The following is a 144179-nucleotide window of genomic DNA, read 5'->3' on the forward strand; positions in this document are numbered from 1 at the left end:
ATGCCGAAAGCCCAAAACCACAGTTCTGTACCCATCACAAATTTCAACGTTTTCATTTTGAATCTGCTATTCTGAAGACTATGCAATAGATTTGTCCATGTCATACAGTATATGCAACAAATCTGGTATTTTGACCGAAACACTGAGTGAATTTCATATTACGGTATTGAATACGATAAACAGTACAGACTTCTTTCTGGTTATCTTAAGGAGCAATGAAACGAAGTAGAGCATCTACTAAGTTGAGGAGAGGAGCAACACTAGCAACAAGGCTTTCAGAGAGCCCGGAGCCAAAGAGGAACTCACGGTTGCGGAAAACAGAGAATGAGAGCACAGAGAAGCCGAAGGCGACTGAGCAAGAGAGTGAGTAGGGTGCCACGGGGCATACTTCCTCTCAACCTCCCGCGCAGACCTCATGCTCGCGAGAAAAATGCTCTTATCGGTACGGACAACAGCCTCCCTAACTGCTGCTGGAAGCCAGCAACCAAATAGCAGCCTGTGCAAACACCGGAAGCGGCAGATCATTCCGGAAAAGCTTTGCAGGGACAGTTTCTGATTTCTGCCTTCATGGAGCTCAGTCCTCCACATGTATTTTCTGTGCTTAATACTCACTTTATTTAAATAATATATAAACCCACAGCCAATGCTGAAAGGATAAGACTCTTACAGAGGTGTAAGAGTCTTAAAAACTCTTGACAACAGTGAGCATTACTGGCTGTGAGAGCAGTGGATTACAGTGAATAAAACAGGGATTGCTGCACTGGGACAGACAGGGAGGCTGCTGTAATGCTCCTTTGCATCCTGCAATAAATTCGAGCTCCTGCTAAATGGTCATACATGCTCTTTAAAGTTAAGCGGTGCATGTATTTTTCTTGCCAAATAATCCCCGAACGCATCTCAACAACAAGAAAAGTTTTTGTAGGCTCTCAGCCAGGCCCAGTGTAGGACGCACTTTCAACCTGCGAGTTAAATTCTTCAGACCGGCCCCGAGGTGCTCTGCCAATACGATGAAACTCCGCACTAACGTATCTGTCCAACCACCGTACACCAACACAATGAGCTATTCCGCGTGGCACATTAAACGATGATGTATAAAAAGAAATCAAACGAACACGCAACACTTAAAAAAACCAACTCTAAACCATAGTAATTTCTGCGGCCGAAAACCTGCAGTTGCGTGCGGAGCCTGACCTCACAACTTAGCTTATATTGTCATTTTCTCAGGAAAATCTTAAGAAAGAGTGCTTCACGTTAAGCAACGGTAGTAGCCTCAGTAGGTCGCTGGATTCTAGCGCCTTGTTTGCCACCTGATCACTGAGTGGCGCAGCAACTTTTCGCTCCGCTCAGTCAAAACCTCAGCGTCCCGCAGGGGAAAAGCCCCACCTCTCCCGATTGCCACTCCAGCATTTATTTCAGCTCTTCCTCAGCCTCTTTTTTTTGACCGCAGCCTGTCACGGAGCAGAATTTTGGTTCTTCCAGCATTCCCAAGTGAGCAAAATATTGGTAAAATGTGGAAACATGGCGCTATTGTTGTGTCCTTCATGTGAGCCACTGTAATTGCAAAAATGTATTACGCCAAAGGAAAACTGGATGAATGATGTAGATTTTCCCCCCACACTTTCACACACATTAATACAAACTCCTGGAGGACAAAAATACTTTCGAAGTTCATTAAGTCTCGTATTTTCAGTTTTAGAGTAAGGTAAGGTTTTTATATTTTTTTGGCAGTGGAGAGAATCCCGATCCTGGGATGTAACAGTGTAAATGCTCTTCTCTTATTCTAAAATGTTCGAACTTAGAAATTCCAAAATATATTAAATCATAGTCAAAATTATGGATTAATTCTAATTCTAACTCATTCAGAAACAAAATGCAGTGTAGTAAGTATTACATTTCAAAATGCTAAAGATGATGGTTGGGTGAAATTTCTAAGGGGATGGTTTTCAACGATATTTGAGAAGTGGGGCTTGAAGAGGAAGGAGAATATGTATTTGCTGTCATCAGACACCTGCACTGTATCGCATGACTGAGTGCAATGAAATGAAGTTACTCAAGTTTAATTTCTCAGATTAAGTCATTTTTCTTCGTAAACATATGTGACTTGAATTGATTAAAAATTATTGCTGATTGTTTGCAATACTGACAGTCCTCAGATAGTAACAATACAATTTCAGATGTTTTAAATGAGAGTGAGAACAGGAGGGGAATGTGGTGGGACAGTGGGCTTGGCCACTGCCTGCTCTCTTGGGGATCTGGGGTTCGAGTCCTGCTTGAAGTGCCCTGTGTTGGACTGGCGTCCCATCCTGGGTGTGTCCCCTCCCCCTCCAGCCTTATGCCCTGTGTTGCCCGGTTAGGCTCTGGTTTGCCACAACCCCCCCCCCCTTGGGACCAGTGGTTTCAGACTGTGTGTGTGTTAAAACAGGAGCACTGGTGAAAGACTGTGTGCCTGGGTATAGAATGCTTCTGCATGAAGTATTAGGTCACCCTTACAGTGTATGTTACTGGAAATGGAGATGCACATTAACAATGTTTCACCATGTTACTGGAACATTCATGTAATAAATACTTGAAAAGTGTTTACAGTATTAAAGTAGATAAAAATATAGAATGATTAACTGCAAAAATTAAATCATATAAAAGCCCCTCCAAGACATTTTCAAGTTTCATTTAGAAGCACATGAGGTATGCCAGTTTCTTATTCCTTTGGAAGTGGCTGTAAAATATCCTCTGACTTTCTGGGTTTAATACATTTTTTATGTTCAGTTTTAGCTGTTTGGTTTTTTCTGCTCACCTCAGGAGTTCTTGAATGTCCACGTGAGGACTTTTACATCTATTTACGGCAAGACAGACCAAGGACTCAAATATTAGGACTCCTTGTAGTGATGCCTTCCCTTGGAAATGACCTAGTGAGTATTGATGTGTTTCCTTTCAAGGGACCTGCCGAGGATTCTCACAGCACAATTCTCTATATACTCTACTGTAATTTGTTCAAGGCTTTACTCTGGGCATCCAGTGAAGAGAGCATGGCAAAAATCAGCGTATGAAAAACATACCTTCTGTCACTGACATTGATAGCATGGGGAAAAAATTACAGAGCATAACTTATTATGGGTAGTCTAGTAGCAAGATTTTAGGAAATCACAAATGTGGTTAAAAAGTGCAAAATACCTCCATCTGAGCATCAAGCTCACTATGAAAGCAACAGAGGGATAGAAACAAGGGCACTACATTTGGTAAATGGGAAACAACCTTGGGGTTGACGGCCAGCAAACCCCTGCCATTCGGCACATGCCAAGAAATTGGATTTCAGAGAGTGTTCAGTAAAGGAATGGAACATTTTGGTGGGTCACAGGTATGATGTGAGTGCTGTTATGGATTTGGTCATCCTAAGAGATTTTTTTTTTCTTCTCCACCAACTGCTAAATAGCTGCTTTTCTCATTTATTGAATATCTAAATCCCTGAGAATTAAACTTCATCACTGGATATTTCCCACTTCAAATTCAGCATGTGGAGTAAATTGTGAAAGTAGCAGTGTCACTACCTGAGATCCTTTGCTGCACTAAGCATTGTCCTTCAGGAAAAGGCATGGGCACCACTTACACCTGCAAGGACCACACTGATGAATCCCTGTCAATAAAATCAATCGTGTCATTTATAGAAGACTAGCTGTGCAACAGATGGAGCTGGACTGTCAATTGGTTTTACAACAAGTACTCCCGGACATCCAGCAGGTAACATCACACAGACACGCTGACTGAAACCGCTTGTCCCAGGTGGGGTCACAGCAAACCAGAGCCCAACCTGGCAACACAGGGCATAAGGCTGGTGGGGGAGGGGACACACCTAGGGCGGGACACCAGACCATCACAGGGCACCCCAAGAGGGACCTGAACCCCAGACCCACCAGAAAACAGGACAAACCCACTGCGCCACCGTGCCACCGCATCCCCTTTGCAGGTACCGTCCATATAATAATTCTCCACAATGTTGCAAAGGGACCATCCCCTCAAATTAACAACATAAACCCAATAAATTCACAGTTAAAAAATACAAGGGTTAGATTCATCACCTGTCTGACACTGCGGAGCACTTTTATGCTTATCTAGTTCCCCTCTGGGCAGAATTTTCAGCCCAGGCACTGTTAATTAACAAGCAGGTCTCGAACCCCAGACCCACCCGAGAGCAGGCACAGGCCAAACTTGCCGCACCACCGCACCCCCACCTCTCGGAAGTCTCTTCAGTCGGAAATACTGTATTTCATCTATCAGCTTTCTGTAACTTCTCATCAAGATTGGTTCGCACAACAGGATCTGTGATATTCTGGTTCAGCTGAGTGCTGAGATTGAGAAAGCTCACAAAAGCACAAGACAACAGCTAAAGGCGACACAGACCGAATGAGGGGTCTCAATCAGACACGCTGCTCTCGGTGTGAGAGTCAGCAGTTCTATATATTTATTTGATCTGACTGCATGTGCGTGTAGATATAATAAGACGGTTAATTCGACAGGGAAATATACGACATGGACAATTTAAAACGTGTGTTTGAAATGCCGAAGGCGATGTTAACCGGGTTACTATGTACTGGAAACATTAACAGTATGTGCAATCAATGTCTTGTTGAGTAGCCAAACAACAGAAATAAGGTTCAGCAGACAAAGACTGCTTTGCTGGGTGAAAATGCTCTTAATATGACATTTCAAATCAAATGCAAAACCATGTTTCATTCCTGCAGCAATCGCTTTAGTGACCAAATGCATGTTCTATCAAAATAATGCCGCTCAGGTCAAAGAAAAATGTCAGACTTGTTTTCTGTGACGTGTGGTAACTTAGCTTAGAGTCGTCATATAATTGACAGACTTACTGTAACTGGTGATGTCAAAATATGCTTCAGTGCATAAAACCTTTGAGGCTCTTGGACATGTGAGCACAGATGTTGTAACCTCTCTCGTGCTCTTTTATTTATGAACCCAAGAACATGTTGTAGGTGATGTAATGGTGATGTAATTTTTAATACAAGTTTACAGTTATAAATTTTTTAAACAAAATTTCTCTACCAATTTAAGATTTGTTGACTCTGAGGAGCTGAGCTGGATGTAAACTGGCACACAAAAATGTGGGATTAAAAAAGAGAACTGGACATTGGTTTGCAAAACCAAATCGAGTCCATTAGGCACAAAGATACATGAAAACAGGTTTAAATGTGTGTGTAATATAGCAATTGCTGTTTAGTGACAATGAAATTGAAAAGAATTACAGGAAACAGCTACACTGTTGACTTACCTTAGCATCTAAAGAGAAACTGGGCAAAACTTTAACACTGATTTATAATTTATCTGAGATTTTATTCTTCGTACCCTTTCTGGACTTGTTTTGAGCCACACTAATAAGGTACACAGTCATACAAAACAAAAGCTAGTTCTTACGGTGACATTCAGAGAGTTTTTGACTTGAAATGCTTTAATTCTAAAAACTGAAAGTAATTATGGAAAATTATGATGAGACTGTGATGTAAGATCTAATTGGAGGACAGCACAGCACAAATCTCAACAAATCAGTTCAACACTGGATTTTAAAAATGTACTTTTTGACAGAGTTGGTTGTGATAACCGCTCTTCTCTTTTAAACCATACTTTTGGAAATTCCACATTTTAGGAAAATTGTCTTTTTGTGGTGTCTTATGGTAGCCAGTGCTAAATATTGAAGGTAATAACTTACCATATTTTGGGCTCAGGGTTGTATTAAAATTTTTCTCATCTAAATGAATGGCAATTGATTTTAGTTTGAATTAATTTTGAAACTAATTGGTTTCAATCTAATTTCAAAAACCTTCCAAATAAGACACAGTAGAACACCACTAAAGCCAAAGGAAGATGCAAGCCAAGACTATGTCGTGTTTGTGGACTATTCTGCAAGTACACCATATAGGGTTTGTTAAACATAGCATAATAATGAAGAGATCCAGGTAAACAGAGACCGACTCAGACTGCCAGCTCTGCATTGCGGCATGTTGCCTCGGGGATCATGCTGAAAGACACTAGAGGAAGCACACAACTCTTAGAAATCAAGCTACTTCGTGACCAAGAATTGCCGTTCCATCACAGCAGTATGTGTAGTAGTCCACTATGTATAATGTCAACACATCAAAAGAATATTATAGCTGTTATGTTTGACTCATTTCCTATTATCCATTTCATTTAGCAGACGCTTTTCTCTAAAGCAGCTTAGTGTTAGGTTTATATACTAAGGTAATTTAAAAAATACACTTGTTTGTATAGCTGGCTATTTTCTACTGTATTACCTAATTCAGAGTAAGCGCTTCGCTCAAAGCTACTGCCGCAGGAGGTGGGATATGGAGCCAGGTCTTCGGATTGCAAAGCAACCGTTCAAACCACCGTGTTCCCTGCTGCCCCCAACACAAATAACATCATTATGCAAAATATTTTCAGAAAAGCACGCATTGACTTAAGTGAAGAGAAGCTTCAATAAACTGGAAGCAGTGATGAAAGCACAGTCTTTCAACCTGTGCCTCTCTCTCTTACACACATCTCATACTTCACGCATTGCACAATTTCCCAGTGACACACACACAGTTGCTGCTCAGTTTCAGGACCATCCCCATTCTGCCTTGACTAGGGCAGTTCAACAGCTGTTCGCTTGTCATGTGACCATAAAGTCCATTTTGGAGCGAGACCAGCTTGACTCCACTTGGGACTAGAGGCCGTACAGAATTCCAAAGCCATAGTCTCTATATACATTCTCTCCATATACTGCTACTACTACTACTATAGTACTACTACTACTAAGAATAATAATAATAATAATAATAACAAAACTGCTTATATTCTACCTAACCGATTTACACTGAGTGCCCCATATACCGTATATTCCTATTTGCACTAGATATTTTCTTTGTATATATTTAAACTGCATTCTGCAATATTTGCACTATTATAAAATGTCATTTTTAGAGTACAGTTAACAAATTTTACCCACATTTTCCAGATGACAAAATCATGCTTCAAAAACATGGTATACAAATTATAAGTGAACTCTCTCAGGCTTATCCAGAATTAGAATATGGTACGAATATATTTTAAATACAGCTAAAGTGAGATTATCCCAATAGAATATATAAGACAGTATATTCTGTCACTGAAGGACTTCTTTGCTTTTATTTAGATATACTGTATCTTATCATATATAATTCTATATATTACAGTTGTATAACAAATTACATTCAAATTTATTCATTTATCTGACACTTCTATCCAAAGCAACATACAACATTATGCAACTTACAATGATTTGCACATTCATACAGATGAGAAATTTTTAATGGAGCCATTCAGCGTTAAGTACCTTGTTCAAAAGCAGTACATCAAGAGGTGGGAATCAGACCAAGGACCATGAAGTCCATATTGAGAAGCCTTAACCACAACTATATTAAAAATAGTATTGCACTTACATACTGTAGGCTTTTTCATCCTCGTAACTCCGACAATCATGAAATTCAGTCATTTTTTGAAAACAGTTTTTTTTTGGTTTGAAAATTGAAGACACCCATTCTTCACATTTAATTTATGTTAAAAAGAGAAACATAAAGTATCATTACTCTGTTTAAAAAGTGGCAGCTAGGTTGTAAATGATGTTACACCATTTTGAAATAAACATAGACAGGAGATAGTTGATTTTTTTCACATATTGGTTTGGCAGTCTGCTGAATATTATTAAAAGCATTATACATAATTTTTTCTATTTATTTTATTTCATGTGATGTTTGTGCTATATGAAACACTCAATTCATGTACATTTTAAAATATTAATACTGTGAATCTAGTAGTACATGTTATACAACAGGTTCTTGTTCAGATTTTATCTTATTAACAGGACGGCACAACATAAATCAAGAATATATACAGTTTTTGAAATGCATAAATATTTTTAATCTCTGAAGTTTTAAAATATGTGCCTTTTCTTATTTCTCGTTACTTTTTATCCGCTTCGCCGCTTCATATAACGAAGAACAAAAGAAATGATTGAGACATAGTCTGAGTATTTATTTTCGTTTTAGTTTGTTTAATTAATCTCCGTTATTAACTGTGTCTCTTCCAAGACACTATTAGCTCAAAGCACTCTTTGTTATGTCCAACGCTCATTACAAGTGATACGCCGTGTGGAACATAAAGGTGAAAGCAGTACACATGCTGTGTAATATTTAGTCATGTCACCTAAAGCTTAAATCATGTGAAATGCATCACAGCATGCATAACAGTGTTCATACATAACCCAGTTATTTTGGCAGTTAGTAAAAGCCATATGAAAAATATTAATTGATATTACAGCCAATGGCCAATAACAGAATTTAAATGAAAGACCATCCTTTTCAACAACCATGGGTCCATGTAGCACCTTCAGGAGAAGAATGTGTAAATGTTTGGACTTTGGAAAGAATGTTGCCCGATCGGTTGTTTATACCGAGACAATTCCGTTGGCTTTGTTCGAGATGATGAAGCATTCAGCATTGTTTCTGAACGGAGCACTGAAATTCTACAGAATATGCTGTTAGAGGATTAAAGGTCCTGAAATTTTGACCAGTGCTCACACACGGTGCCTGTGAGAGTAATAAGGAGGGAGGCTTCATTCTGCAGCGTCATGCAGCCATGCAGACAAGAATTGCTTTTTGGTTTGTATGGGAAATTTTACGTCCCCACTGAATTTGAGATTGATGTTACTGTTCAATTTTCTCCTGAAATACCTTTTTTTTTTTTTTCAGTTGCATCAGCAGGTCCATCCCAAAACAATCCTGGACGGTCAGGCTCTGAGCGCAAGGTTTAAGAACAAGGTTTCTCGATCGCCTCCGTAAGGTGACCTCATCTAGTGTCAGAGATGCTCTTGCGGTTTTTATTCAGCAATGAAGCAGCCCTGGATAGATGTGATTCAAGTCATATCCCTTTAAAATACCAGCAATACAAAACCCTGAAACGCTCAGAAAACAACAAGCGCAGAGACGCCGCTCGTGGTGCTGTCATCAGTCGGGTCGGCATCTTTTTTTTTTTTTTTTTTTTTTGTCAGCAGTGCGGAAACCAAAGAAGAGCCTGAATTCAGTCATATTGTCCACTTCTAGGAATCCGGCAGTTCATCTGAATTGCAAATATTTCATATCTGGCCTGACCAGGTATAACTCTCAAACATTTCAGGGCATAAGAGTAAGAAACACTAGTAAAGACAGACTGTGAGGAAATTCAGTGAGGTTCTTCATCAGGTCTGATATGAGAGTACACAAGGGGAGGTAAAGTGAGAGTACATATTGGCCTTTTTAAATCCTCTGCGTCAGGTTCTTACTTAAAGCACTTTAACTAAAAGCACTGCACTCCACACATTTCTCAAATATATGAATTCTAATTTTATTTTGGAATAAAACCGTTTTGATTGTTATGTTTTTTTTCATGTCATGGTTACACAGATGTGAGACACTGTAGCACCAGAGCAGGAATTTATTGCCCTTATTTAGATAGAAATGAAATACTGTGCTATAAGGAATTCAGATTCACACAGTAACTGTGAATGAAGAGCTTTTCTGTCCAAATACCCTTATAAAATATCTAGCGTGTATTTCTTTTCAAAGGTTTGCAAAAAAAAAAAAAAAAAAAAAAAAGAGAGAGACGGAGATGAAATAATATTCCTTTACAGTAAAAACAATTAAAGCAAAATCAGGGCTGTATTCCCATTAATCTCAAGCAGGAAATTCTCTTTCAGGATTGTTCCTCTTCAGATAACACATAAATACCTGCAGAAGAGTGTGTGTCCGCGTGTGTACAGCACACACTCAATATACACTATTTCATATTCCAGAAGTGTTTATGTACAGTTATGGCACTTGATCAAAGGAAAGCAAAAACTTGTTTCTCCTTCACAAATGAAATCAGTGGCGCTTTGGTGTGAAACAAACAAAGTAAGGAATTTAACAGCAACTGAGCACAACCCGCACATTTCCTTCGGCCAATACAGCAATGAAATGATCACATACGTTAAGGTCACCGGTGCAAACAGGCAACAGCAAATGAACAAGTGATACATCGAAAATAATGGTAATGCATGCCAACTCTTTCGGTCCATAGCCAGAAGTTCTTCATATATATTATATGTATAAACTAAGAGCACACTTTTTGTTTGTCTCATGAATCCACTGGGGTCGATCCTGCAGAAGTGGCCTAAAATGAGGTGGAAACTTGTGGGAAAAGGACAAATGAAAAAACACCTTTAACGGCACGTAACGGGCACGTTTGGTTGCCTGTGTTCACAACTCCTAACAGACTGTATGAGTCTGTAATGCCATTAAATCATTATTGTATTTACTCTCGAGCGCAGCGGAGAACGCGGCTGTTGCCTAAAAAGGGCAAATATATGTATATATATATATATATGCTGTATATGTGAACACTTGGGTAGGCTCTTAGCATACTTGTATGCCCTATAAAGGTCGCTAAAAATCAGTGCAATATCATAAATCGTTCAAAACAAACTTGCAATCCACGTTTTTGCTTTTCAGTCAAACAATATGACAATTGTAATAATAATAATAATAATAATAATAATAATAAAAACTCCATCCACACGGCCGCGAAGCCGTGAATCTGGCAGGCAGAATTGTCCTTTATAATACTGCGTTGAAAGTTAACTCTTACGTGTGTTTATTACATATGCTGCCCTTGCGGAGAGGCGCGCTCAGTGCCACACGCACGCGCAGGACTCCACGCGCACGCGCAGCCCCTCTTACACGTACGCGGAGTCGCTGGACTGAGTGCGACCGAAGTTAGGCACAGTCATCCGAGGCAGGTCCTTATTCCTGATCTCGTAAATGGACTTCCTCCGGGCCTGGACACCCCTCACGGCCGTCTTGATCTTCCTCCAGCCCAGGTGGTTGAGCTCGGCCAGATTCAAGACCACGCAGAAGCCGCTCACGGCGAACATGAAGACCAGGAACACGGTCTTCTCCGTAGGTCTCGACACGTAGCACTCGACGTCTTTGATGCACGGGTACCGGTCGCACTCGTACACGGAGGGGACGCTGAACCCGTAGAGGAAGTACTGGCCCACCAGGAAGCCGATCTCCAGCGCGTTTCGGAACACCACCTGGATGATGTAGAACCTGGAGATGCCCTCCTGGCGCCTCATCTTGGACTTTGTAGTCCTCAGCGCCGCGCTTGGGATCTCCTTCACCTCCAGGCAGTCGGGTTCGGCCTCCTTGGTCGAGTTCTCCGTGTTCTGGAGCACTCCGTTCACCACGGTGTTCTTGATCTTCTTGCTGTCCTCTCTCTTGAGCGAGTCCTGGTCCTTGTCCAGCGGCACGTACACGGTCGAGAACTTCCTCTCCCGCTGCTTGGCGGACTGGTGCACGGAGTAGGTGATGAAGCAGAGGCTGGGCGTGCACACCATGATGATCTGGAAGACCCAGTACCTGATGTGCGAGATGGGGAACGCCTTGTCGTAGCACGCCTGGTTACAGCCCGGCTGCAAGGTGTTGCACACGAACATGGTCTGCTCGTCGTCGTACACCGTCTCCCCGACTATGGCAACGATGAGGATCCTGAAGATCACCACCACGGTGAGCAGGATCCTAAAGGCAAGCGGACAAAGAAATGAACAAACAAGGCGCCCGCTTCGTGGTTTGCATCACTTACACGTGGCTTTTGTTTTGTTTTTTTTTTTCCACGCGAAACTACGAGCGCGGGACACGAGGGCGGGCAGCTGCTGCTGTCCAGTGCTGAAGGAGCCCGTGGGGTCGAGTCGCTCGCTGCGAGGCGCTCATCTGAACGACGCGACGGCTTCATTTACGCGCGCCATATATATATCAGCATTTCATCGCGGACAACGGCGCGAGTGATCGACACCTCATGGTCCCGTCGTCGTGGAAAATCCGCGTCTCGTCCACGGCGCGCTCACGCGCTCTGCCCCCCGCGCCTCGAATTTTCGCGTGCGGGGGGGGAAAAAAAAAAAAAAAGAAAGAAAAAGTGCACAAAATTCGCGGCGCGATTTCAAACAAACAAACAAACAAAAAAAAAAAGGCTCGCTTACTTTGCCTCCTTACCTTCCTATCATAGTAGAGTGCTGCTGGACAGCAGCCTCCAAGAGCCTCTCTAGGATCGTCCATTCCCCCATTTCTGTTCATCCGGAGGCGGGAGCGCGCGGCGTCGATGTGCACGGATCCCTGCGAGACGCCGTATTATTTGCTTATTATTCTCCGGAGGTCTCCGGCTCGTGCGGCACAGCCAGAGGCATTGATCACAGGTTGCAGCGGCACCCCTTCCCTTGCCTTCCCTCCTTCCCTTCCTTTCCCTTCCCTTCCCTTCCCTTCCCTTTCCTCCCCTTCCTTCCTTCCTTCCTTCCCTCCCTCCCTCCGCTTCGCTCCGCTCCGCTCCGCGCACACTGTCACTGCGCGTCTGCCTTCCAGCGCGAAGCTCTGATTAGAATAAGCCCTCCTATTTTCGATCTTCGGATCAGATCTGATGAGTCGGGCGGTATCTGCATGCAGGGAGGTGGTTGGATTTAATGTCTTTGCCGGCGCTAATCTCTCTTTTAAGTAGGATCCTCCTGCGTCACGCACCGGCAGGTTAGTGGAGAGCAGCCAGATCGGCAACACTTTCCCTTTTTCTTCCTGCAAATGTGGTGGAGAAGCAATGGCAATCGGATGGTCCGTGAGCAAGAGTTCACGTCTGTGCTGTCTGTAGTTCGCAGCTCACAGTGACAGCCTTCAGCGACAGCTGCGCGGCCCATTTGGAATAAAGATGTAGTAGCGATGCTTGCATGTGTCTACCCTGTGTCTACCATGTGGACTACGGTGTCCAGAATTAACCGAGCCACTAGCATAGAGCAGCTTTTTCTTCCCATTTTTTTTTCCATTCAACAGATTCACAAGTTTGAAGGAAGCTTGAATGTATTAACAACTTGTTTGCCCCAACAGGTACAAACTATTCCACAAATGCAGTCAGGGAAAGTGCAATTATGATTACTACTTAAATGGCTGTCAGTTAATATATCACTAATATAAGTTAATATAATATGTAAAATATGAAAGGAACACCAGGCTTTCGCATGACCAGTTTTGGGACAACTGGGACAATATGCCCCTACCCTACAGCAGTGTAAAAATCACTGTGCTATCCAAACCACAGATACACTTTACCTACATCTTAAATTTTAATAATTGTTTAATTCTGCAGTTTAATAGGTGCAAGTTAGAATAGGAATACATTTATTATGATTTTGTAATTTCACTGTATTGTTATTGTGATGCATACACCTACCTTTCACCATCTGCAGAAAATTTTATGCATAATGTGATGTAATTACCAGTACAACATACCCTTTCTGAAACACTTACAATTCCTCAGTGTGTGAAGATGTGTGTTTTGTAAGTCCTCCGGAGAGCGAGAAGATCGTCTGATAGATTAAAATCATTATTCTTACGGCCCTCTGAGTGATGAGCGAAGAGCCCTCATCACCACTGTGGCAGAGGGTATAGAAATCATGAAGGACAACAGCAAACATCTCGATGTAACTAAAATCAGAAGTTGACTGTTACAGACATCATGGCAAGCCTCCATTAGCACTTCCCCTTCACAGAATGATGTAGGATGTTCTGGCAAGGACGATGGTAGTTCTCCAACTGCATGACTAAGCTGGGAGTTTCCTTTTCACAGTAAGTCAACCCTACTGGCAATGGAAGAAAAGAACTGAAAACCAGCCCTTCCAACCACATGACCCTCTTCTGCACTATGCTTCTAAGGTGACCTTACGAGAAATGAAATGGTGTACAAAAGTTGAGGCTTTGGCCTCACACCCTTCAGACTGACAGCCATAGCTTTGGGAAGCTTATTATGCAGAAATGAGCACCAGGCTCATTCATCAAGCAAATGAAACCCAAGAAGAAAGTTTAAACAGACACTGAGTGAGTAAATTTGAGAGGAGGCTGAGAAAGCTGGACACTGTAAGTATTAGGATTGTACAGTATTTAGTAATACTGAGTTTTATGCCATGTGGTGTTTTCATTTTCAGTTGTTGTCAATACTTTCTAGTTCAGCTTTTAGTTTTCTTTCTACTGTTAGAGAGGGAACGCTATCTTGGATAATTACTTCTTTGTTCCCGTTTTAGTATTTCTGTTGTGGGCTGTAAAAGTATTAAAACCCTTATTACACAGTCCAGTGTGTTAGAAATGGTGCCGAAACCTGGCAATGATGAAACCCAGAGCACAGGGCTGGACTTGTCCATAAAAAGGAAAGCCAGTAGTTGTAAGGTATGTTAATATATAAAGAGAGGCTTGGGAAGCAGATCTGGTTGACAGGGACTGGGCTCCAGCATGTCAGAAAATAGGCCATGAGCCAGAGGACTGCCCTGGCACCCAGCTGACGGAGTGGTGCTGACAACTGGTGATGGTGTTTTATGATGAACTGGCATGTCCATCTGGAGAATAGACACAGCCAACTGACTACTCATTAGCAGTGGTCAAGAGTGTGTTTCGGGGGGACCAGAAGACTAGCAGCTTAAACCAGAAGAGAGAGGTCAAGACAGCACTGTAAAATGTCCTAAAATCAAGTCCAGACACCCGTCCACTCAGAAGAATGTCCACATGCAGGAGTCACCCTGGAGAAGGAGGTAAGAGACATCCTTCGCCTCTTTCATTGGGAAACCCTGGGTTCACTGTCTCACCAATGTTGCAAGGTACCTCTGGTAATTAAGGTAAATCCCCTTGACTCTCACCACTGATCGCTGAGGCCCATGAAGGATGCCCACACCTGTCTAAGGGAAGAGATAGGATCTCTGTTCCCTTATAGTTTCTTCAAGGGGCTGTCTCTGGAGTTGGATTTAGAAGGGCGGAGGGGTGTGTGAGGAGCAGCCCACACCACTGGCTGTGTCTAGGCCATTGGACCTGGCAGAGACTCAGATTTACACTTGAGGAGGTACTTCTGTGTCCCTGGCCATGACTTACTTGAGCCCATGACTCCACTAGACCTGTTACTGTGGAGGCCCAATCATGTGCCACTAGCTTCCATCCTCGACTGGGTTCAATTGCTTGTTGCTTTGTTTAATAGGGGGAAGCTGCCAGCCTTGGTTCTTCAGCAGGGGGTTTCACTGGACTCAAGGAGCAGGCGCCTGCCAACTCACTGCATGTTTCGAATACGTTATCCAGGAACTGTAGATCCCCACCTTATGTCCTGCACATGAACACATTTCTTGCAGATCAGAAGAGCTTCTTTTTTCACCTTTTGTTCCTGATGCTTTTAAAGCATCCTGTTACATGACTGTGCTACAAAAATTTGTAACAATCATCTCAGTGTCAAGTGGGCCAGTGGCCTTGTTCATAGCCCTTGCTAAGGGTACACACACACACACACACATTTTCAGAACCGCTTGTCCCAGACAGGGTCACGGGGAACCGGAGCCTACCCGGTAACACAGGGCGTAAGGCCAGAGGGGGAAGGGGACACACCCAGGACGGGACGCCAGTCCGCCGCAAGGCACCCCAAGCGGGATTCGAACCCCAGACCCACTGGAGAGCAGGACTGCGGTCCAACCCACTGCGCCACCGCACCCCCTTTGCTAAGGGTAGCATGGTAAAAATACCAAAATGTGACAAAGTTTTGCATGGGTTACATTTAGAGTGGAAAAAGAACCTGAAGGAGAATTTTAACCCAAGGTAACAGTATACACCAATCAGCCAAAATATTAAAACCACTTGCCTAATATTGTGTAGGTCCTCCTTGTGCTGCCAAAACAGCTCTGACCCGTCGAGGCATGGACTTAACAAGACCTCTGAAGGTGTCCTGTGGTATCTGGCACAAAGATGTTAGCAGCAGAACCTTTAAGTCCTGTAAGTTGTGAGGTGGGGACTCCATGGGTCAGACTTGGTTTTTCCAGCAGATCCCACAGATGCTCGATTGGATTGAGATCTGGGTAATTTTAAGGCCAAGTCAACAGCTTGAACTCTTTGTCATGTTCCTCAAAGTAGTCCTGAACAATTTTTGCGGTGTGGCAGGGCACATTATCCTCTTGAATAAGGCTACTGCCATCAGGGAATAACGTTGTCACGGAGGGGTATACGTGGTGTGCAACAATCTTTAGGTAGGTGGTATGTGTCAAAGTAACATCCACCTGAATGCCAGGACCCAAGGTTTCCCAGCAGAACACTGGCCAGAGCATCACACTGCCTCCGCCGGTTTGCCTTCTTTCCATAGTGCATCCTGCTGCCATCTCTTCCCCGGGTAAATGACGCGCGCACACCCGGCCGTCCACATGATCAAAAAGAAAACGTGATTCATCATACCAAGCTATCTTCTTCCATCGCTCCATATTCCAGTTCTAATGCTCACGTGCCCACTGTAGGCGCTTTCGGCGGTGGGCAGGGGTCAGCATGGGCCCTCTGACCAATCTGTGGCTACGCAACCTCATACGCAGCACACTGCGATGGACTGTGTGTTCTGACACCTCTCTATCATGGCCAGCATTAAGGTCCTTAGCAATTTGTGCTACAGTAGCTCTTCTGTAGGACTGGACCAGACCAGCTAGCCTTACTTCCCATGCACAGTTGTCCTTCCTTGACCACTTGGTAGGTACTACCAAGGTGGTAGTACTTTACAAAAGGTAACTCACGGAGGTTCTCGGTTTTGGCTCCGTTGTGGTGGAACAACTCAGAACTGCTGAATCTTGGTCTACATTTAAAAAGGGTCTTAAAACTCACCTCTTCCAGACTTACTTTGCCCATGATCTCTTAGGTTCATGTAAGATATAAATGTTCATGCACTTTAAGATCATGCCCAGATCACGTCTGCAACCATGTCTCTTTCTGCTAGGAAAATGTACAAATTGTATTTTCTATGAGATGTACGTTGCTTCAGGGAAAAGCATCTGATAAATGAATATATGCAAACGTAAATATACTAACCACTGCATACCGGGAACACCCCGCAAGACCTGCCGTTTTGGAGATGCTCTGACCCAGTCGTCAGGCCATCACAATTTGGCCCTTGTCAAAGTTGCTCAGACCCTTACGCTTGCCCATTTTTCCTGCTTCCAACACAAGAAATTCAAGAACTGATTGTTCGCTTGCTGCCTAGTATATCCCGCCCCTTGACAGGTGCCATTGTAACGAGATAATCAACGTTATTCACCTCACCTGTCAGTGGTTTTAATGTTGTGGCTGACCAATGTATGAGCATTATATGAGTAAATCCTGTTCTGTATGTAGTTTTTCTGTGAAAAGTACACATCGCCTCCCAGAGCAGCTCACAGCTGGTCATACTACATTTGCATGTGCCACATTTTGGAATATAAGGACACAAGCAGAAGTTTCAGAATTGCTCACATACCCCCTTAACTGTTAGTTTGCTTTGCAGTATTTTAAAATAACAATTTTAGTCATTAAAAACAATTAGAATTTATGAGAAAGTTTAAATTGGAACTTGTCTACATTGGCTTGTAGCCTCTGCCCTCTTAATGCCTGAGAACACAGGCAATTGTCTCGTACTCTTATTGTGTACTTATATATTTCTTGAGACTGTTTCCAAGGCATTTTTAAGAATCAAGGTTTAAAAACATGTTAGAGTTATTACCATTCTGTTTATCACTCAAAAAAAGGGGTGGCAGAGCTTTGAAATTAAAATGAATAATTCATGAATTAAATCTGAAAAGCTTAATCTGCAGTTGCATGTCTTCTTCTGCTGCAGTATAAACTGTATTGTTTTGTAAATAAACCCCAGTGGGTATTTACTGTGCTTAAATTATTAATGCAATGTCTACAACCGCTTGACCCAAGTGGGGTTGCGGCGAACTGGAGCCTAATCCGGCAACGGAGGGCCCAAGGCCGAGGGGGGAGAGGACACACCCTGGATGGGACGCCAGTCCACTGCAAGGAATCCCAAGCAGGACTTGAACCCCGGGCCCACCACACAGCGGGCACCGGCTAAACCTGCCTTGCCACTGCGCCCCCCCCTTAAATTATTAATATTTTAGGTAAATGATTTTTGACTGTATTAATTATGATGCCAAAGCAGGAACTGGAGCTAACACTGCTCTTCACCAACAGTAATTTATTCTTCTGTTCTGGTACACAGGTAACACATATCGATCTTCAGCATTTTAGTATATTTTCATTGGCTATTGGCATTTATTTTCAAATTTTAAAGCTGCTGCACAATTTTCACAGCTGCCTCTGAAGCCCGGTCAGGAAAAGATGTTCCCAGCGCCCAGTACCACACTGCAATCCACATAATTTTTCTTTGGAAGTTATAACGTGTTCATCTTACAGTAAAAAGAAGCATGAAAAGCAGGAGCTTTCTGTCATGTCTTACCTTCTCTGAGAAGCAAGAGAAGGAAGAGTGAAAAGTGTGATTTTGTTTAGTAGAGTATAACTGTTAATTCATCTTTATTTGACCTTGTGGTACAGAATGGAGCCAGTCCTTCCAAGCAACCATGTCCCACACTCCAGGTCTTGCTTTTCGCTGCACCGCTTCCACGTAGTTACATGCACATATATCTCTGCATGGTAAGTATCTTATTCACACAGTCATTGTTCCAGTTCACTCTGACTCCTTCACATCCATCCCACACTGCCCATGTGATCTAACTCTCCAAATGTTACAAAACGAAATACAACGTACAAACTTCGCACATTATTTATGTGGCAAACAATCTTCCAGATCTTCCAAGTATACAATGAAGTAAAGTCACGGTAAGAACTTAATAGCTTTTATCCTTTGCCATTAAAGTCACACACATTATTTTAATCGCTTGTTGATGTGTCTGAAGAGCTGGGCGACTCAATTTCCACAGCTGGGGTGGAACAGAAGCCCACACTGTCCTCAGGTCAACGAAGTGGCAGGCGAGAGAGTGGGTACGGTCATTTTTGGAAGAGCAGGAAGACCACGAAAGGGATACAGAGGCCAGCTGAGAGCGCAGGAAGTGGAAAATCCTGTTGCGCCATTTCCAGCTGCTGCTGTGTAAGGTTCAGGGGCCAACGGAGGGAACAGATGGAGGACGAAGCACAGAATGGCTGTGATGATGTTGGGGATTGTAAAACCATCCATCCAGTGGGTGGTGCAGCTCAGTGGCTGCCAAAAATCATGGGACCATCAGGTTCTATGTCGACTTCAAACCACTCGACCGGTTTTACCCCAGTCGGTCGCCTGAATAGATGAGCTATTCGTCTTGAGTACGAGACTTTGGCAAGTTCTTCATGACAGCTGATGACAATTATAATATTTTCCAAATTAAATCACAGTCTTGTCATCTCATAACATTTCACTGAGTCATGCTTCATGTTGCAACAACTATTAAAATCTGCCAAAACTTATTGTTTTCCTGTGGACACATTTTCATGGCCTTGAAATGATTTCTTTGCAGTCAAAACAAAATTTCCCCTTCCAGTGTTGATATTGTGCTTCTGTTTCACAACATTTTAAAATAAAAAAATTGCAGGCCCCCTACTAATCAGCTTCTTTACACTGTTGAGTTGAAGACTTCCAAGCATTTCCAGATGTGGCGATTTCCAAGGTGTGTTTGCAGTGTGTGTGGGCTGTCAAGTGTACATATGAATGAGAGCTGTCGTGACCAGACATGAGCTGTTATGACATGGCGTTAGGACAATGCTAAGGGTAGCAGTTTTGCGACTTTCCTATTGGTGATTTATTTGTGTTTCACGGTGCCGTAGTGGATCGAGCTGCTCTTTCACAGTGCAAGTGGACTTGGCTTTGTTCTCTGCTCAGTTTGTGTGTAGATTGCATGTTCAGCCCATGTTCCTTTGAGTTTCCTCCAACAATCCAAAGACATATTTCAGGTTAATTGGTGACTCTAAATTGCCCGTGATGTGTGAGCGTGTAACATTACTCTGGTATAAATGTGTGAATGACTGTAGGGAGTTCAGTGTCATGTATCTTCACTGTAAGACCTTGGATAAAAATGTCAGCTAAATATTACATAGGCAGCACAGTGGTGCAGCGGGTAGTACTGCTGCATCACACTGCCTGAGCTGTTTGGTTTCCTCCCATAGTCCAGAAACATGCAGTTCAAATTAACTGGTGACACAAAACTGCCTGTAGTGTGTGTGTCTACCCTGCGATGGATAGACATCCAGTCGAAGGTGTACCACAGCCTTGTGCCCAGTGATTCTGGGATAGACTGTTGAGCTTTGTGACCCTCACCAGTACAAGTGGTTAGTAAAACTGAGCGAGTGAATCAGTACAACACAGTAGTCATTTTGTGTCGCTTTGGAGAACAGCCTCTGCAAAATGAATAAACGTACATGTAAAATAGCTGGAAAACCCCTTTTAATTCAATTAGTTGTTCACAAGGAACTTTCTGTATGTGTAAGTCCCAGACAAGAGAAAGAGCAGTAGAAGTCCATCTACTGCTGTCCCCTGTCTCGTCACTCCCAAAGCCCAACACACCCCTTCATATCACATTTATCGCTGAGTGTAACATTCAGGCTTTATGCTATGAACATTATACAATTTCCAAACTCTTTCAGTTACTGTTCATATACCGTCAGCAATAATAAAAGTTTTATGCAGCATAATCTTGAGCAAAAGAAAATAAAAATAATTAGTTATTATATTTATTTCAGATACAGAAACTGGAGCTTTCGGGAGTTGTTCTGTAATTTTGAACATTACAGAAATATTATTAGCATTTTAGTGTTTGAAACTTTTTTTAATTTTCTCTTTAAAATTTTTAATTTTCTTCAAATGACATCAATGTCAAATGTCAAAACAAGTGCATATGAATGGAAGGCATATTTCAGAAATACACCAATATCAGTAACAGTACTGTTTTAAGGTAACAGTATTGAAATCATATCATTAAAAATCATAAAACATCCTTATTAACCTTACACAGTTTCATTAGGGATAAAAAATAAAAATGTGCTTTTTTGTTGTATGTATACATTTTTTTTTTCATGCTGTAACATTATTCTGATCAACATTGGCAAGGACTGGCATCCTGTCCATGGGGTCCCACATGTACCTCATGCTTCATGTGACTGGCTCCTAGAAAGTGTAGCTTGAGTTGGATAACTTGTTACTAAAATTAATGGATTATTATTGTTACTACCATTATTATTATTATTGTAGGTGTGTTTCCAACCAAAGTTTGGTAAATACGCCACCGGTGCCTCAAAAAAGGGTAATTAAGGGGAGTTATTTAGCCCTTTTTAACATAAGGCCTTCCCATATCGCATGTTCAAGGCACAGGTCCGACCAAGGTTGGCTCCTTCCATCAGCAGTTCAGTGAGGCGGTCCAGGCCCACACAGGTGGTCAGGGGGGCAATAAATCCATAAAGACCACCCAGGAAGATGCTGAGAGGCCAGGCCAGGACAAGCAGAATGATGAGCCAGATGATCGTCCAGAGGCATGAGCCACAGCTGGCCATTCTCATCTTAAATGAAAACATACAAAGAACAGGGTGCAATACTTTAATCTCATCATGACGTTTTTTTAACTGTAGTATTACCGTTATCACCAGCACCACTAACAGCAACTTCAGCATGGACAAAACAGCTTCCATTATAAACTGAATTAAAGCAACAAGTCACAAGGCTTAGAGAAACAGTAGGGAGTTCAGTGCTGTGTATCATCACCCTACATCCTTTTCATATATTGTATATGAAAGAAAATACAAGACTTGTACACTTTTGTAAGTGTGGAAACAATTTTACTATTGAAGATTTCTGAAAAGATGCACTCTTGGAAATGACACTTTTTACACTTTGGGAACATTCTGTTCCTATAAGTTCTTTATATTCTTTAAGTTTAGTGTAAAGCTTCAACTCTTTTTAAGCCAAACTCATTTTATTATACTTTTCTCTCTTATTCCATTACTTTCCATTTTCAGTGAATATCAGTGCATTCAGAAAAATATGAATATTCTCTTTATAAAAGCGCTGTTATAAAACAACAAATGTGTGAACACCAGAAACACCTTTTATGTTTCAAATCTGTTTTGTATCAAATTACAAATTATTGTGTTTGAAAGTAATTTGATACAAAACAAATCTTTCACTGCTTCTGTGCTCATTCTGACAAAGAATACAGACTACAGTTACAGCGTTACTTTTGGTAGTCTAATTTTAACCAGTGTTAAATTTTAAATCAAAATTAATGGTGTATGCTAATTTTACATACTTCTAAATTACACGTTTAAATTGCTGGGAGAAAAGTTTTGTTTCTCACTAAAGAAAATTGTACTTGTAGAAAACACTTCATTAAAAAAGTTTTTTTTTTTTTATATTCCTGGCATGATTATAAGCAGCAGATTACTAAACAAGTACAGCAGAAGAAAATTTCAGTGTGAAGATTTAATAATTAAATACATATGAATGCAATTTGAGTACTTCCTGGTGTAGTCCCATGATAGTAGGACGACAGTTTGTTTCGAGTTTGTCAGCATGAAGACGTGAAAAAAAACAGAACTTTAACTTCTGTACCTGAGACTCAAACACTGTTACTCATTTAAGGTGTAGCTCAAGGTCAAGCTATACGTTTTTTATGGACTGGAACTATTTTTGCTACGTTTACATTGAACACAGAACACTAAACTTCATACACTATAAAAAATGCGCAAGTCTGATGCTACTATGAAGTTAAATAGATCAAAAATGATGAAAAAAGCCTGAACTGCCATGCACAATGTCCACAGATTTTTTTAAAAATTACCTATAATTGTGAGGAGTCGTCCAAAGTGGTGTGTCTTTAAGAGTGCTGGATCGCTCTTGCACAAGGATCCCCGTCTCAGCTGTGTAGTTCCTGCTTTGGGTAGTTCAGTCACTGGAACTGAGTCAGTGAAAGCAGTGACTTCCTCCTTGTGACTGCACTTACTGCAGCATGGTACTATGGGAAATAGTGCTATGAGGAGGTAGGAAGAACTTTTATGAAATGAGTATGCTGCTTCTATCCCCAGAATTTGCTGGGGGACACATTCTGTATTACATTTAGCCTTAATTCAGTATTAAAGGTCGGGGTTTCATCAGGATTAATGTCTCATGAAACACATAAATGTGTAAGTATTAATTTGAAAATGAGCCGAAAGCCACTGAAAAAAGCTTGTAAAAATTTATCAATCTTAGAATCATTTACACAAATGATCACTTATTCGGCTTTTACTTTTACAATAAGCACTGATTGATACAAAACCGCTCTTTTAACAACTCAAACAGTAAAAGCCAATTGAAATAACATTTGCATGGGTTGCAGCAGATACAAACTATGCTAAATGCTACTGAGAGCAAAGTCTTGAAAAATTGCAGCCATTTTTTCATTATTAGAAATGTCATACTTGCATAGGCATCAGCTACAGCTGCCTTCCTTTCAGCAGGAGGTGTACCTGGAAGGTCACAAGTCAAAAGATTGAGCTACGCTACCTAGATCTTGTTGGAATGGGGAGGTTTGTTGGTCAGTCTCAGGTTTGTCCTTGTCCTTAAATGCTACCACACCAATCTGTCGCACCAAGACATGGGAGAGTCCAAGCTCGAGGAAAGACATTCTTCAGATCCGAACAGACAGAACACCTATGGCTTCTGCTATACATTTGGAGAACATCCAGTAATGGAGAAAGAAATGAAGACCATTGATTTGGGAGAAAATGCAAACAAAGTCGGATTCAAACGCTGATTTGAACCCGAGTAGCTATGTGGCATCAGTACTACCTGCTGTACCATCCTACAAGTTCTCACATAAAAGTACTTCAGCTGAATAAAATCGTATTTCACATCTTATGCTACTTTGAGCTCAAGATAATGAGCCAAACTTACTAACAGAGGTTTGCTTTTGAGCATAACCCCAATTAGGTACAATACTGCTGGTGACAGTCTTAACTTCTTACCTTAAACTGTATGTTGCTATAACCTATGTATGAGGAGGGGACATCCATACTGACAGAGCTAGCTTTATTACAGCACTATGATTTGCAGAGGAGACATGTCGCTGTATCTCAAATGGTACTTCTGATAGGCTGGTCTATATGATATAACAACTGCTGGTGTCTAATAATTCCTAAATTTTCTACTTGACCATCTGTCAACAAATTACAGCAGACGAGCTTCTGTTGTCAGTGGTATAAATAGAACAGGGAAAAAAAAAACCCATTTACGAAATCAAACATTTTCAACTTTTACTTAAAAAAAAGTGTCACTTTAATTCTCCCCCCAACCAGGCATACAAAGTAATGACATTTGATGTGACAAAACTGGAACGTCTGTCAAAGGTTAGGAATGGTAAGTACAGCAGTCTCTAGGACACTATGCATCCTCCTCCGCTCCACTGTCCTCACTGTCGCTGTCTCGGCCGGGGTGCTCAGGCATCCTGGGTCGTTCTTCCTGATTCTCTTCTTGCTGCTCCATTGGAGTGTCCTGTGGTGCTTGCTCTGTGCTCGGTTCTTCTGCCATCTGCTCCAGCTGTGACTGCTCACTCTCTGCATCAGCTGCAGCCTGCTCTTGGCTTGGCGGGGGCAGAAGCTGCACCTGCCAGAGATGGCCAGAGGCAGAACTGTTGAGTCTCCTTCTCTCATGAATCACCATCAGTTAAAACACATTTGCAAGACTGATATTATTTGAATCAGTTAAGCCATCCTTGAGAATGCCATGATATGACAGCGAAGAAATGGAAAAAAAATCTGTAAAACAAAAAAACCCTTAAGAGTGTGCAGGATCTTGTGGCTTTAGCAACATTACCTGTCTGTTCTGTGCATTCTGTATCAAGTTCATGTACATGGTGTATACCAGGTTGGCCATCTCGGGCATGTTGTTGACGACCTGATCTGGGTGTTCAGGGCGTTTCTCACTCTACAGAGAAGAACAGATGATTAATTTTCTATCTTTCATCACAAAGTACCCTGCCCTCACATACTCCCTAACTTCCCTTTTCCCTGAACTGGACTGCAACTGTTACAATCCAGTTGCTTTCTTTACTGCCTGTCCACATGCATACTGCACACAAACACAGATCAACACAGAAACATTGCTCCACAGCTCATATTGCAGGGTTTACAAAAAAAAAAAAAAAAAAAAAAAAAAAAAAAAAAACTTAGGCTGTTCATAAATTGTTACAATTTTCCACAAAAAGCAGATGAAAGACCTTTAACTAAGAAAGACTCACTATTGCAGGGATATATTATAGGAAAGAAACATAGTAAATCGGAATGTTACACTGAAACCAAGAGTCCATGTATTCGAGAAGCCTTCTGACTGACCAGATCTAGCGTGTAGTACTCATGGGGCCTGATGTGAAGCTGCAGGGGTCTGGCAGTGAGCTGATTGAAGACAGGGGTCAGTTCAAAGCAGTTTTGGAACAAGGAGACTCGTGCAAAGATGTACAGGCCCAGCCTGGCTCTGGACATGGCAACTACCAGACGACGAACATCTCTGCAAAAAGATAGTTGGTGGCAGGGAGATGGAAGAATAAATAACACAAAGTCAGAACATGTTTTAAAGACAGCAACCATAAGATATACTGAGACAAAGGGCATAAGAATTAAAAAAAATTAGTAGCAGAATAAAACTCCCCATATAACCCCACCCACACAAAAGACCAAAAAAAAAAAAAAAAAAAAACCCACCCTACAGACCACATCTACAGTCCTTTGGGGGGGAAGGGGGGGGATGAATGGCTGCAATCTGTTTAATTTAAACAATGTGAATAAGACAGCAGGAGCTTGAAATGAACAGAATGGTAGAGTTTAATTCCAACAGCAGCTTTCCGTTTCTGTGCATCATGTGTCTGAGTGACATGTGCTCATACTTCCTTTTATTTGTTACATAATCTACTTCATGAGCTTACCACATGGTTTAAATGATGCTAAAGCACCCAAGTCACATGAGATTTGTGAAACAATTTCCAACGAAGGGATAGGAAAATATATACATCACAACTAAAAGGTAATGTTTCATAAAAACTGGGAGAGGCAACAGTTAACCATTTAAAAATAAATAATTTAAAAAAAAAAAAACTTACATTTACTAACTTAGCAGACACTTTCCTCCAAAGCAACTTTCAATGAACTCTATGTAGTGTTATCAGCCCACACACCTTATTCACCAAGGTGACTACACTGCTAGATACACTTCTTACAAGGGGTTACTCATCCATGCATCAGTGAAACACACTCACACACTATGGGGGAAGCTGAACAGCATGTCTTTGGGCTGTGGGAGGAAACCGGAGCACCCGGAGGAAACCCACACAGACACAGAGAGAACATGCAACCTCCACACAAACTGAGCAGGGATCGAACCCACGTTCTCTCGCACCACTCAGGCGCTGTGAGACAGCAGCGCTACTCGCTGTGCCGCCACGAAACTTCAAGTTAAATTTCATGTTTAAATTTATTAATCTGTGGTAAAGAGGCGTATGGACACTGCTTGGTTCATTTGAATTATTTGTGTAGAATTATGTTAATGACAACAGTCATCAGTTTGTTGCACTGCCCTGAGTTGTCGGGGATGTGTATTTTTTATTAATCACTTGTCAGCTACAAACATAGGTGGTGACAGAAAAGCAAGCTATCCAAATCTTAGTTTTTTTTTTTTTTTCCCCCCCTCTAGTACCTAAAGTGAGAAACACACAGTGTAAAATGTAACTACGATGCTCTCAGTGGATAATAGAGAAGATTCGGTGAAATACAGGAAAATGGCACAAATAGCTGAGGGCTATGCGTGTGTTCCTGGCTCGTTCCTTGTAGAGGAGATTGTGTTCTTTGCTGCAGGCTTCACTGTGAAGCAGCCTGCTCCTTGAACATGTTGACACACTATTTGTGCATGTCAGTTCTGAAGTAGGTTGACTGCTGGGAATGTGTCCGTGCCTATCACAATAAACAGACTTAAGACCGTGAATGCTGTCCAACTCAATCCTATTTTCATGACTTTTTGCGAGGAAAGCACCTGCCATAAAGTCAGCATCTCCTGGAGTCAAGCAATTTTCCCAGAAATTTTTGTGCTTTTCAGGGGCCTTTTTGAGGGCTGAGATCTGGTTTTTTAAAAACATTGTTCGGTTTTGTTAAACACGAATTCAGAAATGTTATGCTTAACTTATGCTATACTTACTTTACTTTATTTAGCTGACACTTCTCTCCAAGGGACTTGCACTGTTAAGCCACTTACAATTATTTAGACATTTATACATCTTGGTCATTTTTACTGGAACAATTTTAGAGGTATTACAGGGGAGGCGAAACTCAAACCTGTGACCTTGGATCTAAAGGCTGCAGTTCTAACCACTACACTATCAGCTGCCCCTACTTCTGAGAAAAATTTTGATAATCTCTTCAGAATTTGGAAAGTTAGGCATACAGGCTGAAATAGACCATCTGTCCTGTAAGCTATTCGGCATTTGTTCCACATTCTATAAATTCTTCTAACTACGTATTAGTGTTTTCTGTCACATGACAAAAAGCAAAATTCCTTCATATAGCAAAAGGCATAAACAGATCTTTATTTCAGTTTCGGTATTTACATGACCATCTATCCCCCTAAAAGCCACCCCTGTTCTACGCCGCCTCTACCACTATATTCCAGCAACACAGCTCACAGCTGTCAAACTGCTCTCTTATGCAGTAACTTCCAGCAATGCACTTCCCATAGTATGACAACTACTTGCTGTCATAGCGATGTTACATGGATGGACTTCAGTCTTTTTACCCCCTTCTTCTTTGTCAAACTTTTTTGAACAGTCATTTTTCCAATTTTTTTTTAAGTTCCAATTAGAATAATGCTTCAGCACACCTGCTTGGTGGCAGTGAAAAGCGGGGGGGGGGGGAAAAAAAAAAATCCTGCTTACCTTAAATGTCCTACGGCTTTAGTGCGGACCAATGACAGGATGATATAGTCATTCTGCTGACCCTGAAACCTGTCAACTGTTGTCACCTACACAGAAAAAGACATTATTTAGCATTACTGACACCAAACCCAAAAGTGCCCTGCTGTGGCATTTTCTAAGGGGATTAAATTAAAATATTTAAGACTATACTTTTCTAACTTCTCCACAAGCAGCTTTTAGCTTGTTACTGTTATCACAGAACAGCACATTGCCTGGAAAGGATAAAGCTTAGGTGTACACACACAGTTACCTGAGCCTTCAACACTGGAGATGCAACAAGAGCAGATGAGGCTACTTCTAAACCATTTTGCAGGGTATAACGAGAACAAAGCTTGTGATTTTTGAAATCAGGGAACGTTAAGCAGCTTTCTTTATTCTTTTTTAATCCAGGCTATGAAAAGTCTGTCGTTTCCCTACCACGGAGACAGGTTTAGCATAAATATTCCTTACTGTGAAGTTCTGATTTGAGTAACATGCTGCATTAATATCAACACAGAAACTGAGGAAGGAAAAAAAATGGAGGGGGGGGGGGGGGGGGGAGAAGACAGCCAAACTGGAGTGACTTTACAGATTGATACAGAGCCAGAAATAGTACTTAAATTCTTAGACCTTTTGTCTACGACAAACCTGCAATGTCTTTCAGTAAGTCAGTGCAGTAAACTCCAGGCGCACAAACAAGCCTTCCAGATACGTTGCGGAGAAGCGAAGTTAAAAACAAGAGCAGCATATATTCGAGGCTGTCTTTTGCTACACAGAAGAGGTGCAGGGCTAGAAACAAACATATTAGACAAGTCCCTTCATTTATTCTCCCATTAGGTTTTGTGAGAACCTCAGATAAAGCAAAAGCAAAAACTATTTCCACAACCTTCTAATTACATAATAAGGCTGAACAATTCATCCAATAATCATGTGCAATGTTTGTCATTTTCAAGTCACGTTCATCTTTATCTACACATCAAATGGTTAATAATAGATGCACCTAGATTTAGTAACTGACTTCCTAACATGTTAAAATTAAAAATTCCGTTTTCCTAAATTCATATTTACTGTTTACCAATTTATCCCAAACATGTGCAATGTTCATCATCTTGTCATTAATTAGAAACATTCAAAAAGACCAGACACAAGCTCTAAATGCCGGAAGCAATAATGAAGGTGGACCCACAGTCCTATTCTGTCCGAGTGCATTTTACTGGCAGCTAATGGTTGGCCACAGAAGCCTAGGTTATGCTCCACAGCAGATGGAAATTTTAGGAAATGAGTAAGTGAAGAAAATATTAAAAATGACTTTGAAAATGTTTTTTCGAAAACTTAGAACTGTAACATTCTTAACATGGAAGAACCAGAACACTCTGCATCAATTAAAAACATTTTGCAATTACAATCAATCTCTACGAGGGCGTGGGGGAAACCAACAAAAAAAAAACCTTTTGACACCTTAAACGTTAAAAGCAACAATAAATCCTTCAGGAATAAACTCACATGAAACTAACACCGAAGATTAAATGCAATTATGTGCAGTTAGCTGCGTTTGTCATGTTAATAAATGAACACTGCCTTAAACGTGACTCGAACGGCACACTCAAATGCAAAAAGAACCATCTTCCCTGTTACCCTCCTTTCTTCAGTTGTAACAGAACTGACAAGCTGGGTTGAAGCAGATGGTCAATGATTTTAAATATTTACTGCCACATCTCAAGTGTGCTCAGGAATTGTGTCTAATTTATGATCTACATATGCCTAAGGTACTGAAGTCAGAATTGTTAACTGTGCTATTTTTTAAACTGCTGTCAGGGCTGTGCAATTTCACTACAGGAGGACTTGTCAACAATAAGCCGTCTCCCCAGCGCACAACCAGCTCAGGGTTGTGGATCGGTGAGATGTCAGTTCCCTACAACTTATTTTAGCACATCATCTACTTTTTCATATAATTACACTTACATATTTAGCAATGTTCAGAGTTGAGGAACTTCTTTTAAGAAATCAGGAAAATCTTTGGAACCTACTACACTGGTTAGCTGTGAATTTTAATAACACTATCGATGAAAGTTTTCTTCCCTTAACCAACTTCTTCCACTTGTAAATTTAGCTCCAATATCCATTCTTTCAGCATTTTTAGCATCTCTGTGAAACCTTGGCAAAGTTCACACTGATATATTTGCCTTTTATTTTTAATTACTATCCTCAAAAGGCACGTGTGGTGGTGTTTCTTCAGTTTTAGCTAGGTTAACAACGTGTCACATAAGGTCTACCGGACACACCCAAGTGTGACTTTCCTCCAACTCAGTATTTAACAGTTGCTCTATGTGTGGGATTTCACAACCTGTCCAAGACAGATCAGCAGCACATCTGAATCCTCACTACTAAAATGACAATGGAACACATTTGGAAGGTTAGTGTGTGAGAGGCAGCCAGTCAATGCTGGTGTAAAAAAGAATACACCGTTTACATTTAAAGGATACCATACCACCCTGGGGTGGACCACAGCAGACAACAGGCATGACAGAATTCTTGGTGTTAATCTGATTAAAGAACAAGAGTGGGAGCACAAGCATGGACTCTGAATAAATGAGGCCCCCACTGTTCACTGCTACATGATGAAGCTGGTCAGTAGTAAGTATACCAACTTTTGGAGACTAGACAGCATGTTTATGCTCAAGAGCATTATGTTTTACAAATCCAATAATGTTGAGATGAGATGGGGAAAAATGAGGTACATACTTTACTAGGATGTCCAAAGTAGGGGTTGCTAGCACAGCGCTGGTTGATCACATCTCGGATCAGGTGCTTCTGCCCATTGTATGTGGTCAGAATACTGATCTTCTCCGCAGGGTATCCTAGTAGGCGCATGTACATGAAGAGTGCCACTGCATATTCTGCTTCTGCTAGGTTCTATACCCAAGGAGGACACAGAGCACACATGGATTACACATCACATAAACATATAGAGGCCACTATAGCAAGTTAAAATACTGAAAAGTTTTAATAGCAAAATACACACAAAAAGAAGTACTGCATGTAAACAATGCTTTTTTAAGCATCAAAGTTATTTTCATGAAGTTTTGAAGAAAACTCTGCATGAGGTGCTGACTTGATAGATGAAAGGTAATTAATATATATTAAGACTGGGGCTGCTTACATTAAAACGTTGCAAAAGAGATGAAACATTGCAAGGTTATCTCTTGGAGGTGCATCTGCTTTGTTAACATCACTTTCATCTTTTTGCATTTTTAAAGTTCCCACTTAATGGCTGCATTGGCCTATTCCTTCCCAGAACTCATTACAGAAGAACTGGTGCACTGGATTACAATTCTCTGTGCTCCCAATGTTGCAAAAAAAGACCAACATCATGTATTATTCATAGATTTTCAATTAAACCCTCATAAAGTTTTGCATTACTACCCTGAGAAATAATTTATGGAAACCACGTGTTTTATGACCAGATGGTATGTTACAATGAAAACACTGCAGGACTTTATTTCTAGGTTTGATTACTTCTGTGAAAATGATGCATTATAATCTCCAGAAAGAGCAGTAAACACTGAGACAATGTTATCTGTCTCACTCACTCACACACACACACACACACACACACACACACACACATATATATATATATATAAAAATAAATAAATAAATGTTAATGAATGTATTTACCACAAGCTGAAAGTAAACAGCTGTACATTTCATTCAGTGGCTACTGAGCTACATGGTCAATATGACGAAGGGAAAACAGGTTCCGGCTTTTGCCAGTGGGTTTACCATTTTGTAAAATAATCTGATCTATTCAGCAGAAGCCATGTTAACCATAGGAACAACCTTGTATGAACCTTATGAATTTCCCAAAATTTCAGAATGTGGCTTTTCAGAAAATCAAAAGAAGGCAAAGGTTTAACAGCTTTCTTGGAAATAAAGAAAGCAGAATCTTCCCTTAACTGGCTGAAGTATTTGCTTAGAAGTCTATAAGCATTAACTTAGAAGCACTTTCTGTCCACATCCTTCCAATGTAAGAATAACTTCAACATATCTTCCAAAAAAAAAAAAAAAAAAAGCTACAAACTAGATACTACGGCACTCAGTCATTCAGTAGATGTCAAAAAGAATGAAAGTGTCAAAAGCATGACTCCAGCATTGGACACAACATGGAAAACTGTACCTAAGCTATTGAGAATGGTAAATATCAAACATACTACAAGAGGTGGTGGGATTTGAACGTAGGTCCTTCAATCACAAAGCCATCGCACTAACCACTATGCCCTGGAACACTAGTAAAACAACATCCTTTAAAACTGACGTGAGTAGAAGTATAATACAAACTGGAAAGCAAGCTGAAAGTAAATCCTTTTTTACAAAGTCCCATTCACACTTGCATTTAGTCATTTCATTCAGTGGACCAACACTATCATTATTTCTTTGCGGTTTTGCATTTTGTGAGGAGAGTTTTCATGATGGCATAATTTACCACAGACTGGTGGAAACTGCAATAAGCAGCATGTGATGAGACACATGCTTCTCTTTAGGGCAGTAAGGAACTTCAGAACCCACAAAAACAAGCCACAGTTATGACACGTAAATGCAGAACCACAGTGGACAATTAATAAATGTAATTACGATGTTAGAATTCCAGCTTAATTAAATTTAAGTTAATCTATAAACAATACAGTCTTGAGTTCAGGGTATTTCTAACCAAATACTTTTATGCTATGGTCATACCTGGTAGAAGTATGGGTTTGGCTCCGATTCACCCACACCGTTGAAATCCTCAACATTAATTAGCTGGAAATCGAATGTCAGGCCTGGATTAGGTGCACGAAACTCAGGCTGCAGCTGAACATGTGGGAGGTTTCCCAGTCGTTTGTAGCGCCAGTTGTACAAATTACAAAGGCTGGGGAAACAACAGCATCAGTGGGCAATATTAGTAGACAGCGAAGAGGCACCAGGAACACATAAGGAAGGTGAATATTGAGTTTTAAGGAGGGGATTTTCACCTAGCTCTTGCTCTGCCCTGTGCATCAAGGTCCACTGTGGGGACCCCGAGACGCACACATCGGGTGAAAAGCGACTGCTCCATGTTGGAATACTTCTGGAAGGCCATGTTCTTGATTACTGGGGGAAGCTGGTGATGGTCCCCAATCATAATCCAACGCTTGAGTCTGCTGAAACCATCCTCTGGGTTCTACAGAAAACAAGCATATGTTATAAGAGAGAGGGATGACCCTCAATATGCATTTGTGACCTTGTGAACCAGTCCCTTTGTTGCTGTTCTTGCATCATACTGATTTAAAGGCATCACCATACAAGAACTAGACTAGAGAAGTACAGCAACCTCGGTCATTTCAAAAGTTGAACTCTTTCCCTAAGAAATGCAAGGCTCTCCTACGACACGAGTGCATGTTGGTTTTTATGCTTCTCCAAGTTTAAATAACTCAGAGAAGTTATTGAAAAGTGGAATGGTTATAGCTTCTTGCAGAAATGTATTAATGTGTTTACCTAAGTTTTCAAGTTTGGTTACAGTGTAAATCCTGGGCAACCGTAACATTTTAACATTCAATTGAGAGTAATTTTTTTTTTTTATATTGCTTCCTACTTTATGCCATCTTTCCGTTTCATAAAGTTAAAATCATACGATTACCCTTTCACAAGGTACGTATATTGAAACACTGCTGAGAAATGTTAAGACCACTTTAATCATGGGCATAATAAATGATTTAGAATATACCAGGAAAAGAAGTATATAATAAGGGGACGAAGATTTAAGTTCAATTAGGAAAATTAAGTTTGGAGAAAGAATGCAGAAAATCTTAAATAAAGGCAATTCTGCAAGTGTGACTTGCCTGAAGTAATAGAGGAATGAATGTCTCAATCTCCAGGATCTGAGCAGCTTCTTCCATCAAGATATTGTCATACTAAAATGAAAATTAAAGCTCCAAGTTTACAAACATGCGTTTCAATTAAGCCTGCAAAAAGCTTAGACATGTAAGGACATCAACAATTTCCAGATATAAGAGTAAAATTTATTGCAATCATGCTAAAGGAGTAAGGTGAACCCTCATCTTAGTGCATGGCTACCAACCTTAAAGCCCAGTTCCACCAGGTCGTGGCGTTTCAGGGCAGCATGAGTACAGGTCATTGCGATGATCTTGGCCTCTTTCACCAGTAGGTACTTTGATCGGTCCAGACCGCTGCGAAGTAGCTCAAAGGCCCGGAACTCCTGCACAAAGAAGAAAAGAAGATGCACTGTAACTAACTGATGTTGGGATTGAACTTTTTCAGAAAGTTTGAGGTTCTATGGAATTTCAGTGATGAGGCACAATAAAGCTTAAATACTGTTCTGCAGAATTTCATCAGGGGTTATCAATCACAGATGTATGCACACATGTGCAAAAGTCATAAGGCTGTGCTAACGTTAATGCACCAGTGTTGCTGCTTGTGTCCTGTGTGCGCCCCCCATCAGTATGTCTCTATTCTGTCTTTCAGTACAGCCTGAAACTTACTGATCAATATAAGAAATAAGAAAAAGTGAGTATTCTGCAACACTGATATTCGTGAGTTCACATGAATTATTAGTAGTCAAAATCTCCAATTCAGCCACATCTACAGATCAACCTGACATAAAAGTCTTTATTATGGGCATTTCATTGTTTTAGTGGTGAGCTCCTTTCATCGGCTCACAGACTTCCACAGTGGAGGACTTGCATAACATGTGCCTCAGTAGCATTCCTCACATATGTTAAGTTACTACGAAGCAGAGGTAAGGTAATAGAGCCCTGATGAAATTAACACAATTGAGACCAAGGTCTTCTGAAATGCTTACATACAAATCAAGAGTTTATTTAGTCATACAATATGAATACGTGGACATGTATTCTCTAACGAGAAAATTGGATATTTACTCATATTGGATATAAATTGGATATTTATTCATATCCAATCAAAATTGCAGAGTAATGTTAAATAAAATTTTATAAAGGTCACTTCAACCAAACTGTTTGTCCCTGAGCGACAAAATGATGACATTTACCTCTAGCTGGGTGAAAATCTTTTTTATGTGGCGAAAGCAGCCTTCAGCAATGTCAATGTCTTCTTCGTAAGTGCGGCCCTTAAAGACTGGCTGAGGTGCATTTGAAAAATACTTGTGGAAGGGAAACTGTGCTGCCGCATCCTCCACTTGTACATTCCGACCGTGTTTGGGTTTCACCTTGCTCATGTACTCTTCCCAGCGAGACATCACCTGGGCAGACAAACATCCAATACGACAATGTAACATAACCCATTTCAGCATCTTATAAAACAAACTTAGCAAATTATGTTTCATCTCTACAATGAGCATGGTAAGTGTGTTAACAGGCTTGGTGAGGACTACATTTTTCCACACACTTTTTTTTTTTAAATTTTACAAAAATTGGGCATTACAAATGTGAACAAGAAAATACATGAATGAAAATACATTCAGCCATCCTACCTGATACAGGTAAAAGTGACCAGCAGTCTCACAGGTGTAGGAAACATCACCTGGCACATCAAGACTCTCCTGCAACCTGGCCACTTCCCTGAGTAGCTCCAGCCTGCGTGCCAGCACATAGTTCACCCTCCCATACCTGTAAATGGTAATGTCAACAATATTAATCCATGACACCACAATATCACAATGTACATTACACAATGATAACATCTACAGCGACACAGTTAAGAGGCTTATAGGACTACTAACATCATTTAAACTCCCTGCGTCTGGGCAAAGAGTCAGTGTGAGAATTTGAAACAAAGATGAAGACGTGAGCTGTAGTCAGACTGGTAGAAGCAATAGCACTACCCTGCCTACAAGGAACTGTCAACACAACAGCTGGATGGCAAGATATCAAAGACTGAGAGCAGGGGAACACAGGGCTACACTGCAGGAAATGTCAGTGGTCAGTTCCTTCAGAGGGCTCATGCCAGAGACACATCCAAAACCTGTGATATCACACCCCAAGGATGTTTTCCTCTTCCACTTTGTATTTTAGTCTATATATCTATGTTTTGCCCACAGGGAATATTAATTCTCATGCTCTAATGCAATCCAGGACATTCTGACAGACAAAAACAGGAGCAACTTCGTGCTTATACAAATGAATGTGCTATACTCATATGGAACAAACATCAGGGCATACAGTGCCATAGACAACCAGGAGTTACATGAGGCAGCATTATTTATAGATCATGTTAAGCTTCTCAGCTCATGATTCATAAAGAGAATTATAAGGCTTAGCTAAAACTGTTAGGATCACCAACCTGTTACACAATCGTTAGTCTGCTATAACGAAAGCATTAGGAAGCTCTCCATCATCACATAAAGTGGTAATTAAAAGAAAAAACATGCAATCTCAAATAAAAAAAAAAATATTTGTTTCCTCTGTCCTACCAAAGAATCCAAATCTATGAATACAAGGTGAATTTTTGGACTGAGTACACATTTTGACAATGTCTCTAGGCTTACACCGGCTTTAATACCAGTACACACAAAACAAAAAGGGCAGTGAACCATGGGGGGGGGTCACAGAATGAAAGAACTGACAGATCAATTAAAATTTAATGTGGAAATCTAAATTCAAGGCAAACATCTGGAGAAAGAATTGCATAAAAAGATGATCCTTTCCATTCTCTACACTGCTTGGCTCAAAAAAAAGGCAAAAATCATGTGTGCATTACTCTCACCTGCTGAAATCCTTCTCTGTTTCCAGTTCCTCCTCACCATGACCCAGTCGAAGGAGGTGGCGCTCATCTATATCAAGTGCCATGATCTTCTCAAACAGCTGGTTGAGAGCCTACAAAGCGGTGATGGGGAGAGGAACACAGTTCATAAAAGACTGGGATATTTACAAAGTGGATCAGCTTAATGAGGCTTCTAAAGACAAACTAGAAAGCTTGTTCTAGTTTATACCTTTTAAGCAAATAAATGACAAATTCCTTGTCTTCCAAAGCTTGACAGTGAAATTAAAGGCAGCAGTGTAGGCACGTGGATATTTTAGAATGTTCAGTGTTTCTCAGTGCTATAGTGTTAGGTCAGCAGGACCCTCTTTTCATACCTGGTTAGAATGTGTTACTATGAGTGTTCTTTGCTCAGGGAAATTGTGATAGAGATTGGAAATTATCTGTACAGCCACATCTGTCTTCCCTGTACCTGGAGGCCCCACAACCTGGGGGAAAAAAAAAAAGGCAATTGGGTAGGTAACGTGAGGGCTGTGGAACGGCACACACTGCTTCTGACACGGCTGCTCGTGGCCTGTCACGACTGCTTCCATATTAACGTCAGCTCTGTAATCATTTTCAAAATTTTCTTTGGAAAAGCTACTGGCTGCATGAAGACAATGAACAACAACAACAACAACAACAACAACAACAACACTACTAAAATTTTTAACCGTGTATTGTATTAATCACATTTATTATTAAGATGACGCCCATCTCACTAGCAGTACAGTGGTAGCTAAAAGCTAATAAGCCCATGTTACAAGGCTTTTCTTTCTGGTTTGCAAGTATCAGATTTTTTTTTTTTTAAATTATAGTACAGTATAGCAGAACAAATAACTGACTTCCAAAGAATTGTGTCTCATTATTTTGTTCCACAGACAGAACTCCCAAAAAAGGGGATCTACTTTTACACTATTCCTTTCTAAACATAACCTTCCAAAACATGCTGAGAAAACAAGACACACTGAACTTGTATGAGGGAGGGAGGGGGAGAAGAAACCCCCCCCCCCCCCCCCACACACACACACACACTTGACTTGAATATAAAAATTTCTTACCATTGTGAGTCCTGGCTGCATACCAGCCCGGATTGCTTCAATCTGCGTTGGCGTGAATTCAATTGTATTTCTGTCAATATTTAAAAAAAAAAAAAAAAAAAAAGATATGAATTAATGATTAAAATAATAATTTTATTTAAACAAAAAAAAGCACAATGTCTCATGTAAATAACTTCAACCTTATTATAATAGTTACATTAAAAACAATAAATGCTAATGAGACCAATGAGAGCTTTAAGCAGTTCCAGTTTTGTTTACACCAATCTGCCAATAAGGAGCTGTGTTTGAATGAGTCAACAAACCCAAGGCTGAATAAGAAACCTGTCTGAGACATGTCCCTCACCGTTTGGGCTGATTATAGGGGTAGGGCCCCCTGTTGGGTATGACATGAGGTTCCACCACCAGTGTGTTGTCACCCTCTCTGCTCTCTCCATCTTCCTCATCCGCGTTCCGCTTTTTCCCTTTAACGTTCTTGAGTGGGAACTTAATTCTGCATAGTAACAGACACAGTCCATGAGGAAAATACAGGTGTGTACTTGTTAGTACCACAAAATCATGTTCCTGTACCTGTGAAATACTTTACGCTGAGTGCACAGTCAGTGCCTTGTACCCAAGTGCATTTTTATAAATGTCGTTTATATTTTTCAGATGCTCTGTTATAGTTGTGGAAATTAAAAGTTACCACAAAATACAGATGCCTGACTGTGAAGGAATGCCACTACACAATCATAAAGCACATTTCAATGGAAGTACATTGGGACTTCACTTCTAAACATATTGTACACTCATTTTACTTCTGTTGGTAACATTTGATTAAATTGATCAAGTTGTAGGGGGTGCGGTGGCGCAGTGGGTTGGACCACAGTCCTGCTCTCCAGTGGGTCTGGGGTTCAAGTCCCACTTGGGGTGCCTTGCGACGGACTGGTGTCCCCTCCCCCTCCAGCCTTACACCCTGTGTTGCCGGGTAGGCTCCGGTTCCCCGTGACCCCGTATGGGACAAGCGGTTCTGAAAATGTGTGTGTGTGTGATCAAGTTGTCCAGTCAGTACATTTTTCACAACCGCAAATGCTAGGTGATTTTCCTTTCAAATGAGGGCTTCACTTAATGCAGAGCTGGGATACAACAAAAACCTGCTAAACCTGCCAAAAACCGACCAGCCTCAGACATGATTAAAAGAGCCTAGCAAAAGCAATAAAGTGATCCAAGAGTTTGAACGTTTGGTACATTTTTGTTTACAATTTCACTTGCAAGCTCACACAAACACACACGCACGCACACACACACTGGCTGAAGCCGCTCGTCCCGAGCAGGGTTGCGGTGAGCTAGAGCCTAGCCCGGCAACACAGGGCGTAAGGCTGGAGGGGACACACCCAGGACAGGACACCAGTCCGTCACAAGGCACCCTAAGCAAGACTCAAACCCCAGACCCACCAGAGAGCAGGACCCGGCCAAACCCACTGCTCCACTGTACCCCCTTTCACTTGCAAGCTAAAATACATTAAGAATATCTATATTGAAGTAAAATATTTTAGATACACATCAAATTCTACTCCACAAAATTTGAGTAAAGGATGTTAAAGAAATTCCTTGAAACAAAAACTAATAAAAAAATGTTTTTTTGAACTTTACTTGCTTTTAGACTGTCATAAGACTTCTACCCTGCAGTCTTGAAAACATACACATTGTACAATGCTGTCAGTGTAAAACACCATGGACAAAGGCATCACCTGAACTCAGAGAAATAAGGAAATGACAACGAAATCGAAACCTGATTCTGTTGTACAAGTGAAAAGAGGGTGACATAGAGACCTGTTGATCTAACCTGAAAGGAGGTATCTGGAGAGAAGGGTTTTCTTCTGTGACCTTCACTTTGTAACCAGGGAACGAGGCCTTCAGGTGGTCAATGGACAGGAAAGAGTCATTGAAGTCCAGTGTTGAGATCTGATTGGGCATCTTGGAGTAGTGAGCACTGCCTGGGTCCCCGTACCCGAGGATAATGTCATGCAGCCAGTCTGGTACAACACATTCAGTGTTCATAAGGTTCCGAATGGTCTCTAGGACTGCCTACAGAGAAGGAAAATAAGTATTGTAAGTTAGACAAACATTTACTTGCAACATTCACATTACACGACAAATCTTAACTCAAAGTCAAATTTATGGTCAGTCTGCCTATAGGGGAATTATGCAACCAGAAGAATGAAATTCCGTTTCTCTTTGGACCTCCGTACCACACAGAACATACAGTGCAGTTGGGGGGAGGGGGAAAAAAAAAAGATAAATACAAAAGATGAGTGCCGTTTTAGACAGTTTAAAGTGAGAAAATTTTCATCCAGCAACTGCAGCTTTTAGCATATTAGAAAGTTGCAGTTATTTTGTTACATACTGTATTTAAATGCCCTTTTGTGAGCAAACAAAGGTAACTTTTACCAATAATTATTCTTAAATGATACAATTAAGCTTGGAGAACCTACAGACACAGTACTCAAAGGGAGTTGAGACCAATGGCTGTTTTCAGGCCGAAATCATCATTTCAAATCAAATAATTTATGCTAAAACTCAGACATTACGATTAATAGGATGCTATGCAATATTTTGATTTACACTTGTTTTCATGTCATTCACATTTAGGGACTTTTATGCCACTGCTTTAGTGATTACTCCATATTGTGTTACCAGACAGTATTGCAAATAACATTAATAAATTCTACTGACAGAGGCACACTAATAATATTACAAATTTAAAAAAAAATTGAATTAAGACTTTTTTATATTTATGAAATATTTATAAAACCCCTGAACACCAAATATGCATAGTCAGTTTCTCAGAGCAGAGATGAAATACTCAAAAGTTAATTCTAATGAAATGTCCTTTTAATATCTTCTTTCAAATTTAGTTTTCTCCAATTTGCAGCTTCGGTATCACGTTAAATTCTCTTAAATTATATAACAATGTAGTTTACATTGCTTAAATGTTCAAGGTACACATCCAATACAATAATATGTATTGACACTTGCACAGTTTCTTAACTGCACTCCATAGTCTCATGTACCTATTATTCAGCTTAATATTTTCTACGCTGGGGTTACTGACACTGGTTAGCTGTGCAAGAACAGATGAATATTAGCTTGGGACCAGGTAAAAGTACTTCTTTACAATAAAAAATAAATAAAAATACAATAAAACAAAAGTAGATACAAGGACAGCAACTAAGCTTCAATAACAGAAATTTTGCATTGAGGATTTTAACTAAGAATTAACTAAGAATTCATTTGTGTACGTATGACAATTTTAACATGACCATTTATGATCAATGACCTAAAATCTGAAATTCAGATTCATGCAAAATATTCACATTTTCATTTATTTGCCAATACCTCATTATAGGTAATTGTGATTCTACCAGTATTTTAACCTTGTGATAACCCAAACATACAAAGATCCAGGTGCTCATTTTTTGCCATTTCATTCAGTTTAAGGGCATTTTAGCAACAAAGATGAATGTCAAATTAGAAGTGAACAGACAAACAGAACCCTTGCAGCAGAAAGACCCAGGGAGGCTCTGCTGTCTCTCAGGATGAGGATCAATGCTTTCTGGTTTATATTTAGGCCACGCACAGGCCAGGCAGGGGTCTCTGGTGGATGCAGTAGTGTGTCTCTGCCCTGCAGTGCGGCGCCTGTGCTGCAAACACGAGACCTAAATCCTGCTGTCACCCAAGTTGAGCGGTGCTATATGGCATTAAGGAAATTTGTACACAGGCCAAGTGCTACAAGTCGGACTAAAAAATTGCCACTAGATTTATAAAAATTTTTATATTTTAGTTGGGAAGCCACATTTCAATAGCTTTTCAATGCTTGGCAGTGACTCTTACAATGCAATTTTCAGATTAAGCGACATTAATTCCCCCAAAGAAAATTTAAAAATTGTAGATAATTAAATGTATCTGTTGAATTACCTTTCATTTAATTATTAATCTCTATGAATATCAAAGAGCTTCTCATATATTTCATAAAATGATGATTTTTTTGTAATGAGTTGACATCCCTGCTTTACCTACAGCTAAATATGGGTGGATAAGGAAGCTTCCAGATGACTTTTATATCATAAAAGACGGCATCATTATGTGTTACACCCAATTACATTCGCTTGTGTAATTCCAAGCTAAGCACACTGCTGCTTTCCAAAGGATGAGGGTAATTGATAAATTAGTCTCAGATCATTCATCTATCACCAAAAGATGCCCAAGGTTGGGATTAAGAGAAATTTTTAAATTGACCTTGAAGTTGTTCTCCTTTGGCTTCCTCCTCATGATTATATTGAAAGTTTCATAGGGGTCCTCTGTCCCATTCTGAATGGTGTTTGTCATGTCTTGCTGATACTGATTTGGGTCCAGCCACACACGAAATGTCCTGGTATCACCCCTCAGCTTGGGTTTTGGCTCAGGACCTGAAAATAGGAAAAGTTATTTCATAAATCTTTCCTCCTAGTACAGGGGGGGTGCGATGGTGCGGCGGGTTTGTCTGGGTCCTGCTCTCTGGTGGATCTCTGCTTGGGGTGCCTGCGGTGGACTGGCATCCTGTCTTGGGTGTGTCCCCTCCCCCTTTATTTTTGCGCCCTGTGTTGCCGGGTTAGGCTCCGACTCGCCGCGACCCCACTTGGGATGAGTAGTTTCAGACGTGTGTGTGTGTGTGTGTGTGTGTGTGTGTGTGTGTGTGTGTGTGTGTGTTCGTTCTCCTAGTACATTTTCTCTGTACTGGAGTTTATCTCATGAGGTCCACGTTTAAAATACCCATGTTTGCATATAATATTTTTAATAAATTTAGGCATGCCACAAACAGCTGTCTAACTTAAAAATATCACCAAAAAAAAAAAATCTGATACAACTTTGGTAGTAGCAAAAAGTACAGATGAGCTAAACTGTCAATGCAAAATCAATAATAATCCATGAAACCTAGTCAGTCTGAAATACAGCACAATGGAAAACAGTGCCTTGTTCAAAAGTAGATCTGAAATGCAGATATAACCTACCTTCCTCAATAACACGGCCTTTGTCATCCAGCATGCCCTGTACCTCACAACCTCTCACGTATACTAGTCCCATCTGCTCCAGGAATGGTTGGCGGCGGTCGAAACGAGTTCCATAGGGCAGGGTTGGCCGCACCGTGATCAGAAAGCATACGTCATGTTTTCTCAGTCCTGTGATAAAGCACAGTTTAAATCAGCCAAGTTAATGACCTGGTTTAAATGCACAACTGCAACAAAAGTACAACAAATAAATTCAAATATAAGCAAAACAGGACATAAAAAGTAAAACAGGAAAAGGGAGGGATGGCTGGGGTAATTCAGACATCTGTCATCTGTGTAACAACTAGGAAGGGGGTGGCCATATCTATGAAAAAAAATACAACTAGTATGTATCATCGTAATACATTAACTATAGCGCACCCATTAACTGTTAACCCAACCCACAAACATTACCCAATTGTATCTTTCAGTATGTTTAATTAGTGTTACTCTGCAGCACTTTGAAAAACACAGTGCGATAGCGCGTTTTTATGCATGTATCCACATACTTTCTTTATCTTCAGGAATGGAAACCCTAACCTTAGCGTTAGCAGGATGTTCTGGCTCTGTTGCACCTGAACACTGAATTGGTCAGCATTGATTAAGATGCAGACTTGACTGATTTTGATTAACAAAGATGATAATATGCTATAGTCAAGACACAGCTAGCCCAGAGTAGCATAGTTAACATTAAAGTTTAACAAATACTCACCTTCCCACTCGCTTTTTATCTGGTCACGTACATTGAGGTTAATAGTGACATCAGCACGCACACGTGCTGGCCAGTTTTCTCCAATGTTGGGCTTGGCCACTTCCACAATTGAGAAAGACAAAATGGTCTGTGCCATTCTAGCCCAGCCACCAAAAACCACTCCTCCATACTCCGACTGCCTATTTGGGACATAATACAAGAAACATTTCTGCTACCTGACCTGGAAATTAATAATAATATTAAAAAAAATAAAATCTGAATGCAACATGTATCAATTGGTTCATTATAAGGGTTTAGCTGGGCCAGATTAACGATATACCTGTTGTGATAAAAAGAAAAGAACTAGCCATGACTGCAATCAGGCATAAGCCGACAGCCCAATCATGGATGCAACACTGTTCGTTAAGCCACCTTTGCAAAACTCACCAAGGCTTCATCCTGGACACCACATCCTCTATATCCTGTCTGATCTCATAGGTAGACTCCAAACGAAAGAGGTTGAAATTTCTTAGGAGGTAGTCATGCAGAGTTAGGAACTGGAGGTTCAGTTTTGGTAGTGCAAGACAACCTGGACAGAACATAAACAAGAATCATGCTTTGGTCTAGACCAACATATATATGGTATTCTTTCAGCTTCTTTCAAGCATCTGAACCGGAAACTGCTGCGTAAAACAATCCTGTACCTAAAGAGCACACTGTAAGAGTCTTGAGGGAAGAACCTACAATAAAATAAGAAGAGTCTTCAAAAAGTATTTGAAAGGAGTACCTTCGCCTGAATAATACTCCGTAGGGACGATGTTCTCGTCCCAAATAATCTTCTCTGTTGGATAAAGAGGCATCTGGTTCAGTTGTTCAATCTGCGAGATCCTTCTCTCATGACGGGACACCTTTGAACAGAAATTAAGCTTATTACTCATTAGCAGTCCCCCACCACACACTTTATGAGTGTCACTGCAATTATTTTAGTTATTTTCTGGATAGGTCAGGGATGATCAACCTGTTTGTTCCAGTGCCTATAGTTGGGAGGCCGGTGTACAAGTTTAAAACTGACCTCTTCTAATCCCATTATGTAAATATTGGTTTAATAAAAGGAAAGAAATTGGCTGTTTCTCTAGTTCTCCGCATATCCCTAAAATATTTTCCCAATATGACAGTAAACTGTGAATGATGAACTGCCTTTGCATGTCTTTTATTCAGAAGCTGCCAAAAAGCAACACATCTGCAGCCATGTGGGAACTTTCACATTTCAGTTTTTGAAGAGCGGTGCAGTTCAGGTATAATGGAATGACATGGCATCCTAGGAAACACATTAGAATTAGGAAGCTCAACTTTAAACAGCATGGCAGCGTACCAAACACTTGTTCACAATTCATTTAACCGTTGCTGCCAACTGCTGCTTAGAGGAAGAGCAACAAGATATTGACAGAGCTCTTGAGAGCCTAGGACTAGATGAGTTCTTAATTACTTAATATTGAATGTAACTTTGATTCATTGTGTTGCACAATTAAAACAAAATTGGTTAGGGTATGCTGTTTTGTCTTGGCACAAAAACCAGCACACCCTGCCAGCTAGGAGAACAAAGACAGAACACCTGTCTTTAAAAAGAAGACATAAAAGAAAACAAAAAATCTTTCTGAAAAATATAAAAACTGAACCGATATTCAGTTTCACAAAACATACAAAAATCCATGGACTGAGAAACAATTGGTAACTTTAACTTAGAAAGTTAAAAAAAAAAAAAGACTATATGGAACTAACATGCCATACAAATAGCACAGGCAGATAAAAAAAAAAAAAAAAAAAACCAAATACTCTACTACAATAAACTGCTTTTATGGCCAATATTACTAATCAGGGGGGTGCGGTGGCGCAGTGGGTTGGACCACAGTCCTGCTTTCCGGTGGGTCTGGGGTTCGAGTTCTGCTTGGGGTGCCTTGCGATGGACCGGCGTCCTGTCCTGGGTGTCCCCCCTCCCCCTCGCACCCTGTGTTACCGGGTAGGCGCCTGTTTCCCGCGACCCCATCTGGTACAAGCGGTTCTGAAAATGTGTGTGTGTGTGTGTGTGTGTGTGTCTCTTTTGTCGAAATTGTGCATATTCAGAACACTCGGCATAGTGTGTTCTGCATAGTTTTCCACATGTAGTGTTTATATATATATATATATACACTGCTACTCTGGCATAAAAAGTTCACAACCTGCCATTTTTTAAAAATACAGGACAATGAATCGCATATACATGCACACACAAACTTTATTAATAAGAGGAATGGAAAAAATTGCTCTGTCGCTATCAGTGGAATGTTCAGTGAATGTTCTCCCCATGCTCCTGTGGGATTCTCCCTTTGACTTCAGTTTCCAGCTGAATTCCAACCATACGCTGTTCAGATGAATTGGTGACTTTTTCTTCACCTTGTAAACGACGGCCTTTTGCATGCGCTTACCAGCAATTCCAGGAGAAACTCTTTGTCATAGGTTGTGTCCTCTTGGTCTCCTAGTTCTGGTAAGAGACAGAGGTAGGATCCCACCTTGTGGAGAGTGTTGGGACTGCGGACAAAAAAAAGCACAACAGGTAATACAGGTAGCGCTGTGCTGGATTCCACTTGAAATATCCAAATCAGCACTGTACTTGTTACCCTTTATACCAGTTACAAAAGGATTACGATGCTTACTCTGTCTTATTTCAAAAAGGTTTTTCAAACATGTGCAACAGCACCAAATTCTACCAAAGTTATGTCAACAAATAAATGTGTCATCAAAACCATAAGTAACCAGAACCCACCAAAACTCAACAAAGGCAAAGAATGTACCTCAGAAGACCAAAATGTTTTATTAAAGACTCTCTGGTGTCCACAGCTGCCACGTTGGACAGAGCAAAGTCCTGAAGCTCAGGGAAGTGTGCGAAAGCAGCCCTCTGGAACAAATACTCACTGTTAATACTGACAAAACCTTGTATTATTCTCATGTCTCATACTCAGTAAAAACCATATTTATGAAAAATATACAGATGTACACACACATTTTTAAAAAAAAGCCTTAAATTGTGAAAATCCTAAAATGCGTTTACCTGGAGGGAGGTGATCCTGTCATAGTGCAAGGTGGTCATCTCATTCTCTGTAAGGGCGTTCCCCGTCTGATCATTTATTTCAAAGCCCGTATAGAATTTCAGCATATCCAGTAGCTTAAAAAAGAAAGGGGGGGGGGGGGGGGACCCACCTACTTTTTATACGTTCCCTGAAAGTTTTTTCTAGTACTGCATTACATAAAACATTAGTACTCTAATATGAATAAAATATGCATATCTGCGACCTCCCAGTCAAAAAAGATGGTAATTACAGCTACTATACTTTTTTTAATAATTTATTTCATAATTTCCATCTAGGAGCAGCATAGTGCAACACCTGAGTTGTGGGTTCAGACGTGTTCAAATTTGGTTAAGTCTGAACGGAGTTCACACGAAAGTGCAAGTTTCATCGAGGTGCAAACTGCACATACTTATGTGATGAATCATCCAGCAATTTGAGACTGGAGATTTAGTTTTAACTGAAGAGTTTGTCATTGCACTGCTGTGCAACACAACAAAACTATAGTGGTACTCCCTGAGTTCTTTACACAGCCACATAAAACAACAATATAGAACACAAACATTTAATGCACTTTGAAGTAGTCTTAAGAGTTTTTTTTTTTTAACTTATTATAGCTTTAACTAAGAATGTTACAGAACTTAACAACTGACTAGATCAAGGGACTGCTGTATTGTTAACCATTTTAAATTGTGACAGTGGTAAAAGTGACTTTGGATTTCTGAAAACACTGAGTTATGAACAGACTTCTGATCAGAACAGAGTTTTGTGAGGTTAACATGAGTTAAATGCTCAGGACACATATAAAAATGTGAAACACCTACAGGGCACTGTAGTACTCACTTGGCAAAAAAGGTGACCTTCCTTTTCTCTTAGGGGAAGACCAGACAGGTGACAATACACTACAAAGTGGGAATCATCCAAGACAGTGTTGAACCACCGGCGGGTAGGGAGCAGAGCCTGACAGAGAGTAAAAGTTATTAATCTTAGATGTGAAACATAAAAACTACTGCACAAAAGAGAGAGACTGGTAGAGGATTATGATACATTACAAATATTAGTATTTGGACTAAAAAGGGGGGCATGGTGGCGCAGCGGGTTTGGCTGGGGCCTGCTCTGTGGCGGGTCTGGGGTTCGAGTCCTGCTTGGGGTGCCTTGCAATGGACTGGCGTCCCATCCAGGGTGTGTCCCCTCCCCCTCCCGCCATGGGCCCTGTGCTGCCGGGTTAGGCTCCAACTCGCTGCGACCCCGCTCGGGACAAGCGGTCGCAGACATTGTGTGTGTGTTAGGGAGAGAATTTAGCTACAGTACAGGGCACTACACATGCCCATGCTGATACACATACATATACCTGATAGAGATGGGCACTAATTACATGTTACTATTACTACTAATGCATCTAAAAATGACTGAAATAAAGTAGTGGTTCCTAGTGCTGATCCTTTGCACCTCTTGTACACAGTGCTGTTTGTTCGGAATGGCTGGGCAATTACATATTCCGACTCAGATGTCACATCTTACACTATAGCCTCAGGGATTTATAAAAAAGTTACATACTTTACTTTTTATCATCTTCCTTACCTCAAGGTCAATCATTAACTCAAGGAATCTCTCACAGTAATGCACTTTCTCCATTGAGACATCACCTGAAAGTACAAGAAGGGACAGCTTAAAAATTGTGTCTCTGTGCATACAATGCAAGACACTAAAAATACCATAATCATAACAGTAAAAAGCAAAGATGAGAGAAAATCTGAACTTTCAGACACAAGAGGGACAAACAAAGCAGGACAGTACACGACCCCACGCTATGGCCGAGTCAGATACATTTTGTCAGGTCAAAGAACCGTTGACGCACCAAAACTAGAGTCCCAGTATTAATACATGGAGAAGCAAGCTATAAATAGGAGCCTCATTAGGGTACCTGTGTCCCTCTGTCAGGAAGATGACTGACAGAAGATATTACAATCACCCACAAGCCTGACCCTCCCACATCCTGCGTATAAGACTGCTGTGTGTCAAAGCACTATTCTTAGAGAATAAGTAGGGGGCCGCCATGTTAGCCTATGTTAAGAACAGGAAGAACAATCATGGACAGCTAGTGCCTGGATCTGTTGCTTCCTCCAAGGTGAGGAAGTCGAACATCACCTGTTACAAATGCGTGAACTGTGCAGTACATGTTCAAAAATAACAAAAAACAAAAACACAAAAGCAAATCAATGTTTCAAATGGTGTAAGGGCATCCTCATGCACACACGTAGTTCTTATGCAATCTGTAATTCTGTAATTAATGAATCACTGCTCCCTTTTAGGTAGCTCCAATTACGAAATTAAAAATAGAACAGACTACCTGATGGCAGGATTGAAGACAAGACCACAAGGAACTTCTTAATGAGAAGAGAGAGAAAGGTTCTTTCTCTATCAGCCCTAGAATACAAAACAAATTATTGCATTTTTTCACTCATCAGCAAAACAATAAAGTGAAATTAATAGAGGATTAAATTAAAAAGAGTTAAATGCCTTACTGCTCAGAATCCTTCTTGTCCATTTTCTCATAATTCTTTTTGATCAGATTCCAGAATTTTTGCAACTTTGGCACCTTCTTTAACTCATGCTGAAGTCTTGCCTATAATAAGTTTATAATATGTTTAACTCAGTTTCAGTGTTTTCGCAGCAAACAGTACATGAAAACTGGATATAATTGTACGAATGAAGTTTCTTATTAAAGGAAACAACATATTCTGATGGGACATGTTGCAGGCTCTCTCACATGGCTTACAAATCTATGCTGTGTAATAATACTCACTGGAAGGAGACATATCCACATCGGCAGAGAAATGAGCTGCTGCACCTGCTCTCTGATCAAGTCAACTTCCTATACAAGAAAAAAGTCATTAGGATGTGATGATATGGTTTTTACCAAGTCTGTCAGTTTAGACGTTTGGTTTTTAATACTACCGCCTATACCTGTCCATCGAAATATTTTAGCAGATCCCAAAAAAGCACAATCATATTGACTGTACCCTTGGTTACTGAAAGCACCCAAGAAAATGTATGCAAAGTACTAAAATACTGCTAAAAAGAGGTGTTTCCTCATAATTTTCTAAAATATCAATCTATCACGCACTGTTCCAAATCACACTGGTGTACATGACATATGACTATGAATGAATGTTTGTTAGATAAGACAAACTCAGAGTACAAAAGAAGCTCTAGACACATCGCCTTACGGTTAATGTAAATCAAGTCAATAACACACAAGGTTTTTAATTGTTTCCATCAATTCTGTAACTCTGCAAATCGCTCACAACATTGGGAACGGATACCCTGATATGATGCACTGTCTAGCTCTGTCAAACCCATCACCTCTTTGGTCCAAACATAAATAAAAAAGGCTACTTTGCAGCAGCAAAGGCTGTTATACAATTACTCTTCTCCTTGCTTCCAAGACCATTAGCCAAAGGCCATTTAGTTTAATTCTGGGGAACTAAGAAAAAAATCTTATAAAAAATAGCACTGTGTTCTGGTTGATCTGTTAATTAAAACATGTATGGCCTTATGCAATAAAAAGTTTCTTGCATATTTCACAGTAAAATTTGCTGAGAAAAGGAACAACGATTGGCCTCCTCATTCTTAAATGTTTCGCTCTTTGGTTTGGCTTTATTTTGCCGCTCTATTTGAATTATTGTAGTAGAGTGTTTTTGCTTACAGGTCAGAATCTGGCACAATACTTATGGTAAGGACACAGTTGTACAGGTACGTTGAGAATGTTTTCTGATTCATCAGTGGTTTTGTTATTTCATAGAGCTTCTAACAGTTTGAAAATGAGGTGAACAAAACAAACATAGTATAAAAGAACCACAGTGACGATCAGACAAATAACATTAAGGGACCTATAAAACAACAGAGTATGTTTTAATGGAGCAACTAGCACAAAGCTAAGTCCCCTCATTATCTATGTCTAGTATCAATAACACCACGGGGGGCAAAACTAGCGTTGTGTAACGAACAGACGAACAGCAAGTACAGACGTACTTCGTACAGATAAATGACAATAGTTTTTTTTTTTTTTAAAAATCAGTCCAAATTTAAAATGAAGTCAACACTGAACTGATTTAGTATAAAAAACCTACATTTAAATGGAGATTTTTCTGAGTGGAGAATTGTTGAATACTAAAAATACTAATTTGCATGACATATACATACACAGTTGTGCTGTGAATGAGGAGAATAAAATATCTTGTCATAAAACATTTAGTTTGTCTTTATCAAATTTTACTAAAAATGAATTACATGAACAACAATTGTTAACACTTCACTTTCAGAAGCAGAGTGCAGCAATTACCACATAGCATCTTTTAAGTATATAGTTAAAGGCAAATTGAAGGACTACTCTTTTTGAAACTTTTAATCGTTTTGTTCTGGAGGATATAGCTTGTATTTTGCAGCAGCCAAAGACAACAGAGTAAAGTGAACTAATTTTGCAGTGGATTTTAATCTGCTGTAACTTGACATTCAACAATCACTTATGAGAATTATGAATTTCCATATTCTAAATGTTAAATGTGCAATTATTAATATCTCTTGTCCTAGTGTTGGGCTGAAATGGTGACTGAATGTGATGAACTTATGTTCTGGAAAGAAATAAAATCTTAAATGTAAATTTTTGTTTACAAATGTAGAGAACTACAAGACTCTGTACATACCAGGCTGTTGAAACAGTGGTCAAGGAAGAGCAGTAATATGGTCTGCTCTTTAAGAGACAGGTTTGATTTTGCTCCAGCCAAAGACATTTCCATGACACACTTGAAGAAGTAAGGGAAGTGTTGAGGTTTCTTCTTAAAAACCTGGAAAGCAATTACAAAAAAGGTTTGTATACACCCATCCACCGTTTTACTTCTTCAAATGTGATCCTGCATTAAAGGACTGAATTTACTGCTCACTGTACATACAGTAGGTGTTCATTCAACAAATGAGTTACATAATTCAATGCAAGCATGTTCAATTTAGGGATTCTCCAGAATAAGTATAATTAAATTAATATTTATATCACTTGAGGAGGAAACAAACATTTCTTACCTCCCATGCTGGGACATTCTCTCTGAACTTCTCATTGACAATGCAGCAGATGGACATTAGATAGGCATTATTGGATACCTCTGGAGTGTAATTCACCCACAGATAGTTTTCCAGGTACTGACTAAAATAAAACACAGTAACACAAGTTAGACAAACTGCATCAAAAATTGACATACAACTGCAAAGTGAAATAGGATAAAATCCATGTACCTGAACTCCAGAAGCATGATTTTTCTAATTGCAAACCTGAGATATAAACAAAAATGGGGGGGGGGGGGGGGGGGGGGGGGGGTGTTTCAAATGACTTCTGGAATAAGTGATGAAACACAAAAATACAATCAAAATGCTAATGCTTCCAGCAGCATTCCAAACATCTTCTGAAGATCTAACATGAAAAAAAATGTGTATTTGCTTAAATTATACTTAATACATACTTAGATTTAAGGATTTCACTCTGATAAATGTCCTCCATGACCTGAAAAAAATATGCATCCATTATTAACACAAGCTGAAGCAATTCCTAATAAAGTGAATGTAAACAAAGGAAGATAAACCAACCTTTGCATCAAAAGGTAGTTTATTCTTTACATGAGGTGCCCAGTATTTGTTGGCCAACTAAAGGAGAAAGAGACAAGTTTAAATTAATTCCATCTCCATGCCTATCAATATTAAATATATAAGTATAGATCATTAAAACATAACATAAAAGCAACCTGCCTAACTGTTGATACAGGCTGTAATGTGGGTGGAATTGAACTAGCCTATAAAACTGTCTTTGTGTGAAACACAAATTTTGTGAGTGTTAAGGGAAAGGGCAGCTACACTTGACTTGTCAAAAATGTGGAAATCTCTCTGAAACACTAATGTTGCCTGAACCTGCTCCCTCAAAATTAAAGGTAAGATTCATATTGATTCTGCAACTAGAGTAACTAGCAGAACTTTACAGCACAGAAAAAAAATTGCATTATTAACCAGACAAGCCCAACCGTTACTGTAGAATCCTGGTTCATGAGTGACAATGTGAATGTTACGTGGCGAATAGTCTACTGCACCTGTGTGACAAACTCTGCGTTGATCTGAGAAACAGAAGGGGCTGAAGTCTTCTTCACAGGAGGTTCTTTCTCCATGTTTCTAAAATCACTTTTCTGAAGAGAAAACAAACTGTAGAACTTAAGAGAAAACAGAAAAATACCAACTTTTTGCCAGCAACTTACTTAACTCTCCCGCCACACACATAAACAACTAGTTAGCAGCTTCCGCATCTTTACAGAGAAAGACTAGGTATTACTTATCGCAGTGCCAGATATTTAAAAAATTAATTTTCTCAATTTAATATAACAATCTCAACCACTCACCCTAATAAAATGAATTAACTGCACACAGTTACAAGCACACGCATAAACACCACACGCACTGGCAGCGACACACTTCCTGTGCGCTCTTTAATAAGTCCGTCCTGCAACGAGACCTTGTAGGTATAGTTCCACTTTTTCAATCATACAAATTATGAGTACAGTACAATACAGTAGTGTTATTTTCGTCCTATGCGATTTTAAATTTATGGGCTAAAGGACTTCAAAATGATCAATTTATACAATAAGGCATTCATAAATTCCGGGTGAGTAGTTAGATCAAAAATATTTCATAAGTAGCTGAATTCGAACCTGACACTGACCCTCTCACCACTACCCGGCCTGCTGCTGCCCGCTGAAGATACTAGGTCACAGGGAAGCCCATGTTTAACGTTTTCCTCTTCCATGGTGAGGGTAATGTGTGTCGAAGTGTTAAACATACCGAAACAATGCACAGCGGGGATATTTAGAATAAAAGACCGTTACACACTGTGTGGACTGGAAGAACAACTGGACTGAAAACTTTAAAGAAGGCCAATCGGATTTTCAGATTTTTATTGGCCAGGGCGCCTTAGATTCCGTTTGGTCAACTTCTAAGGATACTTCAACTTGAGATGGATGTTTAATCCTCGGTGGAGTTTAGGAGTTTATCAAGCCATTTTTACTCAAGTAATTACCGTTTTTGTTCTTTGTTCACTAGGCGTTGCTGTTAATGGTGCACTGTGGCTTTAAGTGGCTCGCGCGGTCTCCCTTTTTGGGCGGGAACAGCGTTGCTGTGGGCGCTGATCGGGAGATTATGAAGTGAACCCCTCCACTTTGGCAGTGTGTTCAATAAAACACATAATAAAAATTATTGCACTACTGACCCGGATGCAAATGGCATGACTGATGTGATTGTTTGGTGAATGCGAATTCATTTCCATTGTTTTCACTCATTTGTGTGGGCACCTGAAGTACCTGTGTCCATAATGGCCGTTTCATATACATATTTTACTGGTATTTCAGTGAGTTTCCCACCTTTTTGCAGCACCTCCAATGGCCACAGCTCCTCTTGTCTCTTTTTATTTGAGACAGTTTTATTTTCCCCTCTGGGCCCCAGTGAGGAGCACCTGTACCTGCTGCGTGCACATTACATTGCGGCTGCAGCTTGGGCGTTGGCTTTCATATTGGAATGTGCACATTGTGTGTTTTGTCTCTTACATCCATGATTTGGATCCACCAGTCCTTCCGTTCTCATTAATCGCTTGTCCTGGTCAGGGTCCCAGGGGTCCCCATCCTTTCCTGGAATCGCCGGACGCAAGGATGAAGGGGAGAACACCATGGACTCCCGGGACACCAGTCCATCGAGGAATGATGTCCGTGTGCGATGTCTCTCTTACTGTTGCTGATGGCCGAAAACAAGACAAAAACTCTCCATAACAATTCCTCAAGAGTTCATAGACTGATGACCTCAAAAGTTATTCCCCTCACCCAGTGCCAAAGCTGTAAATGAACTGAACACCCAGAGCAAATAGTTACCGACAACCCTTTGGCATAAGGGTTGCAGATCAGCAGGAAATATACAAAGTTCGGTTCTGTTGTATAAATTCACACTTTATTTCAGCAACCAAGCAAGAGTTCACGTAGCAAAGGCTGAACTGTTGGAGGCTCCGTGTAGGCAAAGTGGGATGGGGGGAACGAAAAAGTCGCTTCAGCTGCATTTCATATTCAGCTTACCCTTCTAATGCAATCCTAACTGTATTTGAACCTCCAATCCTTGTTCTTAGTTATTTTAATTAAGTGTTTGGATATTTTTCTACAATGTTCTGTGTGTATTGTGGTAACACAGTGAAGTGAATGCACTGCTCTCATAGCAGGAGGCAACAGAGCTGTTACTCATTGCTGTAGAAAACACATGGAACACTTTACTGCGATATGGACCTGCAACCCCATCCAAATTCTCCTACTTTGACAGTGAGTGTTGAGTATTTTCACATGTGTGTTTTTGTCTTGATGATGTTTGATATTACAGGTATGTTGGCACTTTAGTCAGGTTGCACATTGCTTGGGAATCACATCAGCTAATTTGTGTGTAGTATTTTTGTCATTAAAGACCATTGTTATTTATTTTTATTGCAACAACAACACTGTCACAGTGCCATACAGAGTATGATAACTCACAGTAACACTGCAGTATAAATCAAGGAAAGTAAATCACAATGTTCCTCAGAAGTGATCAAGAGCCATTATTTAAGTCTTGTTGGAAAACCCAAGAGTTGTCATTCAGGTAAAGTTTTATCAGACACAAGGAAATTAACATTTTCCATATATAATGGGAAATTAGTGAAGACCCCAGCTACAAAATACTGAACCGACTTTAAAATACAGTAAAATATAATTTCTGAACATTTTTTTTGTATATTTCAGTATATGAAAAACCTCCAACCTGTAAAAATACATACACACACACACACATTTTCTGACCTGTAAAAAATATTAACACCTAAACTAATTTTCCACTAGAAACAAGTTTATGTTAAAATAGTAACCCAAGAAGTGACCCAGTGAGGTGGAAAGAAAGAAGTGAAATATGAAATATGTGTCATGACCCCCCCATCAGGCATAACACATCCTAATCAGTACTGGATGGCCCTGACTGCACCTCCCCCCAGAACCTACGCTTGGTAAAATAAGAGTGTAGCTCCCTCGAGCAGATAAAACAATAAAAAGTTAAAAATGAAACATGGTGAGATACAGGAATTCAGAAAGACAAAAAAGAATTTTTAAATAAAAATGTAATTTCAGAACCGCTTGATATGCCCACAAATGAGGAGAGATGTATGTGCAGAACAACTACACCCGGGCACCGTGTAGTGATGGCTGTGTGTATTTTAGGAACCAAACATACATAGAAATAAAGCTTATGATACCATTCTGAATTTAAACACATTATTTGCAAACAGTTCATTTCTCAGTTTTAATACTGAAATATGAAGTTAGTATGAAATATTTTGAAGTGTTCCATTTCTAGTTACAATAGTTCCGCATTTTACTGGTTTTGCACAAATACCGAAAAAACCTACAGTACACACCCAACCATGATTTTCTCCTTATGAACAGCTCAGTATTTAAGGAAATGTGTGGTGTTACATGTGTGTGTGTGTTTTTCTAGCTTCAGTCCTTGACCCTGAGTTGGAACTGGATTGTATTTAGTAAGAAATATAGCGAACATCACTTAAATTACAGATGTAAATACTAGAATAAATGCAATAACGATTTAAAAAAAAAAAGAAAAGTTTTTTTTTGATTATTTAAGATATAAGTGAGTATTCGCATAAAATGTTCTAAGACGATTTTAATATTTCATTCTTTGTGGACTCATGGTGTTCTGGTCACAGTTTTTTACACTGTTGGCGATATTACTTGGAAAGAGCGGTCGTGTCTTATTTGTCCACCAGAGGGGAGCAGACACCACTGTGTCCCCCCGATCTGTACATCTGTAGGTACATGAATCCCAGAATGCAGTCCACAGATTTCACTTCTGATAAAACAACTTTTTAATGCACTGACATTGTGTTACACATCTGCAGTTAACGCTAAAATTACATTTACTCATTTAGTTGATGCTTTTCTCCAAAGCAATTTGCAGCTTTAAGGTACTTAAATTATTTACCCATTTATACCGTGGGGTAATTTTACTGGAGTAATTTGGGGGTAAGTACCTTGCTCAAGGGTACTACAGCTGGAAGTGGGATTCAAACCTGCAACCTTTGGGTCAGCTGTCCCAACACAAGGGCAACAACATCAGTCACTGCACAGACAGTATCAAAGGTTACAGTACAAAAAGAACATTCATGTGTGCCCACAATAAGATAGCTGCAAAGGATTAGTGAAGACAGAAAAACTGTAACATTACACAGATTTAATTACATTAGAAGTACGAAGTAGATGTATTCAATCATTAAGTTTGTTTTAAAGAAACAGTACAGCTAAAAGAATGCATATGAATAGGGCAGGAGGCCACATTGCTGAGCTCAGTTTGTCAATGTTTTACGTTTCTATCGGTAAATTCAATATGCTTGTTACACAGCAGAGTAACGGAGGTGACATTTTAGAAGTACATTAAATTACAGAATCTACACACTGGCAGTTGATATGAAGAAAATATATAAATGCAGAAACTATATGTAGGTATTTATAAACCATTAAGTTACAACTAAATACCACATCCTAAACACATTTAACAGCTTCACCAAGCATTGTTTCAGTCATTGGCTGTCATCAATCTGTCCCTTGCAATGTACACCAAGTAAAATAATGATGCATTCCACTCAAATGCACCAATAAGGTTCCCAGCATAAGAAAGAAATGGTAAACAGTAAATAGTAAATTGTGATGCTTTCCCACCTCCCTTGGCATGGAAGTGTGGCTTGTAGCCACGCACCAAACTGCCTCCTGGAGTAACTATGCTCATTTTCAATAAACGCGTAACAAAGATGTTTCATCTTTTCTGGCTGATCAGTACCATATGCGTATTACACATTAATAAACCCTACTGGACTCTTAAAGCTTGAAGGAAGAACGAAGGAGTGCGCCTTTTCGTCTCTTCAATCCCACGAGCTCAGACGACCAGAGCGCCAGCACTTTATTAGGGGTTTCACACTGTAGTGCGGAGAACAGAGGCACCGAGCAGCAGGACGAGGACTCGCACAGCAATGGTTGCTTTTTAAACAAATGTCCTAGGCACTGGAGAGCGAGACACAGCAGCATTATGATGTGAAGACGTGCATATGGAACACGTTACAGGGCCTCTGTGGCAAGATGCTTCAGCTACCCTCAGTGGTGCGTACAGGAGCTTATCGGACCTTGCGTCGAGAGTGCGTGAACACAGCTGTTCGGTCTCTGCCCTCCGAATCCCCATTCTTCTCGCTTTTGATCTGCGCCAAGTCCAGGCTGAAAATTCGGTTCCGATTCAGTTCGAAACCCAACACGTTTTGGGTTTGTATTTGACAGATTCTTGAGGCTAGAGAGTAAAGTTTCTCAGCTACAAACTAAGCCAACAAGAAAAATGTAGAATTTGGGGGATAGGCAAGTTTTGGACTGGAACCGGTATCACCACAGGACTTCTTTGATCCTTTGTATCTCGGACAGACTCTGCAAATCCTAAAGAAGGAAGACAAACACAGAGTGAACACCCAGCCAGTGTACAATTACTTATACGGTACCTGCACAGAACCAGTTAACACGGTGCCTGATGATGCAGAATATCGGAGACATGGTCACTGCAAGGATTTTAACATAACAGCTTAATCATCATAGCACACCACGCAAAGAGAAGAAGCAAAAGACATTTTACAGAGGAAAAAAGTATATTCTCTATGAAAAGCGCTTATGTCACACAGTGTTCACATGAGTTAAATGGCAAACACCATGCTGGACCACAGAAATCATCTAAATAACACAGAAATTATCTAAATTGCACATTTTCTTGTACATTTCTGCACCTCTTTAGGCCTCATCAGGTAAAGCGTACATCTTGCACATTTTCTCCAAAGAAAGTTAAATGGTTAAATCAATACGTGTATCTGATGATGCCTTTCAGGGTACTTATCTTGTATACCACGGTTTTTGGTAAGTTTAACAGTGCCAATCAAAGGGGACGTATGGACACACAATAGTGGCAGCATTCAGACTCCTGTCCCCCCTGCTGCTATGGAAATGGCGCTGGTCATACAGCAGCGCAACTGCCTTTTCAGTGGGTCACAAGTGAGCCCAGCTGTACAAGCCGTCGTTCATCTTCCAATCATACAGAAAAGTGCACTGCGGAATCTCAGAAAAGGACCCACATTATTGTTTGCCCGCACCCTTTATCGGAGCGTTTTTCAACAAAATAAACAAATAAATGTGAGGTAATGCTGGTGTTGCAGGAATGGATAATGGGGCCTTTGTGTGAAACGGCACATGCCTGCTGGGTTTATGGGGCTTTTAACTGAGGAAGATCACTGAGCGACGTACTCTTAGCTGTGCTACAGTGAATCTCAAACAGTTTCAAATTAACCAGTAAACAAGTGTATAATTAGCAGGCACTGGCTCATGAAAATTGTTCATTTAGGCCGAGGTGAATGACCAATGTTGCAGAAAAGAGAGGCACATCATGCTGTTTCTTTCTGGGTAGACAGGACATTCCTTCTTAGAGCACTGAATCCAGTGCCCAGCAGGCTGACAATGGGGCCATGGTGCGTGGCTTCAGGCCATTCCTTTTGTCTCCATTTTTTAAGACACTCTTCGGCAGGATGAAATTATGATTTACAAATTTCTAAATAAAAACAATGGAAATATACTGACCTATGAATACGTAAACATTTCCACAGCAAACTGATTCAAAATTTACATATCCGGTACTTTGCATGCAGACTAGATTAATGCCTAAAACAAATCATATACTGTCCATGAAGATCACAAACAGGAGTGAAGACAAAACTTCACCTTTGCAAGTCTGATGCCCACAGTGACATGGGTTTGACTTAACGCAGAACACAGACACAACTCACACTGTATCCACTCAGGGACTGGACACCATACATCAACAGTCAAGGGAGCCCATATTTCTACAGTCCACTGTTTCACAACCGTACTGAAATTCACCTGCTCTTCTTGAACCTGAGCTTCAACCGTCGGGCACAGTCCCCTTTCCAGTAGTGGAGTGTGGGCTCAACTTGACTCAGCTTCACTCCACAGCATTTACAGCTAGTGTACAGTGTTCCTGAGTGTTGGTGATCAATAATAAGATGGACATACAGATCGAGGAACATTTGTATTATGTAGCTTTTACTGATTGTGGCTCAGTACTAAAAGTGACTTCGGAGTTAACGACAGAGTTAAAAACAAAGATGTCGCAACTACGTTAATAAAATGAGTAGACTGTGTATTGCAGAAAGGGCATTTAGATCCTTTGAGGAAAAAATAAGTATGAAACAATTTGAAGAGCAATTTCTGTAGCAAGTTAATAAAAGTGAGAGAACACAAACACGAAATATATATCAAGTTAACATAAAAAAAAAAAAAAAAAAAACCAAGAAGAGCCCAGTTACCTGCTAAAAGCCATCTAGCCAGAGGAACATCGTGTCTGTAGAAGGCTCGGACACACAGGGGATGGGGGCCACTGCCCGCTTTCTCCAGGGCACTTTGGAAGGTGCTGCACAGTGTGCGGAGCATGCCCTGCTCTCGCTCGGTGTCAGGAACACAAGGACGGAGGCTCAGAGAAAGGGAGACCGTGGCAAAATCTCCCGTGCTGGACTGTAACACCTGGTATTCAATGGTACCGTGAGGAATTTCTACAGCCTCGCTGTATGAAGTTCTTTGCCTCGGGTTGTCATGAATAGCCATGACATGCAGCTCCACAGCAGCACCTCTAGGCAGAGAGGGCACCACGATGACCACTAAGGGTCCACAGTGATTTTCTTCCACACCATAGGACCCCTCCTGCAACAGAGTAAGTTACAATGACAGACTTGTTTATAGTTCCCTATTCAATACCATAATTTTCTGCTTATTTACATTTTTCCACAAAGATCACTGGCTCACTGGAGATTTAGACAGTACTGTGCCAAGAAATATGTCATTTTGTAAAATAAAAATATTCTAACATCCACAAACTATATAAAGATTATTTTATATGGGCAACCCTAAAAACATGACCACTGTTTTCATTTTCACAACCAAGGAGAAAATTAGAAAGAAACCTATTCAGAAATTGCATTTGTAAGTCTCTCTAATTGAATCTTTAAAAACATTTTTTTTTTCTTTCAGTCTGAAATCCATTATCTGCTGTGAAATAAGCTCTTACTTGCTAGCAATGCAATGCAACCCTCAAATAATACTTTGTTGCTCTCTCATCTGCTAATGGGTAAGAAATGAGCGTTTTATAAAACAGCCGTTTTGTCTGGAGTCGATAGGGCAGACACACTTAACCCCCTTTTCAATTTACGGGATCAATTTTCATCCACTTACACTTCACTTCGTAAGTGCAGAATAATGACAGGTTGTACACGCTTTATTTTAAATTTCAGCCACAAAAATTATCGACAAGTGTGTTAGTGCAACTTTGTACCCCGCCAGTTGCACCCTTGGATTACCCATTCCGCTGTCCCTATGAATGTAGCACTTACCTTCATATCAACGTTTACGAAGGCCTAATTGGGTGTCAACAGCCAACACTCTCACTTGGCGAGTGTGACCCAAAAAGAAACTAATTTTTTTTAAAAAAAATGGCTGGATCTCAAAGGAACAAAGAAACGAATCACAGAAAACTTTTCAGTTTGTTCTGATTGATGTGCAAAAATCAACACAAACTTTTTCTGGGGGGGAAAAAAAACGCTGTATTAGTACTTAACAGAAAGCAAAGGCATTGAACTCTCCCCTCGCCAATACTTGCTCCTCTCCTAGTGCAGAATTTCAAGTTCAAAACCAAGAGGCTTTCCCCAGTGGAGAACACCGCCCAGTTATTTGTCAAGGCCATGCTGAGGTACTGCTTGTGGAAGCAGAGTACAAGAAACCTGTTGCAGGTCACTACATTAACTTGTACCCAAACTTTCATGTACCCCGACTCGTGTAAAGCAGGTAAATCAAAAGCTTTTACAAAAACCTCCAAGATCTATGTGCATCACTGGGAGAAACAGAGCCCACGCTAGCCCTGTAGGAAGATAAACGTCTTATTCATCATAGAGCTTATTTTCCAGCGTAAGCACCACCCTGTGAACACCGCTACTTTTGTGACTGCCCAGCTACTTTCTGAAGCATTTTGAGCGGCACATACTAATTTATCAAAGCGCAATGGATACCAATGAAGAATAAAGCTCAGAACAATGAGATACTGAAGTAGCGCTTCTTTCTTTCACCTTCTCTGTGTTGAGACCCCAAAGATGTGGAATTAAGCTCAACAGGGGAATTACCATTAGAGTGACCTAAATTTACTCCATGTTTGTTTTTCCTCCTTTCCTACCCATGCTTAGTCCACAAGGCCTGGCAGAGAGGCGTGAAAGCTGAACGGTAAATACCATAATAAGGATGTGGTGTAAAGGTTTGGAGCAGCGGGGAGCTGATGGGCACAACACTCTGGCAGTTCCCCTACATTTCCTGCCCAGTGGGAGGCCTTCATCAAATAGCTCTGCGGCTGCGCCCCGGGCCATCTCTTTAATAATACCTCTACTTCCTCTGCCTCTCAATTTGAGCCACTGTGTAAACAGCCCCATGCTGCCTCACTGGTGCCATACTTCCAACAGCTCCCTCCAGAGGTCGAAGGAATTTGTGGAAAAACCTATCAACGTTTACAGACATGGATCCTTATTGATGGAGACAATGATACAAAGATGCTTCTGAAATACAGAAAGGATGTGATGCAGATGACAACAACAGAAAGACATATTGGGCCATTTTTTTCCTTTCCTTTTCAAATGAAACAAGGATAATAACTGGGTATTCATACAAAAAGGCAAATGTACACCAAAATGTGTTTTGTTTTCAAGTTTTAACTAGCAGTATTCTGATGAATGTGTGTGCAGCAGATCTTTGATAGCAACAATATTTTTTTCAGAAATATATCTGATCACCTAAAGGCATCACCCAGGTTGTGGATATCATTTTCCTGCAGACGTTTACCACGGGCTGTTTGTCCTGCTGATAAGGTATTTCACTGACAAAATACATTAGAATTCCTCCTTTATCTTACAAATTCTGTAGTCAAGAGAAAACCCAGTAACTGTACTATTGTAAACAATGTTGAGTAGGAAATAAATGTATATCACATACAAAGGACTAATAAACACCACACACGCGCACACACCTCAAATAATGCCAACCTTCCGCTTTCCGCAACAGCAAGCGGCTCTATAAATATGATTTCACATGCATAAACTCTGCAATGCTCCCAATTAACCCAACAAGCTTCCTCGTTCCACTTGATTAGAGAAATTATCACCGTACTGCAACAACATCACCGGGAACTCAGCCTAAAAAGCAATGCAGCTGTCAAATGCATTTCTATCAGGATTTTTTCACATGAATTGGCTGATTTCTTTCTCAGTGTTTTGATTGCTGGTGGTGCTTGTGACAGCACTGATGGTAAAACTCATTATTTGTTGCCGTGTACGTTCTAAAAATACAACACGTATTCAGTCACATCCGTTTACAAGGCACACATACGCTCTACAATTTGTTTTAAACAACATTTCTGCTGAACATACTGTAACTCCCTATCGTGCTTTAGGATATTTTACTGTTACACTTGAATTTACTGAAGAACATAAACATTTACTTTTGTTTAAACTATTTTGTTATACTTATCAATTTCATATACAATCTCTCATGTAAATTTGTGTTGCATGTCATGGTTTTTTCCTTTGCTCTATTTGTAACTGTGCTGGTTAGGATAGAGCACTGTGTAAGAGTAAATGGTATTGTATTGTGACAACACAGCGGGGAGATAAAATCCTCTTACCTTAAGCCAAACTCTGCTAAGCAACCAAATAATAGTAATTTAAAAGTGGTGTTGTTAGTGTCCGTTAATTAGTCCTAGTGCTATCACTTATAATGAAAAAAGGGCTTGTGTTGAATCTCAAGCGTTGAAGACAACAATCACCAAGAGAAGGAGAAATAGTACATTTTATAGATTAAACATAAAGGGGAACAGGGAATTAACAACCCAATGAACAACAGTTCTTAAAACATTTAACATGAGACAAAAGAAGAACAATTTAAATCTGTTTAGATATTGTACAACTAATCCTGGTCAAGCATGAATCTGAGTTGAATTTAATTTTAAATTCTAATACAGTAATACGAACTGTTAAAAAGTTCATAATTTTGGCATCTGATATAACCACATAAATTTTTGCTTTATTCATCCCTCCATTTCTACCTGCTTATTTTGTTAGTGCCCCAGTGGCCCAGGAAACGTGGCAAAAGACAGGACACTAGTATTAATCTGGCAGGGCATTCACAGACACTCCTCAAACACACTCAAGCACACAAAATAAGTACACAGAAAAATCTGTGTAAATACCAGGAGAATATGCAAGAGGCTGTAGGGCAGGATTATGTCGCTAATGTAAATTCCCAACAGTAGCATCTCCACAGCCACTGCCTTGCTTCATGCTATTGCTGCCACTGTTCCAGGAAGAGCAGAGGGTTGGCTTGGTGTGACACGTTACTGCTGCAGCCCTGTCCAGAGCTACTTTCTTTGCCACCATTGCTCTCCTAGGCTGCAGGGAATCATGGCAAAAGACTGACTGTTAAGAGCAATCTCAGCATGCTCCTAAGCAGGGTACAGCTTAGCGAACATCCTGCATGGACACCACGTGTACTTCCTGTGCAGACTGGCTAGGTTCAGCCACACCTGTAGCAATGGCTTCAACCTCCACTCACCTTTCCCTCCCTGTTATCAGAGGCTGAAAACTTTGACTGTAGCTTGGTTTGCCGCCTTTACTTCCTGCTGTAAAACTGATTCAACTAATGTATTTCATAAACATGAATAACAAGACAAAAGAGAAACAAAAAAACAGAAAAAACAAACAAACAATATTTAACTGGAAGCAACACAACCATCAATGTGACACAGAAGCCAACCTGGTTGAATACTTTACAAAAGGGAGACAGAAAGGCAGAGAAAGAGAAAAGTACAACTTTACAGGTTTTTTCAAAGAGCAGCATATTAGTTTGGTTTTTTGATATTCTTTTAGTCTCATAACAACATGCACCAGTGCATGGGCAGTTTCTAGTAATAATGAGCATTTCAGATTTTTTTATGAGCTTTCAGTTGCTTCAGTATAAGGGTTCCATCTTTCATCCTTATCGGTTAGTAATATTAACAATTAACTTACTGATGTACCATTTTGCTCTGCAAAGCTCTGATCTGTTTAATAGTTTTAGCTGGCCAAGACTCAAAACTTTATATGTCTTTTTTGTTTTGTAATTCTCTTGAGTTTATATGGATAGCAGAGAAACCACACTGGAATCAATTATTTGCATTATCACACTGTTAAAATTTAAACACCACAGTGTGTCTCAAGGATATTGAGTTAATGTATATTCATATGAGAGTCGTGATTGCAGAGTACCATTTTGCATAAATGATTTGAGAAAACCCTAAAACAATCTAAGAGATGGATAGGCTAGGTGTAGCCAGCATGTCAGTGACTGCACTTATATGTGCAAATAGCAGAGGTACCCTGTCTCCCTGGGCCGTGCATCTCAGGCATGGAGGTGCAGGCTTTGGCTCCTGTGCTCCTATTAGCACTTTGAAGACAGGCTGCCAAGGGACAGGGGATAAGCTGTTCAGAGGCTTCAGCAGAGCTCTAAAAGGAGGATAACAGATTAGGGAGGCTCTAAGGAAGACATCTGCCTCTGTGCCATGCTCCATATTATCAAAGACACCAGTGCTTCCCTGATCATAAACATTTCATGAGTACTCATACTGATAAATATCAGCAGCCTCTTCATTATTTATTTATTTTGGGGTGGGAATGTGGGGTTCAGTGGGTAGGGGCCTTGTAACTTCGATACTGAAACGTAACTTTGGGCTGACTGTTTTGCGATATAATTGTTTTTTTACATCACACTCCATTGGCTGAGTTCCGGCACTTTTTTCTCAAACTTAAATGCTTCACACAAAAACGAAACTGTGAATTTAAAATAGAAAATCAGACCTTACCTGTTCCTCACTGTGTATCCTTCTTAGTTTTCTCTCCCAGACTCTTCTGACAAAAGGGATATAACTCCTATGTGTGACATAGCAGTGGGCCTGGAGTACATGGAAAAGGGTCAGGCTGCTGTTCATGGCCTCCAAGATCTTCTCAACGTGACCAAAAGCCAGTGATGCCTGGACAGATGCTCCGCCTTGAACCAGCAGCATGGTACAGGGAACTAGGGCAATTTGCCCTGCACAAAACACAGCCTCATCCACCTGAAAAAAAGATTATACACATTACACTTCTTTCAGAACATGCATTGTACAGATCAACTTTCATATCATTTTCTAAGATACAAAGCTAAGACCACTCTGATACATTAAGTGCATGCGTTCATGTTACACATGAAGACAAAAATAAGTTTTCAAAGCTTTTCCAATAAATCATACATCTCCAAACATATGTGTGTCGCCCTACTTGACTAATTCGAAACATATCACATATAATCAGATGCTTCGGTGGACTGGCATCCATGACAATGGATTAATGAACACAATGATATGTACTCTATATAATTCCAGGGTTTTTCAGTTTTTTTCAGTCGAAATCATTGTTTTATTGAATGGTATACAGTGTAGCTACACAGAGCAGGACCTATGACAACATCCCAATGGAGATTTGAGGTGTGACAATTAAATTAGCAGAAATTAATGTGGTTCACTCAAGATGCACAGCAATTAACAACTTACACTGCTGCCTGTTATTTAATCACTGGAAAAATACATTTAACTCCAAAAATGGAAGTGAAATGTGTTTGGGTGCAAATAATTAGTATCGTGACAACCAACTAAGTAATGGTGATAAATGGCTGCTGAAGGCCTCAAACTGATTAATTAATGCAACGCACTGTCTAGGGAAAATCTATGGCATTTAAAAGGTCATGCCACATGACATGCTCTCAGTTCTAAACTCTGAAAATCATACCACGGGCAGTATTCAGTAGTCATTGCAAACAAGTAAGAATGACAACCTGCAGATTGTGGGCTGGTAAAGCAATGTTGTCGATTAGCAATCTTGAAAAGACCACAACGACACAAATCAATCGGTACATTGTTCAAAGCTACCGAGATAACTTATTACCACATATGCCAATGTTCTCTGTAAAGCAGGATTAGGGCCTGAGATGTCAATTCATGGTAAAATATGCTAATCCTTCCCCTGTTGAATACTTCGTTACTAATAATGTTCACAAATGATCTAAGTATACCCTTAGAGACTTGCATTTCATGCCAAAAACTGTTTTGTCAGCAAATTGTTATTGCAGTCATACAGATAAGGTACTCCATAATGACTGTCACATTCATTTTCCTAAATGAAACTTTTAAAACATCTATAACACAATAAAAATACAAACAGGAGCATGCAGCACTGGGCTGATGCCTCAACTATCTTCCTAGTTCATTTTTACATCATGAACTGTATAAGAAAAACTATCCACAGTGTTTCACAAAAAAGTAAAATGGTTTAGTTCCAATCACCATATTTCTATTTATAACTTAAATTCCTCTAAAATGTTAAAACAGTGTAATAAATGTACAATTTAATTTAAAAATTACTAGTGGCTAATGTATAACACGAGTGAGAAAATAGTCATATAGTTGTGTTATTTACACAGGTGTTGAAAGATTCCCAACATTTCTGGCTATAGTTGCCAAGACAGAGAAAGCTGTAACACACTCACTGAGACAACTCACTAAGACAAAAAGGAGCTGTAAGACAGAGGGGTGTGTGCAGAAATACCCAGTCAATTAATTAAAGGTGCAGTTAATTTGGCCAATCAAAATTTACTTAGTTAATGGCATTTTTTTTTTAAACACAGGAAATTTTACCATATTATTGCTGTGAAAAGGTTAAAAAAGAGAGAGAGAGAAAAAAAACAAATCGCCACTGGCATTCCATTTATGGGGCATCAAACGACATTAGATCTTTTTCGCCTAAACCCCAACCGAGTCGGACAGGTGCCAGGGACCACATAACAAGTGAGCCATCAAAAGGTAGTAATATTTTAAAATGTAAAAAGATTTTCATTTGTTGATTTGAATATCAAAAGGCAGCACAGCAAGGCCCCTAGACTGTAAAAATCTCCCAAAGCTTTGCCAGGCAGGTGTGTAATGATCAATTATTAAGGTTCTAATTCAGGTTGCTCTTAGTAAAGGGGGAATACAGTTTTCTAAGTGCACTTGCAAATGGGAAACTTGATAAGAAAAAGGGGAATACTATTAACATCAAATTAACAGTTCAAAAGAATGAGTTCACACACTAATCAAACTTGTTAATTGACTGTCAATGGTTTGTCCCTGAATATACAACACATCTGCATTATTCATCTTCAGTGTTGACAGGAAGACAGTAAAATTTGCATAGGTTGCCAAAATCTGATCAACAATGCCACATACATTTTTAATGCAGCGGAGAGCACTTTTCATATTCATAAGGGTAAGCTTATTATTTTTAACTTCATGATAAATGCTTTTACTGTTGAAAAAAAATGTTTCCGTCCTGCAATGTTTCAGCAATGACCTCTGAATACTATTTACCAGGACCACCTTATCTTTACATACTGATATAAAATTTCAGGGAATTCTCCCAGCCACACTGCATAAAAACTGATATTTTTAATGAAACTAGTAAATGACCATTAGATCTTGAAATGTATCTTGAACTGTATCAGCAGAAAGACCCCTTAGTGACATTCAGTAGACTTGGTATTTAATAAATAGATATAACCAGTTACGGCCTAAAAGTCTGTCTCCACTATTTCATCGTATTAAGAAAACGACACATTCAGCAACAAAAATTAAAAACTTACCTAAAATGAGAGGGGGGAGAAAAAAAAACTAATTACTAGTTGTTATTCCTTTTATACGGTGGATATCACAGAACTACCTATATAATTAATTACTGTCTTAGGTTGTTTTGTGCAAGTGAGGAAAATTAATGACTTCTGAGATTAAATTTTAAGAAAAAAAATCTCAAAAAACAAGAATATACTGTGGCCTTATCCAGAATGATGTTGGATGTTTCTTGCAATTAACATTTAAATCTCAAACCTGAGTCACAAGTTTATCTCCTCAAGCTCTGCATGTTATAACTGTGAAACAACTGATATTAGCCACTCTGGAGTTAACAAAGGAGTTTATTACTTTAAATTTAATATTACTGCATTTGAAGGTCATCTGCCCCAAGATCTACAGAGTCAAGATAAAATGTATATGTAATTAAAAAAGTTATCTTTTAGCAAACACTTTTCTCCAAAGTGATGTACATCTCAGGGAACAATACAAAATAATTAGAGTATGGATGGATCTTATTTAAATTTACGTCATGAACATGAGAACATGTCTGAAATCACAAATTTAAATTAACAAAAGACCGAAATGAATAACTAAGGAGAAAAGCCTAAATAAGAGGAAATAAGGACAAATCCTGCTGGTTTTCATTCCAACCCATCCTCCTGTCTGCAAAGGTCTAGTTCATGGACAGTAAAATTACACCATAGCACTTGTTCAAAGAAATGCAAACTTCCCGGAAACACAGCTAAATAATTGCGGTATTCTAAATGCAGGACCTTATTTTCAAATATAAGAACATGAACAGAATAAAGCTAATTAAAGAAAGCACCAAAAGCCTGCGTGCACAAAGCCCACGAAGACCCGAGTTTCATACTTGCCCGAACAAAACCCAACAGGGAACATGATCGGATGCCCGTAAGATCTTTGAGTAACACACACCTTTTCCATAATCACAACCGTTCCATTTTAACATGACATTTTAAAATCACCAAAGGTGTCTTTCAGCATGAATTACAAAATGTTTTGTTCTTGCTCATGCCTTACTTTTCATTAAACCCTGATATGCAGGACTATAGAGTAACGTAAAGTGCATTGAGAATATGCACAAAAGACAACAATACATAAAAGTAGCTGTATGGTGGGGTGCTTATTTACTTCCTACAGTCAAACTATTTACAGTGTTGGCAGCTGCAAATGAAAAATGCATGTGAAGCCAGAGAAATACAAACTGAGTTTCTTGGTGTGAAGAAACATGCGGTACCTGCCGTACCAGGGTGTCACACACAGCGATACAGATCCTCAAGAGGACAGAGTTCTACATCGGCTTAACTGATACGAGTAACACTTTTAAGACAGGCACACAGTGACATGACAGGGTTGTACGATGCAGGCCGCTGGAACTGAGCGTTCAATCTGAAGAAGAATATTTACTGGGGGAACTAAGGCACATTTTGTCTGGTAGTTCTGCTTCGTTTCAAAAGATGGCACTATAGTTGCATGATACTGAGCACAAGAACTCCGGGAAGCTCCTTCAGGCAGCACGACATCATTTGTCATTTTAATACATATCTTTTTGTCTTCTGTATTTTTACTGAGACAAACAATCCTGTTTTCATTGATAAAGAAAACCTGAAGGTCAGTAAAGGCAGCAATAACAAAATACAGAACTCCATAGGATCAAAATCACTTGTAATTTCCACTGCGATTTGATAAGAAGTTTACTAGTACTTACCCAGTTTCTAAACACAAAGCAAGACACGTAATGCCAGTATTAACTTCAAGAAACTAATTCTGCTAATTTACTGAAATGTTACAAGTACCTGAGTGATAACATTAAAAAAACTACTTAGTTCCACTCACTTCATACATTCCACTGTTCCACGGCCTTAACCTTTGTTAAAGCATTTAAGGCATGTTAAAAGCATGTATTATGTATAAAGATGTGTAATAGATAAACATGTGTATCTATTATATATATATAAACCTATTTTGATATAAAGGGCTACATTTATCAGTGTCAATAATCTACCCAACGTGCTGACATTAATGACCAGAAGACAATTTTATGAATGGAAATTTTTTATACAGTGAAAGATCTTAGAATATAAATATGATTTACTGTCAGTGTTCTGTATGATACGATTTTACACAATGCCTATAAAAGCTTACTTCATATTAATATTAGAGTGTATAGAAAAAAACAGCAATTAAGACCGAATTCACAAAATGTTCAAATACTGGCAATACACGGAAAAAGTCTAGAAAAAAAATTATGCGTGAAACGTAAACTGTTTTCGAACCCAATTCAGAACGATCATACACATGCAATTTGAATATATCTAAAAAAACACTGACAATCACAAACATAATAATCACAAAATAAATAGCTAAGCTATTTTTGCTATCAAAAAACGTTAAGATGATAAAAAGTTATGGATTTAACAACAGGCATACTTAAAAACCAAGTACATGATATGTTCTTAGAAAATATTTTCAAGCTCCTATTTGTCAACTGATTTCCTCTTTCCTTGTGTTCAAACTCCTATATCCATTATTCACATGGGGAAGTATTAACCACCGTGTCTTTTATGCCATGTCCATTTCACTATATAATGCACTCTGTGTAGAACTACATATTCATCCCTTCATAGTATAGCTCCAGGATCCAGTGCTGTATAAATGACATTTTTTATACTTATTTGTCCCACAGCTCTCTTTCCAAATAGTACAATAAAAATAAAATGTCCCAACTTCACCTAGTTAAAAATAAAACAAAGGATAAGATTTACAAAGGGTTGCAATGGATACATTCTTCTGATTGACACCATTAGTTGTACACAACGGTGCTTTGAAACATTTGTTTTGACATAACCCCATGATTTCTTCTGCTTCTCTATGATCATGACTGGTAACAAAACAATCAAGTGTAAACATGGACATGCTTTTTTCTACTTTGTCACATTCATTTTTACCTATTATTGCATAAGAAACCTCTAATAAAAAAAATCTATTCATTCTCTTAATTTTTAAAAGCAATGGGTTTAACATTATTAATTTTCAACAACTAACAAACGTGAAGCAGGTCAGGAGTCTAAAAACTTAATGGGATGATTTTTTAAACATTTTTTACTGTAGTGAAAAAGGGGAACCTGCTCATAATTCGGGCTGTCTGAGTCAAGCAGTCATTAGCTAGATAACTGTCGCTACAGTTGTCTCTCTGTGCCTGTGTAGTCTGGAAAAGGACAGGGGAGGGGCGGTCGATCCCATCCTCCTTGTGGCTTGTTGACATGAACCGAGGCAGTCAGGCACCAATAATACATGAAGAGCAGTTCAAAAGCAATTAGGATCAGTTGTCAAGGCAGGACCATTAATGAAGGACTTTGAAAGACTGGAGAAAGCGGCGCACGAAGGCAATCCGCTCAGACAAATACAGTTCATAAGACGCCCTGGCAAGTACATTCTATAGCCGTCCATAACAGCGATGTTTCGCAGCAATTTAATATGTATAACATGGGCCATGATTCAATGAAAACATCCTCTGCACTGCAGTTTAATTTACATGGGACACAACAAAGAGTAAATGACTATCCCTCATCACCCGATTTTCCAACAAAACCTTATCAGTGGCCTCTCCCGCATTCAACCCGAAACAACCCTCCTCTTCTCTTTATTGTGGAACTAAATAAATATTTATTTTTAGATTTTGGACCTCTGACAACCTGCACTGAGCGGTTATTGATTATTGATGAAAAGATAAACAATTAAACTAATATGATCTTCACAAATACCTGTTCTCTGGACATCCCTAATTTAAAAGTATTCTGCACATTTTTACTATTTTATTTTACAGAAACGCTTACAGAAATTCAAGACAAATTAATTCTACAGCTTTGCAGGAAAAACTGATCTGACAGTTTCTAGATGTTTCAAATTACAGAAGCTACCCTCAGAACAGCTGAGATGAAACTGAACTGAAAAGGCAGAATTTGTATAAGAGTCAAAGTACAGTATTTGATTTTTAAGAAGTAAGCTTAAAAAGTTCATTCACAACATCTACACACTGTTTTGACAAAATCTTAATTAAATTGCATAAATATTGCAATACTTAAGATAGCGACAACTATAGTTCAGTAGTACAGTACTTCTATTCCTGGGGAAATAGATTTTATTAAATACGCTGATATGTGGACTCACAATAATTTTAATTTGCTCAATTACAATCCATTTTAATTGAAAATGGTCATTTGTTCTTTCATTAAAGCCGATAATACCCCATCATTGTTTCAGCTGGAGACTCTTCCCACTGTTCTTGCCTCCAGCACTTCATATTATTGGTGTATTGTTCATGCATGCCCTGCTCTTTTATCAACTGCTTTTCAAGTAATGTTAATAGACTAGAAAATTGAGACATTTATGAAGTATAGGCAGTGTTTATGGAAAATCCATAAAATATGACAAAGGCGAAGCAAGATAAAAGAAGAATTTTAATAGATAATGTCTCAGAAAGACTGGCAGCAGCTGACAACTGCCTCCTCTGAGATCACATTTTTTACAGGATTAATTTTGTATTAAAAATGAAGTTAAACATCCTAATTAATCTGTACACACTGCAACCCCTGAATAAGAACCTCCTAACCGCTCCTCACTCCCCCCTCCTGGAGCTGTAGATGCTGAGCTTTTCAGCTAATTACCTCCTTGTGATAATTGAGGTGGATATTACTTCCACTGGCAGTTGGAACTAAATAAATGTATGGGAAATTTGAGGCATGTCAGTCTACAAGGCTGTGAAGTATTAAAAAAAGAAAAAAAAAGAGGATAATACATGCTCAAATAGAGCCTGGCTCTGTTAATAGCTAAATTTTCTTGTATTTTCACAAATATTGAAAATTATTTAACACCGTTTCACCCGAGTCCTTTATTACGGTCCGCAATATAGTCTGTCAGTAAAGACAATGTTTCTGCAACACCTTTAACAGTCTTGAAATCAGCAATTTAAACAAAATTTTTCAACAGCTTTCTTAGTTTAACTGTATTTAGGTGAGGATTTCCCCTAGGAACTACTTAATACTGACTACCGTACAGCAGTTTAACAACAGTCCATGTGTCATAATACATAATACAAACTCCATAAGATCATTCGTATTTTACTGCTGTAGCAGACTGCTCCTGATGCTAATAACACATGTCACATGCACTAGCCCTACTGCTGAAAGGCCCGCTTTCAGAATCTTCTAAATGCAAATCCAATAGGAAGAATGCGCAAGGATTTCACAATAAAGTTTTATGCTGCCAATTACAAGACAAAAAAAGAAGGACCAGCTCCCAGCTGTGGACTTTGCCTCATATGGCAGCTACTTGTATTAGAATTTTACTGGGATATTTCATTTTAAACATTGTCAGCTGCATTTCCATGGACTACACCTGCTGTTAATTTCACAAAGAATAATTTAACATCCTTCCTGCACATGATTTGGAATGCTAGGACAAGGAAGTATTACATTACGTAATGACTGCAGTATTACGTTCGTACAAACTGTTAAGAAAAGAATTAAGCAAAGGAGTTTTGAGAAACGTGGAGACTTGAGAACAGCGCTGGTCTGTTAAACAGCAAATGAATCTTTGCTGGAAATGATTTAAACTGTTTTCATTTGTATAAAGCAGGAAACGCAGTGCCATTCTGATAGCATATGATTCGGCATACCGCTCTAAAAGACAAAAATCAGGCGGTGTGATGCTCATTACTAGGGCTCCTCGGATGTATTCTAGCACCGAGGGAAACGACTGCATCAGAGCAATGTTGTGGTAACAAGACTTAGCTCAAGGCTGGTTTTCATGAAATGTGCACCCCCAGTTACTGCCTACAGCAGGTGGAAAGTGTAGCAGCGTTTCATTCAAAACCCTTTATAATTGTCACCCAGACAGCAATATTATTCCTCTGATTATTTTACAAGGCACTCAGAATTTTGAGCACACCCGTGTAATCTGGGCAATATTTGTATGGGACAGAAAAGACAGATGAGTGAACGCAAAGCAACCCACAAGTGTACTCCATCTCTAGGAAGTGCTGCAGAACAGCTGGAAAGACATGCCAGCTGACTGCCTGCTGAAAAGTGTTAGCCAAATACATCATGGAAAAATTAATTTTCAGCAATATACTGAAATTTTTCCCTGTCTCCCACTTCCAGCAATTGGTTATACACTGTGTGTTGACAGATCCAAACTATGTGCCATTGAATGGAAATGGCTGAAGTCTAAACATCCCATGGAATAGGAGTTCCTTGCTTCCTTCCATTTTGCCATTTCCCCAGCAAAAAACATTTTTTCCACAAATTTCAGCTGGCATACAATAATCCCTGCATACTTTTGCCACTTCTTCATTTCTCCTTGCCCTTCTTACACCACCTCTTCCCTCAACTCTTACTACTGAAGATCTTGCCTCATTCTTCAGAAGCAAAACTGATGCCATCACCAGCAAACTCTCCACACACACAATCCACATCACAACTGATCACATTTGATTCTCTACAACCAATTACCTGCACGTAGAGACTGAAGATCAGTCATTCCATGTACTAGAACTGCCCTGCTCTCCTCAATTCTCCTTGCTCTTGACCTCTCTGCTGTACAGCTCTTTCAACTCAAACAGAACACTGTGGAACCACAGGATCATCACCGAAATTATTCCAATCGTACCTATCAGATAGAGGAGCTTAGCAAGTGATACGAGAGCTCTCAATCATGGCTTCCTCTCTGCCCCTTCTCCTGCCACTGATATGCAGATGATACACACACACAAACACACACACGTTGTCTGAAACCGCTTGTCCCAAGCAGGGATGTGGCAAACCAGAGCCTAACCCGGCAACACAGGCTGCAAGGCTGGAGGGGACACACCCAGGATGGGACGCCAGTCCGTCGCAAGGCACCCCAAGTGGGACTTGAACCCCAGACCCACTGGAGAGCAGGACCTGATCAAACCCACTGTGCCCCCCTTGCAGATGACACATAGATCTCTTTCCCCAAACTGACACAAATATATCATCTCACAAAGTAGGATGCTTCTCCAAAATCTCCACCTGGATGACCAACAACAACTGAGTTGCAACTCAGCCTATTAAAATATCCATCTCCCTGCTGGTCCTACTGCCTGTCAAGAATGAGCGCTCTCTACCAAACAGAACAACCTACTGTTCCAACCACTTTCTCAGTCAAAAGCCTGTGACTCAACTGGCACAATTATCTGCTTATCCTCACTGATGTCACAAATGGATTTTGCAGACACCACCTGTGAAATATTTGTAGAGTCCATCTGAATCCAGCCCCTGGTTGCCTGAGCTACTGTAACTTTCTTCTGACTGGTCTTCTGGCCTCTGCCATCAAGCGGCTCCAGCTGATTCAGCATGCCAAGGCAGAAATTGTGTTCAACCTGCCAAAGCAACCTGTGTTTTCCCTTTTCTCTCATCATTTCTCCCTCTCCTGTTGTTGGCATTATGTTCAAGACTGCAGTTACAGCCAACAAGATGATTAAGGGATCACTGCCTCAATAGCTACAAGGCCTGGTCAATCCCTAGGCTCCAGCAAGCCCACTGCACTACCATGTGTATTAGGACAAGAGAGGCATCAATAAACAAACTTTGCTCTGATTGTGTGTTTATATCCAAAGATCTTCATCTGTTGTTTTGCATAATCTGTGTTCGATGTCGCATTCGAGAAATGTGTCCTTCAAATGCATGAACAAAAATTTATATGTAGTCAATGAGAAGAAATTACAAGAAATATTGTAAAAGCAAATAACTCACTCACTGACAAATTTAAATCCTTATTATTAACTTTAATTCTGCATGAATGAAGAAGAGTCAAAGCAAAGTAATCCTCAAGTGCCCTAAATCTCAGGGAACTGCTGAAGAAGAGCTAAAAGACATGTCAGATGATTTCCTGTTGAAGCTTAACAACTGAATGCTTTGGACTAAAAACAAAGCTAGTTACCAGAAAATGCACAATTTATTTATTCCATATTGCACAGACATGCTGATTATATGTCCTGTAAATGCATCATTACGGTAAAGAAATAATGTATCCCCCAGTACACAAGTTCAAGGGTTTATTCCTTACCTTAACAGCCTGGCTATATGGCCCAATATTGGCAGGAGCCCAATGGGACAGACTCTGAACGTGCAAGACATATTTGTCATGGAAGATGTTGTTCACCATAGGTTTGACCCAATCATGAAGGAGACAATCTAACTGAATCAAGTGTCCATTTGGAAGGGGCGTCTCAACACATACTCTACAAGAAAAACAGCAAAAAGGACCATTCTGAGCATTTTATATTTCGGAACTATATATAACTATATGCATTTTTGAAAATCAATACACCCATCCAAAGAACAATTAAGGTAATGTACTCTACCACTGAAATGAACAACCTGTGTTTGAAATATTTGAAATGTTTATATCTGAATGTTTGAAATATTTGATTACTGCTCAAATAAAGACAAAACCACTGAAGTCTATGATTTATTTAGAAATTGATACAATTATTAATACAATGAATAATAACAATAATAATACAATGAATTAATACAATGATTTCTACGATAATCTGAAAATGTATTTTAAAAGACTGGGTTACCTGGCAGGAGGACTGACGCCAAAGAAGGACTGGTACACAGAGTTCACTGCACCAAAGTCAGACATGTTCTTCACATACAAATGAACCAGAACAATGTGTTCAAGCTTCCATCCCATCTTATTCAATTCACCTGCAGATAAATGTTAAATAAGTCAATATTGTGTATTTTCATAAATTATTATAGTCACCACTTACATTTACATTTATTCACTTAGCAGATGCTTTTCTCCAAAACGACTTCCAATGGATACTATGTAGTGTTGTTTGTTTCTGTCTTGTTTGTTTCTGTCCTGAATTTCTCAAGTTTCTCAAATTTCTCAAAACAAACAATAACAACAGGTATATCTTAGGGGTTAGGGTCACCACTTTGAAAATTGAAAGTCCCCAGTCTGAATACCACATCACACATAAGTACCCTTGTACTAACACTGAATTGTTGTAGTAAAAATATACTGCTGTACGTATAAACGAGCACATAATTCGAAGGTAACCTGGATAAAGCCATTAGTTAAATTTAAGTTAATAACAACAGACTTGCAAAAGAATCCTTCCCTTAAAGAGGTCAAAATTTTCTCACAAGCACATAAACAGAAAAGATGGTATCTTTGGTATCATTTCTCTATAACAATTTCTTATTGCTATATTGCCTGACATAGGTTAACACATATAAAAAGATTACTCATGAAATATTAACTAGTTTAATATTGACTCTGCAATACCAGCTGCACCAAGAAAAAAAATGATAAACATTAAGTATGCATTTCATCTTTTGGTATAAAAAAACGCTACACTTTTAAAGCACAGACTTTTAAAGTTCTGTAAGCAAAAAGAAAATGGTGCTATGTTTTGAAGAAGCAGTTTCTCTCCCTTCACACTTAATTTGAAGTGTCTGTCCTCGTTTCGGCATCGCAATTTTTTTTCTCTCTCTCTGACGGACAGAGACCCTGACATGCTTACTGTACCCCTCCAAATTTAAAAGAGCATTCCTGAATAAAGATTATTTTCTTAAGCCCACTATACCTCTAGAAGTGCATTTTGCTAACACAACAATGAGACATAAAAGCAACTTCTGAACAAAGGGGCTTTCTTTCTTCTGCATTGGCTTTTATGTGCTGAATGTTGAAAAAGGCTAGAAGTACCCTTTTATAGTAACAGCATTTTTCCCTTCAATTCGACTGCTGTAAAAGGATCCTGAGCTGTCTCTTCCAGAGCATCTAAAAACAAATCCTTATTTGACTGGATCAAATATTAATTATTTATGTTTGAATTATTTATAACTATGTGAAACCAGTTGCAGGAGAAAACAACTTTCTGAAATGCCTGTTTGGTTCTTAAAAAGTATGTTCCAACACAAACCCAGCAACCAGTGCATCAGACAGACTTTGCCAACATACCCTGTAGCAATGAAAGTGCTTGTTTTGTTTGGTCCTGGATATTAGGATCTTCACAGTGACTTCCAAGAATGCCACAGATCCATTCATATCCCTGTGTTGTTCTGGTAGAATATGAAGGACTAATTCCTACTTTAAAAGAGAAAACAGCAAAAACACAATAATTACAAAGGTCAGTAAAAGTGACAGCAAATTATAGTCCTTAGATGAAAGGTAAGGGGTAAGAAAAACAAAACTGCTGAATATAAAAGATGTCAGTAAAATATCACAAAAAACCAAATACAAATACATAATTCTTACCAAATTATTAAACTGTATTAAACAATGTTACATAAGATACATTATTGTATTGTCAAAGATTAGTCTGAAAAAACTCAAATTTCCTAAAATAAATTCTGTGAAAATACTGGAAAAATATCTCACCAAAATTCAGCTGGCATTCAAGGTCAACTATTGATGTAACTGTGTCCTGAATGTCTTCAGCTTCATCAGTATATTCCAGCTCTTGATTCATGTCAATGGAGTTTTGGCAAGGACAACTCTCGAGAGACAAAATCTTCCCAATGGAGTTCTGTATTATAGGGTAAAATGATAAATTATGTATTTACATGAACAAGTAACTCAAGCAAACCTTCCAGCAATGTTTGCGACGCCATACTACACATTAAACTATTTTTTGGCAATTTATTGGTAAAGTGATCTGTCATCTTTTTCAAGGGATGTCTCTCTGGGTCTAAGGCCTTGAGTTATGCCCTAGATGTCCCCAGCCACAGCAGAGGAAATGGTAATTCCACAAAATCATTTTGCTGGATTCAGTTTCCATTGTTAGTCTTTCAGAACAGCCTTCTGATTAACATGTCTAATTACTGGAGACTTGGTCCACAGTAATTAAAACAATAGCAATTAAAAGAACAGGCTTAATCTGAATGGGACCTTACATGACCCTAGAGAGATTTTTTTTCCTCCGGAGGAATTCCCTTCACAGTCTTATCTGTTATATGGAGGAACACACCAATTAAATCAAAAGATGATTTCAATCATTAAATGTGTATATGCAAGTTAGATAAAACATAATACACACAAAATGTAATTATCAAATCCTGACCACCATCTTCACAAATGAAAATACAAACTGTGACCAGAATTTTTGTGGATAAGCCATAGGTGTGACAAGTGAAAGTCATATCATTCAGTGTTCCACTGCATCCAGCCTTACCTATAAAAATGTGTGTAAAGTGTTAATGCAATTCAAAGCAATTGTTTGTACATGTATTTTTCCATGAAAGCCAGACCAACATAGTAACCTGGCTTTGATAACAAAACAAATGTGCATTTTGGATGCTGTTAGCACTAAGAAAAAATCCACATTATTCAACTACTCCATTCAACACAATTTATCACTAACTCTCTGGATCAATCTTGTAACTGAGCATGCCAACTTGAAATTGCTAACTGCATGTATGTAAAACCAATTTCCAGTATAATCTGGAAACACATTTTCTTTGATAGGAGATGAAATCATCGCATCACATACCACGCCAACAATTATCCATGCCAACAAAATTAACCCAAAGCCAATGTAAATAATTTTCAGATGCTTATTCCTTTCATTTCTAATTTGTTAATTATAATTCAATCACTATTTTCCCAAAATGATTACATTAACCCTACAGATGTCTGCAGTCCTGTTTTTTTTTTTTTTTTAAACTGATTACATTCACACAGTAGGATTCTGACGAGAGGGTCGGCTATGTGGAGAAATTACGGACCCTCTCTTTTGTTATAATGAGGGAATTCTTTAAGTGAAGGAAGAGGCAGGAATGTGCTGTCTACTATACCGAATTTCTGTAAAATTAATGCCTGCTAACCAGGGAAATGAACGTATATAAATCTGAAATCAAAAAATGTCTTAATAAAATGTCTTACCTATTTTCACATAGTTTTTTTTTTTAAATGCACAACACAAGAAAGTGTAGCAAATATCATAAATACAATAATGTGGTGCTCCAAAAAAGGGGTTCAGCTGTGACTGAAATGGCATAAAGGAGTTATAAAAATATTACAAGAAAACAATCCAACTATAACTTGTCAGAGATTTTACTAAGGCAGCACACAGAATTTTCCACAAAAAACTTACATTCTCTTTATGTTCTACATGCATCTTTGAAAACCGAAGATAACCAACTGGCGCAAATGCATCTGCAGAATGGACCACTGTCTCCATGGAATCGCTGCAGTAAAGAATTCACTCATCTCATCATCACAATTCATTTATCAGTCATTTCATAAATAAAGACCATGACTCTCCTACACTTTATGCAAACAACATAATTAAAGCCTTATTTCATAAACAGGGTACAGGTATCCCTGAAGATAGGGGTCTTTTTTTTAAAAAAAAAAAAAAAAAAAAAAGAAAAAGAATCTTCAAAGTTATGCTCTAAGAAAATGAATACCATCCTTTGATATTTCCCATTTGGGTTTCGACGTTACAAACCTGAAATCAGTACAGGCCCTTGCCAGAATTAAAATTTACATTCAAAAAACAAATAAGGAGACATAATTTCTAGTACTGCATTACAATAGTTATTACAATTATTAATATACAATTAGAAGTAAGTCGCCTTGGAGAAAAGCATCTCCGAAATGAATAAATGTTGTTGTTGTTGATGATGATTCCATACAGTCAAACCTGAGATAGCGACCCCCCACCAAGTGGTTTTCATGGCAAGAGAGGAACAGAACGCGGTTGCCAGTGCCATCATCTGTATGTTGGGGGAGGCACACTCAGGGAGAAACACGGAACCGCCGCACACCCTGAGCAGGGCTTGAACCCCATACCCGCCAAACCCCCGGTGGCACCAAACCCCCCCCGAATATATATATTACTATTATAAGAAGTACTATTTACTGTATTATTTTCAACATATTTAAATAATGTATTATAACAATGCAATGTGTATCACTAGTGAGTGACAATAACAGTATATTTATTTCTCCCCTTCTGCTTTGTAAGAACACATCTGTGAATGTACATACCGCACGATGACATCACACCACAGCTATGCCTTGTAGGAGGATGCCCCAAACATGTTGAAGTATTCGCAAGTACAACGAAGGGTGGAGAAGGTGCGCATGGATGTTTTTCAGTGTTCTCGGTTAAGAAAGGCATTTATCGACGTTACATTTTACGTCAGGAACGAGCTCATTGACCTTTTTATACAGATCCTCTGCTTGAAGCAAGATTTTTCATTCTCTGACACCAATCACAGACTAAGTTTTTATTTTTTTTTTTAATTAATTTAATTAATGTGTCTTGTCCCCCCCCCTTTTCTTTCAGAATTCTGACATGTGCTTAGTGGGTAATAAGGGGAATCAAAGACAAAAAAAACTCTTCAGAAACCCTTACATAATGTACTGTTGTCATTGAAGTTTCATCTTTGAGATATTCATGAATGATGTGATTGTGTTTTCATCAATAAAATTTACAATACAGTATTCCTTTGTCTCCTTTTACGTTCGATTTTATTTTTCATAACAGATATTGATGTATAATTGAATATACAACAGTCTTAATTGTGTTTATAAATGAACAGCAAAGAAATTTTAATTGGGACATAAAAGTACAGGAACGCATTATTTTTTCCCCATAAGAAAAAATGGGAAATTGGGTTTCCATATAGAAACGAATTATGCTTGTAAACGTAGGAATGTGTGTTATTTCCATAATGTGCCTCTCATAAGTATCACAGTAACAATGAACACAAATACATTATTTTGACACTCAGAAAGAGTAAATGTGAACAATACTTACATGACAATATTTTTCTTAAACAGGGGACAATCTAGAGTGAATGTCTCATATTCCCCTCCTTCACCACAAACATGGACTCCATACTTGTGTGAAAGCTGTATACAAGAAGACAACAGAAAAGATTACAACAGATGGTAATTCAGATCTGCTTAGCAAAATCTCATAAAAGACAGAAACTAAACTTTTGGAGAGGTGTACCCACCTGTTTAAGATATGGCTCCATTTCAGCCAAAGATTTTCCTAAATGCTTCTCAGGATCCAGTCCTGGCAACAAGACAGGAGGAGGATAATACCATTGCTTTTTACCTATAAAACTTGATTTTTTACTAATTAGCTCTTTATTGAACAAAATATTCGAAGCTGATCTTGAAACCAATTTTGATGCAATAAAAAGTATATTAAATGTAGTACAATAATATACGTATTCAACTCTTATTACTCTTGCCCTTAATTTATCTATCTTTCAAAAATGTAGGGAATTTCTAGCCTGTAACATTCTAGATAATGCATGTGCATAATATCTGACATTCATTGGTATCCTACACACAGTCACTAATACACTGACACACAACCTGACAGACTGGTTTTAATCTCTTCCTTCAGCTAGAAAGACAAGAAACTGGATTCATTATGTGAAAAATTTTAGTTTTTAAAATAAAGAGGTACCATTAGAAGGAAAGTTAATTTACCACCTGAAACACTAAAATTGGAAGCAAAAATATAAGGGTTCCATTATCATCCACTCTGGAGGAATGAAAATTTAAAGCAAAAGATAAGATTTAAAATAAAGGTCAAATTTGTCTGAATCCTTATCAGAATTTCAGTGACAATGTAAAAGATTACCCTAGATGCATTCACAATTCAAAAGGCAATCTTCACTGAATGAATTAAAAATAAAAAAAAAAAACTTTCAAATATAACCTTATCATATGTATCTCCCTGTCTTACAAGGACTTTATCCTTTGTGAGAAAAATCTAAAGATCCTGATCATGACAGCAAATCGAAATTTTAACAGGACTATATTAGCAAGCACACGCATTGTGCACTAATCAATAGCACATTTTCAAAGTCTCAACAAGTAAAATCTAAATTATAAAATTGGTTTTAATCTCAAACATGAGCACTTAAGCAGGAGTCAATGAAAAAGTCCTGAAATTCATTAACGTGCTCATTCAGAAAATTCTGTGGTTTCAACACTTCAAAATGTATGAAACGATATGTTATGGAGCTGCGGAAGAAATGCAAGACCATGAAATGCAAGACACTGAAATGCAAATCCAGCAATGGTGGTGACTGAGAAAATGCAAACAAGATGCAGAACAGAGGTGAAAATTCAAACAAAGTGATTTTTGAAGCACACCAGCAATGTTGTTCTTCTGATATCAACTCTGGGGCAGAGGTAATGTGTCTGGAAGTGGATGACATGCTTCATGTTATTTCTAAGCAGGATAAAGGAGGAAAAGTTTTGAAAAAATGTGAAAGGTACACACAAAAATCGTCATCCAAGTGTCAAAAACTGCAAGAGTACTGTAACAAAGCAACAATAAGGTAAAAACGGTAAGCAGGGATTTTTGGAAAGATGATTAAAAAGAGCCAAGCATCACTCTGCTTCATGTCATGAAATTTTGGCCACTGCAGCAATGAAAGTCTACATGTATAAAAGACTTTATCCTATGTTGCAAATTCCCAGATAAAGTATTATATAAACCATAAGAACAGATAAAATAAAAATATTAACATGCATGAACGCTATGCTATTTAATAGAGTTTTATTCTAGTTTTTTCCACTAATTGTATACTAACAAATATAGAATAATAATATAAACACATCTTAATAGTACATTTTCACACTGTACTGTTATTTTCACACTGTACTGTTATTTTCACTTTCATTTCTTAATTTAATTTTGCTTTCTTGTTTTGCACCACCAAATACTCACATTTTTGCTTACTTGATATCCATAGTAAAGGAAAGGAACTTGAAAGTAATCACAAATAACATGTTGTATAATTAAACAACATTAACTGAGATGATGACAAATGGAAGTGTAAGGAAACATTATGACCAAACTTAGGACTCAAAAATAATATACTGGGATTCCTTGATTCACAAACTTGTCTCTTGGCTTTCCAACTTTAAATTTACGAAGCAAAAATCAATAATTTTAACATAAATCAATAAAATTTATGTTAAGCGTGTCCAGAAAAAAAAATCTGCACATCACGCCTGCATCCAGGTCTCTCCATCTATTGTCTGTCAAGAATGTGAGCGCGTTGTTTTAAAAGCAGGGCATTATGGGAAGCGTATGAAACTGCACAGGTGTTTGTCGGCAAAATTGGGTTTTTTATTTATTCGAATGACTCCAGAGACAGCAGAGCAATTAGCAGAAAGAGTTTAGCTGACAGTTTTCTCAGGTATGTGTGTGTATTTTGGAAGCAGTGCGTCATTTTTGAAAATTGTTCACAATAAACGAGACATGCTCAGTGGATCCCTGCTTGGTTTATTGTAAATACAAATGTAACTGTAAATGTAACTGAAAATTTCTTCAGGGATGCCAGTGCATTTTTCCCAATTAAAATGGGAAACAATGGGAAATTAAATAATAATAATGAATTTTGCTGTCTGAAATGCTGTTATCCTTAACATTATGAGGAACAGATTAAGTTTGTAAATTGAGGAATGCCTGTAATGAGGGTGTTGGGATGGCTATTGCTAGCACGGATTGTCTTAAATTGTCTCAAGTTGCACCTGTAGTAGGCAGAGAACAACATGCATTATGTGCTGTAATGGCCTAGTGCTACTTTAAAGATTAATTCAACATGAATACATATAAAAATCAACTTATTTTTCATGCACTGTAAAATTTCACACAGAAAATAAGAATGATTGCTTTTGTCTGTCAAATTCTACTACAATGCCCCCTGGATTTGGTTTGCAACATAAAGCAATGTAGCTAAAAGATTATTTTTTGTGATGTGGTTAATCATTACCCAGGAAATCAAACAATAAGTTATCTGAAAAAGTGTAATTGTTTAAACTTCCAAGAAAAGACATTAGATGTTCCACATATATGGTAAATGATCTTCACAAAGACCAGGTTATTTCAGATTAGTTAAAGGTAAAATTTAGGACAGAGAGAATAGTAAAGTCAAAGTTATTTCCACAATTTTTCCACAGTCCACTGCAAAAATACTTAACACATATTACATAACACAGCTGTATAACTGCTATTTTTCACCATGTTAAAAACAATGGATAAGTTGCCAAAAATACACAAAAAAGCATGTTGCTACTAAAAGTGCTGTAGAGACTAGAAAAAAGAAACGGTGATATTTTTTGTGCTGACGTGATAGGTTCAGTTACTTCTCTTCTTAATATTAAGTTAAAATACTTTGATTTAGGACACATTATATTTAGTTTTTGGGGCATTACATTATTATGATTGCCTGTCTGCCCCTCAAATTACAAAAACAGTTATCTGCAAAACACGATGCCTCAAAGAGCAAGGTGTTGTAGGACTGCATCTATCATTCCGTGAGGCAAAAGACTACAGTTCTTCATACTGCTGAAATGGAGAAAAATCTTTTGAAATCTTATTCTGACAAAATCAGATGGCATTTAAGTAGTATAGATATGTTTTACGAGTAATGCTAATAATTTTCTTGATTTTGTATGTTGTTTATTGTACTTTTTGCACAAATATGTACAGTATATGCAGATAGGTCTTTTTATAAAAATAGGCATACTATGATGCTGTTTAGGGAAACTTTCTAATCTCTAGATGTAGCCAAAACACATACCAAATGCTGCCACTTTGATGATCATGGCATGAAGATCACTTGATATGATTTCTCGAAGTAGGCTTTCCTGGTCTTTCCGCCACAAGTAGGCCAAAGGCTGAAGCTGCAGCCGCACACACCTATTAGAGGAGAAAAGGAAAAAGACTCAGACACCCGAAACAAACTAAAAATAAAGGACAAATAGCTCTTTAGCGCCATTTAATATAAAATAGATTTATAAGGTGCATGTACCTTATCCTTTCTGATGGAAGGTTTTTTGTGTAGAGAATAGTGTCAATTAAAAGTTTAAATGCGATAGTGTAATGATGCCCTTTATACACTCCTGTCTGTCATTCACTCAGATAACCCAAGACAACTAAACCAAACCAAGCCTTGCAAATCTTTTTACATTAAGTGTCTGACATATGAAAAGGAAACAATATGAGACTGACAGTGGTATTTGTTAATATGCAGAGTGCACTATCATGGCAACACAAAATGAGCAGAGCTTGTCACAGACTATGTGAGAAATCTGAAGGCCAGGTGTTTGATAACCCTGATCTGAGGATAAGGAGGACTTCAGAGACCAGAATAAAAAGTCAGAAATCAACAGACATTAAGCAATAAAAATTCTTTGCTTTGTCTTTGGTCACTCAAGTATAAATTGACTATAGAGCTTTATCTAGCCCTTTGCATTTCTGGTTTACATCTATGGCATACATGAGCAAATCATACTGTAATTATGATACCTGATTTTGATTAAATATGATATCAAATATCATTCTCCTTTTCACAGTAACAAAAACACTGCTCCAAATCTGGCTGTGTTGGATTACATGTTAGGGTGTAAACTAGTGTGATAACATGCTAATGAAACTGAGGCAAGGACTGCACAGTTGAACTAAGGCCAAGTCTACATACACATTTTCCACTCTAACTCTTTGGTAGTCCGAAAGAATGGCCCCCACAGACACAGCATCAACATCTTCTTTGTCCTGGAAAAAACAGCAAAATAATTGGTCTATAAACTTATGAAAATACATGCTTAACAATTTTTTTTTTTTTACAACCACTGAAACATTTACCACCATGTTTAGATCTTGCTCACAACCTATATCAAAATTCATTTTGTTAGTGTTAATTTCAAGCTTAGTTAACACTTGATAGTTTATTAACTTTATTTTATGGTTTATCTACAATTATGAACATTTATATAATACACTGATACAAATTAAATGAAACTAGAATAACTAGTTTTCTGTTCCCTCAAACTGATTTGGTTGGATACAACTTGAATACCTGGGACTTGACAAATAATGTGCATATCAAACTCATTTTTTAGTAAAGAAATTCAATGATTTAAATTCAGTTTCATCAGACACATCCATAAATGCAGCGATTCACAAAAAACCAAGGTTGCAACACTGAGTTACCATCACTGAAAAAAAAAGGTGTTTAAAAAAGAAACAGAATCATGGAGGCAGTACCCTGCAGCTTTATTAGTAGATTACATGGGCTGTAATTATAAATGGGGGCAATCCTAAATGGATAAATGTAGAAGTAGCCAGTAAATTACCTTCCAGCCATTATCAATTTCCCAGGCTACTGGTACTTACGATAACCCTTTCCCTGTGGTCTTTCCTGCAATTTTTCTCTGCCTGATAAACATGCTGATTAAAAAGAGCACTGTGTAAACCTCTGATACTTTTTAAATGAAATCCATGCCCAGCCTTGGGGCTGCAGCTACTTTCCACAAAACGTGTCAGCTAATCAGATGAAGAATATATATGTATGGTTGGATCAGAGACATAGCAGCCCCAGGCAGCACCAGAAACAAGGGTGAGACAGCATTCAAATCCTCACGACAAAACTATTCCACACATAAAACAGTCTTTTAATTGCATTGTAATTCACAGGACTTGTGAAAATTTGTGTGATAATGACTGTTACATGAATGTTCACACTAATACCATCATTACCTAAGACATAAAAAATGGGCACAAAAAACTGGAACACGTTAATTTCAGCAGATAACTGAGGAACAGATAAAACTGACATTTCAAACTTTATGAACTCTGTCATGACATAACTGTGACAATTCAGAGCTGTTAAGTAAGAACTGCAGGCGAACTGCTCCAAGCTGTGCAAGCAATAAAAAAAAAAGATTGTTACAAATTTTATTTTGGCTTTAACACGGAGCATTTCTGGTCGTGCCACCAAGTCGAAGCTGAGTCATAACGACCACTTGCTATTGCCTTCTTCCATGCATGTCTGCAGGATGCAAACAGGGAAAAACATGCAAATTCCACATGCGCTTACTCAGGAATGACATTTTTAAGTTAAGCCTGCAGCATTTTTAAAGATACTTGCTTAGGTAAATTTTATGAAATGTTATCTGTCCTACGTACAGTGAAGAGAGCAATTCCAATTCAGACTGAACATTTTTCAGTAGAGAACAGGCACCCAAACCTTTAAGAGCTGGCAAATGCAAAAGCAATATACTTTCTTATAAATCCCAGTCAATTGCGGTATTATACAAGAGATGCAATAATGAAAATACAGAGGATAACCTTTAAAATTTGCATTGCAACGAATGAAAGTACTGAGCTCATTACAGCAATTACTTTCATTAACTGCTGGATTTGTTCAATTAAATCCTAAAAAGCCTTTCTCCACAATGAATGTACTCAGCTAAGTAATAAAGAGATCTGACAATTCAAGCTAAAAAAGACAAAGACATTAGGTACTTTGATTCTCTCTCTTAGTTCCTATTATATATTCAGGACATATAATAAAAATATTTTAGCAGGACATTTAGTACAAGGATCTTTTATCATCTTTAAACAAGCACTGTCAAGATGATAAGTTGACAGACGACTCTTGTCTGAATATCCTGTTCAACTTTCTCTGCCGCAAAAACCGTTCACTCTATAAACCCCCCAAACTGTCAATATACAGTTTTTAAACTATTTTGGCCACTCTAGGTAAGTCAGGACAAATCTGTCACTAACATGATTATATTTATTCCTTTCCCTTGCATTTTTCTCCAAAGCAGCTTATAATTTTACAACTACATACAACAATTACCTCTAACAATTTATACAGGTGAAACTTGAACCTAGAACCTTCAATTCCAAAAGCAGCAGCTCTAACTACTACACTACCTACTGCCAAAATCTGCAATATATCATGAATAAACTTACTGGAGAAACAGGGCTAAAATGCTACCAATAATTAAACGGCAGGATGAACAAAGGGTGAAAATCTTTTTTCCCCTTTAGGACAATTACTATACAATTTATTTGCGTATAGCATTCTGAAGACTACTGAAGACATACAGCACAGTTTTGTAGGAGACATTATATGTTAATGAAGTCCTTCTAAGACACTAAGGACAAAGAAAACAGTTAAAAATATATATCTGCAAAAATACAAAATAGATTTCTCAATAGTGTACTATTTTGCTGGAATTAAACTGCCAGGAACTATGCAACAGAAAGCACAGAATTTAAGACGGTAAACAATGTATACCATAAATACTGTGGGTGTCAGTTTTGTACTTACAGGAGTAGTGTAGTGGTTATAACTGCTGCCTTTGGAACCAGAGATCGCAGGTTTAAATCCCACCTCCAGCTGTAGTACTCTTGAGCAAGGTACTTACCCAAAATTGCTCCAGTAGAAGAGAATTACTATCCACCCATCCATTGTCAACAACTGCTTGTCCCGAATGGGGTTGCAGTGAGCCAGAGCCTTGCCCAGCAACACAGGGCGCAAGGCCAAAGGGGGAGGGGACACACCCAAGACAGGACACAAGGCACCTCAAGCAGGGCTTGAACCCCAGACCCGCTACACAGCGGGCACCAGCTGGGCCCACCGCACCATCATGCCCCCAAAAAGAATTACCCAGCTGTAGATATGGGTAAATAACTTAGGTAGATCAACACTGTAAGCTGCTTTGGAAAAAACATAAATATACTGTTACACTGCATTGATGAAGCTTTGTTTACAACTTAGATTAACGGTTCACTTTGAAAGATCATTTCATTTGTGTGCCTGTAATCCTTGGGTCCTTGGTGAGACCAAGTTAGATGGTGGTTTAAATGCTGCTGTTGTCAGAGTCCTTTGTTTGAGTGAAAAACGGCCAGTAAAATTGAGACACAACCAGAGGACTAAAAACCAGCACAAATTTTCTAAACTAACGGGAAAAATACCTACAGCAAACAACAGAGTATAATTTTACACATGTATCAAGCCTCTTTAACCACACTGTCATTCCCATAATGTTTACAGCTCCTATCTGATTCTTCTGAGTTTGGGTGGTCAACAAGAAGTTGACGAATGTTGCACATATTGGAGGTATGGGACAAATCAGTCAACAAATGGAAATGAATTAGAGTTTGTGAAGATGGTGCATTTGTGTTTTCAAAAATTTTAAAACGGACAATGTTGTTTCAAGTTTCTTATAGTTTTAATTTACAGCAAGTCTTTCATTTACTAAAGCTATGTCTGAACTTCTACAGAACCTACCCTGCAAATAAATAAAGATATTATTATGTTTTTATTGATTGTAAAGATAACAGAATAAACAAACTGGGCAAATGCTGATCTGGATTGCATATGTTCATGTGATGAATTGGTCATTAATCAAGAGGAGGCAGCTCTGGAGATTATGGATTTTTTATTTTCAGTAATGTTAAAGTAGACTTAATGTTGTTTCAGGTTATTAAAGATGATAATTTCTACGATGAACAGCTGTCCACCCTGCCTCACGCCCTGTTTCCAGGATAAGCTCTGGAAAAACAGTAACTTTATTAAGCTTTTATTGATTGTGATGTAGTGGTTGAATTTATGAGCAAATCAAGTTAGATCAACTTCCAGTCCCAGTTGCTTTTGTAAATTGAGGACTCAGGGTAATAATTTTACAAAATACCCCAATGACATGCAATGACACTTTTCATCTGTACTGCAATTGATGTTCTTGCCCAAAAATCATAATAAAGACATGCATCTGGGGTTTATACACATTATTTCAACCCATCATTTTTTTTTTTAACACATTATATTGTTATTACTTTGCTATACATATCACACAAAGTAAAGATGTGTGAGCAAAAACAAGGCAATCTATGAAAAACTATCAAATACGAAGTCAACAAGTCACACTATTTCAGACACAGTATCTCGAAGAAAATATTAGCTATACCTGGCTTTCAGAAGATTTGAAGTAAATATCCTTAAGCTATATCTACAATTCATCTCGGTGTCTGGAAGAAATTTCTCTATTAGAACAATGTTTAACCAGTGTTACTTATGCCCTTGGCAAGGCAAGATAAGGTTATCTGTTTCCATCACCACAAAACAAGACTGAGCAAAGAACAGTGGGGGGAGATGCACAAATGACAAAAGCTTAAGGCACAACCCTTTATCTAATGTTTATTTGACTGTTAGTGTTCAAGGGAAATGTTTGTGTCTAATAGATCCTGTCCTGCCACTCCACACCAAAAGAAAACAATACAGTGCCTGTTATCAGCAGAAAAATGCTATCACTCCACATGAGCAAAACAACCGTGGAATGCACTAATTCCACCACCAGCACTGGGAATTCTTTTCATTATTCAACAACACTAGAAGCTAAGGGGGAAAATGTTTCATGTGACAGAGTTAGAATTTTGTTTACAGTTAACATCATACATCTAAAACAGGGAAATCCAGGCTGATTTCGGAATGTTTGCTGTTATGAACACAAGAGGTCACGGATATGAAATTCTAAGACAACACTAAATTTCTTCTTAAAGGGTAACGGAAATAAAGAACAGGTTCTTCATCTGAAAAAGAAAACATTCTGAAAAGCTTCAGCCTTCATAGTTTATGGCACATACGATTCATACAGAAACTAATGAATAAACGGAATCCTTCATAAGTGCGCGCTAATGCATTGGTAATGAGCAAACGTCAGATTTTCTAACATTGCTGCACAGTGCATTTGACACCTCTACACATAGTCAATAAATGGGTCTCCTCTTGCAGTCTTATGGCCTGGGTCAGCAACCACTGCCACAGCAGCCACTAATTCATCCGCAAAAGACATTTCTGCTAAAGGCTCCAGGCAACTCACAAAATGTGAAAGAAACAAACAAAACCAAAATAAACACGTGTGTGTGTGTGTGTCCACCTACCCACTAACCACCCCCTGCTTCCACAGACACACAACACAAAGACTCTACAAGTCTTATGCTATTAAACGCATTTTTGAAAGCATATACTAATATTGATGGCTAATGATAACGAACTCCCAGAGGGAAAAATTTTACATGCTCAGGAGATTGACAGTGCCAGTTTAAATTATTATCAATGTAGATGTACAATATCAGTGAGAAAGCTAAGACAAACAGGGAAACATGAAAAGTAAAATAAATTCCCTCATGCAGTATATTATTTATTCAACAAATTCAGTAGCTAATGTTTCAATAAAGCACAATGGAACAGAACAATTTGTTTCATATAACTCAAATGAAAGAATTACAAATTTAAACCCTTAGACCCTAAACACTTATGTCTGGCAAACGGTAAAAGCAACAAAAGAGACAGTACAGCAAAGAAAACTGGACTGAACTTATAGTATTTGTATTCTGATAGTGGTCTTTGTTCATAATTAAACTAATGTTGTTTTATGTGAAATGTGAAAGTGATGACATGTTACTAGTATATTGCTTAAATATGTAATAAACAAAAACTTCACAGAAAGTAACAGAAAACTGAATTTTGGCAAATGCCTGACTTTATCCAAGTAAATTTCCTCCAATAAACTAAAACTCTGAAGTGCTTTCTTCTGCTATAATCTTAACTGAGAAAGAAATTAAACATTTTACCATTGATTTCTGGGCTTCAAGAAAAAAAGCAAACTACATATAAACATTGTAACACAACCATAGGGGGCACTATTGACTTGTAACCAAATACATTAATTTATTAAAAAGAAAAACACAGATACACGTTGGTTCACCAGGCTGTTAAAAATTGAGGCTATTAAAGAATTCCACAACAAAACATATCTCATTCTTGAAAACTTTCCAGAAAGACAACTGAATTCTTAATCACATTTGACCTGTTAGTGCTCAATCAAGAAGCTACATATATTTTGGTTAAAATGTACTGCAGGTATGAAAATAATTTTCAAGAAATGCAATTTCCTTTGTAACTCAGAATCAGTAAGAAATAGGGAGAGGAAGTTTTTTAGTTATATGACAAATAATATGTCAGTGAAGAAAGATGTTCCTACTAATAAGTTAGTAAGGTATCTACTAGAAATTTACTTATATAGCTTCATCATTAGTAGGCACAATGAAAATCTCATAATGCATGTTGCTGGAAAGGGAAGAGATCTGCATTTATGAAGCAACATGTTGAGTACATAGTTCAGACAGAGTGGTAAACAATGTGGGGATGGCATATGTTCCAGTCTTCAGGGAAAATCCACTGTAGTCAAAGACCATGCTCTTTAGCATTAGAGGTCATTGTGGAACCGCTGTGGAAATGGGAAATTAGGAGAACATGAAAATCACGAGACCTGAATGGAACAGGGGAAGAGGGGTGATGAGTAAGGAAGCTGTAGAGAAGCCAGAAGCCCTGAGGCTGGTTAACCAGCCTTTTCCACCCGTCTGGATGTCTGGATATCCATCACTAGGCCCAATAATAAACTAACACATTTCTATGCAACAGATCAGCCACATTTCCAAGCTCTTCTTTCCAAGAAAGCAAAAGCCCTTGTGTACAACATTTCCTCTGTACTAAAGGCAAGAAGAAGTATTTAGTAAAATGCAGCTGTTAACCTTGACAGTAAAAACTCGTGTTTAAGTACACTTTCCCTGGCTGCCCGCAATAAAGTGAGACAATCCAACACACCTGAAACTCTGGCAAATATGACAGAAAGCATTAATGAACACTTCCAGAATACAGGCATGCAGTTTTCTCAGTGTCCAAAATCCAGTTAACAAATCTTTCATAAATCAGTCACGTTTATAAAATTCTCTCTCTGTCAGAACATCAAATTCCGTGCTCTTATTTGAAACATCATTACCTAGAAACAGTACCTAAGACAAGCAATGAGAGCACTTATGAGCAGAACGCCAGTTAAAAAAAAAGGTATTCTGCTAAAGGAAAAAAACAAAACATGCCATCATATCAGAGGTGTTAAGGAGCCATAAGACAGAATAAAGGAAAGGAGAAGAAACCATTTGAAAAATCACAAAATTTTCCTTAATGTTCCTAAAAAATATATTGTGGCCTGTAAAAAACAATGAGTGTCTACCAGTCTGGCTGGTGAACCAAAAAAATTCCCACCCTGATACTGATATCAATTATTTCAGACAAATTAATATTTTCACTGGAGAAAAATCCCTAGTGCCACAGAAGAATGCCTGCCTACCAGCATCCAAAGAAATGGGGCTGCACCTGAGCAAGACTGAAGTAACAAGATTCCACCCAGGGGCTGCTCCTGTCAGCGGGGGCTGTATCCCGCCGAGAATGTGACAGGCAGTCAGCCGAAAAGCAACAAAACCCGATTTCCAGGCAGAAGCTTTCTGACTTAATCTGATTATTTTAGTTCATTATTTTTTCTTTTTTGTGAACTCATTAAGTGCGTGCATGTGAAGTGTCATTTTTATGTTGCTATAATAACAGTAATAATAATAATAATAATAATAATAATAATAATACTAAATTGGGTGCTCCGGATTCTTCCTAAGCCTTCATGTATTTCACTTGAGTGGCTGACTCTAAATTTACTCTTTTGTGTGTGTGAGTGAAAGTTTGTGTGATTGTCCTGCGATAAACTGGTGTCCACCCTGCCTTACACCCATTGCTACTGAGATGAACTTCAGATCTGTGACCCAGCAGCAGGAAAGTGGTTACTAAAAAGGAATAAAGAATATATAAAATACTGTATTGTCTCCTTTCACTAACAGTTAAAAAACACAGTTATGTAAAATTGTTAGGTTTTATACCCTACAAAACTCAGCGCGGCATGCTGGCACAGCAGGAAGCGCTGCCTCATCACAGTGCCTAGGCTCTTTGAAGGTGGCTTGGAATCCACCTCAGTGTGCATGCACTGCAACGCATGTTCTCCTCCTTCTGGGTGGGCCTCTTCTCACAGTTTGAGAACATTTGTTTCACGCTGATTGTGGGCAATTTAAATTGCCCACAGAGTATGAGTTAATGTGTGCATGTGCAGCAACTCTTGAGATGGACTGGCGTCCTGTCCATGGTATACCCCTACTAGCCTAGCACCCAGGGATTTTGGAACAGCCTCTGGACCTCTGTGACCCTAACAAGGAAAAGTGGTTAACGAAAGTGAGTGAGCCTATAATTCTTATAATTACTTTTAAGAATTACTTATGTGTCCGTCATTCTTACACACAAATATATGTCAGGGTAACTCTGTAAGCATAAACTTATGTTTTTGGGATTGGCCCTGGACAAGTGATGATGGATGGATGGATCCATAGGTACACACACATATGTACATACAATCAGAGCAAGCCCAGCATATGACCCAGGATCAGTGCCTTCCCCTCTAAAAATCTGCAATGCAGGCTCTTGTTCACAGGTGTTCCACAGCGCTCATTATCCATTGTACTTCTTTAATTTTAATATAATGTAATTGACTTGCATTGCTTTTTCAGGAATATACTTACATATGTGCATACTTACATTTTCATATAATGAAACATTGTGTGTACATATAAATGTGTGTGTATATACACACACTCACACAACATGAAAATACAAAATCTTGGAAACAAATTACTTTCAGAGTAATGGACACTGCCTAACCATATAGTCCGCTGTTCCAAGTCTGATCTAAAGCTATATGAATTATCCTGAATTTTAAATTGCTTTGAAGAAAGGTGTCTCCAAGATGTAAATTTGAGTGCATCAATTTAACTAATCTCAGTTGGAAATAACTTTCTTTTATAAATAAAAACAAAAAGAATATAACAGAGCACTTGCATATTTGCAAATTTGTAACTCCACTTAAGTCACCTTGAAGAAAGTCTTTAGCTAAAAAAAACATAAAGACTGATAAGATGCATTAGGAACACTGCCAATCCAAAACTTTTTTGCAATTTTGTTTGCAATTATTTTAAACCTGAAAGGAAGTGTAAGATGAACTATTAGGCTAACAAGCATGCTTGGTTTTTCAAAACTGCTACAAAAAATCCCTTTAAATCACTCAACATATTAATTTAACTCATATCTAACAAGGGTATATACTAAGGAAATCTGATGTATTCTTGCTTTCCAGAATCTGATTTGCAAAATAAAATATAGTTAGCTAATATTAATGCAATGTCAGCAAGTATGCAACCCTGGACCTAAGTTCTGCAGTCATGTTCTGTATAGTTGTAACTTGCATGAAAAGGCTTAAGAAGCATTGTCTTTTAACCATAAAGAACTAGCATAACGAAATGTAAGGTCTATTAAATATGGTAGCGCTAAAAATATGAGCACATTACTTACAGATGACTGACAATACTGGTTTCTGTATAATAACGCAGGACAAGAATAGGAAAAGTTAGTAAATTCTATCGCCCACGTTGCCATTGAACTAACACATATAAATGAAGCAAAATAAGCACATTAGAGCATTCAAAATTTTTATTCAATTCATATAATTTTCAAATTGACCTTTAATTAGAATAACTTATAATTAGTCCAGTGCCTTATAATTACTCCTAATTACAGCACCTAAATGCATGCTTCACACACCTATAATGGGATCTGGCAGTCATGTTTAATTGATATGGGTTATGCTGTTCTGAAAGAACATAAAACAAGTACACTGCAGGAACATTTTAGCTGGTAAAATATTCTTTGTCCAATACTGAACATTTGACAGCCAGTCCAAAACTTGATGAACAGAACTCTGTCCATGCAGTCAAATTAATTTCCTCATGGACCAGATGTCTTGGTTTCCCTTCCAATCCCATCCTCTAACTTAGATGGCATTTTATGTTAACTGCCATTACTGCATATTCTAACATGTTTCCCTTGACGAACATAATCAGTACAGGCATTTCCTCAATACACTGCAGTCTTCACTTTTGTATGATTTAAGAAACTAGAGAGGGCCCATTTCCATCTTTACCTTGACCAGCTTCAGCAGATGGTACAGGTCCTCCACTTCATCGCCATCTCTCTTTCTGTACTCCCTTCCAGTATCAAGGCTTGACCCCTCAATGGTACGCCGGTACAAAGGAAGGCCCATGGCCTCTGCATATAGGTTGATGGCCTGATGACCCACCGTCTGATACATATAACTGTCTAATTCATCTGCAATAAAACACAGTAAATTAGCATTGCTTCATATATCTCATAGCATCCTGCCATGCATAACAAGTAATAAAAAAAATGAGCTTAAACTGATACAATAACCTGTATGATGATATTAATCTTTTGCTAACTGACAACTTTGTCCATGATGATGGTTCAGGATTGGATTAGGGTTAGTATTACTAAATGCTATATCATCTTCTGCAGCTTTCATAGGACGAGTAGTAGAACTCACCAGTGTTTTCAACAGGGCACAGGTTGGCAAGAGCCACTATTTGATGTCCTGCAGCTACACACTGCATCATATTGTAGCAGCTGTCTTTCCCACCACTGCAACAGAGAAAGAGAAGCCAGGATTCAATCATTATATGATCATGCTGACAAACACTGAACGACAGATAATCCCAAAAAGTGAGTTCCCTAATTATTTCTACACGACTACTAGGTGATTTCCACAACACATACAAGTAAACCGCAGTATTTTACTGTTCAACGTGTACGTGTTTGCTGACAGCACTGTAAATTTGTGTAGGAATGAAGAAGAATGTGGGGCCAGGGACTGCAACTACTAAGCTAACTTGTTTTACTCTAGCAACACGATACTACCTTCTAAATTACAGCCTTCTTAAGAACATTGGCATGATGTTATTTCTAGTATTTGAGAAAGTTTCAACAGTATTTCGATGATTTCGTGAAACACTGTCTTGACGAGATTCGACGCCGGGCTTCGCGTTCTGACAGAACAGAAGTTCAAGTTCAAGTTGTTCTGTTGTCGCTAAATTGCCAGCATCCTCCCGCTTTATACATAGTATTTGAAACTGTGAGTTACCTTATCAACGCGACCACTTTCAATTTCATTTTACCTATTTAACGGGTTTACTAAACCAATAACTTAAGCAGTAAGAGAAGCCAAAACACTTCCTAACCACACTGTTCAGCGTTGAAAACGCGCTGCAACACGCACGAGTCTCGCTGTGAAGCTGCAGTCAAGACCCCAATACAGGGCATCCAAATGCGCGCCGGTTTAAAAACCGTCAAAACAGAACGTGGACGAACTTCTGTCTGGCAAAAACTGAGGCTCCTGCCGTCTGGTATGTAAATGAGCGGTGGTTTAAAACGGGCCAAACCAGAACGTGCTCGAGCCTCGTTAGTAATGAAGTTACCACTGTTAGGTGCCCAACGACGCGCCGGTTTCAAAAAAGAAGGGGAAAAAAAAAAAAAAAAAACCACCACTTCACTTACTTTATGTGGACCTTCTAACAAAAGTATATAGCTGTTGTATTAAAATGATATAGTATATCGATAGTGCATTTAGGACGAAGTTGGAAAAGCCTGGGGATTTTCAAGGGGATTTCATTTTGTTTTTCAAATTTCATTTGTAGTGCCCAGAAGTTAGTATGTTATTGGTGCACTCACTGTAACTGTTGTGAAATAGTACTGTATTGTCATTAAGGCTCTGAAAGTGTTGGATTTGGGCATACTGACAGTATTCTGAATACTCACTGGTGTATGGGTTTGGCTAAACATAAGCTTAACACGTTCCTCTTCTAACAAATGATTATTGCCCTGTGTTTGAACAAATTCAACTTTGTCTCTGAACTGGGAACAACAGGTAGCTACTGCGGTGGTTAGACCTGCTGATTTGAGCTCGAAGAACCAAGTTTGTAATCGCACGTCTTCATTTAATATGCTTGAGCAAGCAACTAACTCTAAATTACTCCACTAAAAAGAGTCACCTGCAGTATAAATGTTTATAAAAATATATAATATATATTATATATATATATATATATATAAAAATAAAAGTTTAACAATGCATGTTGTTTTGAAGAAAAGTGTCAGCTAAATGTATAAATATAGCTGAATATAGATATAACTGGTGTTATGGGTTTCAAGAGGACATCATCACTGCTGTTAGGAACGGAGCCCTGCCAATTTCGAGGCTGTACAACCACAAGTAATTCGGTTGTCGTGTTCTTGAAACTATCTGTTTCACAAGCTGTACATTGCAGCATTTCTATCCTTCAACAAACCCAGAGAGATTCCATCATGGAAAATGACGACCAAGACCAGCCCTCAGTGCTTTTTCTGTTGGTTCTTTTCCAAACATGCCTGTCAAAAAGTATCTCATATCACAGGCCCGTGATATAGGATTTAAGCTACTACCAGTTTAAGATGGTATGCCCCCTCCAGGTAAGGGGAGAGAATTTGGCCCAGGTGGAGGAGTTCAAGTAACTTGGGGTCTTGTTCACGAGTGAGGGAAGGAGGGAGCGCGAGACCGGCCGCAGACCGGGAGCAGCGGCAGCAGTAATGCGGTCGCTGTACCGGACTGTAGTCGTGAAAGGGGAGTTGAGTCAAAAGGCAAAGGTCTCCGTTTACCGGTCGACCTACGTCCCTACCCTCGCCAACGGTCACGAACTCTGGGTAACGACCGAAAGAATAAGACTGCGGATACAAGCGGCTGAAATGAGTTTTCTCCGCAGGGTGTCGGGACTCGCTCTCCGTGACAGGGCGAGGAGTTCGGCCATTCGCATCGAGAGGAGCCGGTCGAGGTGGTTCGGGCATCTGATAGGGATGCCCCCTGGGCGCCTCCCTTTGGAGGTATACCGGGCACGGCCAACCGGGACGAGGCCCCGAGGTCGGCCCGGGACCCGCCGGAGGGATTATATCTCACGGTTGGCCTGGGAAAGGCTGGAGATCCCTCAGGTTGAGCTGGAGGAAATTGCGGGGGACGGGGCGGCCGGGCCTCTCTGCTCTCCCTGCTGCCACCGCGACCCTATTAGGACAAGCGGGATGGAAGATGGACGGACCAGTTTAAGATGTTGAGAAGGACAATACAGTAGTGGTGATATTTGACACATGGATGTGTAATTGTCATATGCTCGGTGCTTTGAAATACTAGATTTGCTGTTTAGTGCTTTTACCAACAAAGTATTTTTATGTCTTAAATTCTGAGTGTTCATGTCTTGAAGACATTTAGGTTATATGAAAGCTTTGTGATTGGTTTAATTATTAGCCTTTCTTTCATCAAAACTCCAGTGAAATACACAAAGTGAATGTTTGTTTGTCTCTTGAAGCTTAATAATGCTTTGTTCCGTATGGTTTTCATGTTAGGTTAGGTAATATATGGGTTTGGTTGTTCGAAGTTAGTACAGTACAATAAAAATGCATTTGTTGTGTAAGGAAAGATTAAATAATAAGTTACATTTTTTTCTTTAAAGTCTTGTGGCAAACAAAAATGCTTTTGCTTGTAGTTACGCCAGTGCTATATTTTTATGCTTTCCTTACTTTCTCCCCTTAAGCCAGCCAAAGGCAAGTTATTTTGTCTGAACGTACAGGACTGATGAAGACATGCTTATTATTATGCCTTTTCTATTATGTGTATCGGTTTGTTATTTCTTTAAACATTCAGAATCCTATCACTAAAAAAAGAGTTTTACTTCAATGTGTGGTTCTGCAGAGTAAGATGTGTGGTCTATGTATCTTTAACTGTGATGAATATGTGTGGGACAGTCAAAATGTGTATAATTTTTGGTTCACAAAAATGTCACTGTAGTCATGCAATTTTCGTAGTAAAGATGCTGATGCATAGTTTGTGTAAGTCTTATTAAAAATGCAATTTAACAGAACGTATAAGAAGAACAAAGTAAAATTACCATTATACTGTGTGTAATGTATCTGTTTGTTTTTCCTCTTCTCATCACCTCTATATTAAACAAGGTGAATACTTTTAACTCGTGCCTTGTTAATGCAATGTTTAGAACATTAATTTATGGTTTTAATTAATCTGTTTTCATTAAAAAACCTTAGAAAAAAAGGAAGCCTCTACATCTGTTGTACCTTGTCTCTTTCAGATCTTACTAGTACTTGAAAATAAATAATTTAAAGAAAAATGATCATTTAAATGAAAGTATCATTTTGATAATATGGGCCACAGAATTGTTGCTATAAAATATCTATTTTACCATTGGCTATTCTTGTGTGGTGTTTTAGTAGCATTTTCAGTGTACTTAGTTTTTTCAGTCAATTTTCTCTGAGACCTTTCATGATTATATATTGTATGCAATTAATTATTGTATTTATTTTCCATAATAAATAAAGTCATGATGAATCTGCACAAATGCTATGTAAGCAGAAGTTTTTGTTTACATCACATTTGTTTAGCTGACACTTTTTTTTCACAGTGACATACAATTATAAGATGCCTACAATTATTAACCCATTTGAACAGCTCAGGCCTAAGAGGAATGTTCTTGTACTACACATATTCACTATCAATAACCACTTGATCATGTCAGGGTTGTGGGGGTTTGGAGCACATCCCAGAAGCACAGGGTGTTGGGATAATAAAATATTAAAGGTAATCTCTCATAATATTTTAATATGCACTAAAAACACTGATTAGCCAATTCCTACAACAGTTACTTTTTTACTGTTACTAATGTTGGTCATGTCTGCGAAGACTTAATTAGAGGCATGCACGTTGCTTTTCCTTTTATTAACGCAATAAACAAGTGACCATTGTGGTGTTTTTGTGTTTTAGTCGTATTTTGTGAATAGCTTAAATTATTAATTCCTATAATCGAAGGAAAGTTTTCTCACATATGCTGCACATCTTCCCTTGAGACGAGGTGTGGCATAAACACAAACCCCTGTCTCATACAAGACCGCACTGCAGTCTCTTTAGCTGCCTGATGCCGAGCCAATTTCTCACGTTGTAGACTACTTGCATTTTCAAGAGGTGTATTTATTTCAGGTTCCAGCCTCTTAGGTATGATTTAACTGGCCCCTAATAAAAAAAAAAAAGACCTGTTAGTACATGAGGAAGCTCTTGAGGAGGCCTTCTTTCCCTGAGCACTTACAATAAGCCGTAACCACATGAAAGAAAACATAACAGAGTAAAATCCAGGTTTACTTATTCCTCATTGATTTTGCAGGAAAGCCAAGCCTGACTCACTTGTACAGCATGGTCTGTCTTTTGTGATGAACTAAATGGCATTTATGTTGAATGTTTTATGCTGGGCTAAGGTGTACTTAAAAATAATTCAGCCAAATTTAGTAACTTGTTTTATAAACCGATCGCTTGCAGCGTTCCTCTTGACACGTACAAAACAAAGAAACGGAATTTGGAAAGGTGAAAAAATTACTTGCAAAATATCTGCAACATAGGACTTAATTGTGTGCAGCATTCTGAATTGTTCAACTGAAGTGCTTCAGCTATCAGTGTTTATGCCAAAGTCTAGAGCGGAAGGAGCCAGCTGGAGTGCAAAGAGGCAAAGGAGGTACCATGCCAGACTTGACTCTGCCCCCAGCTCATAAAAAGGTCAAACTCTGCTCCAGCCAACACAATAAGAGGAACAAAGGATTTAAGCAGAATGCATTGCATGAATGTAAAACTGACCTCTTCCTTTTGCACCTAGTGGGAATTTGAGAGGCCTCGGTTTACAGAAGGCTTCTCCTGTTGGAGTGGTTTCTGGGCTGTGCGTGATTAGGCCAGATGCACGCAGCCTGTGCTCTGGTCTGTGTTCTGCTCCTAAAGAAGGTTGTCAACCTGGAAATAGCTGATTCACATTCACGTTGCCCTGCATCCACCGTTTCCTGTAAAGGGACCAAGGGAGCACACACTGGGGAAAAGCACAGACAGTTTAATACCCATTTCTCTCACATTTATAAACAACACTTGTGTGAATCCCTGACAGTGTAATTCTTGGTTCCTTCACTTTTTGATCCATGCTATGCTGTCACTTAACCCCATGTTATCGCCATCTGTCACTCTAAAATAAACTTTCTCCTACAGTATCCCCTACTGAGCTCTTGTCACTATTTCATCCGTACGCTTCTTTTCCTGATATATGACTATGGATCATCATGTCAGTGAAAACACTTTCAATAATTGCAATGATAAATATTCCCAGCTTTTCAACAACAGTGTCTTTCACAGTTTTCCAGAAACTTCTTCCATCAGATCAAGTGGAACAATCTAAGTAGTCAGTAACATACGGCTTGCCGACAGCATGTGTGTTTTAGTCTATTCACAGCCATAAGAAGATACAGAATTAAAAACCACCCATGATCTGTTAAGCTCATGTAAGGTATAATTGTTCATGATCATGCCTGGAGCAATCCTGCAATGTAACATAAATGTTTATATGCATCTGCAGAAAAAAAACTCTACTGGGAAAGTGATTAGGAATCGTTGATATTCTGGTAAAGTTTTATGCAGCTACTTGTGTGATGAATGTCGGTGCATATGGTGAAAGAAACAAACAAGCTGTACTTAAGAATCACACAACTACAGCTATGTCTCTTTTTCCTAAGGTAATGTACAAATTATATTTTCTATGAGATGTATGTCGCTTTGGAGAAAAGGGTCTGCTAAATGAATAGATATAAATGTAAATGTAAAACAATAAATTGAATTATAGTGATTTTTTAAATATTTCATCTCAAAAGAAGAAATGTAACAGTGAAAGTACCTTACTGTAAAATTCTGTTTGAAAACAGTTTCCCAATATCTATATCTGGTAAAATAGTAATGATCTTTCCTTTTCCTCAGTTTTTAACTCTCATTTCTGTGAATGCTAATAAGTTGAATATTTCATGATTAGAGTGCATTTCCAGTTTCATTGCAGAGCATACTCTTGTTTTTAGTGAATATTGTACTTATACTTCAATTTGAAATACATGCTCGGTTTTATTTAATTTAACCACCGTAGAAAATTTGTAAGAAAAATTGTACTTTATTAACATCCTGTGGGAAATTCACTCAGACTGCCACAACGGTGCCAAATGCACGTGCGTGTTTGAATTGTGGGAGGAAACGGGAGCACCCTGAGGAAATGCACGCAAACATGGGGAGAACATGTGAACTCCAGATCTCACACTGCTGAGGCACTATGCAACAGCAGCAGTATTTGCTGTGTCTACCCAAAAGCACACTGGTGCCCCATATGAGGATTGGACTCATAACCTCCAGGTTATGAAACTGATACATTACCTACAGTGCTAACAAGGCCATCTATACTACAGTGGCATTTGCAAAGTGATCTGAAAAAGTTAGATAATTTTTACTGTGGCCGGTTTATGAGGGGTATCCACGACACTAAGTCGCTTGTTTGACATTTAATATTTGATTTGTGCTGCATACGCATCACTGTGGCGTTCTGTTGAACTGGAGCAGGTGTTTTTCTCTCTTCTCACATCTTGTGGCCTCAGTTTTCATTGGAATTTCCTTTGACTGGCTTATGCTGAGTTGTATGTTGTGCTCCAGAAATATTTAATGAAGTAAGCCATATTTGTATAGGAGTCTGCTCTGAAAGAAAGTGACCATTATTGTTGGTGTGAGGTGCATTGTGTGCTCTGTGCATTGGCAAAATAAATATTGAGGGTTTCAGTGGGCAACCCTGATTGAGCGAGGGCCTCCCTACACAGGCAGGGCAAAAAGCAGAGAGGTTGAGGGAAATTTTTTAAAGTTTCCTCTTCTTTCTCTTAGATGCATGGTTTCCGGCTCGAGCAAAGCCCTGCTTTCCTCTACAGCATTCCAGGTCACAGCACAACGAATTATCCTGGAATTCAAAGAGTTAACAAGGAGTGTCCCTCATCAGAACCTTAATCTGAGCAAGTGTGAGAGTCAGAACAATTCTGAAAGTGCAAAGTCATGATTAAGTTAATATAGGAGTTTGATAGTACAGTCTACTATGATTTACATATAATAGATGACTTTACACCCCCTTAGTACAAGAATTTTGTCTCAGTAAATATGAACAACGTTAGGGTTAGCAGTTCTGCAGATTACTCACACCTCAAGCTAATCATTACATACAGTATATTCTTGGCACATCATCAGATATTCTGTTTGTTAAAGTGTTAGTTCTTTTTCAAATGATCCTACAGAAAATTTCTTAATCACAATAAAGCAACCCTTGCACCAGGCAATGAGGGTTGGTCAGGACTACCCATCTGTGGAGGTTAGCTTCCATTCTGTTACTGTTGTTGTTGTTGTAATATTGTAACAAATCATATAGTCTAGGACTTGCTTCTGGTGAAATAAAATGCACCCTGGATGCTGCACTGGAGTAACGTCAAGTCAAAAAAGGAAAAAAGATTATGATAATACACTACATTTACATTTACATTTATTCATTTAGCAGATGCTTTTCTCCAAAGCGACGTACATCTCAGAGAAAATATAATTTGTCCGTTATATTAGGAGAAAGAGACATAGTTGCAGACATGTGATTCTTAAGTAAACCTAGTTTGCTTCTTTCCACTTTATGCACCGATGTTCATTGCTCGAGTAGGTGCATAAAACGCAGGATAGACGACCTGCACACTACCATTAATACTGCTGTTACTACAACTACTAATAACAATGATCCGTGTAAGGATTTATCATCCAGAATTTAGGTTATGTTACAAGTTCAACAGCTTTAGTAGAAAAAATATTTTGGTAATGTCTTTCTCAGAATTTGTGTTATATTTTCTGCTCTTCTGTTTCTCCTTTCAGAATAATTAAGTTGGTTACTCTGATTGTTACTCTTACTGTGGAATTTTAACTTCAAATCTTTGAATTTAGAATTATCATCTGAAATGAAAAATATTCAGTTCTTCAATTTGAACGGAATACTTTTTCCTGTCCTCACATTAAATTCCCATTTTAGAAAATATATTAAATTTACACGGTGGCGCAGTGGGTTGGACCGCAGTCCTGCTCTCCGGTGGGTCTGGGGTTCGAGTCCCGCTTGGGGTGCCTTGTGACGGACTGGCGTCCCGTCCTGGGTATGTCCCCTCCCCCTCCGGCCTTACGCCCTGTGTTGCCGGGTAGGCTCCGGTTCCCCGTGACCCCGTATGGGACAAGCGGTTCTGAAAATGTGTGTGTGTGTGTGTGTATTAAATTTACATGAAAACAAAACTGAAGCACTAACCTTTGAAACCTTAGATTTACATGTAAAATACTGAAGCTCAGGTTTGTTGCTCTAATTCCAGCAGTGTCCTCAGGCATTATTGTCAAACATCAAACTCTTCTATAATGTCCCTCAAAATTGCTTACCTTCTACATAGATATCTTTCTACAGACTGTATTGTGACGTTAATGCCTCGGCTGATAAGACGCACAAGACAGACAATTGTAAATACAAAACATGAAGCATTAGGATCAAATTTAATAGTAAAAATGTTATACTCTGTATACTCATTGGTCTTATAATTGTAACCTATTCAAATCTTTTGACATGACCTTGTTTTTATGCCAATTTTTAAAATGAAATGTTCAGTTAATGTCACTTTTCCTTTTCCTTGTAAAACACTGCCAGGTGGCAGAGAGACCTTGTTGACAAAAAACATTACTTTCCAGAGCACCTCTGTTGTCTCCAGTCAGGAAAAGAGAGAAGAGACACTAGTTCCGAGAATCCAGGAAGGAACAAGTCACGGGGAATGAGGATATGGTACTGTTTGCATTATAGAGATAATGACAGAGAGACATCTGGAGAAAACCACTTCTTTTTTTATAGTGAACTTTTAATCTATAACAATATAATTCCCTTGGAAGAATTATTTCAATGCTTTCTACATGCAGTAACATATGCAATAAAAATGTGTTCTGATGGAGCGCTTTAGTGAATGTTATTCTGTTACCACTTTTGCTTTGCAAAGTGCAAAGACATTATTCTGGTAAAAACTATGAACTGAATGAGTACCAAGGCAGGTGTACCAGAAATTTCAATAAGACATAATTACCAAAATCTGAATGATGCTTGAAATTCATCTTAGATTCAGCTTCTGTATAGAACATCAGTAAAATACATTGATAATGTCTTATCATAATCTAAATGAGGTAAACGAAACTAAAACCAAGTAATGGAATACATGAAGAATAAATGATAATCAAGCATATTCCCCAAAGTAAACCTTGAAAAGAAACTGTATAAAATGTGTATAATAGCAAAGGGATATCATTAAAAGAGGGCTGGTGGGATCGACAGGAAGGCTTATGGCTGAAATGTGTTGTATTCACATATGAAAGAACTGTGTGTTCTTGGAGTGGAGGAGTCTGTGGTGGTCCCTGACTGTTTTAATGTTTCGAGGGATGCGCGTTGCCTCATCTGTTGCTCTAGGCACCATCACCCCCATACCTCTCTCACCTCTTCCTGCACTCCCCTAACTCTCTCTCTTCTCTTTATCCTTCTGTCTCCTGCTCTTGCCAGTTCCTCAGGGCTGTAGGTTGAGGTTGAAGTCTATTGCAGTAATCACAGCTGATAACCTTTCTAGACAGCAATTCCACATGGAGCCACACCTTGCCTAAGGATAGTTCCAGCCAGGCTGAGGGCCGTGGAGACGGACGCCCCAGTGTACATGTTACAGACAAGTCTTTAGTGACCCAGAGTAGAGCAGAGCTGACAGGTGAGAGGCCACAGTAGTTTGTAATGATGGAGGTTGGGAGGTGAGGGATACAAATCGTGGCAACGTGCTGAGATGCTGGGATGCCACATGTAGTCTCGTTTTCTAGAACTGCAGTTTCCTCATAACTTAATGTATTTCTGCTATACATATAACAACCAAATACCTCTCACCAGTTTTTGATCTTGTTCACACTATATGAAAAAAAGTCAGCTATGTCTGTGATTTAATTTTATCTTATACTCTTTGGACTACGATGTACACAAAACCATAACTTACACATAAAAACACATTTATTGTGTAACTGTTATTCTCCCTGTGTGCCAACTCTCCATATTTTCTTTGGAATGATATAAGCCAATACATTTAGCTTCTCTTTGAAACATTTTGGTTAACACCAAAAAAGGAAGACAGAACCCAAGGCCCGCCATGCACACACCACATTGTGCATCTGTGTATTACATACTTGATTGCTCCCATCTGACCAGAAGCCACAATTTTTTGACCGCACTTCAGCTTGTAAGGCAGAGCCTTTGGCAACCCATCAGGGCTATTAAGAAACATAACCCAAACAGCCAGTCAAATGGCAGCAATGTAAAGCCTTTGTAGGGGGAGGGCACTTGCCTGCAACAGCATGATTACATCTTCTAGAAAGGGACTTGGAGTGTACACAAAATGTCACCCCAAATCTACTAGCTGATTAATCAAGGTCATGTTGATGGTATGCACAGCCAACCTGCCGCTTCCTGGTAAGTCCCTCTATATTTGTTTAGAGTAACTCATAGCCAGTCACGCCTGACCTGAAACTATCAGGAGCTGGAGCAGCTGCACCCAAGCATAAACAAAGAATATGTAATGAAAGTAAGAGGGCAAGTGCCTTTTCAGAGGTAGGTACTTTATGCTTGCACAGAGTTCACGAGTCCAGAAACAAAGAAGAAGTAGGCTTCGGTCTAGCTGTTTATTTATCTATATACAGGGAAAGAGATGTAATCAACTGAAATGGACTGGAGGCAATTTTAATTAGTAATTTAACAAATTTATGCATGTTAACAGGGAGTGCCAAATTGCAGTTTGTCCAAGGACTCTTCTAAAAATATGAATAAAAATGCACTTTATTTATGGAATGTTAAAGCACAGAAAAATATTAGATCATGGAGAAATGACTGGAAAATGTTGAGATAATAAATATTGTGTGTTCTTTTTTTTTTACTTTAATAGCAAAATACATAAAATAAAATATTTGCATAAAATATGTTTTCATAATTGCCAACCTTTTATTTATTAATAATTTTCCCATGCTTGTTTTAAGTTGTGTGTGACATCTTGCTAAATGCCATTGTATGTTATTGTCTTCGTAAATCTATACTCTATAACGTAAGGACTGCAAATGATCTATCTATCTATCTATCTATCTATCTATCTATCTATCTATCTGTGTGTGTCTGTTTTCAGCATGGTTGTGATATCTGAGATTATTTTTCTCATCATCAGCTTTACAGGAGGAATCCAAACTAAAATTATATGACAAGCATCTCCAGCTTTGTTGTCATGACCTGACACAAATAATTTTCTGTATGCAATCAGTATAAAATAGACATGATGCACTTAATTTAAACATTACAATATTCTTGAGTTAATTGATTTCTGTTGAACTATGATTATTACTCTATTATAACACATTTGAAAATAGATTGTTGTTTATGCTTCCATTTTCATATATTGTCAAAAAGATAGCTAATCTTCCGGTGGTATAGAGTGCATAATGTTATTTAGTTAATTGGATATTCATGATACAAAATGCAATCAGGTAATAAATTGTAATGTCTGTGTCTGTAAATATAAAAAAACAATTAAAAAAGAGAACTCTTTAGATAATTTTCAGTTATTTTTTCCAGTTAGAATGGATAGTGTTTGTTGTGTTGATTGATTTCCACATGTTTAGTTACGTGATTGCCTTCCAGCATTGGAACAAAGGCTTATTGGGGTTATAGGCTTGTTTCTGAAACTGCCTATTTAGAGCCACACTCGGCATACTGCAATGCTTAGGCTTCAGCAAACATATTTAAAATCAGTGGTGTTTTTGAGGTTTAAAAAGTGAAGACCAAATGTTAATAGTCCCAGTTTTAAAGGATACAAAGCTGATACAAGGCTGTAGGAACACTGTGAATCACAAAAAGTATTGCGGCTGTTTTTTATTCTTAAAAAATAACAGAGGTTACCAGTTCATTAAAGAGCATAACTTCATTAAGACATGTCCCAGTATTCTCCTGTAAGCTTCTTAAAAGTGTAATCTTGAACTAAATTGCACTGTCAATGATGATGCTCCATTGAAAATCCTTTTAGCCAAGGACCAGACTTAATATGTGCATTGAAAACCAGGCCTAAATGATTTATAAGTCAAGGTGAGCATTAGCTCCAAAAACCAATTGACTCTTTTGCTAATATTTACATTTGAATGGGTTATGTTTAATAGCCTGCTTACATACATAAATATATGCACAAATAATATGAATGTACAATAGCTTATTAATGCGTGTATGTTGCCTACACTTTAAAGTCCATTAAATCAGTCTTTTCTCATAAGTTTGATCTTGGAGAGTTTACTGAAATATTATACAGTATGACTCAACATTTTCCAAATTACCACGGACAACATCAAAAACAAATTTCTGTCAGCACCAGACATGCTTTGTGAAGGTTATTTTGGAATAAAAGCATCTTTTGTAGCACCCTTCCATAAGCAAAGCTACGACTGTCCATGTCTCAGGAAACACATTCCTACAGTGAAGAATGGTGGTGGCAGTGTCATGTTCTGGGGTGCTTTTTATCTACGGGAACTGAATATCTTAGCAGGAAGAATTGATTTAGTGAAATGCAATCCTGATTCAGTCTGGTAAAAAACAGACACTTAGAAGAAAGTTTACATCACATGAAAATATGTGTGTGTGTGTGTGTGTGTGTGTGTGTGTGTGTGTGTGTGTGTGTGTGTGTGTGTACATTATACACACACATTATATATGTATGTATATGTTTGTGTGTGGGGGCGCGGTGGCGCAGTAGGTTGGACCAGGTCCTGCTCTCCGGTGGGTCTGGGGTTCGAGTCCCGCTTGGGGTGCCTTGTGGCGGACTGGCGTCCCATCCTGGGTGTGTCCCCTCCCCCTCCGGCCTTACGCCCTGTGTTGCCGGGTTAGGCTCCCGTTCCCCGCGACCCCATATGGGACAAGCGGTTCAGAAAATGTGTGTGTGTGTGTGTGTGTGTGTGTGTGTGTGTGTATATTCATAGATACATTTGTATAAAATTAACATATCCCTTAGTTTTTAAAATCATATGAATAAAGGATATATTTTTTCCTCATCAATCATCAGTCATCAGTGTTGGTGTAAAATAAATAACATGTGAGTGAATAGGAAGCAAACACCGGAAAATACAGGTAAACTAGTTAATTTTCTTCTGTAACTGCTGGAGTAGAAATGAGCCAGACAATTCAAAAACTTGCTGAAAAACATGAGCACTAGGGATTTTGTGTATTTGTGGTGTGTAAAACAGATAAATTTACAGTTTAATTATATGCATTGCCTTTAATCTCTCATGAGAGAAAAATGAAAATCATCTTAAAAAAATCATTTGATCAAAGGAATAAAAGCTATCTATCTTTATGCCAGTAAAAAATTTAAAATAAAAAATTGCTTTCATAGAATGAAGCCCATGGTATTTAGCATCAGCGACTTTAACAAGCAATGCATTCAAAAGAAAAAAAATGATAAATATTCATAAAGATATTAAGATGGTGTTAACTGTAAGCACCTGTCTACTTAACTCTGACAGAATATCACTGAGTGACTTTATGAATGCAAACCCCCCACTTCTCCCCATTTCCATGCTCCCCTTCCACGTCCATCTTTTTCTACTGTGTAAGCCACTTGCATCGGTGCTTATTTAATGACACATTTACTTACTGGTGACAGCAATTCTGACAGACTTAACAAGAGACAATATATTTTGCAGGGCAATCGTGCAAGGTTGAAGTACCTCACTTGCTCCTAATTCAGGCCAATGTGGAGCTGTAATGTACAGTAAATTGACAGAGGATATTTTCCAACAAGATATAGAATATAGTTATACATCTGTCATATAAGGTTCCATATTACAAATGCTGATGTAAAAAGGCTACGAATGTAGGTATGTGAATTTCAGTGTTCAGTTGCTGAGAAAAAGATGCAATTAATATAAAATTTGTTTAAAAAAAAATGGAGCACGAATCATTTTAAGAATGTCATTATGAAGTAAGAGTGCTAAATTAGTCTGTAATTTCTCTGCATGTTAACAAACATTTCATCCATCCATCCAGTTTCAATAACTGCTTGTCCTGACCAGGGTCACTGTGAACCAGACCTTATCCAGGAAGCATTAGGCACAAGGATGGGGTGGATACACCATGGATGGGACATAACCCACATAAATTTTTCTTATGTTATGATTAGATTAGATTAGATTAGATTAGATTAGAATAATAACATGTGTTTTGGCTCAATCTCAATAAATCTATAATCCAAAATGATAATTTACTAAATTCACTGAATGAATCTACCTATTGGTATACTGTAAGAGGAATTATTTTATGTGACTATATGTTTCTATACGTACTGTAAAACCTAAGGATGCACATGGCACTATCATTCAATAATTATTGGTTAATGAAAGTAAATGCTATCTACACTAAGAAAACTCATGTGTCAACATGAAGGTGTAATTTCTGACAGAGCCTAAGATACTTTCTCCAGCATAGTTTCATTTGAACTGAGGCTGCATGGAATTTGCCTATTCTCCCATATGCTCAGGCCAGAGATTTTCAGGGAAGAACACAATGACACAATGCTTCTGTACCCACCTTTACCATGAAAACCAGTTAAGTCGTCTCCATGACTCAAATCTGACCTGGCATTAGGAAAAATTTGGAAAAATATTCTGCTATGTTTTATATTTTATTGCAACAGCTTTAACTTGACAAATATTACAGGTATCATATCATTATAGATATCATTTTGGCTATTACATTTAGGTCACATTATATTTATGGCAAATTACATTGAAATATTAACTAAGTTGATTATTTTGAGATGCAAAATTAACTGTTTGAAACAGTCGGTTTAGGCATATTTGATGTTTTATGAAGGATGTTTTACGGCCCTTGATTCCTATCACTGTAATTTTGTAAGTCATCTGTGATATTCAGAATTACCCAGGTAGAGGAAGTAACAGGACAAAAGTCTTCTGAGAGAGACTGGCTTATGTTTACCTCAGGTGGTTGTGAACAGGAATGAATCGCATGGGTCAAGACCCAGCAAGCTGTGCTGAGACACCTTTCTGTAGTTCCCAGACAGAAGGCTCATTCTGTAGCAGGTGGTGTGCCTGCTGCCCTGAAAAGCGATGAATAAATGAATGATTTCTCAATGTCGCATCAACTTTGTCTTTCAAATGTCTTTGGGGAGTAACACAGAAGTTGTCTAACATGAACAATTTTAGGGAAAAACACAAACATGTTTGTGTATTATACCTGGGGGCCGGGAATGATAAGCCAACTACAGTACAATGAAAAGTGAGTATGATCATCTGTGTAACCTGCTATAGAACATGTGCATTATGCTTTGACACACTGGATCATCAGGGTTCAGACTCTATGCCTGTACTCCTTATGACAAGTTGTTAATCCCAAAATCTAGACTTTATACTAGGCTTGTTTTCTTTCCTGCTCTCTATTTTCTGTTTACTCTTTTCAGGTTGCTCTATTAGAAGTAAAACTCTTTTGGGATGTCAATGATCCACTGCCCTACAAGCAAATCCTCTCTGATTTCTAGGTTACCTTTATGTATGATCAATAATCCTTTTTAGAGGCACAGTCTTTCACTTTTGTGTTCTCCCTATTTTTTTGGAGTACAAATATGAAAATAAACCTCATAGCACGCTAGTTCTGAAACATACAATATGTGACAAAAAAATAGGGGAAAGTCTTTAATGACTTATTAACTGTTTTGTATTTTCTGAAATGGTTGGAACTGTAGTGTGTTGCCTAGTGTTCCAGAAAGAGCTCACACAGATTCGAGGCTGTATAGTTACAGCCTTTAAATTTTTCAAATATAGCAAAAATGAAAAAAAAAAAGAATTAATTAAATTATTATTAATTAATTTAGAAAATTAATTCATAAATGAGAACATTTATATTGAAAGATGTGTAAAAAATTTAATGAATTTTTTGTAAACAGCCTTTAAAAATTTGTGAAAATTACATATTATTATTTATAATCATTTCCCACCATTCTACATTAGGACAAGCAATAAATGTTGTAGTGAGTACTGTCGGAGATCTGCGTTTATAGGCTAAACATCCCAGAATTAAATCAAAAAGCACAGTATCTTTTCTGTGTCTCAGATTTTATCTCCATGTTGGAGTTCCTTTAGATACTCCTGTTTCTTCAAATAAACTTCAGTCGTCCAATGATTGTAATGAACTGTACCATTCTGACATTCATTAGAAGAGTGGTCACTTAAGTGAATGGATGAGATTAAAGGAAAATCATAATGTGGCAGGTAGGTTATAAGCAATCACCATGTGGGCTAGGAAAAAAATAACTGAAGGATAAGTAATCTTATCGCAGTGCAAAGTCGGACAGACTCTTCAGAATATGACATGAATTTGTGCTGTTTCTGTTGCTTATAAACAGTGTAACAAATAAAGTGTATTTTGAGCGAGAAGACACAATGAGATTTTGCTTCAAATGCTATGTCAAATGTATAATTAGTGTCCTTAATTACTAGTGGAACTTAACATTTTTAAAGGAGTGCAACACCCATTTTAACCGCCCATCTACTTTCAGAGGCTTTGCAAACTGAAAAGAAGGTGTAGTTGGCAGAATCGTGAACTGGAGGAGCACATGTCAGCTGAACACTGAAGATTAAATTAAAGCATGACATTGGGGCCTTTTGCCTAAGATCGAAATAGTCAAAGAATGATGGAACTTTATTGTAAAGCTACAGGCACAATGGTTCCTTTTCACAAAAGATAGGCACAAATGGAAACCAACCATTTAACTGAAAAAACGAGACCAGGTTTCCATGGGCATGAGTGGAATGTGACATCTTCTCATGCATATTGCACTAAGACAGTGGAATGTCTGTGATACATCCTTTTCAGAAACACTGAAGGAGGCTCAAACTCAGAAATTCCAGCTGCTCATAATATGTTGGCTTTCTCCACCAAAGCATAAGAAGGTCTACATAACACCACCAAGTAAAGTTGTTTACCTGCAAATGATCCAACATCCTGTTTTACTGAATGTCAGTTGTGCAGAAGAAGCACACACACACACACACACACACACACACACACTTTCTGAACCGCTCATCCCATACGGGGTCGTGGGGAACCGGAGCCTACCCGGCAACACAGAGTGTAAGGCCGGAGGGGGAGGGGACACACCAGTCTGTCGCAAAGCACCCCAAGCGGGACTCAAACCCCAGACCAACCGGAGAGCAGGACCTGGTCCGACCCACTGCGCCACTGCGCCACCACGCCCCCTCCTAGAAGAAGCATAATTTCATTTATTTTATGAAGATTTTATCAGGATAGCTGCAATTTAAATTCGGATCATTTTTTGTAATTTTGACTGTTAAAAGTATTTGTAGGTTAAAAATAGTGATAAGATGTTCCAAATGGTGTAGTGTCTCTTCCAAAGGCAGCAAATACACTGATTTTAAAAACCACATGCTGGTCTTTTTTTTTTTTTTTTAATAATTGGCAAGCATGTTAATGTGGTGATGCTCATATCTTGTGTATAATGTGACTTAATGCAACAATTTGTTAAGCTGTTACATGTTACTAATTTACATTTAGTTTGCTAAATCAGGAATGAAGATGATTTTACCCCACTATGAGTCTTGAATAGACTCTTCTGTATTTAGGAAAACAAAGTGAAGACAAGCATAGATTTAGCTGCTGCCAAATCTAATGTCAGGAGCGGCTAGTACCATAGTAGTTAGAGCTTTTACTTTTGAATCTGAAGGTCCCAGGGTCAAATCCCCCCTCTGTTGCTGTAGTACCCTAAATTGCTCCAGTAAAAAAGAATTACCCAGCTGTATAAATGGGTAAATAATTATAGGTAGCTTAACATTGTGAGTTGCTTTGGAGAAAAGAGTCAGATGATGTAGAAGACATCATAAATGCACCATTTTCACATTATTTTAGGTCAGGAAAGTGTGAACGATCAAATTGATCTCTGCTCTCTTGTGAACAGATTGAATTGTCTACATATGATAAATGTTGTTTTCACAGTTTTTGCACAATTCCTTATACTTGTTCCCGATTAACCATGCTCATTTTATGTTTCTATTTATATTTTATGTTTTGTATATACATGCTCACTTTAGATATTTGCTTCTCTTTATATTATTTTGCTCTGTATGCTGAGTGTCAGTTTACTGTATACAGTTTCTTACATGTCCTGGGAAATATGACATCATTTTATATTCATTTATGCTTGATATTTAATCTATGTAGTAGATTTTTGTTAAAGAAAATTATTCTCAAAATGACAATATAAATGTTGTTAATCTGTTTTTTGTTCTATGTAAAACTATGGTTTTTCTCTCCATTTACAATGACTTTTCTGCTTCAGTGTTTTATTGCTTCCTAATTCTGCTGTGTGAAAATAAAATCTTTCAGGAACACTCATATATTTTTTAGCAGTGCTTTTCCCCTCCACATTGTCTCATGTCTGCTTTCTTGCAAAAAAACTTTGCAGTGTTTTCGTTGCACCCTTTTACAAAAATCAATAACATTTTGAGGAGTAACCTGTCAGTCATATATGCATCAGCTGTGCAGAGATTTATAAACCTGATATAAAATGAATGAATCAGGACTCCCAGAAGAAATAACCTATATATCATTTATTCTAGGCACTATTTCCTTCAGCTATTCAATGAAACACGCGAATCCAATATATGTGCAACCTGACACTTTTTGACATGGGTAAGGCTAACTGATAAAACAAAATGTTAACGGATTAGAATTTCTTAAGTAGATATTATTAATAATTCAGGTGACTTAAATATTAGTGAACATGTAATGACACATAATCATTAGGTGTAGTAATATACCAAAATCTCTATAATCCTGATCTGTCGTGTATCTGATTTCATCAGTGCCCCTGTCTGTCTAACAATAAATAAGGTGTGAGCAATACTCTATCTGAACATTTTACTGGGGTAGTGCAAGATTTGTGAGAAACTGTTGTAATGCACTCACAAGGCCTATTTGCAAGAGTTTTACTTTGGACTTCCAGACAGATGCTTAAAGAGTACCTAGTACATTTCAATTTTCCTTAAACTTTAGTTAAACCTTAGTTTAATTAAACAACTGTTTGTACTTTCAGCATTCTAATGCTGCATGACTTAAATCACATGTATGCCAAAACTTCACTGCTGCACTACCTCTTTTGTTCCTGAAGTATGACAAGTACATAGTCTAATACCAGAGAAACACACTCTGGTGAACCCTGTCTGTCCTCCTTTTCCTCCTCAGAGTAAACAATTTAGTAGTAAAAGTGTTCCAGAAAGGTCAGAGGAGAAAGCACATGCAGGATGACCTTGTCTGACAGGTGCTAGCCTTTTGGATTCATAGTTCAGAGAGCAGATGTTGGTAGAGTCGGCGTGATTATCACCATGGTGATAAAGAAACAGATAAGCCACAAAGCAGGCAGGGAGGATGGATGCTGGTAATTACACCGTGTCCCCTGGGATAAAGATGACATGCGCCCACCACTCTCCGTGATCACAGGGGCATAATTAAAGCTTCAGTAACAGTTGTTAATAGGATGGCAAATAAAACTCAGCTTGCGGGGGTTGGGGGGATCTCGGTTAACAGAACCACTTTTTCTTGTTTATCTGCTCCACTCTCTGAGTTATGAACCGGGCACTTCCTGAACACCAATCAGGAACACTTAAGCAAGAGTTCAGTGGGGTGAATGGTTAGAGAAATCATCTGCTTGGCTTTGGTTTGTTCAATGCACAAATCAGTCTAAATGCCTGATGTTATTTTACTACACGACATACTTTTCCAAGTCTTTTTTATGAAAATGTAAAAAGCAAAATTATCACATTGCCCCGATGAAAATCCTTTGCAGAAAACCCTTTGACGTCTTTGTGAACAAGAAACACTACACAGACACTTAAATGCACTGGGCTTTGTTGATGACAACAGTTTTCCTGCCTGTTCCATCAGTCTGCCATAGAGTGTGTGTCCCAGCCTTTAAAAGCAATTTATGAGCTTTCCAGTGTCAGCACCCATCACAGGACCCTTTTAGTAACACAAGCCTTTTGACAGTTCTGAAGATGGGCTATGATGCTCTCATTGTGATGGTAGCCTTATCAGTTGAAGTATACAGTTGATTCTTTCGTGCACTCCCTTTTCAAAGAATACTTTAGGCTGAATAGAAAATTAGATGTGGACAAATACCTTGTCATTTGGCCATCAAAAGACACTTAGGCATCATGGTAAAAAGTAAAATTTATCTGCAGATAAAAGAATGCTTTTGAAATACTATAATTTCTGTTGGTTCAGATTTTATTTTTGAATTATTTACTGTCCCATCTTTCATACCTAGCTTAGAAATATGTTTTGCAGGTAAAACTACATTTTTATCAACGTTAAATTCCGCAGCCACAATTATTATATTTTACCTGAAGTAACAGCTGGTTATTAATACATTTAAAATTTATGTGCATAATTCCTGTGATGTGTAAAATTTCTGTTTGTAGTTCTGCATATTATGGTTTTGCTTCTACACTGCAGGAGGTGAGAAATTGCTGGAGAATTTTATTTTTAATGAAATATCGTTCTGCTCTGGAAGGGTGTATTGGGTCTGATCATTTTGTACCTTCAGAATCACCTTTCTCTCTAAATCACCATAACAGTTTAAAAATACCGACATTCCTCAGTTTAATTGCAGGTTGTTTTTGTTAATTGTTGTCATTGAATTTGACTTTTGGTGACCACATATAGCCTTAAGTTTAGAATGGGTGTGTCCATTGTGATCAGATCCCTTCATCTGGTTGCTTCTCTTTCAGACATTGCCATCATTTCGATGGAATCCAGTCTTTGCATGACACGTCCAAAGTGTGACTCCAGGAAAGCTTGTCTTGCAGAAGTTGCCCTGGCATCCCATTCACCAGCAGTACCACCCTGTGAGTGGGTGAAGTTACAGGCCTGCAGCATCCTTGACCGCGATAACAGTTGGCCAACTGTTGTATGGCTAAAAAGAAGTCTGTATGGTTGCTCCTGAATCTGACTCTTGACAGTTTACCATAGCCTCCTCTCGCATAGCCTGGTTTGGACTTTCCCTGGAAAGCTGAGAAGCATGATCCCTTCATAATTAAACCTCATCCTCAAGACCCACTTTTTAAAGGAGGGAACCACAATCCCACTCTGCTAGCTCATAGGTACTGCCAAAGGTTCCATGCAATATTAAAGAGGCATGTTAGTCAAGAAACCTCAACAACATCCAGTGGATGAACAATAAACACATAAATAATGAACTATTACGCAGAAAATGAAATTCAGAAGTTATAAGTATTACACTGATTGTGTGTTTTTTATTTTTGGCTTAAAGTCCCCTGGATGGTTTGCACCTGCTGTCAAGTGAGGTTCTTGAGTTACCCTCCCCCACCCCTCTGTTGGGACACTTTGGACAAAAGAAAGGTAGAGCTGGAGTGATGATTGGTTTGTGGAAATCAATGCATGAGGAAGCTTCGTGGATTTATATGTATCAAGTTTATATACTGTATGTTGTATGTGATAGACAGCTGGGCATGGCAAGGGATTTGGCAGAATGTTTCTCTCCTAAAACTTCATTGTTAAAAAAACTCCAATTAAACTAGGTAAATAATTGCAAGTACCTTAATATTGTCAGTCACTTCAGAGAAACAGTGTCAGCTAAATTAATAAATGTAAACATAATCTAATAACTGTACCAATACAAGAATCTAGTTTCGTTGGGCAAATCAAATGAAGCTGGTCAACAGATTCCAATTTAAATGATACACATGGATATAAATTCTAAATTCTGCTCTGTGTTCTGAAAAAAACTAGCTGTACAAACACACTATTGAGACACCGTCACAATTATTACACATCCACACAGAGAAGAATTTTAAAACTTCAGGTCAGACTGTTTGCATCAAAAAATAGCAGATGTTCTGCTGCATGTACAAACCTTACAATCCGTATTTATCTATTTATCCATAAATAGAGTGCAAACACTTTACAAAGGACAGTACAAAACCCAGTTTATATAATTTACCAGTTTTTTAATGTAGTTCTTCATTCTGTGGACTTCAACATAACTATTTCCTAGAGAAGCACACCCATCAAGATGCATGCATTTTCAAATAAATATTGACAATTATAAAACGTTAATAAATGTTAATTAAGTGTTAGCATTTTAGATGTCTACATTTTATTTTCTTATCAGATTCCCTAATTCAGAGCAGTATATAAATTTAGTGTATCAACAACTGATCAGCAAAACAACAGTGATACTTTATCGATTATATACATACTTTTACATTCTGGAAAGCAGCAAGTAATTGCGTGGCATCCCCAGGGCTACTTTGCTTCTTCCTTGTTGTCTAAACAGAAACAAACCGGAGCCTAACCTGGCAACACAGGCCGCAAGGCTGGAAGGGGAGGGCACACACCCTGGACGGGACACCAGCCCATCACAGGGCACCCCAAGCAGAGCTCGAACCCCAGACCCACCACACAGTAGGTATTGGCCAAACCTGCTGCGCCACCACACTCCCACAAAAAAATGCAATACAAATAAAAATTTTGATTAAAATTTGTATTGTTGGCTAAATCTATTGCTTTCCAAAACATAGTACTGATATTGCATCAGAATGATCAGAGTTTGCTGAGCTCAAAGGCAAACTGGAGGACACATTGAACTTTGCTGATCTTTACTGTCCTGCAACTGCAACTGTGGGAGACTTTAAAGACAGATGGATTGAAGATAACCCTGCAGTGGGCATATTCTTTTCAGCTATAATAGCATGTATAGTATTAAAAATGATGTACTAGTCCATGGTGTGTGACTGGCATGACACCATGATTCCTTTTTAAAGCTAAGTTGGTGAAGCTCAGAAGCATGGTTATAAATCATGGATTCCTTCTCTGATTATGTCAGTTGGGAACTTGACCGTTATTAATTGTGCTGTTTCTTTGGAGCCAAGTGAGACAAAGATCAGCAATCTCTGTTTTTATTTGGTGATTTGGGGAGCTCTATCGCCCCAGCGGTCATATACAGATGTCAGACACATTCGCTCACTGAAGTATTACTGCCATTTTTATGAAAGCTCTAGCTTCTTAATCCTCATGTTTGTCAGATGCAAGATCCTAGCTGAAGACAAAAAAGTTAACAGGAAAACATTAACAGAAAATGAAAATGAAAGAAAAGAGTGAAATTATGAGCAAAAATTCCAACCTGTGACTGTTAATTTAGCCAGTGAGCAGTAACAGTGCATCATGTGAGGGTTATGCACGCCAATGGTGCTGCATTTTGCATGATTTGCAGTTATTTATTCCAAGAGGCTAGCCAGGACAGAGGAGCAATAATCCAGGTGTTAATGACAGCATGGACTATCATTGGCTCAATAAAATTAGGTTTTCCTATTAAGAAGGTAATAACAAAATTGGATTTATTAGTTAGTTTGCTAATATTAGCAGTGGCTTTTAGAAACCATTTGCAGGATTTTTCAGGGCATCCCCACAGCAGAGTCTAGAATAAAAGTGATACCTCTCCTGCCCTACTATTAAGCCAATTTTGTAGATTTTATACCTAGAGGAGCGGTGTACAACTGCAAAAGCCAGCCAACAGTATGACTTAACAGTTGTACTTCTGAATAAATGCATTGTTAGACATCCTCCACTGTGATCAAAACTTCATGACATTTATTTTTTCAGCTTGGCTTTATTGGCAGCTTTATGAAAATCCATTATACACAAATACTAGAATTTAGGGTAAACTGCAACCATTGAAGGCCCTATTGCTTCACTTACCACGCTCTTAAAACCTTTTCTGGAGCTCACTGCTGCAGAAAAAAAGTGTAAGCAGCATAGTCAGGGCGGCACGGCAAGTTATGGAAAGGACATTTTCTTTGAACTTTGGAAATGGTCCCTATGTATATCCCATTTACATCTGGCTACTCTAGGCATATACTTAGGCCATCAGATCAAAACTCAGATCACTTTCGATAATATCAATTATTTTTTCAACTTACGCAACATTTGACAAACGTATAGCACTGACAATATGAACATGCTTCATGCGAACTGATGAAACGGTCCCAGAAGAGCTCATTTTGAAAAACTCATGGGTAGATGCTTGCAAATAAGGTCCATAAAGCAACATAATGAGCCATGTTGCTTGATCCTGTAACAAAAACATTGGTACCAAATGTTTTTTAGAAAAAGATCTCTCAGAAAATCTACTCTAGCACACTGTATTAGAGTAAAATGCATTTAACAGAGAACTTTGGGTGCTTTGATTTCATTTTTTACTTTTTAAATGAAAACATTACTGGACACGAGAAAAGACTTTTATTATGCGGACACTTTTCTTTCAGTCACTTCCATATGGAAAACATTGCATGGAACAACCGACACAAGTAAGGTCCCACGTAAAATGTGTTTTACATAAAGAATGAATCAAAATTCAGATACGAAATGTCTCATTTTACATATTCACCATTATAAAGGGGAGGCATAAGACACTACAGAATCACTGTCTAGGTTATAATGTCCCCATGAACCATGGCGCAAATAAAGAATGAAGCTGGTTAGGGACATCATCCAAAGGCTAACGTCCACTTTGAAAGAGGTACAGAGCCCTGCCATTCAAAGGTTAGAGAAATAAGCAGAAGCATCCAAATCCAAAACATCCTGATCGCTTGGTGAGACTGGTACCATCTCTACGGCAAAGACACCACCATTATTTGCAAATGTTGACGAAAACATAATTTTATATTTTCTCAAAAAAAGATATCATAGGCCAACTCTGAATGAAGCTCACAGCTATAGCGCATGTGGAATTTTGTTCATGAGAAACATTTTATATGTATTGCGAATTCACTAAATGGGATGCCTTTGTTAGTGTTTGAATATGTTCACATTTTTTATATAGCACTGTATTGTAATGATCCTCACCTGCAGTTTTTTTTTTTTTTTTTTTTTTTGGTTTTCTGTGCGTTATGTTTGTTTGGAAACAAAGGCAAGCAGGAGCTCAGAAAATCACCAGCGCTGCTGCTGGCCATTCTAAGCTGACAGTCCATTTGCAGAGAAAGAATGAGATACTTTCAAAGGGAAGCAGTCCAGCATCAGATTCACTCCTCTGAGCTTTAATAAAAGGGCTCAGTTAGCCTCAACTCATTACTATACTATGAGTATTGACTTTGGCCTACAGTCTCGAACAGATAAAATGGTGTAAGGGCTTGTCCTAAGTGATTACTCAGAATTACAAATCATTCTGCATGTAACACTATCCAGCCAGTATTACCAGCACCCTAAACTTGATTGTTCGCTCCCAAAAACAGGAATAAGTACACACGAATATACTATAGCTCAAATAATTGAAGCGTGAAGTGTGCAAATATAAGTGTACATGTACACTTTTACAAGACTTGCACAAATACGCCCTTGAATTCGTGCACGAGCTCACACGTAGACAAAGAAAACTCAAGTGTTAATTACGTTGCTGGAAAATTTCGCAGAATTTCAGATTTTCTCGGTATCATTTTGCCTATTATTTGGGTCTCATCTCTGTGGGACTGCACCTGTGTGTGTCCCACCTCTTCCATGAACCCAGACTTTTAACTGAAACCTCGCATAAACAATCAGACAGCTTCTCAGGATGGTGTATGACAGTGCGTTGACACAGCATAAGAGCACAAGGCAAAGAGAGTAAATTAAACTGATGCAGAAAGCAGCACTTTGAATGTGTTCTTTCTAATATTAATGACACCAACTCGGTGTAACTACAATACATAGGCCCAAGTACACAACAGCTCTGTACGTTGTTTTAAAGGTGAAATTTCAGTAGAGTAGCCTTTTTAAAATACCTTAATTTCTAAAAATGAAATAACAGTATGAAATCAGAATCAGAATGAGTTTTATTGGCCAGTGTGCTGACACACACAAGGAATTTGCTGTGGTTCTAGATGCTTCCGGTGTTTACAGACAACAAACAGCTGACAAGGAATTACAGAATAAATAAATAACATATTTATAGAGTATACAAACAAGAGAGTATAAACAGTAGTATAAATACAAAAGATGTAAATTAATAAGAAGTAAATTACAAAAAGTGGTTGGATAATGTTGCACTGAGAGGAGGACTATAGGCGAGCGTTAACTGTTCATGAGGATGATGCCTGAGGGAAAAACTGTTCTCGTATCTGGTCGTTCTGGCGGACAGAGCTCTGTAACGCCTGCCAGAGGGGAGAAGTTTAAAGAGTTTGTGTCCGGGGTGTGTGGGAACAATGACGATTTTGCCCGCCCGCTTCCTCATTCTGGACTTGTACAAGACCTGAAGGGTAGGCAGCGGTGCACCAGTGATCCTCTCAACCGTCTTTTGTTTTTTTTTTTTTTTTTTTTTTAATTGTTTATACTTTTTTTTCCACATTACCTTTCAGTATATCATATTTTAAGAACTGTAAGAAAGTATAAACTGAAGGAATGAAATGCAAAACCTGCAGAAACCAGTCAAACCACATGGACCTGTTTTTTGCCACTATAGACCTCACCGAGAGCGCTGTTGTCTCAATACTAGTAACAGGCTAACTGGATCGGTGACTCAGCCCTGTGGCGGTCTGAGCAGTGTTTGGCAGGAAGGGTGATGGCCATTTCCCTTGGCACTTCCTCTCAATGGCTACGCATCCTCTTCCCATCATCTGAGCAGAGATTAGCTATTCTCAGAACCACCTCCTCCCAGAAAAACAGGCTACAGATGGTAAGTCCAGGCTATGCGGTGATGGGCTTTCATGTTGACCCAGCTGATCTGAATTTTTTAGTTCAGCAAAAAAAATCGACTTACTCCATCGCAGACTACTTATAGTTCGTCACTCATGATCTTTTTCAACATTCATCTCAGCTCATTTAATAGCCTGGGTGCCACTGGTTTATGAATGTGAAAAAAATTTGGAACAAAATAAACTCCTGCTCATTCAACGTGTTTCGCTAACTGATGCCGCAGCTGGATTTCACATATCACATAAGCAAGATGTGTCAATAGCTAGAAATATTCAAAGCTGTAGCACACTTTAAAATCTAAATTAAGGTGTGTCAATAACTGCATGAGGAATACCACAGAGTGACATACAAAATATTCATTCGGACAGAAACAATCATGTTTACAATAGTGAGGACCTTGTGGGTCTTATGGTATATTATGAATGGTAGATATCTCTCTGTATTGCTATATTTGCTCAACAACGCAACATAGCAAAAGTAAACATGGAATAATTTACATTTTCGTAAAAAAGTAAAAGTATGTTACAAAGTATGGTATTTAAAAGCTTTCCGGTTCGCATGCAAAAGCCACAAAAGCCATTTGTCAGAATGTGTTTCCATGTGCTGCGCTGGAGATAACCTTTGAGTGATATTCTGCATTAAACTGATGAACCTTGTCCCAAATCTATTTTTCTGTCACAGGCTTACCATTGCACCATCATACACACAAGGTCCATATGCCAGTTCCATATGGCCTACCAGCTTCTCCTGACAAGTCAGTGGAAAGGTTCCATCTATCACCTCCTTGCCCACTCACTTGTTGTCACCATAAACTGTGTAGCTGCTGCTCAGGCAAACACCTCCCTTTGTCCGTAGAGCCGTGTGCAAGTCGTCCTGGAGGGGGAGATACAAGCATGGAATTGAACAGACAGCCTGAAAAATGCACTTGTGGTCATATAAAAAGCAAGAACATGTATAACTCTGAATGCATTCCATAAAACATTACTTACCACTCTATGAAATTCCTTAAAGTGGCATTCATAAACAATGCAGCACAGAGCTTTTTACCATTTTACAGACATTTTAGTAGAATTTAATGCAAGCTATTTTTCACACATTCCCGCATATTCATGAAAATCTGTGCGTTGGTACGAACCTCAGAACAATTACAGAAATTAAATGTTAGAGCACAAGAAATGGTGCCAGATTTTCTAGCCCAGGGACATTAAATCTGCATGCACTCATATGACAACAATGTCATACAAGGAGGCTGCTGGGTGAATAGAGGAAATGAGGAAATGTACTGTAACCCTAAACCCCATTAACAATCATATTTTCTATGCTCAGCCGGAATACGTTAATGCACTCGCTCCCTTACTTAAACTGAATACAGGGGACAGATGATCCCATCTGTGGCCCAGAATGTCCCACTTCCTTGTAGGCTTTCTGATAACATTAATAATTAAGTGAGTGTAAGAGGAAGAGGCAACTTAAATTTAATATTTCTCCATGTTATTTGGTTCTACCTTTTGTAACCTTTCACATTTAATTAACGGTTCCATAGAAGACGTGGTGTCTTTTTCTGTGGTCATGGAGAAATCAGAGCGATGCCAGCGAGGTCGGATCACAGAAGCAGTCCTTGCTGTTCCCTCAATTATCTGTTCATGTTTTAAATCAGCGATGCCTCTCTCAGGGTTCTTGCATGGAAGGCAACTGAAGGACATTCATTTGACTAAAGCCAAATTTTTATAGTTTAAATTGGGTATTCCTTACTGGTTAAATAATCAGTAAGAATTGTGTTTTTGAAAGACAGCATAACAAATGTAATGTTTGTATGACTGGATGTTCTGTGACAACTGCTGCTTTCTGTGTTTTGGTTGAAAAAACTAATGTTTTCAGGAAGGAAAGGTTTAAAGAGGTTAAAATGTTAAAGCAGCATTACAAAACAAATCTTGCTGCATGAATAAAATAGAAAAATATCAATGAAAGCATTTATTAAATTACTATCTATATCACATTAATATTTATACTTCCAAATATATTAATATTTTCTGCTAATGTAATGTGTCACAAACAACGGAGACGTCAGTGTGTGTAAATTCTGAACATTTTATGGACGTATGAGTTTGATGGCAATTACACTGGCTGGTGTGAGATCTGCAGATCTTGGAAGGCTGCCTGCATTGACTATTTCTTAGAAAACTGAATAAATTCACACTTTAACAGGGTTAATTAACCTTCTCTCTCAAGACTCATTCATCTGTCTCTGGCTTTTCTAGGTAAAATTAACAGTTTAGAGTTTCGTGCTAGCAGTTGTGGAAAATGTGCTAATAGATAAAAGATGCAAACAAACTCAAAAGGAAAAAAAAAAAAAGACTGGAAGATAGGATAAATTATTTCAATGCATTCAGGATGTTCTTGAAATATTGAACCTTTACATCCAGAAAAATAGTCTACAATTAAAGCTATGAAAAAAACCTATGATCATTTTGTACATATAAAAAAAGCTTCAGCTAATCTGAGATCATATGTGCTCATTTGGAGGATGGAACATGTTTTTGATTATAGGTGGGATGGCCAGACGAGTAGCAAAGGCGAATCAAATGGTTGCCTCATTAACTTAATTAACCTTCAATAATAGCTTTACAATAGATTTGTAGTAAATTAAAGAAAACACAACATTCTGAAAATTTCAAGTTAAGATGAGTTAAGTACTTTAATTTTATCTGACCTTAAGTGACAATAGAATGATTAGCATTATGTGTCATTATGAGGGTATTGTTTGCTGAAAAATCATTTGATTCTTTCATGAATTTTTTTAACAATTTCAATGGTTATTTCTTTTTTTAAAGATTTTATTTGAAAAAAAATATTGGGCATTTTTCTTTCACAAATATCTGGTAAGAAACAAATTATATTTATTTTTATTTTCAACTGAGTTATGAGGGGGTGCAGTGGTACAGTGGTGCAATGGGTTGGACTGGGTCCTGCTCTCCAGTGGGTCTGGGGTTCAAGTCCCACTTGGGGTGCCTTGTGTCGGACTGGCGTCCCATCCTGGGTGTGTCCCTTCCCCCTCTAGCCTTACACCCTGTGTTGCTGGGTTAGGCTATGGCTCCCCGCAACCCCGTATGGGACAAGCGGTTCAGACAATGTATTGCGTTATGTAACATAATGTGTTTATCCTGTAATTGAAAATCAGAGAGTCATTTCCCTCCCTTTGACTGGTATTAGCTTTAGCAAATTCACTTATATTTTGTATAAACTTAGACTTTCCTCAATATTTTAAATTCCATTGTTGTTTTTTCACCCACTAGTCACTTTTTTGCACTTAAACAGGTAGAAGTAATCCCGAATGACAAAATCTTCCACCCAGTGAGCTGTCCATCGAACCACTACCCTGAATGGCACCATCACTGTGAGGGGAAAAAATTTTGAGAAGTTTCATAGCTGAACAAAGAAGGAGACATGTGGATTAGTATATTTCTGTATGCCCGGGGAAGAAGTGGAGCTGCTGTATTACATTTGTATTTGATGAGGGGAAAGATCAGAGCTACTGTAGTGTTACAGATTCCTTTTACAATTTTTCAATAAAATGACAAGAAAATATTGGGTTTTCTAAGAAGAGGAGTAAACTGTATTTGCTACATTAAAACGAAAAGAACAAAAAGAATACAGATTTGTGAACAAAATATTTACATTTTAATGAATAAACATTATTAAATATTATGTTATTATCGTTTTATTGTAGTATTATTATAGTATTGTTATAATAATGTTATTATTATATTAAACATCTTATATTATTTAATATTATTAAATTGTTAATACACACATTTTTGATGTGAAATATAACTCCATAACTACATGAGAAAGGTGGCTTCATTATATTAGCTGTGAGCTGGCAATAGGTGGAAAAATTGTCATAACTGTGTGAAAATTTACATCATGCCCGAGTTTAAAGCGAGAAGAGCTCTGGGATAGTTTTACCTCCATAACAAATAAACTGTGCCTTTGAGCGGGATTTGTGTTTCAGCAGGCATCTAAGCAGCATGGACAGTGCATTGTGTTTGTCGGCATATCTTCTTTTCAAGGTGAAGCAAGAGACTAAATGGACAACCATATGCAGGCATTGAAAGAATCAAGGTGCCAGTGGAATTTTGTACTCAGATGGTCTCAGCAGCCTGAGGAGCTGCAGATTTTACAGGACAATAAAGAGGGATAGGTTTCTCCCATGGATACTAGATGATGTTCTTCACAAGCTTACACATATCCATGTGTTCTCTATTAGATGCAGTTAGAGGAAATACACAAAACTGATTACATTCATCAGTTTTGCCAAGTTTTTTCACTACAGTGGTGTAGAGGGTTACATATTAAACATTTTTTGTTTTTGACAGGTTGGCTGGAAAAAATGATGTGAGAACACTGAGTACCCTGTAGCTCAAACAAACCTTCCTAAATGCAGTGATGAACTGTTTTTGCGCATTAACAGCCTATTTCAGCAGTCTCCTGTGCATTTCACCTCAGCTGCTGGTAAACATGAGTGTATGCAGTCTTCATGGGCTACACTTGAAAAACCACAGAATCACAAAGCAAACAGTGTACAGGCAGAGCTGGGGCCAGATTCTGAGTCCTGATGCTCATGGGTTCCAACGCTGCCTGCTGAGCCACAAAACGCTCATCAGTTGAATCACCAGCTGCTCATCACCATTTAAAATAATGATGCTCTTATGCTCTAATGCTCTTGTTATATGGTAATACGAGGGTGTGGTGGAGCAGTGGGTTCGGTCGGGTCCTGCTCTCTGGTGTGTCTGGAGTTCGCGTCCTGCTTAGGGTGCTTTGTGATGGACTGGCGTCCTGTCCGGGGTGTGACCCCTCCCCCTCCAGATTTGCACCCTGGCTCTGGTTCACTGCGACCCCCTGCTCGACAAGCAGTTTCAACTTGTCTGTATGTGTGTATGGCACTACTGACAACAGCACCCAATGTGGACAACAATATCCAGCATTTTTCTACAAGAACACCAACAATCACTAACACATCACCAACAATTCCATGTGAGATGAAAGTAAAGATAATAACAGCAGCAATACAATTTTTGTTTTGTAATCTGAATTAGTTTACAAAGTGAACGCTCTGTATATGTGTTGTTAAAAATGCATTTACTCTGACACAGATATCGTGTGTATCCTCTGGGATTGACATTGGAATCATGAAAAACTACTCATTTTGTTACCTGCTTCTAAGATACTTCAACATATCAGCCCTCTTCCCACACTTTGCCTGAAGGTGTATAGGGAAGACCTACGTAAATAACAATGAAAAAGGATAGAACAAGGGTGAGGCAAGCTTTCAGACTCTCTCTGACATTATATCATTGTGTTTTGCAAAGATACTGTGGTTCCCTGCTGACAACCCATTTGCTAATAATAGTTCTGATACCACTGCAGACAAACTGATGTATTCTTACAGTAACTACTTGTTTGATGCTGCAAAGCAACAATAAAAATGCAATTCCTGTAGAGGACTTTTTTTCAGTATATAACATGGATCACTAAGAAAAGGTTTAAAATGTTGCATTCTTAATAAATGCAACATGGCTAATATACCTCAGTTTTTTCCATAAAAAAAGTAAGCAAATTTTCCACAAATAGCTGCATATAAAATAATCCAACAACATACCTTGCACTCTTACTTAAATAGTGACCAACTGCTGCACCAAAATACATAACAAATTCTCCTTCAAAAGAAGAACTATTGTCAGGGATCAGGAGAACTGCATCTAGACACACAGTGGAAATAAAGATACCTAATGTAAGACAAAAGTAGTTATAGCCAGAAATTTACTAACAGGAAAAGCTCTTACAATAACTATTGGAAAATTTTATCAGTGCATTACAGGAAAATTAAGTGGTAAGAAAATCAATTCCTTGCTGCAGCTTCCAAATAAATGTAACTAATGTTTAAAATTCCCTGCAAATCTGCAGCCACTGCAAAATGAGAGGGGAGGAGGGCAATGGGGTAGTGGGGAAGAAGGGGTCATCAATCATGGTCTGGTGACACACAATGAAACCTGACCAGGCCTGAGATGTTTTAATACAGCATCCATTAAAGCCCTCAAATAAATTGCAATTTGGAAAACAGACCATAATGCTGGCCAAGTTTTCCTCATCCATCTTGCGCCATGTCATGTAATGTAATTGCGTTGTTAATTTATCCAAGAATTTCCTTGGTACACATTTCATCCGCATTGGTTTATTTCCCTGTAGAATATATTTTTTTTCCTCCATGGCTGTTGGGGTAGAGTAATGTTTCTGCTTAGCATGGCATTAGTTGGAGGGCTAATCAAAGCACTGAAGTCTCTGACACTTTATCAATGACCCCAGCATTGGCTGTTTGCCACCTGCTCAGCATTAGACCAAAGAAATCACCCTCAGCTCCCTGTCATTAGCCTCTCTGACAGCAGGATCATTCAAAAATGCTTCTGGACTACATCAATATTATCGATGTAAGACTTTGGGAGTGTTTAAGCTTGGGTAATAGTACCAGTCAAAATGAGGACGGTTAATTTAGTCATGCAAGATGAGGACGGGAAGAGAAACTGGGGAGAAAAAAAACTGATGACAGAAAGCAAGGAGAAAGAATCAAAAATAAATTCATATTATGAAAATTAAAATAAGAACTGCTTCCTTTGTGTGAAGAGACTGTAATTCATACATACTAGCACAGAGTATCAGAAGGCAATATGTAAAAGTTACCTTGCACAAAATTCAACTGCAGTCAGAATTGTTCTCAAAGGTTATGAAAATGCTAGTACAGGCCAGTTTTCCTGTTAAGGAAGTATCTTTATCCCTGTAATTAAATTGGCGAATGGGAAAGTATTGCCTGTTTCAGAAGTTCTTGAACAAAAGTTGGAAGGACGTTTGGATGGTATTACTCAAAAATACCATCATGCATTTCCTGCTTATGCTATGCCACACACTCAGTCATTCAATTTGGACAATGTCCTTGATCTCACAAATTCATTTATGGCAGTTTCAGATGTTTGAAAAGTTTCACAGCCCATGATTGCATCTTCCTCACCAGGGAATGGGAATCATATGGCCAACTTATTAAAACCAGTGCTTTGTTTCCTATAGCTGGATAGCAACTTATCGTTGCTCACAAAGTAGTTGTTTCTGAGGCGCTATATTTTGATTCTGCGGCTGGGGAAAAGTCTGTGGGTGAAGTGTCAGTTATTTTTGAGACAACGGTGTTCTAAGGAGAAAATGGACACCAGCAACTTGCAGACTGTCTATTTTGATGTCTTTTTGACGATTCTACCCCTGACTGGAAACAGCCCATCATTGTTGACCCAGGAAGACAAATACGATTGGCTGGAGGACTTGGGGAGTTGGGTGTTTCTTCAAGATGAATTAACTTCCTGGGGGAGCCGCTCAGTCTCTCTCTTTGAGCTCTCTCTTGTAGACCTTACTCCTTGATGGCTTTGAATGTTTGACAGCTTTGTATTTTGACTCTTTGTGTTTACTAGCGTTGTCTCTAGCTTGTCCCTTGTATACTGTTTGTTTGTTTGTTTGGTTTGTTTGTTTGTTTTTCCTTAGCTAGTGTTTGAACAAAGTACTTTTCGGATGGAGAGATTGTTTTGTGTTGTCAGTTATTTTGTGTTGACACCCTTCTTATTTCCAAACTTCATAGTTAAGCAATTGAAGGATTTGGCTACTTAGGTTTCTTCTTCTTGGTTTTCTTTTATTGGTATGTATTGGTTTCTTTTTGTGTATCCTTTCTAATGTCTCCCTATATATTGCCTTCTTTGGTAAACTGATTATTTTCTGCACAACAACGTTAAACCCACCTTCTGCACACTGGGCAGTTTTGGTGTCAAAATATTATTTTAGTGTTTAAATGGTGGTTTATCCAAAGTATAACTGTACCCCTTTACACAGCTCAGAGATTTACTGGAGGAATTAATATGGACTTCCTTACTCAAGTTTGCTACAGCAGGCCCCTTCTTGAGGTTTGGACAAGGAAGTCCATATTCTCGACCACTACACTACTACTAAACAGCCCTGTTCTGAAATAACATTCAATGGAGCATTGAATGAGCTGCATATCATTTTGTCATTGTTTATGAAGATAATTACAATAAAAATAAAGCATATCCCATAAAAAACACAGTGGAATTTATGTTTAAACTGAATTTTGTAGCCACTCACACACTTCCTCCCTTGCTCAGTTAGTGTTACCTGAAATTTGGCAACAATGTAATAATCACACACATTTTTCTGAACCGCTTGTCCCATACGGGGTCGCGGGGAACCGGAGCCTACCCGGCAACACAGGGCGTAAGGCCGGAGGGGGAGGGGACACACCCAGGACGGGACGCCAGTCCGTCGCAAGGTACCCCAAGCGGGACTCGAACCCCCGACCCACCGGACAGCAGGACTGTGGTCCAACCCACTGCACCACCGCACCCCCACTGTAATAATCATTCTACAGCAAATGATTTTGGTGCCTTTTTAAAACCAATTGGAATAACTAATTTAAAATATCTGAAACGACTTTTTCTATTCATCCATTATTGGTAACTGCTTGTCCAAAAAGGAGCATCCAAAGGAATCCCACGTAAACATGAGGAGAATATACAAATTCCACACAGGCTGAGTCAAATTCAAAGACACATTAGACCCACAGTTTGGGCACTGGTTCGACCTGCTATGTCTCCACGCCACCCACCACTATTTCTGTTTAAAAACCAAAGGCAACAATGTCTTTTCTTGGGAATATATAGATCGTAGTTTTATAACAGATTATTGCAAAAATACCAAAATACTTTACTGCAGATATTTCTTGTGAAGGCAAAAATTTGTTAATAATATTGTATCTATTTTTATTTTTTTTACTCCATTTTAGAGTAAACGGAATCCCATGAGAACTGCTGATCACAGTTGTGTGATATTACATGAAGACCTGTGGCAGACGGAGGATGCTGGCTGGACTATCCTTCCGTGCAGCTTGTCATACCGTGCTCGTGAAGAACACAGGAAGGGCAAAGAAGCACTTGCACATCAGTCATCGTGCTGACATGTAAAGTGATAGGTTGACAGGACCATCATTTCAGAAACAAAGTTCTTTCCTTCTCAGCAAAGGGTAAGAGAAGGAAAATAAATTAGTAATAGTCTTTTACCTGTCAGTTGCGTTGCTCCTGGTTGTCTTTGTGCACCGATGTCATTTCCCTTCTAGGTTTAACTGTATAAAAATCAACTTTTCATTATCAAAACAGAAAGAAAAGATTTCTGAAAATCCCAATAGTGTACTTTTGATAACAAGGGTAATTAGTTGTTCATTATGTCTGAATTTATACAGAATATAATCATGTTAATGAAGCATTACATTCACAACTAATGTAGACAGTCCTGATATCATTTTTCAAAAGTCTTAAACTAATATGTTAGAGAACAAATACAAGGCATTTCTGTATTTCTTTAAATATTAGTTGTGAAATTAAAAAGGGATATGACTAAAACAATCTGCCTAATTATCTTAAAATAATCAGGGTTCCCTTGTGCCCATTTATTCTGGGATAGGCTGCGGACCACCATGACCCTGACCAAAACAAGCAGTTACAGAATGTGAAAGAACATATAATCATTAAGTTAATGCATTTGAAAGTTTATTATAACTATTTTGCAGGCATTGTTAGCAAGAATACAGTAATTGATGAACTAAAATAATTCAGCATATTTATTGTATTAGTGAAAATAAATATATTTAGACACATCTTTGCTTATCTTTTCACCATTAAGGACATAATTATTACTTATTCTTTTTGATGTAAAGTGAATCATGCAATGTGAATCAAATGCATTCAATCAAATTCACAATGAAACTGATGAAATAAGATCCCTGTATGGAACTCAAAGAGTCCCACCTACTGCCCAAGATGACCAGGACTGCCTAGGCCTGGTCTAGATCAAGGAAGCGGAACACATTGATGCCAACAGGAGAGATGGACAACAGGGCAGAACAAACTGACAGATGCAGAGAGCAGAAAGCGCTACAACAAAGGCAACAAGACAATGAAAATGTACAACTGTTACTGACAGTGCTGGTTAAACTAACAATTCAACAACAATCACTTTATTATTCACAAGACCCCAGACCCACCAGAGAGCAGGACATGGTTCAACTCATTGCGCCACCGCACACCCCTCCAATATGCTTGAAATAATTTCCTGAAATATTTAAATACAGAAGGCAAACATTCTAGGTAAGCCATTTGTAGTGAAAAAAAAAAAAACATTAATTGCGAAACCAAGAGGTTCCACCTTGTATCATCTGAAAGAATTTACTTCTGTAAATGGTGACACTTCCTTTTCACTGAAGGAGGGTTGTCAGCAGGAATGTAATCACAGTGTTTCCTATGAAATATTTATAATGAACCCATGAAGGTTTACCTTTACTCAATAAAGAACTGTTAACTTTGTTCTCATCCATTTCAGATTTTTTTCTAGAATGATATCTAATACTGAAACTCAATGTAGCTCCACTGAACTTCTAATTAAAATGTGTCTGATATTTTTACGGTATATACAATTTTATAAAAGCCAAAATTTAGTTGAGGTTGTTGTAGTCACAAGTATTGACACAGATGAATAATTGCTCGATTCCCTAAAAGTAATACTTAGTTGTAACTGAATTCACAACATACCACAGCCTCTCATGCTGCATTGTTTTAAAATGTTCTGCTCATATTGGGCACTGCTGTAGCACCCAAATGAAATAAATAAACAATAGTGGTACAAATCCCCTCACTGTTATGAGGAAGGCCTTCATGTTGTTTCTTGCAGCCAGTGCAGCTTTTGTTACTCAGGTTCCAGAAAAATGCTCTGGGTTAAGGAATATGCTGTCTTTGACTGCTTTGTCGGCTCCCCTGGTTACGTTACCAGGTGAGGTGGTTCTGTCAGTGTAATTGGGACCTGTGTGTGACAGGACTGGTTGCATTGCTGTAAGATAGTTTGCAGAGCCATGCATGCCTTCTCAGCATGGACCATCTTCTAAGGGGAGGAATGAATGTGCTCACAATAAGACTTGAAGTGCCATCAGAAATGTTTTTTGATCACACTTTGAGTCCAGGAATTTTGATATGCATTGATTTCTATAGATATCAGCTAACTGAGAAAAATTTTCAGTGAGATATGCTTACCAGAATTTGCTTACTTTTGCATACTTGTGTTAACTTAAATCCATGATTTATTAGGAATGCTTGTCGGAAAGGTACATACAATCTTTTCTATTTTTACAAAATACTTGTCAGATAAGAGCACATCCTGAAAACATTGTTCATATTGTGACTTATATAGCTTACATAGATTTTCCTTTTGTGGCAAAAAATCAGATCTGATGTAAAATGATAGCTTTTTATCATATGAAAATATGGGAAAAAATGGATGACAAATCAAATTTATTTCACTTCAACTATATGGATGATTTTGGCAATTCTGCAAAAGAATGACATTTCTGTATAACTTCAAGCAGTCCTATTTTAATTGATTTGTTTTTGAGGAAAGAGGATATGCAACTGATGTCTAAAAGTTTAGAATTATTACTTTATATGTATGTCAGCAAGCTGACACAATGGTTAATTTAAAATAGGAATGACCATGGCCTACTGCAATTTTTTTGCTTTGTTATTTTCTCACACCTTGAAATCTAGGCACCATGATGGAAAGGAATGGGTTAAATCATATTTGAAAGGTCCTTTTGGATTTTTTTCTTTGAACCAGGACTATTGCAGTACCTCTCTCTCTTATCTGATACTATGGGACTAAAACCTTCAAAAAAAGTTAACATGCAGGTTGTGTAGCGCTTAAAGACATGGACAGCTCCCTGTTACTGCTATTGTACCCTTAAGCAAAGAACTTGCCCTGAACTGCTCCGGTTAAAATCCCCAGCTGTTTAAATGAGCCAAACACTGTAAAGTGCCTTAGACAAAAGTGTCAGTTGAACAATAAATTTGTGACTTTCATATTTATTTTAATACAACGTTTTGGGCTGCAGTTCAATAACAAGTTGAGGCAATATATTACTAAATGCAGGAAATGATAAGTTCAGATTTCCTCCGAGTATATAGGTGTGTCTTTACATCAAGCCCAAGGAGTAGAAAATGAATTACCATGTATTTTTTTTAAACCTGTATGTTGTTTTTTTCTTTTTTATATCCTTTGGTGGAAACTTCACCTCAGAAGAGAAGAATAAATTCAGTATGAGAGAATTAGAAAGTGTGAGGTTTGATATCCCAGACCAGCTTATTATCGATCTGTTTAGGGTTCCTTGGCCTTGTTTGCACAGTGCCCTCCAGCAGCCTGAATGGGTCTTTTCTTTGTTTGCTCTTCCAGTGTGAGCAGATAACTGACCACCTGCAGAGACAGTTCATCCAAGGGAAAGCATCAAAGCAAAAGCAAGGTCAAGGTCAATCACTGCCCAGGCTGTGGAACCCAGGTCTTGCACAGAGTACTGAAAAGCTACGCTTGTACTTGTACTGCGGAAACTTTCACTTCACACTGTCACACCGAATTTAAAATTTGCTGACACACACCTATGTTATTCATAAAAAATTAATAGTATCCTGCAGTGTCTTAAAAAAACCTACCTTGGTAAATAAAAACACTGCATTTTTACGAAAAAGTTAACATTTTGCCTGCAGATATCATATTGAGCAATTTATAGGACATAGCAGAAGCAACCATGTATCATGGCATACATCAGTTTTTAAATATGTCATAGTGCAATAAGTGAGCTTTATGAACTCACCCTCAGATACTAAGGCTAGTGCTCAGTTCAATGGATCCCCTGCAAAAATTACATTACTACAAAATCTGTGGTTTTAATCTGTCATTTGTACTCATGCAATTGACCAAAAAGACAAATTACTGGTTTTAAGTTACGACGGCCATAGTTAGTCAGAAACAGGATTGTTTTTGTATGAGGTGAATTTAGTGACTAGTTCAAGAGACAAAAAATTAAACACAGGATGGAGGCATTAGAGGGGGTGCGGTGGCGCAGTGGGTTGGACCACAGTCCTGCTCTTCAGTAGGTCTGGTGTTCAAGTCCCGCTTGGGGTGCCTTGCGGCGGACTGGCGTCCCGTCCTGGGTGTGTCCCCTTCCCCCTCTGGCCTTACGCCCTGTGTTACCGGGTAGGCTCCGTGACCCTGTATGGGACAAGCGGTTCTGAAAATGTGTGTGTGTGTGTGTGTGTGTGTGTGTGTGTGTGGAGGCATTAGAGACAAAACTAGAGACCTGGACTAAGTTACAAGGCAAAAGAAAGTAAGACAGCCCAAGATCTCTTATGTTATCATCTGGTTGGTATGGGAAAACACAAAGTGATTTCTGTAGATGAGTGTCAGTGTACTCAATATAATGTGTGAAACTTTTCCCAAAATCTCATTTTAGCTTCTGGGTCCTCAGCAATTTCAAGGTCTCAACTTTAATTTCTTACTGGTTCTTATGAGACGTACTGAATGTAACCAGCTTACAGTTTTACTTGTTTGAGATATTAAATAATTAGCAGAAGGAGTAGTTTTGAACTGATGACTGAGATGGTCAGTATGCACAATATGAGTGCATTTAGAGACACAAATCCACTTAAGTGGTAATTTATTTTACTTCTAAAAAAGCACTGGAGATATATACACACACACATTTTCTGAACCGCTTGTCCCAAACGGGGTCACGGGGCACCGGAGCCTACCCGGCAACACAAGGCATAAGGCCGGAGGGGGAGGGGACACACCCAGGATGGGACGCCAGTCCATCGCAAGGCACCCCAAGCGGGACTCGAATCCCAGACCCACAGGAGAGCAGGACCCGGTCCAACCCACTCCACCACCACACCCCCCGGAGAGATATGTATGTATGTATGTATGTATGTATGTATGTATGTACATCTTCAATTATACAGTATGTGCCTGGCGGTCATTTTAAAGCTAACACTTGGGGACATAATGCATGCTCACTGCCAGTTCAGCCATGGTAAGCTAGCACAAATGGTACATGTAGTAAACTACCATGTCACCTGCTCCAGGACTCTCGTCCTCATGTTATTCATTAACATTCTGCAAGCTACTGTAGTCGGAGATGCCTGATGTCTGCATGTAGCCTACAAGGGACCACCATGGCATTACAATGCTTACAATTCTAAATGCACAAGAAAAATAAGAGCCTGAATTTCAGAGGTTTGTAAGGGTGTACTAGAACTGGTTTATATTTTTAATCATGGGTAACAGGTAGCATAGACATTGTTACCTTGGCGAAAGATGTCAGCCAAATGGTTAGATAATAAAAATAACACATAATGTGAAAGTTGATAATATGATTATGCCAAAAATTGGCTTGTTATTCCTTTACTGTTTCCCTGAATAAATTTAGCAAAATTTCAAACAATGACAATTTGGCTAAATTTTACAAGAGCTCTTATACTGTATGTAAAATATTTCGATGACAATAAAGTCCTCCTGACCAATGAGAAGTCAGGAGGACATGAAATGTGTCTGTAGAAAAGAGCAGGCTTTCCTCGAGAAGTGCTGCAAGGTGCTGAAGCAGTTCGCACCGGCACTCAACATCGTCCAGCAAGAGGAGAGCTCTTTCTACAGTCCGTGCCCCAGCCTAACTGGAAACCTTAATGGGAAAATCCATGGAACTAAAAGATGTCATTGTTCAGGGGCCAAAAACACATTTCGCTGCTGTTTTGAGAGGAAGGAAGCCATGCTGTCTAATTTGAACGAGTCACGAAAATTGCAGTGCAAAAACAATATTCCAGCTCCATTTAGTGCATCTGCAGAAAGGCTCTACAGCCTGAGTGGTGCAGTTCACACACCAGAGGAACTCATACTCCGACAGTCGCTTCAAACTATTTCTTTCGACTGGATATAGCAAACAAACAGACAGGCAAAGCTGACAAAAATTCAAGAGCCGCTACTGAAATGCTTAGGTATAAATTTGTCAGAAACAAGAACCTAGTTAGTTTCAGGTCTTTTTTAATTTTGGTGTCTTTGCTAATGAATACGATTGTCTGCTTCCCTCAGTTTTTTCGAAAAATAAACGAAGAGCAAATCTGAGTTAGACTGGCCCTATTAGTCCAGCCCAAGTTGTACAGTGGCAATCAAATGAAAAAATAAGTAGAATATTACAGATGCAGCAGATACAAAAGATGGTACAAGTCAGAAAGTGTGGTGCTGTAAACGTCTGAGGCACTGTGTGATGGAGCAGCTGCTTCATACATCATGTATTAAAGATTATGTTTTTCAGAATGTAATTATTTTTTTAAATATTTTTCAGTACATGTAGAAGTATTGCGAGTATGTAACGTTGTAACTGTTGTTGTAACTGTGTTTTTACAGTGATAATCAAGCAGATGGGTAAAATAGGTGCCCTTGGGTAAAATGGAACCTGGGGCCAAAGTGGCAAAGAGGGAATTATGGGAGCTGGAGTTCTTAAATTCTCTCAGGCAGAGACAATTTGAAAATAGCTGGAAGAAATGGGTAAATTGTTTATCTTGTCTGAACTAGATGTATGAACAGATAGAAAATATTATGTTTGGACAATATTATGCAATTGGATTGTTATTTGATGAATTTTAAATTTAAAGTGGATATATAATTAATTTAGGGGGCGCACTGGGTTGGACCGGGTCTTGCTCTTGGGTGGGTCTGGGGTTTGAGTCCTGCATGGGGTGCCTTGCAACGGCCTGGTGTCCCGTCCTGGGTGTGTCCCCTCCCCCTCTAGCCTTACGGCCTGTGCTGCCAGGTTAGGCTCCAGCTCCCCACTACCCCGTATGGGACAAGCCGTTCAGCCGATGTGTGTGTGTGTGTATATATAATTAATTTTAAATATATTAACTGAACATTAAAAGTGGCCAAAGATGAATCCTATGGTATGCAGATGCTTCAGTTTGGGGGGAATTCTTCTTCTTCTTCTTCTTCTTATTATTATTATTATTATTATTATTATTATTATTATTATTATTATTATTATTATTATATAAGTTTAAGGTACAATATACAGTATATAATGTTTTAGTTATTGATTATAAAACACTTGTTTCAGTATTTTGAAGAAAAAAACCTTTGTTTAACCCAACCTCACATTCTCCTCATTGCTTGACCACCCTGATCATACACTGTGAATGAAAATAAACAGAATTACAGACTAAAGAGGTAATGAGGATTGTGAATGGGGATTCATCTTCATCTGAAGCTTATGAGCATAAATCTAATGTATGATTCTGTGATGAAGGGATTTTTAAAAATACTGGAACAAGTGTTTCACAATCAATAACCAAAACATTATATACTGTATATTGTACCTCATGCTTTTACTTCCGAATTCATATTTGTAGCAAAGATGATATTGCAGATTCTGAAAAAAAGATGCATTTTGAGCTATATGTCATTACCTTTCTCTCAGATGGATCCATTTCTTAATTTTTTTACATCTGTCATTGCTTCTCTGCAAAATCAATACATGATCCATTTTTTGTATCATCTTTAAACCTTAGGTAACAGGGATCAGTGATGTTATGATAATCCAGAGGATATAACAAAGGAGATTTTATTTTAATAAGACTAGCTGACAGTACTGTATCCAGTGTGACCCACATCTAAGATACTAGATAATGTTGCTATTTATAAATACACACACACACACACACATTTTCAGAACCGCTCGTCCCATACGGGGTCACGGGGGAACCGGAGCCTACCCGGTAACACAGGGCGTAAGGCCGGAGGGGCAGGGGACACACCCAGGACAGGACGCCAGTCCGTCACAAGGCACCGCAACCGGGACTCAAACCCCAGACCCACTGGAGAGCAGGACTGTGGTTCAACCCACTGCGCCACCGCACCCCCTTATTTATAAATAATATTGTTTATAGTTTTTAAAATATTAGGAACTCTTCAAGAACTGGGAAATAATTATAGAAGACACAGACACCTTTTATTTTTAAAATTATATATATATTTGATTCTTCTGCGTGTAACACTCTTTCAATCCACAGTATGGATATGTTTGGCATTGCGAATCATCATGATATCATTCAAAATGTAGGGAGATTTTAACATGCTTGTCATGATACAAGCTGTACATGCTGTCATTAGACTGAAGCTGCACATGTGTAAATTCAGATAGATGTTTCTTAAATTTACCAATTGTTCAGTTATAACAGTAACAGTCACAGGACATCATGGAAAGGGGCATTTGAGCTTCAGTGTTTACTGGCAGAGCTTCAGTCCCTAACCCTTTGTAAGAGGGCAATGACTGTGGATCAGATTAGACAGATCATTGCAGGGTCTGAGAGAGAGCTGCAGCTTCCATATAGAAGTTTACCAGCTAACATGTCTTTGCGTTAGGGTTTATTTAAAAAAATGTTGTAGAGATTGTATTCCAGGGGGTGCGGTGGCACAGTGGGTTGGACCACAGTCCTGCTCTCTGGTGGGTCTGGGGTTCGAGTCCTGCTTGGGGTGCCTTGTAACGGACTGGTGTCCCGTCCTGGGTGTGTCCCCTCCCCCTCCGGCCCTATGCCCTGTGTTACCGGGTAGGCTCTGTGACCCTGTATGGGACAAGTGGTTCTGAAAGTGTGTGTGAGATTGTATCTCATGAAGTCTAAGAGACTTTAGGAACACAATGTTTGTTGACCGGTGACATGGTGGACAGCTGTGAGATACTTTTTGGCTGTTGTTTTGTTGGGCATACCACAAAAGAAGCATATCATAAATATACTACTAATGTCTTTGGCACAGTCCAACGATACTGAACACAATGTGTTTGTGTTGCAAGACTTTGGTAGACCGTAGGTGATTTTAATGGAAACCACTTGTCCCATATGGGGTCACGGGGAACTGGAGCCTACCCGGCAACACAGGGCATAAGGCCGGAAGGGGAGGGGACACACCCAGGATGGGATACCAGTCCGTCGCAAGGTACACCAAGCGGGACTCGAACCCCAGACCTACTGGAGAGCAGGACCCGGTCCAACCCACTGCGCCACCACACCCCCCACATGGAGGTAACAATAAAGCTCCAAATTTGGAGGCAACAATACCTTTAAATAGATAAAGTTTCTTGCAGTTTGGGGAAAGTGTTACCATAGTGCTGTATAATGTGAGTTAGTCCCAGTTGGGACTTTGATCTGAAGATAAACAATCTATCAATGATTTGGAAGCTGGATTTGAGCCAAATGGGGAAGAAGGTCCATGATGTGATATGACAAGTGAGCTGAATAGCGTCCCGTCAGACATCAGCTGTAGCTAAGATACAGGGATTTGTGAAGCTGGACAGTGATTCCACTTGTAGCCAACAGAAGTAGCTCAGAGAGGTGTAGTGGAACACAGCCTGCTTGTACTGCAACTGTCTACAAAAAAGGTGGTCTTTCTTACTCAATCGATGAGGAACTGAAGTTAATAGGCGATGTAACAAAACCTAAAGCTAGCCAATCTATGCAACATGAAAGGCATGCAGAGTCTTGCAAATTTTGCTTTCCCACAAATGAACTGAGCGGTGGTGCAGCTGGTTTGGCTGGGTCCTGCTCTCTAGCAGGCCTGGGGTTTGAGTCCTGCTTGAGGTGCCTTGCGATGGACTGGTGTCCTGTCCTGGGTGTGTCCCCTCCCCCTCCAGCCTTGCGCCCTGCTTTGCCAGGTTAGACTCCAGTTTGCTGTGACCCCCCTGCTTGGGACAAGCGGTTGTAGACAGTGTGTGTGAGATTTGGATATTAAATAGGTCACAAATGCTGTTGTTAAGTACCTCCAGAATATTTTTCCTCTTTTTGTGCCCCTATGCTTGAAAGAGGTGTGTCAATGGTGCTTAAATGCTTTTTTTACATTTTTATAGATTTAAATGAAACTGAAAACATCTGAATTACATTTTTTTATTTAGCAGATGCTTTTCTCCAAAGCGACTTCAAATGAACTCTGTGTAGTGTTATCAGCCCACACACCTTATTCACTGCAGTGACTTACACTGCTAGTACTGTACATTACTTACAATGGGTCACTCATCCATTCATCAGTGAAACACACTCTCTCTGTCGTTCATACATGCTATGGGTGAACCTGAACAGCATGTCTTTGAACTATGGGAGGAAACCAGAGCACCTAGAGGAAACCCACACAGCCACAGGGAGAACACGCAAACTCCCCACAGACTGAGCAGGGATCAAACCCACGTTGTCTCACACCACCCAGGCGTTGTGAGACAGCAGTGCCACTTGCTGTGCCACCATGCCGCCCATTAAGTCAATAAAATTGCAAAAGAATTTTGCAAGAACCTTCCCCTCATATCAACTGCAAGA

At 38.8% G+C, this 144179-nt stretch overlaps 3 protein-coding genes across 6 annotated transcripts; all 3 read right to left on the reverse strand.

Annotated features, from left to right (window-relative positions):
* Positions 1 to 10774: 10774 nt before the first annotated feature.
* On the reverse strand, positions 10775 to 12160 carry LOC108919528 (gap junction delta-2 protein). Its single transcript, XM_029258704.1, has 2 exons — positions 12090 to 12160; positions 10775 to 11618 (listed from the first exon to the last, which is right to left on the reverse strand). Exons 1-2 carry the CDS (start codon positions 12158 to 12160, stop codon positions 10775 to 10777), a joined length of 915 nt encoding a protein of 304 aa, XP_029114537.1.
* An 11727-nt stretch (positions 12161 to 23887) lies between these two features.
* Positions 23888 to 53008, reverse strand: aqr (aquarius intron-binding spliceosomal factor). Of its 2 annotated transcripts, none has more exons than XM_018727837.2 (36): positions 52934 to 53008; positions 52631 to 52723; positions 52137 to 52193; positions 52013 to 52053; positions 51789 to 51824; positions 51579 to 51699; positions 51206 to 51346; positions 49306 to 49374; positions 49025 to 49125; positions 48850 to 48926; positions 48081 to 48145; positions 47343 to 47459; positions 46484 to 46597; positions 46227 to 46330; positions 45861 to 45963; positions 44186 to 44306; positions 43846 to 43987; positions 43420 to 43598; positions 42672 to 42839; positions 41920 to 42089; positions 39467 to 39708; positions 37988 to 38134; positions 37645 to 37714; positions 36922 to 37032; positions 36551 to 36660; positions 35319 to 35454; positions 34878 to 35087; positions 33930 to 34067; positions 33691 to 33762; positions 32845 to 33032; positions 32570 to 32741; positions 30578 to 30748; positions 27818 to 27903; positions 25236 to 25407; positions 24718 to 24828; positions 23888 to 24501 (listed from the first exon to the last, which is right to left on the reverse strand). In XM_018727837.2, exons 2-36 carry the CDS (start codon positions 52703 to 52705, stop codon positions 24286 to 24288), a joined length of 4353 nt encoding a protein of 1450 aa, XP_018583353.2. In that variant the 5' UTR covers positions 52706 to 52723; positions 52934 to 53008; the 3' UTR covers positions 23888 to 24285. The 2 variants fall into 2 exon arrangements, with proteins under 2 accessions (XP_018583353.2, XP_018583352.2); XM_018727836.2 differs by having other exon boundaries at positions 23888 to 24507.
* A 3616-nt stretch (positions 53009 to 56624) lies between these two features.
* Positions 56625 to 98393, reverse strand: dph6 (diphthamine biosynthesis 6). Of its 3 annotated transcripts, none has more exons than XM_018727267.2 (15): positions 98317 to 98393; positions 97626 to 97720; positions 97206 to 97390; positions 86981 to 87054; positions 86081 to 86199; positions 82481 to 82542; positions 82279 to 82373; positions 80605 to 80698; positions 78891 to 79038; positions 78471 to 78599; positions 77077 to 77206; positions 76557 to 76731; positions 65616 to 65867; positions 60001 to 60391; positions 56625 to 58072 (listed from the first exon to the last, which is right to left on the reverse strand). In XM_018727267.2, exons 2-15 carry the CDS (start codon positions 97693 to 97695, stop codon positions 57954 to 57956), a joined length of 2043 nt encoding a protein of 680 aa, XP_018582783.1. In that variant the 5' UTR covers positions 97696 to 97720; positions 98317 to 98393; the 3' UTR covers positions 56625 to 57953. The 3 variants fall into 3 exon arrangements, with proteins under 3 accessions (XP_018582783.1, XP_018582782.1, XP_018582781.1); XM_018727266.2 differs by having other exon boundaries at positions 78471 to 78596; positions 98220 to 98370; XM_018727265.2 differs by having other exon boundaries at positions 98220 to 98370.
* Between the last annotated feature and the right edge of the window lie 45786 nt (positions 98394 to 144179).

Source organism: Scleropages formosus, chromosome 15, assembly GCF_900964775.1.
Source record: "Scleropages formosus chromosome 15, fSclFor1.1, whole genome shotgun sequence".
NCBI lineage: Eukaryota > Metazoa > Chordata > Actinopteri > Osteoglossiformes > Osteoglossidae > Scleropages > Scleropages formosus.

Bases quoted from the DNA above. Each gene is read 5' to 3' on its own strand.
- aqr (XM_018727836.2), bottom strand. From the start codon at position 52,705: ATGGAGAAAGAACCTCCTGTGAAGAAGACTTCAGCCCCTTCTGTTTCT. The intron at 49,126-49,305 runs GTGAGTATTATT...AACTTATTATAG, and splicing joins TGTGGATATGTCTCCTTCCA to GCAAGACTTCAGCATGAGTT. The intron at 48,927-49,024 runs GTAAGGCATTTA...TTTGTATTCTAG, and splicing joins GACAAGAAGGATTCTGAGCA to GGCTGATAGAGAAAGAACCT.
- dph6 (XM_018727265.2), bottom strand. From the start codon at position 98,248: ATGAAATTGAAAGTGGTCGCGTTGATAAG. The intron at 97,721-98,219 runs GTAACTCACAGT...TCTCTGTTGCAG, and splicing joins AAAGTGGTCGCGTTGATAAG to TGGTGGGAAAGACAGCTGCT. The intron at 97,391-97,625 runs GTGAGTTCTACT...GTTTTATTGCAG, and splicing joins GTGCCCTGTTGAAAACACTG to ATGAATTAGACAGTTATATG.
- LOC108919528 (XM_029258704.1), bottom strand. From the start codon at position 12,160: ATGGGGGAATGGACGATCCTAGAGAGGCTCTTGGAGGCTGCTGTCCAG. The intron at 11,619-12,089 runs GTAAGGAGGCAA...GCTTGCCTTTAG, and splicing joins CACTCTACTATGATAGGAAG to GATCCTGCTCACCGTGGTGG.